This window comes from Brachypodium distachyon, chromosome 4 (assembly GCF_000005505.3).
Source record: "Brachypodium distachyon strain Bd21 chromosome 4, Brachypodium_distachyon_v3.0, whole genome shotgun sequence".
In the NCBI taxonomy this organism is placed as follows: domain Eukaryota; kingdom Viridiplantae; phylum Streptophyta; class Magnoliopsida; order Poales; family Poaceae; genus Brachypodium; species Brachypodium distachyon.
This window is the reverse complement of record NC_016134.3, coordinates 30117335-30256352: the sequence shown is the minus strand read 5'-3', so window position 1 is coordinate 30256352 and position 139018 is coordinate 30117335. Positions and strand designations below refer to the sequence as shown.

General features: G+C 46.4%; 14 protein-coding genes, 2 long non-coding RNA genes, 1 other non-coding gene and 2 pseudogenes across 33 annotated transcripts; 9 read left to right on the top strand and 10 right to left on the bottom strand.

Moving 5' to 3' along the window:
* Window positions 1–15849: 15849 nt before the first annotated feature.
* LOC100840467 (UDP-glucose 6-dehydrogenase 4) lies at window positions 15850–18891 on the bottom strand. The gene is made up of 2 exons (XM_003577751.4): window positions 18619–18891; window positions 15850–17668 (listed from the first exon to the last, which is right to left on the bottom strand). The coding sequence occupies exon 2, from the start codon at window positions 17664–17666 to the stop codon at window positions 16221–16223; it is 1446 nt and encodes a 481-aa protein (XP_003577799.1). The 5' UTR covers window positions 17667–17668; window positions 18619–18891; the 3' UTR covers window positions 15850–16220.
* Window positions 18892–21679: 2788 nt separating this feature from the next.
* On the bottom strand, window positions 21680–27083 carry LOC100837416 (annotated as a pseudogene).
* On the top strand, window positions 22010–27438 carry LOC112268738. 5 transcript variants are annotated; one of them, XR_002960137.1, is made up of 3 exons: window positions 22010–22146; window positions 22226–22817; window positions 26593–27438. It is a non-coding gene; the product is annotated as an uncharacterized LOC112268738 (long non-coding RNA). The 5 variants fall into 5 exon arrangements; XR_002960139.1 differs by lacking the exon at window positions 22010–22146 and adding an exon at window positions 26361–26445 and having other exon boundaries at window positions 22680–22817; window positions 26545–27417; XR_002960141.1 differs by lacking the exons at window positions 22010–22146; window positions 22226–22817 and adding exons at window positions 26088–26228; window positions 26361–26445 and having other exon boundaries at window positions 26593–27417.
* Window positions 27439–28131: 693 nt separating this feature from the next.
* LOC112268737 (5'-3' exoribonuclease 3-like) lies at window positions 28132–29946 on the bottom strand. 2 transcript variants are annotated; one of them, XM_024454786.1, is made up of 6 exons: window positions 29860–29946; window positions 29656–29751; window positions 29380–29581; window positions 28975–29049; window positions 28742–28872; window positions 28303–28639 (listed from the first exon to the last, which is right to left on the bottom strand). In XM_024454786.1, the coding sequence occupies exons 3-6, from the start codon at window positions 29470–29472 to the stop codon at window positions 28534–28536; spliced, it is 405 nt and encodes a 134-aa protein (XP_024310554.1). In that variant the 5' UTR covers window positions 29473–29581; window positions 29656–29751; window positions 29860–29946; the 3' UTR covers window positions 28303–28533. The 2 variants fall into 2 exon arrangements, 1 of the variants encoding a protein (XP_024310554.1); XR_002960136.1 differs by adding an exon at window positions 28132–28257 and having other exon boundaries at window positions 28361–28872; window positions 28975–29581.
* A 991-nt stretch (window positions 29947–30937) lies between these two features.
* Window positions 30938–32699, bottom strand: LOC104581326 (5'-3' exoribonuclease 3). The gene is made up of 7 exons (XM_024454614.1): window positions 32689–32699; window positions 32211–32503; window positions 31982–32058; window positions 31672–31878; window positions 31356–31475; window positions 31185–31247; window positions 30938–31018 (listed from the first exon to the last, which is right to left on the bottom strand). Exons 1-7 carry the CDS (start codon window positions 32697–32699, stop codon window positions 30938–30940), a joined length of 852 nt encoding a protein of 283 aa, XP_024310382.1.
* Window positions 32700–35100: 2401 nt separating this feature from the next.
* On the top strand, window positions 35101–39300 carry LOC100843204 (transcription factor Sox-1). Its single transcript, XM_003577760.4, has 2 exons — window positions 35101–36204; window positions 38840–39300. The coding sequence occupies exon 1, from the start codon at window positions 35318–35320 to the stop codon at window positions 36200–36202; it is 885 nt and encodes a 294-aa protein (XP_003577808.1). The 5' UTR covers window positions 35101–35317; the 3' UTR covers window positions 36203–36204; window positions 38840–39300.
* Window positions 39301–43072: 3772 nt separating this feature from the next.
* On the top strand, window positions 43073–44290 carry LOC100844317 (NDR1/HIN1-like protein 1). The gene has a single exon (XM_003577764.4). The coding sequence runs from the start codon at window positions 43248–43250 to the stop codon at window positions 43890–43892; it is 645 nt and encodes a 214-aa protein (XP_003577812.3). The 5' UTR covers window positions 43073–43247; the 3' UTR covers window positions 43893–44290.
* A 29799-nt stretch (window positions 44291–74089) lies between these two features.
* LOC100836488 lies at window positions 74090–83591 on the top strand. The gene is made up of 6 exons (XM_010239631.3): window positions 74090–74284; window positions 74546–74631; window positions 80082–82046; window positions 82124–82333; window positions 82417–82541; window positions 82860–83591. Exons 1-6 carry the CDS (start codon window positions 74282–74284, stop codon window positions 83096–83098), a joined length of 2628 nt encoding a protein of 875 aa, XP_010237933.1. The 5' UTR covers window positions 74090–74281; the 3' UTR covers window positions 83099–83591.
* A 237-nt stretch (window positions 83592–83828) lies between these two features.
* LOC100845540 lies at window positions 83829–90481 on the bottom strand. Of its 2 annotated transcripts, XM_024463366.1 has the most exons (3): window positions 90387–90411; window positions 88426–88524; window positions 83829–85970 (listed from the first exon to the last, which is right to left on the bottom strand). In XM_024463366.1, the coding sequence occupies exon 3, from the start codon at window positions 84923–84925 to the stop codon at window positions 84200–84202; it is 726 nt and encodes a 241-aa protein (XP_024319134.1). In that variant the 5' UTR covers window positions 84926–85970; window positions 88426–88524; window positions 90387–90411; the 3' UTR covers window positions 83829–84199. The 2 variants fall into 2 exon arrangements, with proteins under 2 accessions (XP_024319134.1, XP_024319135.1); XM_024463367.1 differs by lacking the exon at window positions 88426–88524 and having other exon boundaries at window positions 90387–90481.
* Window positions 86533–92105, bottom strand: LOC100822681. Of its 8 annotated transcripts, none has more exons than XM_010239627.3 (6): window positions 92067–92105; window positions 91784–91887; window positions 90812–91271; window positions 90613–90727; window positions 90387–90481; window positions 89086–90019 (listed from the first exon to the last, which is right to left on the bottom strand). In XM_010239627.3, exons 5-6 carry the CDS (start codon window positions 90472–90474, stop codon window positions 89295–89297), a joined length of 813 nt encoding a protein of 270 aa, XP_010237929.1. In that variant the 5' UTR covers window positions 90475–90481; window positions 90613–90727; window positions 90812–91271; window positions 91784–91887; window positions 92067–92105; the 3' UTR covers window positions 89086–89294. The 8 variants fall into 8 exon arrangements, with proteins under 8 accessions (XP_024319132.1, XP_010237929.1, XP_014757427.1 ...); XM_014901941.2 differs by having other exon boundaries at window positions 90387–90478; XM_024463363.1 differs by lacking the exon at window positions 90613–90727.
* Window positions 92106–92463: 358 nt separating this feature from the next.
* Window positions 92464–92535, top strand: TRNAP-AGG. Its single transcript has one exon. It is a non-coding gene; the product is annotated as a tRNA-Pro (tRNA).
* Window positions 92536–94105: 1570 nt separating this feature from the next.
* On the top strand, window positions 94106–101498 carry LOC100835885. 2 transcript variants are annotated; one of them, XM_003577736.4, is made up of 15 exons: window positions 94106–94402; window positions 95471–95873; window positions 95976–96153; window positions 96224–96363; window positions 96486–97332; window positions 98017–98117; window positions 98217–98361; window positions 98438–98506; window positions 98620–98665; window positions 98753–99189; window positions 99299–99378; window positions 99718–99853; window positions 100337–100529; window positions 100689–100771; window positions 100859–101498. In XM_003577736.4, the coding sequence occupies exons 1-15, from the start codon at window positions 94300–94302 to the stop codon at window positions 100997–100999; spliced, it is 3102 nt and encodes a 1033-aa protein (XP_003577784.1). In that variant the 5' UTR covers window positions 94106–94299; the 3' UTR covers window positions 101000–101498. The 2 variants fall into 2 exon arrangements, with proteins under 2 accessions (XP_003577784.1, XP_010237924.1); XM_010239622.3 differs by having other exon boundaries at window positions 98750–99189.
* Window positions 101499–103407: 1909 nt separating this feature from the next.
* On the top strand, window positions 103408–112226 carry LOC112272487. The gene is made up of 3 exons (XR_002966327.1): window positions 103408–103544; window positions 110670–110764; window positions 111235–112226. It is a non-coding gene; the product is annotated as an uncharacterized LOC112272487 (long non-coding RNA).
* Window positions 104157–110482, top strand: LOC100836184 (annotated as a pseudogene).
* On the bottom strand, window positions 111166–112390 carry LOC112272486. Its single transcript, XM_024463401.1, has 3 exons — window positions 111785–112390; window positions 111576–111702; window positions 111166–111422 (listed from the first exon to the last, which is right to left on the bottom strand). Exons 1-3 carry the CDS (start codon window positions 111857–111859, stop codon window positions 111256–111258), a joined length of 369 nt encoding a protein of 122 aa, XP_024319169.1. The 5' UTR covers window positions 111860–112390; the 3' UTR covers window positions 111166–111255.
* An 8120-nt stretch (window positions 112391–120510) lies between these two features.
* LOC100835876 (BEL1-like homeodomain protein 1) lies at window positions 120511–125800 on the top strand. 3 transcript variants are annotated; one of them, XM_010239621.3, is made up of 6 exons: window positions 120511–120634; window positions 120755–120860; window positions 121621–122517; window positions 123803–124200; window positions 124295–124355; window positions 124443–125800. In XM_010239621.3, exons 3-6 carry the CDS (start codon window positions 121753–121755, stop codon window positions 125232–125234), a joined length of 2016 nt encoding a protein of 671 aa, XP_010237923.1. In that variant the 5' UTR covers window positions 120511–120634; window positions 120755–120860; window positions 121621–121752; the 3' UTR covers window positions 125235–125800. The 3 variants fall into 3 exon arrangements, with proteins under 3 accessions (XP_010237923.1, XP_010237922.1, XP_003576293.1); XM_010239620.3 differs by having other exon boundaries at window positions 120755–121102; XM_003576245.4 differs by lacking the exon at window positions 120511–120634 and having other exon boundaries at window positions 120646–121102.
* A 1160-nt stretch (window positions 125801–126960) lies between these two features.
* Window positions 126961–131067, bottom strand: LOC100837116 (digalactosyldiacylglycerol synthase 1, chloroplastic). Its single transcript, XM_003577740.4, has 7 exons — window positions 130446–131067; window positions 129631–129663; window positions 129284–129371; window positions 128695–129176; window positions 128349–128615; window positions 127850–128199; window positions 126961–127759 (listed from the first exon to the last, which is right to left on the bottom strand). Exons 1-7 carry the CDS (start codon window positions 130917–130919, stop codon window positions 127234–127236), a joined length of 2220 nt encoding a protein of 739 aa, XP_003577788.1. The 5' UTR covers window positions 130920–131067; the 3' UTR covers window positions 126961–127233.
* Window positions 131068–131744: 677 nt separating this feature from the next.
* Window positions 131745–134721, bottom strand: LOC100845237 (pentatricopeptide repeat-containing protein At5g08510). Its single transcript, XM_024462746.1, has 2 exons — window positions 133026–134721; window positions 131745–132888 (listed from the first exon to the last, which is right to left on the bottom strand). Exon 1 carries the CDS (start codon window positions 134455–134457, stop codon window positions 133861–133863), a length of 597 nt encoding a protein of 198 aa, XP_024318514.1. The 5' UTR covers window positions 134458–134721; the 3' UTR covers window positions 131745–132888; window positions 133026–133860.
* On the bottom strand, window positions 134511–136183 carry LOC100835566 (apoptosis-inducing factor 2). Its single transcript, XM_003576244.4, has 2 exons — window positions 135813–136183; window positions 134511–135722 (listed from the first exon to the last, which is right to left on the bottom strand). The coding sequence occupies exons 1-2, from the start codon at window positions 135965–135967 to the stop codon at window positions 134738–134740; spliced, it is 1140 nt and encodes a 379-aa protein (XP_003576292.1). The 5' UTR covers window positions 135968–136183; the 3' UTR covers window positions 134511–134737.
* Between the last annotated feature and the right edge of the window lie 2835 nt (window positions 136184–139018).

Here is a 139018-nt window from a genome sequence, read left to right as displayed (position 1 = left end):
AGCTACTGTCTAAGTTATTCAAAACTTAAAATAAACAGTGCCAAAAGATTCTACACGTTGTGACGATTCCAGAAAGGTGCGGAACACAAATTTTGGACAAACGGTTTAAAAGATATAAAGGTTTGAAGTTGTAGGGTCTTTTCTGCAAAAGTGCATTATCTAATTCGGCCGAATATAAAATAAAATAGAAAACCTTGCCACGTGGCAGCGCGGGATTGGCCGGGCTTAGGGTTCCGGCCGGCGGACGAGCTCGCCGGCGGCGGCGCGGGCGGGCGGCGCGGGTGAGCAGCGGGGGCGGCGCGGCGCGGCAGGCGGCGGGACAGCTGGTCGCGCGCGGCGGGCCGGAGGCAGCGCGGGGCGGCGGCGCGGCGGCGGGCGGCGGCGCACGGGCGCGGGGCGGAGCGCGGGCGCGCGGGCACGGCCGGCGGCGCGGGGGCGGGCAGGCGGAAGGCGGAGCGGGGCAGCGCGGGCGGGTCGCGCGGGCAGGCGGCGCGGCAAGGGGGCGTGGGGAGCTCGGGCGGCTTGGGGCGCACAGGCGGCCGGAGGCGGGGAAGACGGGCGGCGAACGGCGGTGCGCGGACAGCGTCCAACCTCGAAACCGAGCGCGTCCCCGGATGTGCTAGGGAGAGGGGAGAACGGGAAGATGGCCGGGGATGGGAGAAGCTCACCGGAGCGGCGAGAAATCGCGATGTACGGAAGTGGCAGAGAGTAACTCCGGCGAGAAATTAATCTCAAATCGAAGCGAAATTGGGCGTGGGGTTTGGGGGAAGCTGAGGAGAAAAGCGAGGGCTTCGGGGTGACGCGCAAGGATTTCGGATTTGGTGGTTCGTGCGCAAAGAAATCGGAACGGATTCGTGGGCAGTTCGGGGGGCGTGGACTCCGGAGGAGACAGTTGGAGAAGATGACGTGCGGGGTCCACCGGTCAGTGAGGGTCGCCGGCCGGTTCGGGCTGGGCCGGTTCGGTTCGATCCGGTCCGGTCCGGTTTGACCGGTTCGGTCCGGTTTTTCCTTTTCTTTTATCTATTTTCTGTTTTTGAACCTCAAAATTGATTCGGAGCTCCAAATCACTCCAAATAAAATGCAACCAAATTTGTAAAATCATATTTTCATATGATCTAACTTTTGGAGCAAGAATTTTCTCAAAATAAAATATTTAAAAATACATTTGCCTATAAAATGGCTTTTAGGATCCTTAGGCTATCGAATCAAATTATTTTTTTCAAAAATACTTTCAAAAGCCAATTTATGGGATAGCTCTATATATATGCATTAAACCTTTTTTACCACAATACCCTCATGGGTTAAAAATGCAAATACTCAAGAGCAAGATCAAAGCCCAAAATCAAATAAAAGCATTTTTGCAAAAGGGTTTTCTGGGAAAACTTTATGGTTTTGAAAGTGATCAGATGCAAGGGTGACATGATGCTTATGATATGCAATGCATATGAAGAATTTTGAAAATTGGGATGTTACACGGGGACATCGGGCACCTCTCCCGGGACTGCCCGAACAACCCCCGCAGCGGAGCAGGCCAGGGCGCAGCCGGCGGCGACAAAGGAGAACCCGCGGGGGGTCGCAGTCAAGCCCGGGGACGCGACAAGCCTCGCGCCAAACAACGCGAGGATGACTGCAGCGATGATGCCGACGAGCCCGGCTTCCAGGAGTCTCGTGACGTTGTCTGCATCCACGGGGGAGCGTACACTCTCACGTCTCACGCTGCCGTGAAGCGGCTTAGGCGTGAGGTCTGCGCCCTCCTCCCCAGCGTGGAGGCACAGCAGCCGTTGAGGTGGTCGCATGTGCCGATCACCTTCAACTCGGACAATCACCCAATCCATCCCTTGGGGTCAGCGGTACTCTCTCTCGTGGTGTCGCCGATCATAAACAACGTGACGGTGACCAAGGTACTAGTGGACAGCGGGGCGAGCCTCAACCTCCTGTTCGCCAAGCTGGTGGAGAAGCTTCAGCTGCCCCTAGAGCAGATGAAGCCCACCGACCCGTTCCGGGGGATCAACCCAGGAGTGGTGCAGCCCATGGGGCGAATTATGCAACCGGTGACCTTCGGGTCCCGAGAAGCGTTCCGGACTGAGCACATCGTTTTTGATGTAGCTCACACCCCGTTGCCGTACAACGGGATCATCGGTCGGCCGGCGCTGATCAAGTTCATGGCGGCAACCCGTTGCGCCTATGGCGTGATGACGATGCCGTCAACATACGGCGTACTCTCCATCAAGTGCGACCTGAAGGATGCTGCTTGGTGCGTGGGCGAGGTCGTGAAGACCACCGCGGTGGCGGATCCCGACGACTATGACGTTGCCGGCAACGAGAATCCACTTGCGGGTGAACAACCCGCATAGAAGAAGGCACGAGCCGCTCCCGGACAGGACGCCGGGGGCAGCTCCAGCTCAGCCCGCGCGTTAGCAAGGGCACGAAGCTGAAGGAGGAGGGCACCAAAGTCAAGAAGGTGCCCCTGCATGCCGGCAAGGAGGCACGCACCGTCTCCATCGGTGCGAGCCTCGGCGACAAAAAGGAAAGCGCCCTCGTCGCCTTCCTCCGGGAGAACTCTGACGTGTTTGCTTGGGAGCTGTCAGATCTTCTTGGAGTCCCCAGGGAGGTGATCGAGCATCGGCTGGCGGTGCGGCCAGACGCGTGGCGCGTCAAGCAGAAGATTCACCAGTAAGCACAAGAACGCAAGGACTTCATCCAGCAGGAAGTGGAGAAGCTCAAGAACGTCGGGGCAATCAGGGAAGTGTTGTACACTACATGGTTAGCAAATCCTGTTGTAGTCCCTAAGGCTGGAAATAAATTGCGCATGTGTGTAGATTTCACTGATCTCAATCGTGCATGTCCTAAGGACCCCTTCCCTGTACCCCGAATCGATCATATAGTAGATTCTACAGCAGGTTGTGGGTCTTTGTGCTTTCTGGATGCCTTCTCCAGCTACCATCAGATTAAGATGGCAGTCGAAGATGAGGAGAAAACAGCGTTTATCACCCCGGTCGGCTGCTACTGTTATACGTGCATGCCTTTCGGACTGAAGAACACGGGCTCGACATTTCAACGCGCCTTGCGCAAGTATCTGGGACCCCAGCTAGGCCGGAATATCGAGGCCTACACGGACGATATCGTCGTCAAGTCACGGCGTAGGGACTCGCTCATCGGCGACCTGCAGAAGACGTTCAACAACTTCCGCGGGATCAAGCTCAAGCTTCACCCAGAGAAGTGCACGTTCGGTGTGGACTCAGGGCACTTGCTGGGCTTCCTGGTGTCTCACAGGGGAATCAAAGCCAACCCACAGAAGATCGAGGCGACCGAGAAGATGGAGGCACCCCGCAAGGTTAGAGACGTCCAGCGCCTCAACGGGTGCGTTGAGGCGCTTGGGCGTTTCATCTCAAGGCTGGGCGAGCGAGCCCTGCCTTTCTTCAAGGTGATGAAGAAAAAGGATCTGATCAATTGGACCCCCGAGGCGGAAGTGGCGTTCCAGGACTTGAAGCAGTACCTGAAATCGCCGCCGGTCCTTGTCGCCCCCAAGCCGGGCGAGCCGTTGCTGTTATACCTGGCAGCGACGGACCAGGTAGTGAGCTCCGTGCTCGTTGCCGAGAGTGAGGAGCAAGTCCCGGGGGCTAATACGGAAGGGCCGGGGGCTCCCGGCGAGCCGAAGGAACCCCCGGCTACCACCTCTGCCCCTGGACCCGAGGGACGGCCCATGCAGGCTGCCCCCCACAAGCGGCTAGTGCAACATCCCGTGTACTTCGTCAGCACGGTGCTGCGTGATGCCCGGGTACGGTACCCGCAGGTGTAGAAGCTTCTGCTTGGGATCCTGCTCGCTTCAAGGAAGCTGCGCCATTACTTTCAGGCGCACAGCATCATGATGGTGTCAGGGTTCTGCCTAGAGTGGGCCCTCGTCAACCGTGAAGCCACCGGGAGGGTGGACGAGTGGAGGATGGAGCTGGCGGAGTTCGGGCTGCGTTTCGCAAACACCAAGAGCATCAAGAGCGCCGCTCTCGCCGACTTCGTCACGGAGTGGACATCGACGGGCATAGAGGAAGAAGAGCCGGAAGCGAGCCTTCCCGACAGATTGGACGAAGGGTACTGGGTCATGTACTTCGACGACGCCTTCTGCTTGCACGGCACCGGTGCCGGAGTGGTGATCGAGTCGCCCACTGGAGATCAGCTCAAGTTTGTAATACAGCTCGACTTCGCCAACTCCACCAACAACACAGCAGAGTACAAGGGACTGTTGGCCGGGCTGCGTGCGGCGATCGCCCTCGACATCAAGCGCCTAGTTGTTCGCCGGGACTCCCAACTTGTGATCAACCAGGTAACACAAGGACTACGACTGCCCCCAAATGGCAGCGTACGAGGAGGAAGTGCGAAAACTGGAGTCCAGATTCAAGGGACTTCGGTTTGAGCATGTGAAGCGCAAGGACAACTTTGTTGCGGATGAACTGTCCAAATGCGCAGCGGAACGCAGCAAGGTGCCTGTAAGACCTCAGGACCGGAATTATGCAATTTAGCCCCAAATTTGCTAACATTTGCATAATTCAAGCCTCAGGTTCTTAACCTATGATAAACACTTCAATACATACATGCATTAATGTGCTCATCGCAGGGTTTTGCAACATGAATATCATTACCAAAACTCTACAGAAGAGAGTAATTACAAAGCTCATACAAGGAGCAGAATAATAATTATTACAAAGAGAGGACACATGTCCCAACATTACATCATTACATCAGCGGAAGTCGAATTATGCCCGAGTACGGACAAGAATACAGCATGGCCTGAAGAGGCTGGAAGCTGGAAGGAAACCCGCCACGAGTCTCGGAACCCTGATCTGGATCTCCTGGCTAAACTTCGAATCCAACGTCGTGCTCCACGAAGAAGCTAGCGGCTCACCTGCTCTGCTGGAACCTCTGAAGAAAACAACGTTATAAAGAAACTGAGAACAAAGTACTCGCAAGACTTACGGGGAGATCTATGCTAGTTTGCAACATGTCTCAAAGGAGGGATAATATGGTGGGGTTATGCAGCAGCAAATATCTGGAGAGACACTCTAATAACAACGTCTAATGAGAGGATGGGGAGCGTCTACTAAGTGAGGTGATCCTATTTACTAAACACCAAACAACATAATCATCATATCACCCCCTCAACACCCTGTGAGGAAGCAATCCAAATGAAACTCACACTTAAGCAGTTTTAAGCATATCCAGAAATAGTCCCTAATTACTAGTCAAGTGGTTAAGATTAAGTTGGTTAAATTCTCTATGATCAAGTAATGACCAACCAAGTCGTCCATGACCGTGGACACGGCTTTCCGAAAGATTTATCCCTGTAGGGTGTGCCAATTTACCCGTACACGTTCGTCCAACCCTTATTACCACTCGAGTAGGAACACACAAAGATGTGTGTCGGCAGGATTGGGCGCCACGACGTTTCCAAGCCTCACAACTAATCCAGAGGACCAACCCAACTGAGTCTAATCCGAAACGAGACCCCGGCCGAAGCGTCGTACGGACTCAAGAGTTGCGAGGACAGCTGGTAGTGGTTCAGTGTCCGCAGAATGACCACTCCAGACTAGTGCCGCAATCGTATATGAATGCAAAGTCACCAACAAGTCTCCACAAATCTCTGTGTGCATGCAATGCAAATGCCAAATGGAACGCTTGAACTATGTGGCCCCTGAAAAAGCTATGAAACGAGTACTAAGCCGAGGGGGAACCCATATATTCTCCCACGAGCGGTTAGCGCGAAGTTTCTTGGATAGGCAAAAACGAGATCTCAGTCCTTAAGTCGGCGCAAATGGAACAAATCACCAATGCGTTAGAGCACGGCCTCCCATCGTTGCCTTGTTACAATTTAATATCATATCACAAATACAGGCATCTCATACAATACACGCATTTCATATATTCGCCACCTACGGGTCTACGCCGAAGAACGGTGGCTTCACGGAACGGTTGCACGTTATACCTTGGACTCGTTGCAGCGTCGCGATGTAGACGAAGTAGAGGAAGTAGTCGCACACGTGGGCGAAGTAGTTGTACAGGTAGGCGACATAGTCGTTCATGGCTCCTCGTACGTAGTCGTGCTCAGCTACTCGTCCGGCTCCGGGTCTTCGGTCTCCTCAGCACATGGTAGCAGCAGCACCAACACACAACAGTTCCACCAACAAAGAGGGAGAGCAGTAGCAGCACGCAGGGAGGAGGAAAAGCAGCGGCAGCACAAAGAGGTGCAGAGAGCAGCGGCAGCAGCAACCAAGCGAGAGGGCAGAAGCAGCCAGAGAGAGAGGAGCAGCAGCTAGGCTAGTGGGCGGCTCTGGCTTGGGGCTTCGGACTTGACGGAGATGGCCAGAAGGGGGCTCGGCCTGGGCTTAGGGGCTGGAGGCAGAAGAAGAGGAGCGGCTCGGGCCTTCAGGCTGGCCGCGGGCGGAGCTTGGGAGGAGGTCGATGGCGCTCGGTGGAAGGGAGGCGGAGCAGGCCGGCGAGATGGAGGCGAGCGACGGGGAGAGGCGACGCAGGCCGGCGAGATGGAGACGCGCGGTGGAGGCGAGCTCGGCGACAGGGGGTTGCAGGGAGACAGCGCGGGAGAGAGGGAGGCACGCGAGGTGGTGTCGGGTGGCACGGGGAAGCGGAGCGGCGCTGCGAGGAAGCTCAGCGGCGTGGGGCGGAGGACGAGCGCCGGCTGGGAGCAAAGGAGCAGTAGACGCGGGCCGGCGCGCGTGGAGGGCGGAGCAGGGAGAGAGGGCGTGCGTGGGGGAGACGAGGAGGCACGGGCGACGGCATGGAGCGAGGGGAGGCGCACGTCGACGGGAAGACGCAGCGCCGGCCAGGGGCAGCAGGTGGTGCCGAGGCGGACGCGGGCGACGCACGCGTCGTGCGTGGTGGTGGGCGGAGCAGGGGAGGCAGCACGCGAGGCCAGGTAAGAGGGAGCCCGCGGGGAGAGGGAGGTAGGTGCGCCGGCCATGGGGGAAGCATGCGCGGCGCAGAGGTAGGGAAGTGCCTGGGTGAAGGAAGAAGAAGGGGAGAAGAAGGAGGCGGCGGCAGGAGGAAGAAGGGGAGAAAGAAAAAGAAAAAGAAAAAGAAAAGGGAGAGGGGATTAAATAGCTAGGTTAGGGTTAGGGTTTGGCTTAGATGGGCTGGTTTTGGGCCCAACAAACAATTGCACACAAATTAAATTAATTTGATGTTTAATTTGATTTTGAAATAAAATAGGAAAAGAGAGGGTGTAGGTTTAATTAGACCCGGAAATAATTTGTCAAACTCAAATAGGATTTGTACAAAATAATTTTAGGCTTTGAACACGCGAAAAGGCAAGCACATGACAACACAAAAGAAGTGACATTTCGTGCAAACGAATAATTATTTCATGCAACATGATGCTAATGACATGGCAAAATAATAATGATGACACGAGCATGATAACATGATGACAACAATTAAATTACAAAACAGTCCAAAAGGGCTTAAAAGGAAAAGAGTTGCTCTCGGGCTGTTACAGTGCCTCCTGGGGTGTTCGTACAGAGGCAGTCAAATCCCTCTGTCGATCCCAAGACGGTTGCCGGGGAAGCTCCTCCGGCAACTCAAGGAGACCCCGTAGCTGCGGGGGACCATGCCACCAAGCTTGTGGCATGCACGAGCCGGGAACCGCCGCCCTGGGAGACAGATATTATTCGTTACCTCAGGGACGAGACCCTCCCGGAGGAAGACGTTGCCGCGGAGCGAGTAGCCCGGCAAGCCAAAATGTATGCCTTGGTGGACGGGGAACTCTACCGGAGGCGTCCTAACGGAGTCATGCTCCTCTGCGTGCCCCAAGAAGAAGGACGCACGTTGCTGGAGGATATACATCGAGGCACATGCTCGCACCATGTGGCCTCCAGGGCGCTGGCTAGGAAAGCATTCCGACACGGCTTTTACTGGCCGACAGCATTAGCCGACGCTGAGCAATTAGTCAAGACCTGTGAAGCGTGTCAGTTTCACGCCAAGAAGAGCAAGCAACCAGCGCAAGCCTTGCAAGTCATCCCGTCCTCGTGGCCGTTCGCGGTCTGGGGACTGGACATTGTTGGCAAGTTGCCAAGAGCGGTTGGCGACTACGAGTATTTGCTCGTGGCCATCGACAAGTTCTCGAAGTGGATCGAGGTGGAGCCTGTCCGAGCCGTTACGGCGCAGGCGGCCATCAAGTTTTTCAAGAGCATTTTGTGACGGTTTGGTGTGCCTAACGGCATCATCACCGACAATGGCACGCAATTCACTAGTGCATGGGCACTAAGATTCACTTTGCCTCTGTTGCTCATCCGAGAAGCAATGGGCAAGTAGAGAGAGCCAACGCAAAGGTGCTGCGAGGGCTCAAGACGAGAACCTTTGACAAGCTCAAGGGCCACGGGAAACACTGGGTTGAAGAACTCCAGCCCGTGCTGTGGTCGCTGTGGACCACACCAAGTCGGGCGACGGGTCAAACTCCGTTTGCCCTTGTCCACGGGGCGGAAGCTATGCTGTCCCTCAAGCTCAAGTATGGGTCACCTCGGGTACGTGCGTACAGCGACAAGAGCCAACACACGCAGAGGATTGATGACCTTACCTTCATCGAGGAGATTCTATGCCGGGCTGACGTGCGAGTTGCAGGCTAACGGCAGGGACTCCGTCGTTATCACGACAGGAGAGTCCATCCCTGGGGACTCGAGGTTGGAGACCTCGTCCTGCGCCGGATACAAGGAACGAAAGCAGAAGAAGGCTTGCCGGTCCCCAATAGTTGGAACATTAAGCACCTGCGCAAGTTCTACCCGTGAAACGGTGGCGCCTTACCCACGGGTGACGCTGCGGCAATGTGCCTCTTTAAGCTAGTGTAGCCGGGCAAGTCCCGATTGTAATCCGCTAGCACAAAGTTGAATAAAGATAAGTGTTGCTTCAATGAATACTGTGCTTTGCTATTAATGAGTGCTTCTGTCTCCTGCTCTAGGTGCACAGAATTGTCTCCTCATCCTTGGCTGTGAGCAGGGAGCTGCCGGAACCCTGAAAACCAAGCTCGTTGCCGGGACATCCCGGAACGAGGCCTAGCAGTTGCCGGACCCGTCCGCGACGTGCTACGTGCCAGCAAGGCACAAGGAAAGAATGAAGATGCTCACACCCAAGTCTGAGGTCGACTCTTTTGTGCCCAGGGGATGGGAGGCAGGAGGTTCTCCGGTTTGTGCTGATTTTCGTGCATTCCGAATTTTTTTGCTATGCACCTTGGGCACTGCAAGAATCTGACATGCAGGGTAAAGATGGGGCAAAGGCACACTGTGATGCTCGTGGGGTGGTCACGGGTGTCGTTGTCTTGCGAGTAAGTTGTACATATATGGCAATTACTTCGAGACTTGATACAGGAAACTGAGACCGGGGCAAGTGCAGCACCAGCAACGAGCAAGGAAGCAAGAGATGTCGCAGAGAGGCGATGGTGGTGCATCCCTCTGCGCTTGTCGCTGAGGGTGTTCCCACCATCGCGGCCCTGCCACATCTCTTATGGAACAACACCAGAAATGGCGATGCAGCGGGTGAGGGGCGTCGCGAAGACGTTGTGGTGGTGCATGCCTCTGCGCGTGCCGCTGGAGGGTGCACTGCCATAGCGTCCTTGCCACAGCTCTCAACAAGGTGCTCCAAGAGCAAAGAGAACGGAAAGCTAAGTACTTTGTTTTGGTTCCTTGGCTTTTCCTTTAGTAACGGTGGTTTGCTAAGGTAAGCTCGGTCCCCGTGTTGCCGGAGCGTAGGAAGGACGCTTGCGGGGTGAGGACGCCCCCCACGTGTGGCTCGCGGGTCCGTCCCGGAGGCGTGCGTGCTAGGGTAGTTAACCCGCAAGCGAAGTGACTAGCCGCTGCTGTTTGGTCCTAGGTCGGCACCGCGGGTCCGTCCTGAGTCCCTAGTCTGGCCAAGCATGTAGTTGGTGAGTCTCCGGATACGCAAGGTTAAAACACGGAAGGACAGAGGGCCTCTCCCCGGCAAGCTAGTTTTAGACGAAGAAGCAAGTAAAAGTAGCATTGAATATGATAAAGCTTGAGCAAACGAGTTCACAAATAGGATTTGGGATGACAAAGAAAGGCTAACACAAAAAGTTCTAAGGTGCCTTGCGCCACTTGCAGGGAAATAAAAAAAAACACAGTCATGCAGGAGGCGCTCTCGGGGCGACTGTGTCGGCATCAGGTGCATCCTCGACGCCGGGGCTTCTCCGGCGACCTCCTCGTCAGCGGCTTCGGCTTCATCGACCTTGCCCTGCATTCATGCCACCACCTCGTCCACCACGCCCTGCACCACTTCCCGGTGAGTCTTGGCCTCTTCCTCATCCGACCAGGCGTCGAAGACCGACTCGAACGGGAAGTCGGGGTGGGCGGAGTGGACACGGGTAAGGATTTGCCCGGCGACCTGCTCTGCTGCAAGGCCGACCTGCCGGTTCCCGAAGGCCGTGACGCAGTTCTGCAGGCTGCTCAGCCGGCCGACGAAGTATGCGAAGAAGGAGGTGAAGCTGCCCATGTTCGCCCCGTCAAAGGAGGTCACCGGGATGTCGAACCCCTGCAGCGCCTCCACCGCCGAGTCCGCCATCTTCTTCAACCTGGCTACCTCCCCCGCCCTGCGGGCCCGCAGCTCGATGCACGCACCACGAGCCTCCTGGGCCTGGAGCTTGTGCTCGCAGCACTCGGACTACAGCCTACCGATCTCGGACGCCTTCTTGGTGTTGTCCTCGTCGACAAGCCGGATTCCTGCCGGGCCATGTCGAGCTCATCCCTTGAGCTCGCCCTGAAGGGACGAGCTGGCATCTTGGGCGACATTGAGCTGCCCCGCAAGCTCACACTCCTAGGAGCGAGCCTGGTCCTGCAGCTCCTTCTCCCGGTGCGCCGAGGCATCGGCAGCTATTGCAGCCACCGTCTCCAGCTCTCCAACCTCACGGCGGAGGCGCTGGATCTCCAGGGAGTAGTTGGATAGTAAATCTGTCTTCTCCCAGAGACGCCCCTGGAACGAGTCCAAAGCCGCCTGGTGCTCCTCCTCGCTCTTGGCGTGCGTGGCCTTCACCAGCTCGAGCTCCCGCTGGTGCTCTTGTTGGAGGTCCCACAGCTCTCGGAGGACTTCAGCCTCCGGCACCCCTTGCACGGCAGGCGTCGCCCTGGCTTGTTGCGCCTGCTGGAGCTCCCCCCGGAGCCGTTGCAGCTCGGTGCGCTGCTCCTCCGCCTCCCGTCGCGCTGCGCCCAGTTCTGCCACCACGCGGGCGTGGTGCTGCTGCGCGTCGTTGAAGAAATCGACGAACATCCGCTGCTGCTGCTGGATGTTGTCGATCACTTGGTGCCTTTGCTGGAACACGTTGGGGTCGAAAGTAATCCGACCCCATGACCGCCCGGCGAGCTCCCCTGCTCCGGGGCTGAAGGCGGCTCCGGTGGAGGAGGAGGACCCTGCCGCAACCGTCTGAGATCCCGAGGGCGCGTCAGGATTCGACGACGCGCCCCCGGCCTAGCCAAGCCCCACCGCTCCTTGCCCATCCAAAGGGGCGGGCTGGGGGCTCCGGGGCATCTCCAGAGCACCGCTGCCTGCTCCGGCTGGCGAAGGCTGCTCCGTGTCACTTGCCATAGTTGGCGCCGCCTGCGTGGCATCGCCTGCGGCAGCAGTCGCGGCCCCGGCGGGCGCCGGGGCAGATTGTTGAAGGGCTCCGACGGAGGCAACCTCCGCCGGAGCATCGTTATCGACCTCGCCAATGAGGTCGATTACCCGCACCTCGGTGGGCGCGGGCGCAGCCGGAGCATCCGCGGCAACTGCGCGAAGAGCACCTGCGTCAGTCCGGGAGATGGCGCAGATGAGTAAAAGAAATGTTGAAGCTTGCATGTACCTGCCATCCTGCCGGTGCCCTGCGAGCTCGAGTCGGGGACCCTTGAGTCCCCAGCAGCGGCCGCCGTCGCCGCAACAGCCGCATCAGCGGCATCTTTGTCATCGCCGCCCGATGCCGGGCGGGGCTGCCGGTGACTTACTGGTCTGCCCCCTCTTCCTCGAAGAACTGGAAATGTAAAAATAAGCTAAGCAGACATGAAAAATTCGCAAAATCTAAAGTGTTCAGAACAACATCGAACTCACCCTGCCGGTTTGAGCTTGAGCACCCTGTCCGCCAGGATGCTCCTCGCCGGGGGGCCGCTTCGCACGGGGGGAACAGGCGGAGCCGCCGGGGTAATCGGAGCGGCTGCTGCAGCCGCATCGCTGTCACCGGAGGCCCCAGCCCCCACGTCGGCGTGAGGCTCCTGAGGCTGCGGGCTGGCCTCCTGCATGCTCGCCCGCTCCGCCGCAAACCGCCTCACCATGGGGACGTCGTCTTCCTCGTCGTCCTCTTCCGGCGCGACCCCACTGGCTTCCAGGGGGGGCGACCCCGCTGACTGCCGGGGGAGCGTCGTCGACGTCGTCGTCGTCATTGGAGTCTCCTCCGACACCCAGCGAGGACTTGTCGGAGTCCGAGTCCTCTGGCCTGGCGGAGCCCTGGCCTTGGCCCCCCCTTCCCCGAATCGGCAACCGGCTCCTTGCCCTTGCGTGGCCTAGGCTGCGGGGGGGGAGGGCTGCGCCGAGGGGTCCTCCACGATCCCCCACTCATCATAGAGTGGGAGATCCCGGGCTCCCGGGTTCGAGGTCCCGGCGTGGAGCGGGTGCGCTCCGAGCGGCGGCAGCCGGTAGGCTTCGTCCTCGCCGGTGATGCCCTTCACCCAGAATTGCACCTCCTCCGGTAGGAGCTCTGTGCGCTGCAGCCGGGTTCGGTCGCCTGGCCCAGTGTACATCCACGCCGGATGTGAGCACCGCTGCAGGGGAGCCACGCGCCTCCCGATGAAGTGGCACGCCCCATCCGTGTCCGTGAGCCCAGCCTCATGGAGCGCCTATCTTGGCACGGATTGGGGCCAGCTCCTCGTCCTTCTGGTCGCGGAGCGTCCAGTCGTCAGAGCCCTTCGGGTGCCCGAGGGGCTCCTCATGGAACTCCTCGAGCTCGTCAGTGCGCACCCAGCACCAGTCACGGCGCCACTCGTGCTCGATCTTCTTCTTCCCCAGCCGGATGAACTCCAATTTGATCCTGTCGCAGAACCGGAACACCACTCCCGAGGACAGGGGAGCCTTCCCCTCCACCATTAGGTAGTAGTAGTGGCGAAACAGAGCCACCGATGGCATCACCTCCACGAACGCTTCACAGAGGTGTTGGAAGATAGCCAATGTGAAGAACGACGTGCGGTGAATTTGCGCCATGATGAGCCCGTAGGTCTCCATGATGGCGGAAAGAAAAAAAGAGTGCGGCAGCACGAACCCGGCTAGGATGAATCTCCCGAAGACCCGGAAGTACTGCTGGTCGCGCTCCGCGCCGACGGAGAGAATCCGCGTCGGCCCGTACTCGTTGTGCTTGGTGGCGAGAGCCAAGACCAACTTGTCCACCCCTTCGCTGTTGTACCCAGGGGGGAAGAAGGCAAACTTGGCCCGCATTTCCTCATCATTCCGAGCTCGGTCCGACAGCTCCTTCTTGCTAGCCTTCTCACACTTCTCCCCTTTGCTGGTGCTCCCCTTGGGTCGGTTCTGACCCTTGGAAGACATCGGCGGGAGTGGGGGAGTGATTTGGTTGGAGTTGGAGCGCGGAGTGCTTGGGGGGCAATGGCAGAAGCAAGAGGCAATGGGGGGTGCCCGCCGCCAGCCTCGGGTATTTATCGGGGCTGGCGGGCTGCAACAGACACCCACGATCGGCAATAAAGTGCTCTAAAAAATCGGGGATTAAAAAGTGGGTGCTCGGCATCCCCATCCCCAATACCGGAGACCCGTGCTCAATAATTGTTTAAACAACCCCACCTTGCATTAGAACCAATTTAGCATAGCTTGGGTCGGATGGTTAGTAAGGTGGTTATATTACCCCTAGCCCACCTGACATCAAACCTCTTGATGTTTTGTATATCTCGGCGAGGCAAATTATTCCTTGCCCATGATAGCCTCCTCGTTGGGCTGTTTATAGGCCCGCCCCTGGCTCGATCCTACAAAAGTTGCAACTATATATAACTGGGGCGAACCAGGTCACCATCTTTACTTCCATGCTAGGGAAAACCAGCTCTTATTTTTAACCTTATTTGAATTCTTGTTTTTAAACTTAATTACCATTTACCAGCCCTGCCCTTCTGTACGTATCCGGCCGTTTTATATACTTTGAAACATGCGAAATTTATAGGAAACAAACTCGACTCTCTCGCGCAAATGGTACCTTAAAATTACATCAATTGCTCATTTACGTTAAACAAGAAAAGGCCTTTTTACATTGACACTCAAGTCTCCTAATGATGCAGAACGAATCTCAGTTGCTTTTGCTACCTCAGAGGTAGCTAAACATGACATAGATTCGGAAAAAAAAATAAAACATGACATAGCTCTGAAAATCCCATGGTCCGTGAGCCTAATTATATGATGAAAATCGAGTGAGCAAGAACAGAAGAACCTTATCTGGCCCAGTACTAGCCCACGATAGTGGTACCTCTTCAAGTAGATGGCATCCTGGAAAATGGGCCAAGTCATCAAATGGAACGCTCTTTTTTTTTCAGAATATTGAAGATATGCAGGCGCCACATTAGAAGATTAGGCCTTCTTTTGTTTCCTACTGAACATCCAGACCTTTCATAATACGGTCCGTCCAGCACGACTTTTGGTTTTACGAAGCACGGCTTAGGAATTTTTCTGTATCCGTTCATAAAAGGATGTCCAAAACGTGTAAAGAAAAAAAAAGTTCCAAAATAAATACTTCTTCCGACGTCCACGTCACTAATACGGAGAGAGTACAACTTTGTCATGGACCATGAGAGGTCATTTGTCCTCCACATGGAAGTGTCGACCACTGGTCACTGGAGCCAATCTGATAGGTTTCCTATTTTGAGGACCAATGTTTGGAAATTACCGGCAGCAAAAAATACAGTACAAGTATGAAAATTTGAACTTTATATTAAATCCCCGATATTATTATGAATCAGAGGGAGTACATTCGAGGATGCTCACCCCAGGTACTGCTCTCTTGGGTGAGCACGTTTTGACGGAAAATTCAACAACGGGGCATTTCGAATAATCAAAGAGTCCATAACAATCCGAAATAAGCGTTGCATGTCAACATACCTCGTGCACACAAAACAACTGGACTTGGAAACTAGGAAGATATACCACTGGAATTGGAATCCCAGAAATTGCAACAAGAACTGTTGACCTGAACTTGCCACAAAAACTGCAAAAAAAAATGACCTGAATTTTCAGGGCTACACAGGTCCATTCCACAAGACACCAAACCATGAATATTCTGGACAGAGGGCCTGAAAGTGAAAGCGAGACCATCCATGGCGCCAAGCAAACATGTTCCTCGTTTTGGGATGGAACAACAAGCTAAGCTGATGATCACAGATCTGGGTATATATCAATCAGATCTGGGTATATAGTGGGTACCAATCTCCATGTTTGGCAACAATGGCAATCAATCAATTAAAACTTGCATTATCTAAAAAAATCCAGAACTTCATTGCCCTTTGGTATGATCTCAATGTACAGGTCTGAGAGCCGTCAATGTAATGAAGGCGCGCACACACACACACACCCATAAGGAGAAGCACCAAAACCTGACAAGTCAACAATGTGAGTGCTATCAGCTGTTGCTCCTGTAAAGGTCTGCTATATACTTACTAAATATATTCAACAATGACCTGAAGCCCAAAGCAACAAAGATCATGTACAAAACAAACAAAGCTGAGACATACATGGTTAAAAATGTGGCCACAAGTTTGTTCTTGGCGAAGAAATGGTAACAGCACACAATAGCCATGTCCCAGGGAATAGCAGGCATCTCAGAACCATATCTCATTCTAATTAAGCCAAGAAATGCTTAATTGGCTAATTCACAGACTTGAAAAACAATATCTCTGAGTAACTGAAGCCACATGTATAACCAACAGGATGGATATCAGTAACATGAAAGGAACGCAACAACAGACACTGCTACAAAGCTGTGACAACGGAGCAGAGGAATGAAGACACATCCCAGTGACCATGCCTGCCATTCTAAGACTGTAAACCCCAAAAAGAAAAAGAAAGAGAAGACTTTTAAAACAAGGAAGCAAAGAATGACATTCTGAATTTGCTGGCACATGATAAATAGCAACTATAACGAATAATAATAACAAGCTGGGCCCCTATCAATAGCTGCTGCTCATGGATTCCTTCTGATCAGAGTTCATTTAAGCGACAGCGGGCATGTCCTTGAGCCAAGCATCAAGTGGCTTGCCAATGGAGTAGACAATGAAGCCAATCTCCCTGAGCTTCTCAGAGTCGACAACGTTGCGGCCATCGAAAACGAAGGCGGGCTTCTGCATGCTCTCATAGATCCTTTGGTAGTCCAGTTTCTTGAATTCATCCCACTCAGTCAGGATGCAGATGCCATGGGCATCCTTGGCCGCCTCATATGGATCCCAGGTAACTGAAACTTGCTTGGTGGTTGTGGGGCTCATTGGCTGGAGATGAACAGGGTGGTCCCAATCAAATTTGTTCATTGCAAGGTCACGCTGGATTTGATCCTCAGTCACTTGAGGATCATAAATGCTGATCTTAGCCTTGTCACCCAGCAGACCCTTGCAGACATCGATAGCAGGAGTCTCCCTTGTGTCACCGGTGTCCTTCTTGAATGCAAAACCAAGCACAGCAATCTTTTTGTTCGCGACGGTGTTGAACATAGAGGAAACAACACGGTTCACGAACCGGCTCTTCTGGTAGTCATTGATCTTGATGACCTGCTTCCAGTAGTTGGCCACTTCTGGGAGGCCATTGCACTCGCAGATGTAAACCAGGTTGAGAATATCCTTCTGGAAGCAAGAGCCTCCAAATCCAACACTTGCATTCAGGAACTTTGGCCCAATCCTGGAGTCCTTGCCCACAGCATAAGAAACCTCAGAAACATTCGCACCAGTGGCCTCGCACAGGGCTGACATGGCATTCACTGAGGAGATCCTCTGGGCCAAGAATGCATTAGCTGCAAGCTTCGACAGCTCCGCAGACCACAAGTTGGTAGTCAGGATCTGATCCTCCGGAACCCAATGAGCATACACAGCTTTCAGTGTCTGAACAGCCTTTTGGCCTTCCGGAGTCTCCCGTCCTCCGATAAGAACACGGTCAGGGTTAAATAGGTCCTGGATGGCAGTACCCTCAGCAAGGAACTCTGGGTTGGAGAGGATCTGGAAGTTGATGCCATTGCTGTTGTGCGTCAAGATCTTCTCAATAGCCTCAGCAGTCTTGACTGGAACAGTGGACTTCTCGACCACAATCTTGTCAGATTTGGCCACATCAGCAATCATGCGAGCTGCACTTTCCCAGTAGGTAAGATCAGCGGCCTTGCCAGCTCCAAGGCCCCGGGTCTTGGTTGGGGTGTTTACTGACACAAAGATGATGTCAGCATCACAAACATGCTTCTCAATGTCATTGCTGAAGAAGAGGTTCCTCCCACGGCACTGCTTCACGACATCATCAAGACCAGGCTCGTAGATTGGGAGTGTGTCACTGTTCCAAGCGTCAATACGAGACTTGGTGATATCGACCACAACCACCTGAATGTCAGGGCACTTGAGGGCGATGACCGCCATTGTCGGGCCACCGACATAGCCAGCTCCAAGGCAGCAGATCTTCACCATCATGCCTGTTTGATGGAACAAAATTGTCATGATTACAACACGAGAACTCACGGTATATGCAGCAGTAAGAAATCTAAGAAACAGGCATTGTGTACTGCAGAGAAATTTTCAGAAAGCACATACAGCATGAAAGATAAAAGATTCAGAAGTGTATAAACAAAATTAGCATGACTACCTAGTGATCCCCAGTGGAAATAGAAGAAACATGTTTCTCCTACTTACTAACCATAAATTGAACAGTCCGTAATGAACGCAACCATTGATTTCAAAGCTGTAACAACAGAAAGGGCAGAACAGCCACGGGTAAATTGCCGACATTTTACAAGGCAATTTATTTAGTCTGCTCTTCCAGCTTAAACCACTGTAAGGTAGAGCAAATGCACATACATATGAACCTACTGCTCTACATGCCATAAAGCCACAGAATTTACACAACAGTGACCAAGTAATCTAGCGAACCTGCCTTCACTAACTTCTGCGAAAACTCAGATCATTCTGGGGGCTCAGCCCCCGACGAAGATCCCTGCTCAATTTTACCCTCCCAACGTGTTGCTCAAGCACTGATACGCCCAAAAAGAAAAAATTTATTACCACAAGCCACGTATAATGTACAGCACCAAGATCTACCAGCCCAACCGACGACTGAACCCCCAAAAAACTTCGTCCGCAAAACAAACCGCTGTTACTACCTAGTACTACCACCACACGAATCCGCGACGAACTAGCCGGATCTCCCCCTCCGAACCAACCCAGCAGCCGCGCCGGGCGCGAATTCCCCAGAGCCAGCGCGAGGCCGACCGGCCGTCCGATCGGCGGACAGCCCCAGATCTCAGCGCACAGCGCAGCGCAACCGGGCTACTCGTCGGATCAGGACCACGCAGCAGCCCAAGATCTCTGCCCCGCGGGATCGAGAACTACGGGAGGGAGGAAGTGGAGAGCGGTGTGGGGTCTGTACCTGTAGGCGGGCACCTCTGCCGCGGCGGCGGCGGCGGGAAGCAAGCAGGAGGCTGCTGCTCCTCCTGGGTCGTCGCGGGGGCAATGGGGGCCGGAGAGATCGCGGACGGGTGGCCGGCGGTGGTGGTGCTCGGAGTTGGGGAGGGAAGGTGGGGGGAGGATGGTATAAATAGGCGAGGAGAAGAGAAACCGGGGAAGACGAAGACGAGTCCTCTCTCTCTCAGATCTGCCGTTCCTCGCTGCTTCCCCTCTCTGTTTTTTTGTCCTTTTTTTATTCAGCAGGCTTTTAATTGATTTTTATTTAGTACAATAAATAATACGATTTTATTTTAGTATTTTATTATTTTCGGTGATTTTCAGTTTTTTACTCACGTGAGAGCAGAGAGGCAGGTTTTTAATGCCTGCCACAGAAAATTAGAAATTAAGTTTTTTTTTGTGTGTATAAATTGGCTTTTCGCCACGTTTCAAAGCCGGTGGGAGTGCATGTGTGTGTGAGAGAGATGAAAGGTTTGTCCGAGCGATGTTTTATTTTTAGGAAACAATAGATGTGTTGCTTATATGTTTTGCCGAGTTTATATACAGCTTTGTACTAAATTTTTGACACTTAATATGATTCGAAAAAGTATTTATTAATTTAATTAGCCGCTACTGCCGCACAATAAGTTGTGTATCTATGGGATTTTGCATGTATTGTCGCGCCGAAGATTCAGTAAACACATGTCCATGCTCATATTTCGGTTATCTTTTCGCAGTGTTCGCGTGGTGCAGAAAAAAAATTATTTCTGTCCGGAAAATAATTCAGTAAAAATAATAAAATCATAAACCTAAACTATACGGAATAATTCTTCACTGTAAAAGAAGAGAAAATCCAGGAAAGGACAGTCGGTGCTGCTGTGGCTACGCGTACGCTGTATTTCTGGGATGAGAACTGAGAGCTCGTCGGCGGCTTTTGCTGCCTAACCATTTTTCTTGGCTGGATCCTCCTTTCTTCGGTGCCCACCTAACATGATGGTCCTGCTGAAATAATTCAGAGTTTTTCAACGTTCCACATGTGCTCTGAGGCTCAAATTTTTTCTGGACTAACGGCAGGAACAAAAGATTGGTTTTCTTGGAACAGGAGGTCGGCAGTTTCAGGTCGTTAGACTTTATTTTGACGTTTGGTTTATAGTTTTTTTTAATTTGTAAGTTGTGTCAGATTTTTTTAAAGAGAAATGAAATGTCTTTTTTCTTTATGTAGCTCTGTCAATCACTTAAGGAGAAGAAAAGGAGTTGATAGAGCGGACTGGAAATTGATATAAGCGAGTTCAGCGCGTGTAGCTTAACTAGATCCGTAGCCAATGCGTGGAGACACGACACGACAATGCTTCCAGGGGCCGCCGCCTTGACCTTCAGACGCTCCATCGTGTACCACCGATATCGCCCTCTCCGGCACTACACTCCGGAGGCTTCCGTCCAAATATCCACCGCTCACACTCAAGCCGCAACATCTATCGAAGCTGCGATCTTTAGTTTTATGGGTAAAAAAAAGAGCCAAGATAACTTGCCTAACTTTTGCAAATCTTAGTCATCCAATCATCATTGCCTCGACTCCAATCCATTCCATATATAACTCACTGAAAAGCACACCTACATTTCGTTAAATTTACGCATTTTCAAGGACTAAAATTTAAATTTAGTAATGTGCAATTTGGTTGATTAAGATTTTTCAAAAGTGTAGGCATCTAGGAACTAGCAAATACATTAACCTGACAGTGCACATTAGTAAGCCCAAAATTTGCACTCTCTAACTTGTGTGAGTGCAACTAAGAAAGTTATCAACCTTTAGAATTTTCAAGGTATATGTATCTAGAGATACTTGGAAAGAAAATGTGACTGAGATATGCTAACAACGTCGAGTCAGCCTATATGATAACTCCCTTTATTTTGATTGCAGTGCACTCAATTCCAAAGGTTGTTCCCTAACTACTCGCACCAAATTCTTTAATTGCCTCAAAGAAAAATACTCACAGACCTAGTTCAACGAACAGCACCATGGAAATGATGGCGACGGGTAAAGAAAGAGAAATGTGAGAAAAATATCGCTCTAACGTATGGGTCCCACCCTTCATTAACCGTGACTCGCGGCATCTTAACCTGTATGAGTTTTTTTTTGGAAGAAGGAAATCTGTATGAGTAGATCCAGCTTGCGTGTTGTCAACATCTTCGTTAGAAAGAGACTGAGATGATTATTTCTAAAAAAATAATAATTAAAGAGGGATTCGATAAACATGTAAACCGTAAAGCTGCAAGAAGAGAGAATGCGAAATGTGGCCGTGCCTAATGGTCTGTAATTAGCGATAGCTAAGCATGCACGGCATGGTAATCATGCGGTGCAAGCCTTTAGATGTGAGTGCTGTGCAAGCCTTTGCAAGGACGGGAACGTGGAGGACACTTCGCCAGCCACCTTAATTAAATACTTTTAATTTTATGGTATGTACCAATCGTCCCAAAACGTGCCTGGAAAGCAAGAAAAACGAATTTCTGCCTTGTTTTAAGAACGCAGGAGAATCGATATTACAAACAAAACAAAGTTTGATTACAGTAGGAAAACTGGGAAAAGTTCGTAAGTTTATGTGCGTGAAAATGCAAAATCAACTGACAGCTAGATCCTTCTGGGGATGGATTTGATTGTATGTCCCGTTTCACGTTGCATTTTGATAATTTGCCTCGTCTCGCTGACTCGGAGTCAACACGTAAGTGATGTAGGATAGATGTGAAACAAATCATCAATGTGTCAGGTAAAAGCGTGGCATATGATCAAATCTATCGTAAATGGAATCAAGACAAATATCATACAAAACAAAAACACATCAATGCTAAAACCAAGAGTCCTGCGAAAATCTGCCACACCCGATCTTAGCCACCACCCACGGATGTACCATCCAAACTGCAAAAAGACTCTATTTCGCTAATAAATGTCCAATTATCACATTGTAACTTCACACAATACTATCAACGTAACCTAACTCTCTCCATTGCTACTGGTCAAAATCGAAATATGAGGACGTCCTATGATACGAAAATGAGATAATATGTGGTTGCAATTGAAATATGCCAATAATAATTTATCAAAAATACACTTGTAATCCAAACAATCGACACAAAAATATACTACTGGAACAAATATTGGTCAAATATTTGAAAACAAAATAGGCATTATACTTTGGAACAGTATGCGGGAAATTCTGACGCGCGGATGCTTCCGATGTTCATCGGTTCTCTTCTACCAGCCGCGGGGTCGGGGATTCCCTCTGCCGCCATGGCCGCGTCCTCTCGCCGGCCGCCACGCAGGCGCCGCGCTGCTCCTCCCGATCTGCCGCGTCTCGGTCGCAGCAGCGGCGGCGGCGGCGGAGGGCCCCGCGGCGCTTCCCCTGCCCCGCCCCAGCCACCCTGTTCCGGCGGGCTTGATTTCGTCCCTCGGCATCGCCGCCGAGCTCGCCTTCCACAGGGTCTCCGGCTTGCGCGCCACCGGCGGTGGCCTTGCGCCCGGGTACGTGTGCCACAGCCGCCTCTTCCGGATCTCAGATTCAGTTACAGTCTGCAGGGTGCATAAGTTGCAGAGATTGCAGATATTGCAGATGAGCAGATCCAAACTAATCAATTGGATATATGCACCGCATTGTTATCAATCTACCTTCTCGGGTACGACGACATTGTTGAGCAGCCTCGTGATCGGCTTCGCTACATCCGGGTTGGAGAACGCTGCTGATCTGACACAACACAACAAGAAATGAAAACCCACATGAGCTGCTGGCAGCTATCTGCAATGCATATGAACATGACAGGCTCTACAGGAAAACTTGCATCGTCTGATCACCAACGATGGGGCGCATATCGTTCACTGGAGAGCGAATGAAACTGTGGGTCGGAGCATCAAAATCTGGAGATAAACATCCTCCGATTTCACTACCACGGGCGAAACAAAAAATTCAGCCTCAGTTATGCACCTGAATAACATATGAACGGCTGGATGAATATAGATAAGGGTCAATTCAGAATTCAGACATCAAGTACCTAGTGGATATCCGGTGTTTTTCTTCTGGGCAGTCATACATTGCCACAAATGCTGCATCATTTGCCAGATTGTTTGAGTTCCTCAAGAAAATCCTCTCTTGCCGAATAGTATTCCGGCTCGTCTCTTGCACCTAGTGTGTAAATAAGGTAAACTACCCTTGCTTGTGACCTCTGATTTATGCAACAGTACTTCTTAAGTTGGTGTAATATTAGTATGGATGCCAAGCAATTGTTTTACCGTGAGATCTTTCTCACCCGTTTTGGTGGCTGACAGAAGCAGTTTCTCATCTATGAATGGCAACTTTTCAACACCCTGATACGATTTATTAGTTGAATTAGCACAAATTATTCACTAATATTAGCATCAGAGTCCTTTCATTCAATCTAGCACCTAAAAGGTGCAGCTTAGCCATACTAGTGCGATCAATTTAGGTTGGAATTACTAGTTGATTCAGTTCACCCTAGTACAACTAAAAGAATAGCTTACGTCTGACAAGAAGTGTTTCCTGTGTGCATCAATTTCCAGCTCTGTTGAAAAAAGAATTGTAAGTAGACAGATAATCTGACGATACAAGCTCCAGAATAATAAATATACTTGATGTTACTTATATACCTGTTGGATAGAATAATTGTATGGTAGACTGTTCAAAGCCTATTAATTTGCTGTAACATTTGGGAAAAGCACATGAAAAAAGATGCATTTGTGGTGGCAAAATTGCCATTAGCTGGTCAAAAGGTTTTAGTGCTTTGTCCATGGTGAAATATATGTTGAATTGAGACAGATGCTTGAGATCAGATGCGAAAGGAGCATAATGAAATGGGTAGTAGCTGCAAGAACACACAAATTTTACCACGAGACACAGAATAGAAACAATTGTCTTGGACGTATCTATTGGAGCTACCATTATCACTAGCATGGAGATATTGTGGAATCTAGTGGTCCTTCAGACAAATGTCATACTAACATTCAGAACCATGAAATAACAGCATGCAAGGAAATACGTAGGAAAAAACATGGAATTTATGTGTTTTGTTTGTACCAAGTCCATGAAGGTACGTCATCAAAATAGCATTGAAGCACCCAACACAATCCTTCCAAATACTTCTGAACCTAAATTCCGTAATAAAGGGTTGGCACACAAGCAGAAAATGAGTAGAAGGAAAAAATCAGTAAGAAAAAAAGGAGCAGATTATTTCAATCTAAAATGCCTCATGCCAAGCCTCATCAGACTTCATTTGCACGAAGAAGTGAGGAAAATCATAACCATTTCGGCCTGGAGCCTTACGACTTCATTGGAAGTTTCGGCACCAAACTTCTCTCTGTAGAACCTGGATTTCCATCCTGGCGATCCCAGTCTTATCTGCAGTAGATATGTGAGAAAATGCACGTAGAAGATATGTCTATCATATAGGCGGCACTAACCATGTCTCTATAGGCTCCATTTTGAAAAAGGTCATCCTTATTGTTGAGAATATCATTCACATTTCTCCAGAGCTCCCTGGTATTCTTTACGACCTATCATGATGATAGGCAAACCATCAGATTCCCAGATATCAAAATATATGTACAGAATCAATCGGGACATAGTTTCAAGCATTCTTTATGTGTGGCAGATATGAGAAAAAAGAAAAACTATACATCAGACTTATCAGAGCTGCAAGTAGAAATACTGCTTTGTGTCAAAACTGACTTCGACACTGGCTCTGGGCCACCGGGATTTTCTTCCTGAGTAGAAGAGCCAACAAGATTACCACATGGCACATGCACTACTCTGTTTTTGTGTAACTATAAGTAATCCTTACCACACTGGCAGAGTTTGTTTCGTGCCATTCGTTTTCAGAAGCTTGACGCTGTATCTTGCACAATAAATTCTGCAAGTATCCCAAGAAAAACATATGGAGAAGTACTAACTCGCACCAGTGCACACTACTGATAGCTCTGTTAGCATACCTGTCGCAGTTCATATCTTTTGAGGAATATTTTCTCTTCGCACAAGGACAGTGCATGTAAGAACTTCTCCAACCTTGATACTTCCAGATAGGCAGCGTGTTTATCTTTAATCTATTTTCAACAGCACAAAAGTACATGAAAGTACAACTTAAAGGATAATCATCTATGAAAATAAGAGGCTGAAATTCTTCAGGTACTTTGTCTGTGTTGAGAATATAGCCCCCCATTTCATTGAAAGTTGTTTTGTACATTTCAATGAGAAGATCAACCCCAAACTGTCACACAGAACGTAGATCAGAAAAACAATCACAGTGGCAATAAGTTAGGCACTATTAGGTCTGAAAACATATGCATACTTCATGTATCTCGAGCGAAGGAATCTGTGGAATGAAATCGTTTCCCATTAAGAAACAAATAGAGACGAAGTCGTCTATGAGCCTCTCAGTGTCATGTTTGTAACCCGGTGTCGTCATTTCAAGCTCCAAGTACTCTCAGAACCCATATGTTCAAAAACTGCAACAAGGTAAATGAGCTTATTTCAATAGTTTCAGTAAGAACCATCTGGTAACATTATCTCAGAGGAACAACCTGATGCTGTTTGTTAGGTAACTTGCCCTTAGGACTTGCTTCTGTTGAATTTGGTCTCTGCTGTACATGGTATCAGTGTTAATCATGTGATACATTTTGCTGAAACCTGAAGGGTTGAGGAGGGAATAACAGACCTTTCGCAAGATTGAAATATGGACTTCATGAGATGCCAAAGCGAGCATTATCAGATCCGCATCCTGTGGCAATTCTTCGGAGTTAACTCTATTATAACTAGACATGAGCAAAAATCTCAAGTATCTAGTCTAATTCCGAAGAAACTTCAAACACTGAGATGATAATCAAGTGCAAAGTTCAGTTAAGTTCATACGTGCCCATACAGACAATGGCTTGTGTTTGGATCATAGCTTTCCATGCTCCATTGCGCACGAATGAAAGACATGATCTTGTGCTCCCCTTCTCCCGGAACATTTGCATCAGACATTATTACCTTCAGAAATTCAAATATAGCGAACTCATCAAGCAATGACCAATCTCTAGACAATTTCAGCTACACCACAAACCAGAAAATATGATATTGTGATATCCCAAATCCCTCACAACTAGATAACTGAAAAGCTATTAGGACATCTGATGAAAGACACTAATTATTTCATGGTGGGAACATTGTGAGGCACTGAACTGGGAAACATTCAATGCAGCAAGTCACAACAGCAAAATCACCACCACATCATCTCAAAACTGGTTTTCACTAGGATCAGGGGTAAGCTAGACGGTACTTATAGTCAATGGTGTAAGCTTTCTTGTTTTATTGTTGAGGGATGAAATCTAGATTTTGGCGAGAGTTGAGTGGTGAACCTTGATGTCTTTCCACCTGGGGTCAGTATTCAACCGGGACCAGACGTAGACACGAAGTACTCAAGCGCTCCCAGTATCTTCTCCATGAATTCCGTGCCTGGCATGATGACAGTAGGCTCTGAAAACTTATATTTTTCTCGTGGTTGCACCTCCTTCCCTTGAGCTTTGAATATCTCCGTCAAGAGCTCTGCTTCAACCTCCTGGTAATTCAATCAAAGCATGTATGCGTGATGGATGGAATTCTTAGTTAGTTGCGATATTTGTCACGTTATAGATGCAAGAAAATGAAATGAAAATACACTTGTGGTTCACCGAATCTTTATCTTTCTTGGTAGTTTTGAAGTAGCCCTGTCGCAACTTGTTCATTTTGACGAGAGGGGCAACGCCATCTGGGGTTTGATTCAAACCAAATCATCAAAGGTGTTTGTCTATTGACAAGTTGCCTAGTATTCTTCTAAATCTCATCCATTCTCCAAAAGTTGTACACGTTGCTGAAATTGCACACTTTTCATACTGCAGTTTTAGGTGATTTGCACTTTTAAGTAGCAAGAATTTCGAAAATTTCAGGCAACCGAGAATCATCAAAATTGTTGAAGATGGGAAGAGGAAGCTGCTAAAAGGCCATGTATGTGCATACCTACTGCCAAGTAAAGGAGCCTCCTCGGTCTGACGATGTGGAACAAATGATCCATGTAATCAAACATGTACTGGAGAAACTGCACATATGCAAGTGAAATGCGAGGTGAAGAGTCAAGACTGGCCAGAACAACTAAGCAGACTGGACCTATCGATGCATCCTGCATGGAGATTGCCATGGATTGAGATGTGTATCAATTACCATTCTGTTCTTCGGGCTGAAGCAAGATCCATGGATGATGTCATTCATGTCAAGGTACAGGTTATCGAAGATGATGGTGCTCTCCTCGCTGCAGCCAATGGCCTGTGCTTCATCGCCATCAATTTCTTCTTCATCGATGTCTTCTTTGTCGTCGCCATCTTCTTCGTCCTCACCGTCAATCTTCTTGGTCATCTTCAGTGCCTTCTTCTTCTATGTTTTCTTTGCAATCGCCATCTTCGTCCTCACTGTCGTTATGTTCTTCTTGGCCATCGTCTTGTTCATCATCATCGTTGCAGGCGGGGACAAGGATGTTCTGGTACTTGCCCAGCAACCAGCTGAAGAAAGAAGGTATCCCCATGATAGATACTGAGAGAACTCAGAGAAGGGGTGAGGCTGGACAGGAGGAAGTTGTTTAATTTTCTTTGTCCCGGCAAGTGGCAACGGCTTTTCCTTTGCCGATTCACTTTTAATTTACTCAATGGTTGTTTCCTGTCTTTGTCTTTGTTTCAATTAATTAATTAAGTAAACCGCACTACAAGGTCCTTTTGGTTTAATTTCTTTTGTATATTGCAAAATTCTGTGTGTAGTGTGATCCAAAGTATTGGAAAGTAGTGTGATCCAAAACCATAGTCAAAAGTTTTTGCACCCATTCTTGGTGATAATAAACCAAAAATTTAGCTGCTGCCACAAGGAACCCCCAAGGAAAAAAAACCCAGTCTAGGAATATACTAATAATCCTTGGTGATAATAAACCAAAAATTTCCTACGACATAATGCCAATGTTATGCACCCATTCTAGTCCTTGGACACAAAATACACGGAACACAGTAGTTCCATCTTCCATTTTAGTCTGCGCAAAGGGAAAATTGGTCACGGCACCTTCATGTGCTCTCGTCTACCAAGCGCGGCGGGGCGGCTGCCCGCTCCCAGTCCCACCACGGCCGCCTCCTCTCGCCCACACCCCCACCGGCCGCCACGCCGTCTGCTGCTGCTGCTGCACCGCGCCTCCGCCGCCTCCCGGCCGGAAGCTGTAACCGGCACCGCCGTTGTCGCCGCCGCCGCCGATTAACCGGCTCTGCCCCGCGTCCACCCAGACTACCCAGTCGAGCCCTCTCCCGTGTCCGCTCCTCTGCTCAGCAGGGTCCCACCTCCCCCGCCCGAACCGCGGCGGCGGCGATAACCCCTCTGCCCCGGCCACTCCAGCCCGTCCCGGCGGGCTTGACCTCTTCCCTCGGGATCATCGCCGCCGGCGAGCTCGCCTTCCATATGGTCTCTGGCCTGGAGTCGACCATCGGCAGCGGCGGCCTTGGATTCCAGCAGCCCAGCGGCGGCCTCGGGCCAGCGTACGTGTGCCACAGCGGCCTCTTCGCAATTTCAGATTCGTCAGTCACACTCTGCAGCAGCACACGACACGCAAGTTACAAAAGATTGGACGAAGCTCCAAATGAATCAAACGGGATTCTACGCCACATTGTACTATCATCAGCATCAAATTACCTTCTTGGGAACTATGACGTTGTCGAGCAGCCTCGAGACCGGCTTCGCTGCGTCAGGGTTGAAGAACAATGCCGATCTGAAACATCACAAGAAAAAAAATGCAAACTTAATTTGGAAAGCTTGTCTAGCAACCCCCAATGCATGAGCATAGCATAATCAGGTAGGGAGGAAACTTACATTGTCTGATCAAATGTGATGTCCGGGAGATCTTTTATCGGCGAGTGGAAGAGGCCGCAGCTCGGAGCATCTTCATCGGGAGATAACCATCCTGTGATTTCACTATTATGGAGAAACAGTTGAAAACATCGGGATCAGTTCTGCATTTGCTCTGGAGGGAACATGAACTTCAGGATTTGATCGTAAGTTCAGACTTGCAAGTACCTGGTGGATATCAGAAGCTTCTTCTGTGTACAGTCAGACATTGACGTGAATGCAGCGTTATTTGACAGAGCGTTTGAGTTCCTCAGGAAGATCTTCTCTTGTCGGACTGCATTTCGGCTCATCTCATGCCGCTGATGCACAAATAACAAGGTAAAATAATATATGGCTGTGATTCATGATTTATGGAATACTTAGTGTAGCATTGGTATATATGGCAGTCAAAACTGTCTTACCGCGAGATCTTTCTCTACTGTTTTGGTGGCTGAAAGCAGCACCTTCACATCTATGAATGGCAACTTTGCAATACCCTGAAATAATTCATTCATTGATAATAACCATGAGATTCGTTTTATCTTATACTCCCTCCGTTCCTTAAAGAATGGCATATTAGCTTTCATTAAGACAAGCATTTGATCACAATTACTATATCAAGATGTGTTTTATAGGACATAAAATTATTATAGTTAGATTCGTTATCAAAAGTACTTCATGATACTTGTGGTTTCATGACATATGAACCACACTTTAATATAGTAATTTGTGATCAAAGCCTTGTCTTAATGAAAGCTAATATGCCATTCTTTAAGGAACGGAGGGAGTAGATCAGTTGATCTAGTGCATATGAACGGATAGCTTACTTGCCCCAAGAAACGCTTTCCATGTGTATCTATGTCAAGCTCTGATGACAATGAATCGCATGCTACATTAGTACACAAATGACCTGATGACATTAACTACAGGATAAAACATATAACTGATGGGTAGAACATTTGTATCGTGGACTCTTCACGGTCCATCAATTTGCTGTAGCATTCTGGAAGGGCAATTTGCTGTAGCATTCTGGAACAGAGGAATATGTCAAAAATTGCACATAGAAGAAATATTTATCGGTTATCATAATATGCAACACTAACCTTGTCGTGTCTAGAGGATCCAGTTTTGAAAAGGTCTTGTTTAGTACGAAGATTATCCTTTAAATTTCTCCTCAGTTCTAATGTGTTCTCCGTAACCTGAAAGATTGGTAAAGATCTGGTTCAGAGAAAATATACAAGCAAGAAAAAATTAAGGTGTTCAAACATTTCGTAGCGTGTAGCACAGATAAACAAAAGCACCCATACATCAGACTTGTCACCATTGCAAGTAGAGATACTGTCTTTTGGGGGAAACAATTTGGCCATCAAGTCAGAGCCATCTGAACTTTCATCCTGCATGGAAGAACTTGTGAGATCTCTGCACATATACATTTTCTTTCACCATAACAAATACTTGCCACAATGCCATAATTTTGTTTCTTCCATTCATCTTCTGCAGCTTGACGTTGTATCTTGCGAAGTAATTTCTGCAAGTAACCCAAGAACAGATACATGAACAAAGGATAGCTAGTTGGCACCACCGCATGCATACCCACGATAATTGTATACCAAAATACCTCTCTCAGTTCATATCTTTTCAGGAATATTTTCTCTTCGTGCAATGAGAGTTCATGGAAGAACTTTTCCAACCTTGAGACCTTCAGGTATGCAGCGTGCTTATCTTTGATCTGTTTTCAGCAGTAGCAAAAAAAACATTAAATTGTGACACAACGTATAATTGTCTATCAAAAGAAGAGGATGGGTTTATTCCAGTACTTTGTCGGTGTCGACAATGTAGCCCCCCATTTTGTTGAAGGTAGTCTTGTACACTTCAATGAGAAGATCAACTGCAGACTGTCAAATGGAACATCGATCAGAGCAACAATTATTTTACCACAACGTTGACCAGGATAGTTAGAATCTAAAATCACATGCGTACACATACTTCATGTATCTGTATCGAAGGAACATGTGGAATGAAATCATTTCCCATCAAGAAGCAAATAAAGATAAAGTCATCTATTAGCCTCTCGATGTCATGTTTGCAGCCTGGCATCGCCATTTCAAGCTCCAAGTACTTCCTCAGAACCCATATGTTCAAGAACTGCAGCAAGGTAAATCATGTTATTAACATAGTTACAACGAGAACTGTGGTAAAATTATCTCAGAGAGACAAACCTGATAGGGTTTCTTGGGTAACTTGCCCTTTGGTTTTGCCTCTGTTACCCTGGGGAACCAGCCTCTGCACTTGACTTTTTGTAACTCTTGGGCTGTGAAACTTTTTTCAGTCACAGAAACACAAATTTCCGGTTGATGAATTTCACGCAGCACATCCTGTTCAAGGTTAGCGAAAGAGGATTCTCAGCCCCGATGCAACAGCAAACAATGCTAGTTCATTTTGGCTGGCCATGCTTAGATGTACTGTCTTGCAGCAAGAAAAAAGCTACTGCATGACTAGTAATTAAGTTCCATGTTCTCAACTGCGGTTTGCATGAAGGCTGCGACAGTGTAAATAATCGTGCGGAACATTTTTCTGTTGCGGGATCCTGGAGTTGTTAGCATTGATTGGGGATCGGCATATACGTACTTACCTCTCGCAAAATCGAGAAATGGACTTCGTGAGACGCCAAAGCAAGCATGATCAGATCCGCATCCTGCAGGTAGATTCTTCACAGTCAACAGACAATTCATATAACTTCCTTGAAACATGGCGAAGAAAGGGAAAACAAGTTTCTTCTCCAGGTTAAAATTTTCATACATACCAGCCCATAGAGACAGTGGCGCGTGTTGGGATCGTAGCCTTGGGAGCTGCGCTGTGCGCGGATGAAGGACATGATCTTGTGCTCCCCTTCTCCAGGCACATTTGCATCAGATAGTATCACCTTCAGAGAAAAAAAGCCAATCATGTAAGTCACATTACTGTAATCTAGCTACCTCGTCAAGCAATGCCATCAATTAAATTTTTTATTTGTGAAAGACTAAAGAGAGAGAGAGAGAGAGAGCTCAGATGATCACATGAAACATGCATATACACTTGCTGCAACAAACTCATGGCCCGGATGATGAACAGGTTTATACCTTTAGGTGCTTCCAGCGGGGGTGGGCGTTGAGGCGTGCCCGGACGTAGTACTGGAGCGCGGCGGAGAGCTTCTCCATGAACTCCGTCCCCGGCGTGATCACGTTCGGGTCCAACAGCGCCTCGGCGTCGACCGGCACCGGCGGTGGTGGCAGCAGCTCCTTCCCCTCCGCCCTGAACCTCTCCCTCAGGAGCTTCTCCTCCACCTCCTGCATTGCAGATCGACAGAGAAAGAAGATGAATTAACTAGATTGCAAAATATTAATTGATCGAAGAAGAGGAAGAAGAAGAAGTTTGGTTGCTGCTACTGACGGCGTCCTTGGCGGCAATGGCGGACTTGAACCGCCTGGCCCGCTGCTGGTTCATCTTGGCGCGAGGTGCCACGCCGTCTGCACCCAATTTATAAACCGGACCAATAATCAAAGAAGAGTAATCAAGCTGCATCTGCATCTGCAAGCTAGCCGGTCGAGGAAGGAAGAAGAAGAAAGGCATGGCTGCTGGATCACAGGATTGATCATTCAGGAAACATTAATAAACGTACCAAGGGCGAGGTAGAGGAGTTTCCGGGGCCTGGCGATGCGGAGTAGGTGGTCGGTGTAGGCGAAGATGGCCCGGAAGACGTCGTCGAAGGTGGCCGGAGCCGGGGAAGATGATGACGGGTCCTCCGGGTGGAAGCAGGGGTGGATGATCCCGTTCATGTCCAGGTACAGGTTGTCGTGCCACACCCCGGCGGCGGCATCTTCGAGTTCTTGGTCGTCGTCAATGGCGGGGGGAGCGGGGGCGACGATGGCGGGGTACTTCTCCACCAGCCACCGGTAGAAGGACGGCACTCCCCTGGCCGCAGCAATGGAGATCGATCGAGTTGTAGCTGGCTGATCGATCTTGGCATGGAAGGAAGGAAGCGGATCGAGCGTTGGTGCCAGAGGAATGCTGCTTCATGTGCTTCTACTAGTAGTGTTAGTGGCTAGCGGGAGTGTGTGTGTGTGTGTGTACGTGGCGGCCGGAGAATACGGAGCGACGCCAATGCCATCGCGGGCGCCGAGACCGATGCGGCGGCGCGGGGAACGAGGGGGGTCGTTGCTGCTAGGCTGCTGCGGCCGGCAGGGAAGTGCATGTATATATGCATGGGGAAGCTAAGCTTGAGCAATGATGACGGCTCAACAATGAACTCAAAGATCTTCCGCGGATACGGAACAGGCGAACAGCGTACTAGCTACTGTGTCGATCCGTCGAAACATAAAAAACATTTTTACAGATCCAGATTAATTTCGTTATACCCATCGTCGATCATTATATATTTTTTCACGAGTAAAATGTGTGTCCTCGGTCATGCAATTACCGGAGGTGCGTCGAGTTGGTTCTGATTACACAAAATAGGCAAGTTGGAGAATGCCTGGCTCATGGAAGCTCTTCGATTGCGGCTGGGAAATTAAATACTAGGCAGAATGGGTGGCCATGCACCGAACCAAACCCCAACAACACTGCCTCTGTCCTTCAACGTCCGCTGAAGATCTGACACTAAAATTGCCGGCGGGGAACTTTGGGGACGGACCTTGAGATGAAAGACACGTGTAATTTTAGCCTATTTGGGCATTCGTACCACTAGTCGGTTAGCCAACGTCGCGGTTGAAGTGCTACCTGGCCGATCAACGGATCGTCAGGCACGTCTATAGCGATGTACAACTTTAACTGAACCATGACCCAAATTTGCAGTTTATAAGCTTAGGACCAACGTGCCGTGCCTCCAATACTTATTCACAATATTCATCTCCTCCCTCCGATCCATATTACTTTATCGAAATATTACATATATCTAAACGTTTTTTAAACATCGATACATCCATATTTGGACAAATTTGAGACAAGTAATATGAGTTTGAGGAAGTAGTTTTTTTTAACTACAATATTAATCGAGTTACTCATGAACAAGCCACAAATAGCTAGGAATTTGTACTCTGTACCCACGGCTAATCAAGTTATCAATAGCCAACACACCGAGCAAAAACAATATTGTAAACCTTTTAAAAAACTAAACGGGCAAGATAGGCCCACAAGGCTAACGCCGAGGTCTCGAGCTGGCACAGGCCGTGCCAAGCCCAACCTGAAAAGCCCGGCCCCGTGGCCAGGCAACGTGACACAGCAGCTTCTAGATTCACCGGAAATAATCCTGCGCAAAACCAAACGTGTACTCACAGATACCAAGTAGAGCAGCAGGCCTACGGTGTGGAGAAAGACGCTGAAACCAGCACACACCACTCCCTTTTGACGCGCAGGACACAGGCCAATGAATAGCAAGTGCAAGCGTCGGGTGTGGTGAGGTCGGGAAAAGCATTTTACTGTAGCCATTGTTTTGTACGATACTTTTGGGAGGGGTAGGGCAAGTTCTGTACCTCGGTATACATGGAATCTGAAGTTCAAATAAGACGCCTACTATTTATGGACGGAGTGAGTATGTATGTAGGCACACTATGTGATTTTAACGAAGCGGACACACGGTCACACGTGGAGTACTCCACACGCTGGAAAAAAGCCAGGAAAGAAAGAGAAAAAAGACAGACGACGGCGAGACAACGGCGTGCGTCGTGGAGAATCGAATTCGATCGCGATGATACTCCACCCAAAATCTTCTCACCCTCCCCACGAACGAACGAAAAAACGAAAATCACGACGCGTTTCTTCCTCCCGCCGACGGGCGCCCTCGCCGTCTCGCGGCCAAAGCCGGAGGCTCGAATGCCGATCGGATGGCGACCCCGAGGAGTTTCCAGGGCTGCTGGCAGCGGAGCGCGCCAGCCAGCGCGAGACCGAGGCCTGGAGTGCGCAAGGGAGGCGGCCGAGAAGACGGCGATGAAGGCGGCGGAAAGAAGCCGAAGACGGAGTTGAAGGTGGAGCCAATCGTCCTCGACTTCGACGAGGACGCCTTCCTCGACGAATTCAGCGACTAGTGCGGCCCTCCTTTTATTTTAGAATTATGTAATGAAAAGCTTTATGTTTAATTAAATTTCGTCGAATTTAGTTAAATTTTGTTTATTTTCAATGTTTTGGGAGTTGGTATTGGGGACGCGGCTGGGTCACGATGAAATCCTAAAAAAAATTCACCGACGCCTTCCAAACTGCCTTAAAAACGGTTGCACCAGACGTAGATGGAGGACGCAGATGGAGCGGAGCACGCGGCTGGAGATGCTCTAACTTCTAGTTTTGATTTAGAAAGGTAACAACCCGGAGCAAAACCAAAGGTGTGTGTATGTATGTATGCATGCATGCATTTATGTATGTGTGTGTACACGATGAATGATTTTCACAACCGGATGACACGGAGTACTCTGCACACGCAGGAAAAGGTAAGAAAGGAAGGAAAAAGAAGAAGAAAAAGACCTTACTTGCGTCGTGGAGAATCGAATTCGATGGCGATGATACCACGTTTGATACTCCACCCAAAATCTTCTTCTCACCCTCCGCACGAACCAAGCAGCAAAAGGAAGAAGAAAAACACGGCGCATTCCCCATCAAACGCGCAAACTAAAACCAGAACAGAACCCCACAACGCGCTAAGCAATCCCGTCCCGTTTCTCCTTTTAACGCCCACCGACTCTCTCTACTTCTTCCTCCCAGAACTCCGATCCGCTCCCAGATCCCAAATCGCCATCGCCGATGAACCCCTCCTCCTCCTCCTCCGCCTCGGCGGCGGACCACCCGCGTGACTCCAAGCCCGTGCCGCCACTGCCATCCCCGGCGATGGGCTACCCAGCCAACCACGACGCCAACAACACCACCCACGCCTACTACGCCGCCGCGCAGCCACCCAACGGCGGAGCAGCCGCGTTCGGCGTCGCGTACCCGTACCCAGCACCACCTCCCCACCACCACCCCCACCCCCCACCACCCCACCACCACCCTCCGCCGCCATACCACCACCCGCACCCCTACCACCGCCCGCCCCCGCCCCCAACCTGCCTCCGCCGCCTCCTCGCCCTCATCGTCGCCGCCTTCCTCCTCCTCGGCGCGGGCACCTTCATCGTCTGGCTGCTCCTCCGCCCGCGGGCCCCCGCCTTCTCCCTCTCAACCCTCACCCTCTCCCACATCACCTACTCCCGCCCCAACTCCTCCCTCTCCGCCTCCTTCGACGCATCCCTCCTCACCGCCAACCCCAACGCCAAGCTCTCCGTCACCTACTTCTCCCTCCTCGCCTCCGCATCCCTCGCCCCGTCCTCCCCCATCGCCGTCACCCCGCTCCCGCCCTTCGCGCAGGGGCCGGGTAACACCACCGCGCTCGCCTTCCGCCTCCAGGCTGACGGCGCGTACGTGGGGCCCGACGAGGCCGCGCCGTTCCTGGCCGGTGCCGGCGCCGCGGGGGGTGGCACCATGGAGGTCCAGCTCAGGCTCACGGGAGTGGCCGTGTTTGACCGGGGCGGGTGGCGCACACGCCGGAGGATCCTCAGGGTGCTCTGCGAAGGCGTGCCCGTCACGTTCCGCGGGAAGAACGCCACCGAGGCGAAATTCGATGGCCCCGCCCGCCGCTGTGAAGTCCTCTTGTGAAGGTGAGCTGCTTCCGTGCTGTAACCACCAGTTTGTTTGATGCTGCGCCTTGCATTTAGAGTTCCATGTGCATCCGGTGAAATCTCTATGTGGATGGTACGAATTGCTATGTATCGATTGTCGGGTAATACTGCTGCGTTTATTTTGATTTGGATTGGCTTGTACTATCAGCTTTTTGTTCGATGCCATTGTTCATGAGTTAGACAGTGTGTTTGCCTGATGAAGTGGAAGGGGGGCGGCCAGATGGGTCAATTTTAAGGAGAATCAGCTGTCACTCTGTTCGAGTCTTGCTCTAGTGTTAAAAGTCAAATGTCAACAGGTGTGGTGAGAATGACTATTTTAATCCAATGTCTAAAAATAGGTAAAGAGGTCAAACAGCAACAGATGTAGAGAGTTGGGAATAACCTTCAGTTTACTAATAATATCCAAAGTTGGGCAATAGAAAATCTGGCAGACATCAAATCTATAATTACGTTCTACGTTTCCTATTTTGCAAGTTTCTGTGAGTGCATATAGTCAAAGCGAAAGAGACAGCGTGTGCACTTGTAACAGGACTATCTGTCTTGTGATTTGTCTTAGTGTAGTATATTTCATAAATCATTCAGTTCCTAAGTCCCCTGTATCCTCCTTGATGTTTCGATCAAAGGAGATACTCTATGATTTCAGAGATGCAATACATCCCCTACCAGGTATGTTTGTGATATCAATCTACAACTCGGGATGCCTGACTTCATTATCATTTTGTTTGTGAACTGATTATTAACTCCCTTTGTTTTCTGTCTATATCTAGACGATTAGTGAGAAACTGGTAGACAGATGGATATAGACTTGACATAATTACAAAGTAAGGTCAGATTTCGCCGTGGCTATAGTCTGGTTTCAGAATTTTGGTCCCCACTAGAAGTTGTACATGAAGTCTGAATTTACTTGAGTGGATTCATTGTTGTTTGAGGCTAAGATCTTTACACGGTACTAGCTAAATGTCCGTGCTTTGCTACGAGATTAAGAATCTGTGGCTGTGGCTCATATTTTTTAAAATTTCTGATAAATAAAAATTATCAATATTGTTTTTGAAAAACAATTATCTTGAAAGTCATCAAAACCAATCAAGAATAGTCAAAAGATCATGATAGGTATGAATAAGTGGCAATTAGATAAGTCTGTAGCCCTTAAGGGGTAGTATTGTTGGAGTGAACTCGTGACCACCAACTCAGATCTTTGTAAGTGTAAAGAAAAGATCATGGCAGCACAACTGTACAAATTGAATTAATTATGGCAGCACAACTGTACAGAATTTGGCTACTGCAAATTAGAAATAGAAGGATGTTATATGATTATGGATTTTAAGTAAGCATAAATAATTCACTCTACATCTTGTGATGAAACCTAGTTACTTGATATTAACTTTATCTTTCATGTAAACCTGTCATGTTGGCATGTTGCTTCAGAGACTTGTTGTTTGGAGTAAAGACAAGCTTAACAGAAATGAATCAAATGATATATTTGAGGGACGCGTTTACGCAGTTCGACACCTCATCCAGAACCTGACAGACAATAATATGTGTAGGGCAATTTTGGATCTGGCATTTTTATTTCTCGAAACATCTCATGGGGTCGAATGTTAAGTTCTAGTGTACTGAAATACAAGTGTTTTTGTTGCTGCAATAATCGGGACTGAAGACGTATTTTACCTCATCCCATAGTTGCGTGACCTTGACTTGATGTTTGTAGTAGGAAGTCAATATTCGACTCAGTGTGCATTTTTACAGTCATGTTAGCACTAAATCCTTTCTATGAGAAGTGTAAGTTGAGTGTAGCCTGGCTATAAACCTACCTCTCGTACCATTATTGAGACCTGAAGAATGTATCAAGATTGTGCCTGTGTGGTTTATGCAAGATTCTTCTTTAAAAACATTTCCCCCACTAAGTTAACATAGCGCCATATCATTTATTGCCACACTATGATAGTATGATGACCTATTAGATCATGGTGGTTGTCCACACAGACGACTTGCATACTATAAAGTTCTAGCTGTGAGTTGATGTTAAAGTCTTGCAGATCTAGAAGAGGAATCCAAATGTTTTTATCTCTTCATCTTCCAACAAACTGGAACATTTGATTTGGCAGCTAAACTACATTCGTCAATAGATATGTTTACTGCTATCAAGTAGACTTATTATGAATCATAGCTCGGGTGTTATATTGTAACCTGAAGCACCTTTCCTTTGTTTCTGTTTTCTTAGTTCTTTGCTTCAAAAGAAATTATGTTCACACTGTTTGTTTCCTGCTTGTTGCCGTTAGCATCTTGTTATTGTACTGCAGGTGCCTATAGCGGCACATTGCTTCTCTTTTCTTGTCCATATGCTTGCATATGTTGGCGGTGCACTCTTTTATTTTCGACTGTGTTACAGATGTTGTTTAATGTCATCAGACTACAGAATCATGTGCGTGTGTAACAAAACAAGAACCTTATTTAATCTTGTCGTCTGTGTATTATAGTTGTAGACATGCAGACAAGTTCAGAACAAGATTGCTAATTTATGTATAATCTCTTCATCTAGCATTTATGATCAGTTGCACACCCTTAATTGTGTACTACTGAGAAACTATCATCATTAACTGTCTGCTGTTTTCAGGATCGCCAGTGGTTGTTGACTACTCCAGATGTTGATCCAAGGGAGGATCTTCGATGGGTACGAGAAGTTAACTGGCACTAAAGAAGCTGATCAAGCACTGATTCCTGGGTAATAGCCGAGTAACTTAAGTTTACCTGGTTGTCGATAGAATCCGTGACAAGGAAGAGTATGGAATGATTTATGCTTATCGTGTAGTATACAGCTTTCCTCTGTCTTGGCTTCAACATGAATGGATGTCGAATATAATGAGTGGATGCTGGAAATGCTTGGCAAGAATGATTATATCTGGTTGTTAGTTTGCCTGATGAGAGAATGCGATAGTGACAGAGCCTCAAGGGATTGCCATAGTCCATACTTAAACTTGAAAACAACCTCTAGTCACTTCTAGGCGTGTGCTTGGTTTCAATACTAGATTGTGCTCGAGTTATTCGTTCATTTATTCAGCTGCTCCGTATTTTTTATGTTTACGATCTTTGGTGTCATTTGTAGCACATAAGTAAAAATGTCATCAGGCTGTTACTCATTGCGGATCTAGGAGCTGCTGTTGGGTGAGATGGGCTGCTCATTCTTTAGCTCCTTAGTTGGGTGCAGATGTATGGCCCAAGGAAGCTTTTCCCTGTGTGGTCTGATAAGCCTCTCGTATATGGTGCTGAAGACTAGTAGTAGTGTAACCATTTCAGTCCATCTGGTCCAAAATGGCTTATCTAGCAGCCCCTGCAGATTTTCAAGGGTCGTACATGTGACCCCCAGCGTTTCCTGGTGGTTCCCCTGATAAAATTGGATGAATGCAAGAACATGTTGCTTGCTTGCACCAGACGCACCCAGAGAGCCAGGCCCTGTCAAACCCTGTCAACATCCCGTTCTAACTGAAAGTTGGTGGCAACCTTCCAAAAGGAGGAAATTAGTTTCCTTCTACGAGGCTACTTGCATTTCTTTACATGTTTGGTACCGCGTCCGAAAGAGGAATACACGAGTACTAGATAGTCCTTTTTTTGTCAGGCAGATCATTTCTTCTACATGTGCTGTTCATCTTATCATCATCTAGCTTTCCTCTGCAAAATATTGCTGTCTAATCGTTACTCTGTATTATCCGGTGCCAGAAATCATTTTACTGTACGCGTGAAATTGGAATTTGCTGGCATTGCTGAAAGGGAAAAAAAAAGCTCCAATAATCAGCAGGAGCCCAGTCATACGACGAGCTCCAAGTAGGGCTTGCCAGCAGTCAGCTGTCAGCAGCAGGCATGTTCAGCAGCCAGACAGTGTCCCCGATTTACGTAATTTCCATGTGAAAGATAGTGTGTCCCCGTTTTATGAGCAACCAGCAGGGCCACCACACGTTTCCCTTGTCCGAATTGCTTTGCACTCTCATGCCCTGGAAGCACGGATGGTCCTGGTTCCATTTACCCACGTACTACTAAACAGAACAACGTAGAACATGCTTTTAACTAATTAATTAACTTGGTGCTTGATTGGAGAGCAAAGTGGATGGAAATGGAACGGGTTCTAGTTTTCAACTTCCTCCGATTAACTTTGTACTAAATCCTCGACGTCTATTATGGATCGAAATAAGTATACTGTAAAAACAAAACATCTTGAATCACTGGTGACAGGATACATGGGTAGTGCGCGCAGCAGAGGTGAGCAAGCACAACCCATTAACACAACCCTCCATTGCTTTTGCTTCTTAATTAGTGGATTGATAGGTCGTTAGGTAGGGGGTCAAAGTGTGAAGTTGACTGAAGAAGATGTGTGCAGGAGGACTAGCCAAGAGGGGACCTGATGTAGCAGTAGCAGGGATGGAAAGGAAGGAGAGGTTCACCAGAATCTGGCTGCTGCCTACTCCCGGCCCCAGACGCACGCACAGTGGCTTCGTTTTGCCCTGTTCCGAGAGTGATTTGGACGTGTATATCGGGTTATATATGGCTTAGTGGGAGGAGAGGAGAGGACGAAAGATATATAGGATTGCTTGTATTGTTGGTTGTTGTTGGTTGGGTTGGGCAACAATGGCTTGGAGTTGTCCGATCTTTGGGGTAGGAAGGATGGTACTCTGATCTCATCTTATCTCCTCCTTGAACGGGGGCCATATGTACATTTTGGCCTAGCCTGTCCGTAGCACTGGTTCATCTGAGCTTAATTTTCCCTGAAAAATGAATAAGATGAGTCGTGTTGAGTTTGATTACAGTGCATAGATTTATAACAAGAGATATACGTACTTTTGGAGTGTTGTTTGAATGCCTGTGGGTTTTCATGGAACAGTAGGGAGATCTATGCACGTCGGTATATTTTTTCAGAGTCAAGTTGGTGATTTGAAGAAGCAAATTGTAGATGCTAGACATGAGAAAAAAAGGTGATTATATTCATGTGAATCTACAGTTTACAAGCAACAAAAGGCACATGAGATGGAATTCAGACGTGCCAGGTTTTCCTCTCGCGGTCGAGGCCACCCAGTGAAGGTGCAGGAAGCCAAATCATTGCCCCCTGACTCTCAGGCCAAAGGAAGCAAAGTAAGAACTAAGCATACGAAAGTCAGTTAAACTATACTCCTTTCGTTCGCAAATAAGTGTACATCTAGATTTGTTCTAACTCAGAGATATTAAGCTTTGATCAATTTTTTGTAAAACGTAACAATGTTTATAACATTAAATTATCATCATTAGATCCGTTTTGAAATGTAGTTTCATAATATATACCAATTTGATGTCATACATGTCGTTACTTTTTTTAATTTATTTTTTTGATTTAGGACAAACCAAGAAGTACACTAATTTGTGGAATTGTGAAAGGAGGGAATATGTAAACTGCGCAAATCGCCATCGTTTTTTTTTCCCGACGAATGCGACGCCCACAAAGAAGAGGAGGAAAAAGTGATGAGAAGGTATACGTCCTTCTCGCATTTCTCTCCACAGCGCAGCGCACGACTTGCATGCCAACAGAAAGGTCTCCCTCATCTGCCAATAAATAAAGAGTTTTAAAAAAGAGGGCACGAAAGAAATGTCTCAGAGATTACTGTAGCTTTTCTCTGTTGATGATCGAGCCGAGCCTCGTCCTCAGCGTGCCCAGGCAGACACACGTACAGTCCGGTGCACCTACCTAAACCTAATCAAACATTGGTCCTGAATCCTGATTACTAATCCAGTTACTTATATTATACACAGTTCCATCTAACTACGGAGTACGTACTAATCCAGTTATTATACCGTCAAATTGAGCACGTGTTCCATCGGTCTGCAGCAGCAGTAGCATATGTAATCTCCTGGAGCTTCTAATTGACCCCTTTTAAAATGATGCAAATAATAATAATAATCCCCAGGAAGGAATGATACGATACCCCAAAACATTCCTTCCTAGTATTAGTTAATTAGTAATCGAATCGAAGATCGGTTAAGAGATGCTTCTAGCCATCTGCTGACTAATCAATCAAGCAATCATCCACGGGTTTGATGATCCATCGGTGCCAGCTAAAAAATGCTTTAGCGTCGATCTCGACTCGATCGAGGACCGTCTGCCAAGTGGGCCAAGATGACACGACGCGCCGTCCTGCATGACGTCACCCCTCTTTCTCTATTCAAAATTATAATATGAGCCGGCCATTTTTGATAAGTATTTTTTTCTCAGCTCAGTATGATCGTGCGGAAATTGATTTTTCAGCTATGTAAGGTGAATGCCGAAATATCCGAATCGACAAACTTGGTTCGCCCGGTGTGTTGATTTAAGATAATTGTCCATTGTATTGTATATTTTCTATATACACTTTTGAATGTTTTGAATGAAGCGGATGTACTAGTCTCTTCATAAAAAATCGAAAACACTAATTTAGTTGGTTTTCGATACAAAGAACCGTAGCTTCAATAATTTCACCCGTGTCTTCTGAATCAAATGTAAGTACATGAACCACTAGTCTTCATATTATTCATAATTTAATTTAAACATTATCGTTATGTACAAAATTACAAGCCCACAACAAACACAACAATTGCACAAAAGAAAGCAACATTTATGATTGTGTACATCAATCATCGGTGTTTTTTCTACAAATATGTACATAATCCATCAATCCAGAGAGACCGAGATACTAATTTTGCATAAAAGAAAAGTACTGTATATAAAATACTCCGTACAAAAGAAACGACCCATCAAAATTCCATGACCCAATTTGATTTATTTTCTAGCCTCGAAAACAATAATGCACGACCCCAATTCAGAGTCTCCAATTTATTCACGCCACCCAAATAAATCCCAAAGCTCTGCAAAGCCACCTCACTCTTCTTCTAGTCTTTCTCACACGCACACAGCACAGCAGAAGCAGAGCACTCTCCCCATCCTTGCTGCTCTTCTTCCCACTCTGCTCCTCCCACACGCAAGAAAAAGCAGAGACCTTTACCCCTCCTCCTCCTCCGCCGCCGCCGCCATGGGAAAGGACTGCGGCAACCACGGCGAGGACGACCTGCGCCGCACGTGCCGTCGCCTGGCGGCCTTCATCCTCCTCCTAGCCCTGGTCGTCGCCATCATCGCGCTCATCGTCTACCTCGTGCTCCGCCCGACCCACCCGCGCTTCTTCCTCCAGGACGCCTCCCTCCGCCAGCTCGACCTCCCCCAAAACTCCTCCAACTCCGGCGCCGGCGGGGTGCTCTCCACGACGCTGCAGGTTACGATCGCGTCCCGGAACCCCAACGACCGGGTGGGCGTCTACTACGACCGCCTCGACGTCTACGCCTCCTACAAGTACCAGCAGATCACGCTCGCCGCCTCGCTGCCGCAGGTCTACCAGGGCCACGGCGACGTCGACGTCTGGTCCCCTGTCCTCTCCGGCCCCGGGATCCCCTTCGCGCCTTACCTGGCCACCTCGCTCGCCGGGGATGTGCAGGCCGGGTATTTGGTCTTGCAGGTCAAGATCGATGGCCGGGTCAGGTGGAAGGTCGGGAGCTGGATCTCGGGGCACTACCATATCTTCGTCACATGCCCGGCGTTCCTTGTGGGCGCTGGCGGTAATGGCGCGCCTGGAGCTTCTGGGTTGAGGTTCCAGACGGCTACCTACTGCCGCGTCGAGGTGTAGAGACGGCCGGGTCGGAATTTTGGGTTCCGCCGTGCTCTGTGCTCTGCTTCTTCGTCTTCTTCTTCCTCTGCTCCGGCGGGCGGCGAGGTGGGTCATGTCCCAATTCGTTCTCATGTGTGCACAGCCAAGAAGAACAAGACTCCAGAGGGTGGTAAAAATGGTAATAAGTGTTTTTTACAGGGGGGGTATATAGGTGTAAAGAGACAAGAGAGTTTTAGTGTGGGTTCAGTATAATGCTGGGGAGGGTTACAGGAGTCACCAAGTAATTATGTTTTGTCTGTGTTAATTGGAGACTTGTTTAACTGCCAATTATATACTACAATATATGTATAAACTTCTTGTGGTGAAATCAAGGTGAAATTGTTAATGGTGGAATCAAGGTGGAACTTCTGTTGGAATTTGCATTGGGAGCTTTTTGTTTGTCGAGGCTCAAGAACAACTTTTTGGGATTTTGTTGGGGGGCCTGGGCAAGCTAGCTACTGCCTAGGTTGGTGGCAACAACCAAATTTTGTTCTTGTTCTCGAGCTTTATGGTTAGGTTGCAAGTCCAATCCTTCTGAACTGAACTCATGCCTTGGGATCTGGTGAATGAGTACGTACAGATTGGACTTTAGGAGATCCAAAGATCATCTAATAAGTACGTGATACATTCTCTCTCTCTCTCTCTCTCTCTCTCTCTAAAATAGCATTATCTGCACATACATTAGGTAGGTAGGTGGTCTCTGTCTCTATACACAAAAACGCAAAAATAACAGTTCTCTCTATTCCCTCAAAAATAAAACAGTTCTCTCTACAAATAAAACCAGATATTTTGGTTAGGCAAGGAACTGAGTGCTGTGGAAGAAGTGTTTATCACGGCGAAATTGGTGACATTTTTTGCATGGTTGATTGGTTGCTGGCTGCAGCCTGTGGCCCATATTTCACCCGAAATGATAGGCATCCATCAGTTGCTTTTTGCTAAGCTTTTTTAAAGAAGAATTGCGAAAAGAAGACGAAATGTGTGCTTTGAGTCAGGCAGGCACCAAATGGATGTGAGAAAACACCAACACTAACACTATACATGTATATATGATGAACATGGTAACACGGGAACCCTATTACATAATGCATCTGCAGTCTAGTTTACTGTTCCTCATGGAGAAAATCAAGGTGACATGAGAAAAAAATGAAGATTAGCAGGATGCCACAAAACTCCTGAAAAGTGAGACTGGAGAACCAGTACATGTAAAAACTCCTGAAGAACTGGAGGTATAAGAAATCAGTTCATGGAATTTCTGTAAGAAACCCCCTCAGAAATTCTAAAGAAAAGAATGAAGAGGAAATTTCGTGCCAGCCGAAAATAGTCCATATGTACAGTGCATCTGAATTATGAGGGTCACAGAAACCGTGGCAAGTCTGCATCCTGGCTGTTGTGTTGCTGCTGCTACTTGGCTAGTAGTGGTGTTGCTTAAGAAGATGTCCAAGCTAGCTTCAAAAGGTGGCCGAAAGGATTATGAGGTAAGCAACCATTTGGTCAGTGGTCGCTTTCCCTTCTTTTACTCTTAGCTCCTAATATAAGTTTGTTGATTTTGAGTGGACGGCTTGTTCATCCATCCATCACCCATATGACTCCTTTCCATTCTGACTGCCCATCGCTTGGGGCAAAAAAAAAAAACAGTCCACCCGCCATCTAAAATGTTCCTGTTAATACCCATGGGTTGTTTCGGATAAAAATATACTCCTTCCGTTCATTAAATTAGAACGTATATGGTTCCTTTGACTGACTAAGAATTATTTCATCGACGTGTGATTTATGTGGTACAAATCATAACCATAAACAACTAATTTTAAATTCGAATTTAATGATATCAATGTTATTTTAAAAATATATATTAATAAACTAACTCTCGATAAAAAAACTTGGTCAAAGTAAACCACCTCTGAGATTTTTGTTCTAACTCCGACAAACGTCAACTCTTCCCACGAATGGGAAAAAAAATCGCGTGGGCGCCGGGCTCACCCCCGCGCGTGCTCCACGCCCCGATGGCCGCGACTTCAGATCGGACGGCGGCACGCGCGATGCGTCTCGCGGCTCGCCCAACGAGTCCCCCGCGTCGGCTCGCCCATGTTTGCTGCCCGCCCTGTCAACGGTCGAGCGGATCGATCGAGCATGCGCAGCGCAGCACAGACGTAGGGCACCCATGACGACGTCGATCGGCAACACCGGCCACGGCTTCGCCCCGGCGCCGCCACCAATTGCCGCCGCGTCCACGATCTCATCGTACTCCGTGCGCGCAAGTCTTTTAATGGGAGTTGATCAAGATGCTACAACGCAAACTGCTGTTAGGAAGTTACATTTTGATGGAGTGCATAATCATGAATCTATGTAACTTTACTTTGTATTCTATAGCTAACGTTATGCTTCAAGTTCTCATTTCAGTTTTCATTGTTCAGTTAACTTAAATCACAGATTAGGCCTGCTTATCTTTTGTAGAGTAAACAGGGTTAACCCAAGAGAAAGGGGACATATGAATGTGTGTTGCCATTGATTCGGTCCATTATCTTTGTTCAGGAAGTGGTGCTGCTGCTCATTAGCCCTGAACTATTGTCTCCTGCAGTTTGTGATCGTGCTAGAGACTACAAAGCGAATCAAGTGCTTTTCCCGTGAGCACAGAAGATACTATATCTGGAACCAAATACCAAACAGAAAACTCGAACAGTTGTCAGTTTGTACTGACCAATGGTTCAGTTGTTCTCAATAATCACAGTGTTCCAGAAAGTGACATCAGTCATGGAGATAATGATCTATTCATTGACTGGCCCAGCATCGATAATTTCGAGGATGCTGATACATTATTCAGGTATTTATGGGCCAGAGGCCGAAAATTTATTAGAGAGAAAAGAAGCAGAGTACAAGTTACAAAATACAAGAGGAAAGAGAGAGCCCATTACAGGCACAGCCCTGCAAATTTAACACCTGAGACTCACACCCTACAGCACATACTGAAACCTGAACATCTTACTGGCCAGAACTAAGGGCAGTTCCCAGCAACACAAACAACTGGAAAAATTCAGAATGCCACCACACATCCTGCAGCTTTCCACGATTGGAGTTCATCGATGATGAGCTCGACAACTCTGTCCACAGAGCATGATTCATGTTGGAAAATTCTAGCATTTCTCTCCTTCCAGATTCTCCAGTGGATTAGGATGGTAATTGTGTCGAAATCTCTCCGCAGCAGCTTGGGAGCAGATTTTCTTGCCGTAGTCCACCAATCCTCACGGGAATGGGGAAGTTGGCTCTTGACCAGGCTCGGAGGCGAAACCAAACTCGCCGGGAGAAGCTGCAATGCACAACCAATAGACCAAGCTTACAAGAATTGATAGAAGATACTGAAGCTGTAGTTTCTGAACTGAACCAGAAACAAGAAGCTCCAGCTACTTCCTTGCTGAATATGAACTGAAAATCGTCCGACATGATCTACGAAGCAGAATCATGCAACATAAATGAGAAAATATACTAAAGAGAATCATTAGACGGAGTTTGAGATTTAATTTACCAAGAAAACTTGTTGGGGACAAAGACCGAACACCTCGTGGGCGGTGGAGCTCGCACTGTGTAGAAGCCGATTAGCGTTGATAATGGCAGGCGAGGAGGGCCGACGACGAGGAGCTCGGCACTGTGTAGAGGTGGTGGAGTTCTAGGAGGCGCCAGGCGTCGAGGAGGGCCGGCGACGGCGAGGTCGGGGTCGGCGCGGTGGAGGAGCCTGTGAAGACGAGGTTGGGGTCGGGGTCGGCACGGTGGAGCCGGCCACAGTGACCGGCCACGGCGGGATGGCGATCACACGATTCTCCATCTTGCGCGCACGGAGCCTGATGAGATCGTGGACGCGGCGGCAATCGAGGGCGGCGCCGGGTCGAAGCTGTGGCCGGTGTTGGCGATCGACTTCGTCGTGGGTGCCCTGCATCTGTGCTGCGCTGCTCTGCGCTCGCTCGCTCGATCCGATCGACGGTTGACAGGGTAGGCGAGCCGACGCGGGTGAGCGGGCGATGGACGAGCCGATGTGGAGGACTCGTTGGGCGAGCCGTCGTCCGATCCGAAGTCGCGGCCATCGGGACGTGGAGCGCGCGCGGGTGAGCCCGGCGCCCACATAATTTTTTTCCAGCTACAATAGGCCCAGGCCAAACTTGATGTCAGGATTGTTCATGTCACATGCAATGGCCCATAGCGATCCATTGGTTATGCTCGAAATTAATGAGGAATAAAAGCCCAACAAACTGAAGCCTGATACAGCTACAATAGGCCCAGGCCAAACAAAACAGCCTCCTCCTCCGGCCCTTGTAAACACCCTGCCCAAGCAAGAAGCCTAACCAAATCCCACCTTCCTTGGGCCCACGCAAAGGAGTTGTCACCGATTTTCTTATTTAGAACCTGACAAGTGACAACGTAAGATTTGTTGTTAACAGATGGGTTCGCATAGCGCGCGACGGCTTGCTGGCAAGCTGGCCCGACGGCCTGCATGCACCGTAGTAGCACAGCCTGATGTATAATTATACGTCGGCTTTTGGTCCCGCGCGGTGATTGCTTCTTGAGTTTTAGCACGTCAAGTTGTTCCAAGTCAGCCCATGTTTTGGTTTGTTTTTCAGCAGAGAGATGCTATTTTTCGTCTCATTTCTAGCCGAACGTATAAGGACACGTCAGTGTATGGACCACGATATTTCACTCCACAGTAGGGAGAAAAAAACTTGAAAATCTTTAGAAATTAATTTACGAAATATATGTGCTTAATATCCTCAAAACAAATCACAAGCGAAACTAAGAGTTTCCAAACAAATCATGTCTCACCAAATGAACAGAAATTGCCACCTCTAATGAACACAAATTATTGTAAACTCACTAATGACTATAAATTGTCACCCTAATGAACACAAATAAACATGTTCATCGATTTCGGTCAAAATTTATCACCTACCACATGCGATAATACAAATTGCCATTCCTAATGAACAAAAATAGCCATGTGCAAATGAATATATTCCGATAAAAAACCTACATCACAAATTGCCACCCCTAATGAATACAAATTATCAACCCTAACGATCGAGCACAAATAACCATGTAAAAAAAAGTGGTCAAAATCTTTCATACACAAATTGCCATCCCTATAGAATACAAATTGTCACCCCTAACACTACTACAAAACGGTCTATATCTCACGGCCCATCAGTAACGGGTTGGGCGCGACCGTTAGTGATGAACAACATCATTGTCGGTCGCGGCCCCGACCGTCACTGAAAAACAGACAGGGGTCTGCCCATCCCCGCCCAGCCATACATCAGTGACGGTCGTGCGAGGCGACCGCCACTGATGACCCATCATTCCCCGCGAGAGTCATCAGTGACGGTCGCTATATGGCCGACCGTTAGTGATGAGTGGTACATCACTAACGGTCGCCAAAACGCGCCCGCCACTAATGCCCCAGAGACATCACTAACGGTCGCTTGTGGGTCGACCACCACTGATGTTTTGTACATCACTCGCGGTCGCCCAGATAGCGACCGTCACTGATGTAGATGCTATTACCAGCAACGGTCGCAGATGTTCTGATCGACACTGATAGCTGGCACATATAAAACGGTCGAACATAGCACGCAGCTGGTCGCGTTGCGCGTCTGCACACAGACCAGCTGCGGCGCCTTCTCCTCCGGCGACGGCGGAGCGCTGCCAAAATTTCCCATGGCGTCGGCCAGCAGGTACTCTCTCTTTCTCCCCCGACCGTCCTCCTCTAGCTCGATCCGCTTTTGTACCTAGATTTGGCCAGCCGGCCGGGCGGTCGCCGGCGCTCGCGGCTGCTCCGTCTCCCCGTGCGAGCTATCCCTCTCCCCCCGTGAGCTCTCTCTCTCCCTCTCTCTCCCTCTCTCTCTCTCCCATTGGCCATGAAGCTCCAATTTTGAGCTCCAGCCGCCGATGAAGCTCCGGCCGCCGGCCAAATTGCGCCCTCTCGCCCCGAGCTTCCCTCTCCCTTGCGAGCTCTCTCTCACTCCCGATCTTTCTCTCCGGCCTCCAATTTCTCTCCGAATGTCCCCAATTTCGAACTACCTAACTTCAAATTTCAAATTTTTAGTAAACCCCTTAATCCCCTTATTAATTATTAGGATAACTATTTTGCTTTGTATTTTTCTTGTGTATTGTGTTGTAGATCGAAGGACCGTTCTTGGATGTATGCCACGGAAAGAATCAATGCTCATTGGATAACCGAATGGACGGTCTTTTTCGAAGTCGCCAAAGGTGATACGGAAAGAAAAGGTCTTGTGATGATGTGTTGTCCATATCGCAAATGTGGAAACACATCCATGATGAAGCCTGAAAATGTTCAGATGCACGTGCTGGTGCATCGGGTTTTGTGGAAGCTATTCACGCTGGACTTGTCACAGGGAGGATGCGGTTGATGTCGGTAGCGGTAGCGAAGATGATCATGGCCTGCAGTATGATCTGGCGAATGATTCCGAGGATGAAATAAGGGTCGATGAGGAGGCTAATGTGGAAGGTGAAGAAGCTCCATGTGGCAGGATTGCCGAAATGCTAGATGACCCGTACCTACGGGACCAGCTGGAGGACCCCGAAGATGAGGCAGAGTGTGCTAAGTTCAAAAAATTGTTGGAGGACGCAAACACACCCTTGTATGATGGAGCTGGCGAAGAAAACAACGTGCTCGAAGTAACGCTCGAACTTCTGAGGCTGAACGCAGCGTCATGCTGGTCAGACAAGGGCTCCACGGACTTGTTGAGTTACCTTGCTTCGGTTTTTCCACAGCCAAAGAGGTTGCCCAAGAGCACATACGAGGCGAAGAAGATTACATGCCCGCTTGGATTAGATTGCGTGAAACATCATTCATGTCCAAACGACTGCATGGTATACATTGGAGAATACGAGAACCATGCGAGTTGTCACATATGCGGTGCATCGAGATACAAGAAGAAAAACGCCTGAGCTGGCGAAGACGATGGGGAAGAAGTGATTGAGGGTAGACCGGTAAAGACTGTCTGGTATCTTACGGCAGGTGGCCGATTTGAGCATTGGATGCAGAACAGTAAGGACGCGAGGTATGTCGTCCATCAGGATCCAGCACAGGCAGCATTTGCTCCTGACGGGCACTACCGTGTGGAGGAACCTGGAGTCCTAAGACACCCTGCCGATGGGACTCAGTGGAGGAACTTCGACACGGCATTTCCAGATTTCGGCGAGGAGCCAAGAAACCTAAGGCTCGGTCTTAGCACTGACGGGATAAATCCTTTCGGAAACATGAACAACAAGCACAACACATGGCCACTGATCTTATTTGTGTACAACCTTCCTCCATGGTTAATCATGAAGAGAAAGTACATCCATCTGTGCATGCTCACACAGGGTCCAAAGTAGCTGGGAACTGACCTAAATGTGTATCTGCAGCTAGTGAAGGATGAGCTGAAGCAGCTTTGGAACCCTGGCAGACTGGTTTGGACGCAAACAGGAGAGAGTACTTCACGATGAGAACAGCGCTTCTGACCTGCGTGCATGACTACCCCGCGAATGGAAATACTTCATGCCAGGTGACACATGGCTACAAGGCCCGTACAAAGTGCGGGGAAAACACGACATCAGAGAAGTTGCCAGCTTCATCCAAAATTGTTTACATGAGCCACCGAAAGTGGTTAGTTGCTAAAGACCCTTGAAGGGATGAGAAGGAAAGGTTCAATGGGAAGACGAAGCACGGGACAACGCCGAAGTAGAAGTCTGGTCTGCAAATCTTCGAAATTGTGCACGATTTTGAAGTTGTCCCCGGAAAGATTGCTGCGAAGAAATATAAGTAACCGGAAGGTGTCGTGTGGAAAAGAAGGTCTGTATTCTGGGACCTGGAGTACTGGGCACATTTAGAATGCCGCGACAGCATACACTACTACAGAAAGGCTTATCAGTAATGTTCGAAAAACAACATCAGTAACGGTCAGGGTTGCCATTACTAACTTCCTGCCAGTAATGGTGGGTATCATCAGTAACGGTCGCTCCGACCGTTACAGATGTACCATCATTAGTAATGGTGTCTGCAACAGTTACTGATGTACCAATAATCAGTGGTGGGTGGCCCGACCGTTATTGATGATACCCATCATCAGTGACGATCACGTTTCCGCGCCCGCCACTGATGATAGGTACATCAGTAACGGTCGCTTTGTCCCATCAGTGTCGGGCGAGCGGCCGACACTGATACATTTTCAGTAATTAAGAAAAAATTAAAACCACAGAAAATACACAACATTTATACACAGAAAATACACAGTACATATATTTTTGGAAAATACAGAAAATACACAGCACAACACATATATTTTGAATTAAATCCACAGCCACATCATTTAAAGCATACAAATGTATATAAATCCGCATCATTTAAAGTACACAAATATATCTCACTTCACGACATTGATTACAAAGTGTCAAAATTTCATAGCAAAATCAAGTTTGAAGCTATTGTTGTGGGTGAACCCTACTAACCACTTGTTCCACGCGTTCGTAGAAGTCCCCACTAGGCTTGATGACCTCATTGTTGATGAGATGGCCGAACTCCCTTTGAATGTTATACACGATCCATTTAGGTCGGTGTGCCATTGTCATTCGGGTCTGCCAGTACTCTTCCACAGCCGCGATTGACCCCTTCCACTCAGGCTTGAACATGCTGGCATTCTCCATAAGGATGTGACAACAGTAGTAGCCACAGTCACTGCTAGCCGGCTGTTGCTAGCAAGGGAACCTGTGGTTGTGGTGAGGCTCGTCTTTATAGCCTTTACCAGCTAGTTTTCCCTTGCTCGCAACTTTCCAGGTAGTGGTAATGAGTGATTTGATGGGTTTCCAGTAGCGACCTCGAACACCCTTCTTCGGAAGTAGTGAATCGAAATAATACACCGCGGACCAAGGCAAACAAATGAGTAGTGTCACCCAATGGTCTCTGTTTTCAAAAGAAACCAACTTTAGTAACTAAGGGTGTATAAAAAAGACTGAATTAGAAAAAACAAACGGTTTCATATATAAAATTCAACTTACTCCAAATTAAGGAAGAAGAGGATAAAGTCGTGGTCCGCGTATTTCTCCAGACATGCCACCAAGTATTAGACGCCAGGGTTCTTGAGTGATCCTTTTCTGGCTCAAGACCGATGTCACCGTAGTTGAACACCGCAGGGTCTAGAATGGCTACTTTTTTTACCTCCATTCGCCGCATTTCCCTTATTTGGTAGGCAGACCACAGCCTTAAGAGGTTGATATCAAACTTTTGACGGTTGAAGAGGTGGAATAGTTCGTTGAACTCCACACCAAAGGTTATAGGACGTTCCTGAATGCCCCCAGTTTCTTGGTCAAAGAAGCCATAGTCTCGTGGGATTCGAACATTGATTTGTTGGGCATGCTGTTGAGAACCAGCTGATGCTTGCATGTAGAATTGATGAAGCTCTTGCATCTCTCTGGACACGGCACGCAGGGAAGCTTCGGTGAGCATCGGTCTTCCAGGATAGTAAATAAGCACCCGGTCAAACTCCCTAGCCACGAAATATGATCCGTCTTCGAATCTCTGGCCTTGATGGGGTTTCTTCATGAGAATGTCAGGCCTATTGTCTTCCCACACTCCAGTTATGTCAGGCACATAGTGTATCTCATCTTGCTTGATTCGAGGAGTCCTTGCTGGTCTTGCCGCCGCGCCCCCCTCTTTTTATGCCTCCTCTTATTGTCCCAATCCTTTTGCTCCTCTGCCTTGTACTTGTCATCGATCTTGCGACCACCCATGGACTCAGCGGTACCCAAGAGAGAAGAAGGTAGGAGGGACGCTTTCAGCCTCTGCCGACCCTGTGGTCTTGCTATCCTTAAGCTGTGTAGGCATCGATTGGCCGCTCTTCATCTCCGCCGGCATCGACAGGAGGCAGTATCCTAGGGAAAAGGCCGAGTGGCAATTGAGAAGTACCTTTGTGGGCGGAGGGAGATGGAGTCAAAGAGGGCCGGCGCTGGTTGTAGAGAGATACCAAGCTCCTAGGCCACATTATGCGATAGTTTGGACAACCGTCTAGGATATCCACGCCTTCCTCAGGAGGTAGCGGGATAGCATAATCACGATGCTCCTCGACGACGGAGTCCACCATCACACTCACTTGTGTGTCGTTCATAAGAATGCCGTGCACCAGTGGTGGTGATTGTTTGGACATCAGGCGGCCAATGGCGTCTACAGGCTTTCCAGGCTTGTCTACGTGAATACGACACTTCACCGGTGCCTGCGCGTAACAAAAAGAAGGCATATGTGTGTAAGATCTTTATTCATGAAGGTAAGGAGTGAAAAGAGTTTGAAAAGTATGCTTACAAGGATGTTGGCGCTCGGACCCGGATCGTTATCCCAGATGCCCTTGCTTGGGTCCGGTGGCTAGCGGGGGGTTGTCCATGCTAGGAGCCGGGCTGTAACCTGGGGTGTAGGTGTCATCTTCGTCCATACGTGTGTCTGAGGAGGCGCTGCTCTTCAGCGGGGTGCTCTTTCGCGGGGGAAGAGGAGGAAGAGGAGGAAGGAGGTTCCTCAAACCGTCCACTCCTCCCCCGAGTATGGCGTCAAGGGAGGGGTGCTCTTTGGCCAATGCCGACACCAAATGATGGACGGCTTGCACTGCATATTCTCTTGACACCTCTTAACACAGCATAGATGCCTGCTCTCGCGCCTCCGCCTTAGCTTGTTCTATTATTTCAGCACTAGCAGGGATCTTTTTCTGGATCCTGCTTCGCTTCGGAGCAGGCGGGAAATAATCATCCCAGCACGCCCCTTCGTCTTCCCCGAGTACACGGCCCGTGTGCTCAGCATTTTGCAAGCCGGCGGTCACAGCCGACTCCCAACCTGTGACTTTGGTGTCGGCATTCAAAAATGTCCTATAACCTTTGGTGTGGAGTTCAACGAACTGTTCCACCTCTTCAACCGCCAAAAGTTTGATGTCAACCTGTTAAGGCTGTGGTCTGCCTACCAAATAAGGGAAATGCGGCGAATGGAGATTAAAAATGTAGCCATACATCGGTCTAGAGCCAGATAAGGAGCACTCAAGAACTCTGGCGACCAAATACTTGCTGGAATGTCTGGATAAATACGTTGACCAGGACTTTATCCTCTTCTTCCTTAATTTGGAGTAAGTTGAATTTTATATATGGAACCGTTTGTTTTTTCTAATTCAGTTTTTCTTATACACCCTTAGTTACTAAAGTTTGTTTCTTTTGAAAACAGAGACCATTGGGTGACATTACTCATTTGTTTGCCTTGGTAAGCGGTATCCTATTTCGATTCACTACTTCGTCCGAAGGGTGCTTGTAATGACCCGAAAATTAATAAAAGATATTTTAAGACTAAGCATGCATCATGTCATCATCTCATGTATTAATAACTATTGCATTGATTTAAAACTTCCACGGTCACCGTAAACTCTTTTAAAACCTTGTGAAACAATCCTTACTTTATACTTATCCGTTTGACTTGAAACTTTTTGTATAAGCTCACATATATGTAAGATGAGCACATGCAAAATTTCCCGTCAATCGGAATTAGTTTGCTAGCCCTTTTAAATTAAACCATATGTAAATCCGAGAGTTTCAAACTTCCTCCAAAATATTTGAAACTTTTACTGGAGGTGGATTTTGATATCTTAAGACTAACCTCAATTTTTTTTATCAAATTCCGAGTTTGTTTGAACCTTCAAATAAATTTTACAAATATCCAAATGTGTTAGTATAAGAAAGAAAACGGAGGATTGTTAGAGCATCTCCAAAAGCATACCCATATTTTCCTAGAATACCCACAAACTGTCAATATGGATATTTTGCCCCAAAAAATGTCTCCGGCAGCATACCCATAAATTTCAGATACCCAAATTTTTTTGGGTAGCTACCCATACCCCCAGTACCCAAACCCAAAACACCTAACCAGTGGCGGGAATGCCAACTGCCTCATTCCGGCCATTTCCGAGCTGACACCGACCGGCGTCGGCTCCGATTCTGGCGGCCGGACCGCGCCGCCGCCGACCACCGTTGTCCTCCCACCACAGCCGACTCGTCCGCCACCTCCCTCGGTGCCCCCGCCGGTGTTCCCCTGCGCTCGTTCGGCTCAGCCTCGGCCGCATCGGGTGCCGCCGCTGGCGACCGCCGCCGCCCCCACCTGCTACCTCGCGCCGCTCGACCCCACTCTGCTGTGACCTCCGCCACGGTCCCGCACCGCCGCGGTTGCGCCCTGTCCCTACCGCCGCGGCCCGGCCCCCCTCCTGCCCGCGCCCTCCATTACCACTGCCCGAGTCCCCGTCCATCATTGTTGCTGTGCCCGAGCTCGACCATGCCGCTCGCGTTCCCGTCAACCTACACCACCATATACATTGCCGTTGCTACCGTTCTGCTCCCCATGGCCGCGCACACCTGAAGGACACCACCGTTTGCTGCTTCAACAACTACAACAACTACAACGACGACATCTTCTTCATCTTCCTCGTCCACGTCGAGCACGCCGCTCGCGTTCCCGGCGACTCCGTCGACCACGGACGTCGCAGTCTTCTTCCACGACTTCTTATTCGTGCCGCGCCGCTGCTGCACATCGTGGGACAGTGAACCGGCCACCTAGTGCTAGTCGACTACATCTTCTTCCCGTACGTCAACGGTGACACTGACGTCGTTGTTGTACGACTCCAACCCGGTGCACTTCTACTTCGACTACTTCCTATTTGACTACTTCCGGTTTGACTCCTTTTGAACCCAACGTGAGCACCGTCTTTTCTATCCTCTGCACTGCTCGCTGCTGCGATAACTGTTTCGGATTGCCGGCGAGTATGTTGCCTCCCCATTCTTTTCCTTCATGCACTGTTATCAATGGTGGGCTTTGCCATCTGGCCCACCTCTAGTTATTTCCTTTCCGCACTTTTAGTGGTGGACTGCGCCTTCTGGTCCATCTCTGTGTATTTCTTGTTTGTGTTATCCATGGTGGGCTTTGCCATCTGGCCCACCTCTCGTTATTTCCTTTCCCACTTTCCATGGTGGACTGCGCCTTCTGGTCCATCTCTGTGTATTTCTTATATGTATTGCCAATGGTGGGCTTTGCCATCCGGCCCACCTCTGTGTGAGTGTGTGTGTTTACTTCCTGTACCTCTCCGGCCTAAGTGTTGTTGATTATTTATATTTACGTAGAGTGCGTGTGTGTGTTTACAATACTACAGAGTGGTGTGTGTTTACTTTTCCGTACCTATTCGGCGACCTTAATGGAGCTGTGATTATTTTATATTTTTTGTGTTACATTATGCACCTAATATTCGTATTATCTTGTTGTGTGATTTTAAAATATAAAAAAAAGACCTACCTGATCTTTCAAAGGGAAATTACCACCTAAGCTTGGACGTTATTTCATTTGAGTTTCCTTTCAAAAATATTACATTGCATATCATCATCATGTCATATTGTGTGTTGTATTCTTATTAGTGTTCCTCGTATTTTCTGTATATCGGGTAAACGTACGTAGCTGAGGAACAACAGGAGCCCGAGCAGTACGAGGAGTACAACACCGAAGACAGCGTCGAGTACGCTGAGCCAATCCCAGGCAAGCAGCCAGCCCTAAATGAGGAATCACCTTATTTATTGTGTGAATATGCCATGGTGAATGATTCCGTTATTGCCGACGATGCAACTCCGGCTTAACATGATCATTTCACGTACTGCTTTGATATGAAATACTTATGACGTTATTATTATTGTTATCCATGTTCACAATAGTACAATCATCTGTATGCAACAAGGTTGGATTGACGATCTCACTTCAGTCTAGGTGATCCTTAGTAGTGGGCATTGAGTTTCACCATGCAGGTGGAATCTGCAATTGGCTGCTAGTGTGATCTGACGTGTAGTTGAATAAATAAAGTTGCAACTAAAATACATGGACTTGAGCGGGTACCGTTATTTTGGTTTTTCATACCGTTTAAGTCAGTTAAGGACCGACATGTGAGTAACGTTGATCCAAGCCACTGAGCGTACTACCTCACCCTATTGTTTGGGCGGTAGCCTGGCCTAGTAACTTGACTTGCTTTAACATGGGAGCCACTGTTTTTAGTTGAAGTGTTACATTGGATTTTGGATCTTGAAAACTGATTTGGCATGCAGCCCTGATTTGATTGGAACTTGCCGACCTGGCTTGCAGTTTGGACTGCCGTTCGGTTAAGGTAACCTAGGGTACGGATGCTGCCTAATGACCTAGGGGGCAGTAATCCGGTTAGTGCTCGGAGGGGTGGCTACCCGTGTTAAGGTAGGGATCAGGCGAAGCGTCTTGTCATAGTTCCCTAGTAAACACTTTGTAGTGCGGCGAATCTCTGCAGAGATGGCGCCCTGGGAAACTACGTCGTGAGGGTAAAGTTGTACACCCCTGCAGGATTAAATCTATTCGAATAGCCGTGACCACGGTTATGGTCAAGCTTGGTAAAATGACCCATCATAGGTACTAATGGAATGTGCATGAGTCTAGAGTGTACCATCTTGTCAACAGGGGTTGCAAGAGTGGCATGTCAGTTAGGAAACTGAGTTGTGGAACTATTGAGTCGATGTCCTGTTGAGGACTTGCTAGGATGACATGCAGTCAGTCCTTGTACTTGATACTTGACACTTGATACCTGAGCCGATACAGTGATGATTACGATGATTATTTTATTGCACTTGATATAATTGTTTAGTAATCTCCTGAATAGATATATCTGTCTAGAAATACTTGTCTAGGTATATCTGTTTAGCATTAATTGCATGTGTAGAATATTGTTTATCTTGTGTTACCATGAATATTGTAGATCGCCTGGGAAATGACCATTGTAATGTTATAGGTTTACAATAGATGTACCTCTCAAATGAGAGTACACCTATTTACTGTTGCGATTCACCTTTCACCTTGGTCATAAATCCCTTGTATTAACTAGTGATGTTAACTAACTACTTTAACATTAAAATTGGGAGAGTAAGAGTAAGTCTTGCTGAGTACTTTTGTACTCATCCTTGTTTATTTTTGGTTCTGTTGCTTCTGATTCTATTCCCGAAGTTGAGTACTACGAAGACGACGTTCAGTAGATGTTTTACCCACGTCGGCTATAAGCCCTGTGGAGTGAGACTGGTGTTCACTTTAGCCATCTTATGGCAAGTTGTATCTTCCCTATTTCCGCTGCACTTTATTATGTAAACCTTGGTACTGTAATAACTACAGTGATGCTACCTTGAAACTGGTATTGTATGTTTTGTGGTTTGTGAAATGATTGCCTTGCTGGATATGTATGCATACTTGCTTATCCTGGGAAAGTATGTTGAGCATATCCCGGTCCAGGAATACTTATTCTATATTATTTTGAGATTGATTGTGCTATTGCCCTTAAGTGGACAATTGTACAATTAAGCTTAGCATAATCTAGCATACAGTAATCCCGTTCCATTACAATGCTCGAGCTCGCTACTGGAAACCAATCAAAACACTTATTAACACTGCCTAGAAAGTTGCGAGCAAGCAAAAACTAGCTGGCAAAGGCTATCGCAACGAGCCTCACCACAACCACAGGTTCCCTTGCAATCAACAGCCGCCCGGCAGTGTGTACTGTGGATACTACTGCTGTCACATCCTTATGGAGAATGCCATCCTCTTCAAACCTGAGTGGAAGGGGTCAATCGTGGCTGTGGAAGAGTACTGGCGGCCCCGAATGACAATGGCACACAGACCTAATTGGATCGTGTATAACATTCAAAGGGAGTTCGGCCATCTCATCAACAATGAGGTCATCAAGCCGAGTGGGTACTTCTTCGAACGCGTGGAACAAGTGGTTACTAGGGTTCACCCACAATAATTGCTTCAAACTTGACTTTGCTATGACATTTTTAAACTTTGTAATCAATGTCGTGAAGTGAACGTTGCATGAGATACATTTGTATGTTTTAAATGATGTGGCTGTGGTTTTAATTCGAAATATATGTGCTGTGTATTTTCTGTATACATGCTGTGTATTTTCTGTATAAATGTTGTGTCTTTTCTGTGGTTTTAATTATTTTTTTAATTACTGAAAACGTATCAGTGCCGGTCGTTTGATCGACACTGATGGAACACACCGACTGTTAGTGATGATTCCAATCATCAATGACGGGCGCGTGAACGTGACCGTCATTGATGATGGGAATCATCACTAACGGTTGGGCCGCCAGCCACCGATGACCATCATTACTGGCAGGAAGTTAGTAACGGTCGCCCCGTCCGTTAGTGATGCGGTTTTTCGACCGTTACTGATAAGCTTTGCTGTAGTAGTGTAACGAGTAAAAATAACCATGTCAAGAAAAAATATTTTGCTATAAATCTAGCGTCTACAAATTACCACCCTAATGAATACAAATTGTTACCACCCTAATGAATACAAATTGTCACTCTGAACAAGCATAAATAACCATGTCAAAAAAATGTTTTGATCAAAATCAAACGTACGCAAATTGCCACCCTAATGAATAAAAACCGTCACTCTCCTAATGAATACAAATAACCATGTAAAAAAATACAAATATTTTCGGTCAAATCTATCACCTGCAAATTGCCCCCCAATGAACACAAATAGCCATGTTGAAAGGAATATATTTCAGCAAAAAATCTACCACCGCAAAATTGACATCACTAGTGAATACAAAATTGCCACCAAACAAAAATACCCCCCCGACCCCCGCGCTGAATACAACTTGCGACCCGTAATGAACAGAAATAGCCATCCGTACTGACTAAAACTTGCACCCGCAATGAACGGAAATAACCACCCCTACCGAATACAAACTGCCTCCCGACGTGAACAAAAATAAACGTGCCATCCATTTCAGTAAAAATATACCGCCCCCTACCGCATCCCACATCTCCTCCACTCTGAATTGAATTACCACCTTCATTCAAAATGATCCCACAAAACAACCCTAACCGAACAGAAAATTGTCACCCCCTTATTGATCACAATTTTCCAGCCCTAAGATTACAAATTGTCACCCATAGTGAACACAAATTACCATGTACATCCACCTCGGTGAAAATCTACCATCGACTACTGTATCCCTCATCTTCTCCACTCCAATCGAGATACTATCACAATTCAAAACAACCCCACATGAATTATATTTCCATGTCGCCTTAACAAATACGAATTGCCAACTCAGATGAACACAAATTTCCACCCGTAATGATAAAAAATAATCATGTCCGTCCATTTACATTAAATTGCCCTCGTAGTGAACAGAAATCGCCATCCTTGATGCACATAAATTTCCAACATCCCGCTTCAGTCTGGACGCACCCATGGGAAGGCCCGCTACCCCATGCGCTATCTCAGCCACCTCCTCCGCGGACGGCACCACCAAACTCAGCGTATGACCAAACTCCAGGCCGTCTTCCCATGAGAACACCACGAGCCAGTGCACCAAGTGGCAGTAGATCGAGAAAACCACGACGACTGCATCGACAGAGGGGCCCGTGTGTGGTAGAGGTGACAAAGGACCGCGACCGGGCCGGGGCGCGGCGAGGGGACCGCGGGCGGGGACGGCGGCGAGGACCACGAACGGCGCGGACGGCGGGGGAGGCGCGCGGCCGCGTGGCAGGGGCCGTGACAGGCGGCGGCGCGAGGCGGTGGGGCCGGCACAGGGGACTGTGGGTGGCGGGGCGGCGCACGGCAGAGGCGGGCTCGGCGCACGGGGGCTGCGCGCGGCAGAAGCGGGGGCGGCGCGGGGGCAACGCGCGGTAGCGGAGGAGGCGTTGCACGAGCAGACCATCGAGCGAGGAGCGTCGCGCGAGGAGACGGCCGCGCGGACGTTTGCCCGTTATAATTCCCGCTGTAGTATAAGTATGCTTTTCGTACGGATAAACCTGTGGGACAATATAGACAACGGTCACAAGTTAGCAAAAAAAGTATCATAGTATTTAAAGTTCCTAAAAATTACATTTTATGTTCCATAAATTCACGGACCCAATTGTTGCCACGTTTGCTCCCGGCCACTTGTGGCTACTCATGTTCTTTTTTCGATAATATTTTTAGCTTTTTTTATCTAGATATTTAGAAGACTTCTCTGCTGCTACGTTAACAATGTCTTTTTCTTCTCCAATGTGGTTCGAAGCATAAGAGATGTCGTCTTTGGCTTATGACACGCCACCGGCGCATGCAAGAGGAAGCATCACTTTCCCCAAGGACTTATGTGTATTTTATTTTATGGCTGTGAGCACCAATTGATGCAGAAGCCGGAGCTTTCTCTCCTTTAAAAAAGATGCTCCTAGTATGGCCGATTTAAATATGGCCCTGGCCTAAGTAAAGATGAAACACATTAATTAACTAATAATATATGTTTGTCCAAAGTGAACACCTGATTCTATTAGCACAGAGAAACAAAGTGAAAAGGGGGACACATCCTCTTGGATGACACTGCCCGTAAGGCGTTCAAGCCCAGCTCAGAGACGCTCCTCTTTGCCCGAGGCCCGGCAAGCCCAGTTCAAGACATGGAGCGGCAAGGAAGAAGACAAGGTGATTCCTAACTACTCCTTCCGATCCTAAATTCTTGTCGTTGTTTGTAGATCTATTATCTTACATGTTCTTGTTTCTAGATCGCGATAGTAAGCACATGCCTAAACCGGTTTAATGGGCTGGTGCTAAAAACTATTCATGTGACGTCAATTTTTGTATCTCCTATAGATCTAAAAAAAGTTCGCCGTGCTAATAATTTACTGCGACAATTTTCTTTTTCATATGGTACAAAGCATACCATTTTTCTATGGTCCGCGCACGTCGACATCTAGTATGAGAGGGATTTGTGATTTGGAGCTTCGAAATGCCGAGATCGGAAGAATTTTGTTTTTCTTATTTTTTTTATGTGCTAAATGTGAATACTTTGGCACTACGGCCAATCCAAATCATCATAGAACAATCAACGGGCTGGAAGGTCATATGCTGCCGGTAGAGCATGCGGGACGGGATGGAAACCATCGGGCGCCATAGGAGGTGAAAGGACGACGAAAGGGCGCCATATTGAGCATCGCCTTTCCGCGGTTTATCTACTGCCCCGTATCCGTATACACATGACATATCAACTACAACATGGAGTATAGTACCATAGCAGATCAATGGAACTTAAAAATACAACTAAAATAGCCTTCATAGTGTAATTGCATGGGAGATGGGACGACAATGTATATATACGCACCTTGATGACGTTGTCGCCGACCTCTAGCATGTGCAGCGCGGGCTCCAAAAAACCAAGTATGCTTAGTGCGGGGGCACAGCCAATCTTGACCTTCCTCGGCGATCCATCCCGCACCGATGTAGACCAAATGATGAGCCTCTCAAGCTGCTTGGCATCTTCCACGACCACATCCAGATTGGTGGCTTCGATGATCTGCGCGCACCGGAGGCTGCCGCTGACGATGCTAAGGCACGGCAGAAGGATGTTGTCCTGGACGCACAACGTCTCCAGCACGGGGCTCCTGGCAAGGACGAAGTCCATGTCCTTGTTCTCCATGTAGACGCAGCAGAGGCCCAGCTCCCGGAGGTTTGGGAACTGGATCCCCCGCATGAGCGCCGCCGTGTCGGGGAACCGGAAGACGCCGAGGTAGAGCCGGGTGAGCGTCGCCATGGCGAAGAAGCCCGGCGGGAGCTCCACGTCGACCGGCCATGGCCGGTTGACGAGGAAGAGCTCCCTGACCCCCTTAATGGCCAGGAGATGGATCCACCGCGCGAGAAGGCCGGGGGGGAATTTGGCCATGTAGCAGGACACGAGGTGCGCGCTGCGGATGGGCCCCTGGTGGGCTTCGACGATGCCGGTCACGGCGCAGGCCACGGCCTGGGACTCGGCCGGCGTGACCTCGAGCCTCTTGCGTAGCATGGCGGGGAGAAGGGCGGCGTCGGTGAGGAATAGCGGCGCGGAGATGTCGGCGCCGGGGCTGGAGGAAAAGGAGGGCGGCTTGGGGATGACGAAGTGGAGGCGGCAGAGCGTGGAGGTGACGGTCATCTCCAGGCCCCGTGGGTCCACGCCGCGCTCCCGGCAGTAGGCCTCCGTCTCGGCGTCCATGGGGAAGAGCCTCCAGGCTTCGGTGTTGTCCATGGTGGCCATGGGGATGTGCAGCCGCCGGAAATGAGACGAGGGCCGGAGGAGAAGACGACCAGGGTTTTGGGATTTCGAAATTGGGAAGGGCGCTGGCGGAGGAGCCGGTTCCTTGTCTTATATACGTTGAGGCGAATAATCGATTCCTTTGGGTTTTGGGATTTGGGCCCATAGTTTACGGTGGGTTGCTCGAAGGCCCATTCGATCAGACAATATTTTTGGGTGCCTTGCTCTCTGTTTGGGGCTGATGACGTACGGGTTTAGTTTGATTGCCGGCAACTTTTGGGGAAACCAATGTTGTGGATCTGTTGTTCCATGGCTTCTTCTTTTTTTCTTTTCCCCGCGGGAAGAGCAAGGCCGTATATTAATCAACCAATCGTTACAAGAACCATCTTTAGAGTAAAAAATAAAATAAAATTACACGCTAGCACTTGTGGGTGTAAACATCGCCGTCTTCTTTCTGCACTCACCGATGGTGCGCTGACTGTGTACCCCTATATGAACCACTTCAGAACCAGAAAAACGTTGTTGGCATAGCAGCTGAGAAGTCACAGGTCAAAGTGACAAGACACGGCGCGCGACAGTGATCTGAGATAGCCTCACTAACTCTGTGACGAAGTCGGAACTGTCCGAGCCACGCCGATCGGAAAAGGAACTAACAAACCGAAATCCGTGGACTGCCTGCAAAACATGGAAGACAAAATTAGAACCACTCCTCCAAAAGAGCAGTGACCAAACACCTCACACTACTCAACTCCACCTGCGAAGTCGCTGCCGACGAGGTGGAAGCGGAGTTGAGGAAACATTGTTCTTGATCCGCATAACCGTCATCGTCACCATAGCGCCGCTACCGGTTGACCAAATCCTAATTTTAGAGAGCAACTGTAGCGCCAAGCGCAGGCTCCCACCCCCTCCTACCACTGGAGCGGCAAACGGACTGGAACTCAGGAGGTACTTAATTACTTGGAAGCAATCTGATTTTCCTATAAGGCCCGACCAATTTGGATTTCGTAGTACGATATAGGTTAATGTCTGTTATGTACCTGCAATGCACTGTACGTCTTGGAGCACTGGCTCGCGCTTTTTTCTAACAAGACTTATTGGCATGGCCACTCTAAAAAAAAAACTTTCAAATGTTGATCTTGAACTTGGTCATGTTAAATGTGTGCTGCGATATATATATTTCATGCTTTGCTTGCTATCTTGCAAATTTCCTTCAGCATATCACTATTCACTAGAGCTCTCTTGTGTGGTCTTTAATGTGTTTATTGTACACTGTTTTTTGTGCACTGCAAATCCTTTGCATCCTATGCAAAAGATCAGTAGGAGAAGAATTCTAGACTGCAGATTTTACAGAACACGTGCTCGTTGCTTGTATGAACCAATCAAACGGCTGCCAAACTCCCAAACGCCAGAGCTGGGTCTAAGTGCAAAAGGGCCAAAACTTTCCTTTTTTTTGAGTGATTGGGCGAGCTGTTAGTTTCTAGGGTGTTTAGAACCCGACAGATGGACCCACCTGTCGGTGAGAGGGGAACAAAGGCACGGAGGTGGTTCTCACCGGCACCGAACGGTGGGCCGGCTGCGGCCGGTCAGCACGGGATTAGGGACTTGTGGAGTTTCACAAAGGGTTCAGGGTGGCTCTGGAAGTGGATTTTGTAGTCCAGCGACGGCGCATCGATGGTGTACGGCAGGGTCGATGACGCGAGCTCGAGCTCGCTGGGGTGCTTGAGAGGAGCACAAGAAGGGCGGAGGATGTTCTATATATGGGGCAGTTGATGCCATAGGAGGAAGGAATTGAGGAAAGGGAACCGAGTAGGTCACCGTGGAAGAGGCCGTCACTGGAGACGGAGACGGAGAGCATTTGGACTCGAATCGGTGGCACAGTGAGGGATATTGGTGAGATGGAGAAGGAGAGAAAATTATATTTGAGTAAATAAAGACTACTCTTACTGCCATACGTAACATAATTCATGAATTGCAATGTGTCACATCCATAAAGGAAAATGTCTGTTTCATGGTTTTTTTCAGAAATAATAATATTATTAAATTATGAGTAGAAAATTCTAAACTTTCGCATGGTTCTTATTGTGTCATAAGTGCTTGGCATAATTTTTTTTTAGAAGTATATGATTTGTTCTTATTATACTTTGTCTTGAAAGTGGCACATCTCTATAACATGTCTTAGAAACACTCACTTAGATGTTTAGAGATTTGATCTCTTTTTTAAATTCCATCATGAAACTTTGCCGGAATTATGTCAAATTTTTACCAGTTGCTCCTTTAGGCTTGTAATACACGAATGTAAAACTATTTATTGAAAAATATGAATTTTCAACATATTTTAAACACAGTCAAACCAAGTCTAAACCTGGTCAAACAATTCAATACGAGTCAATCCTATTCAAAGGTATTTGAATTTTGTTGAGTAGTGGACCTAACTTTGATTGTAGAATCCTTCTATGCAATAAAAATGGATAACTTATGTGGAATCATGTCGGTTCAAAAACAGAGTTAAACCAAATCAAACCCCCAGTCAAACAAAGTCAAATCATTCAAAAAAATTGAATTTTGGTGAGGAGACCTAACCTTGATTGTAGAAACCATCTATGCAATAAAAATGGATAACTTATGTGGAATCATGTCGGTTTATAACAAAGTCAAACCAAATCAAAACCCTGGTCAAACAAAGTTAAACCATTCAAACAGATAGTTGCAGACTCTAGTGATAATTTGACTTTGTAGACATTCAAGATCATATTTCATGAAATATGCTGAACATAATTTGCAAGATAGCAAGCAAAGCATGAAATATCTCAAGTATCTCCGTTCTGTTTCCTACCAGCATCAGAACACACACTTAACATGATTTAAGTGAGGATTAACGACCCATAGTTGTCATGCTAAAACAACCAAACTCTGTCCAAAATAACGCGAGCCAGCGATCCCAAGAGAGTTCATTTGAGGTGCACAATACAAAAGAGTACAACGGTTTCCATAGAAATTAAGCTTACTCAATGAAATTAAGCTGCCCCGATGAAATCGAAAGCTCTAGGGAGCCTCCTAAGAAAATCAGATTCCTTCCAAGTTAAGTAACCTCCTGTTTTCCAATCCAAGAGCAGGATGCCTCACAAAAGATCCTTTGTAGAAGAATCAAACGCACTTTCGATGTTAGCAAAAACCTGTCGTCTTTAACTTCACTCTCGACGGGCACCAGTGAACAGTCTTTATTGGCCCATTTTCCAGCAAACAGAGGTTTCAGCTTCTTGTTCCCCTTGGTCTTTGAAGTGAAACTTCCCTTGCTAAATACAATAACCAGCTTCATCAACATCCTCTCCAGGATGTACTGGAGGAAGGAAAGCTCATTGGGCGCCCCTCGGAAGCCACAGAAGATCATCACCTCCATGTGTGACTACACACATTCGATGGCACCACCTTCTTGCCAGAACTTGACGCAGAGCTTGCAAGTCGGCCCAACGGTTTCATGATCTGACTGTAAAGCGGATAAATCAGTTGAAACTTCAGTTCTAGATGGTTGCATCAGACAAATATATAGATAATGTATATGCAAGAACGCAAAGCTTGAACTTTATGTTAACTTAAAGTGAGGGGGTTGTCACCTCCAGATGCAGCCTCTTGACATTTGGAAAGCATCTGCGGAAACTTGACATCATCTTAGCATTGCTGTGGACTCCAAAGCACACACTTAAAGCGAGGATCTTGACACTTGGTACCATGGTGCTCCAACTCACCCTTGTCCCATTCTGCAGTGGCACCCAATGAGACAATCACATGCACTGATGTATCATATTGCTGAATCTATTATATACTAAAAGTATATGGCGTGGTTAACTAGAAAAATTGTGACAAAGTATGTACTTAGTACTGTATATAACAAAAGTAATAAGCATATCCATGTTATTTGTATCTATAAATACAACCAAGATCATGGCATTGGAATAGTACTAAAGTTCTACTAAAGCATTCATGGTAGCAAAAGCATTGCAATTTTATAGACCTACACTATGTAATTTATGCAATGAATATACAAACACCAAAGGATGGCATATGAACAGCATGGAAAGCATCAAAAGAAACTAACTATACCACCAGAGTGGTACAATATGATGAAATATCATTATCTATATTTAGCAAATATTTCTAGCTAGATCTCCAAACAGGCCGTACGTTTCTATGGAAATAAAATACTACAACAAACTAGCAGTCCATCAGAGTCCAAAGAATTGCCAACGGTTCCTATGAGCAAACAAAATCTATAGAGAATCTACAACAACCAAAGAAAGTATAATGGCTATGAATAAACAATTAAAGCAATATATGCTTTTAAAGATCTAATACATAGTTATAGGCACATTTGAGAAAATTCTACAAAATTTCAGAAACATTTATGTAGCAATACAATTCATCGTGTACAGGCTAGAAATATTCCAGCAACCCACAACATAAATGTTACTTGCAGAAATAAGATATACCAAACATATGCAAGAATGGTCATTTTATTGTACTCTGCACAAAATAAATACATTTGGCAACAATTTAAATAAGGCTGAATTAAGTAATATGTTCAGAATACTCCTAAAAGTATCTAAGATGTCATGTGATGCATATGAATTTCTGAACCTAATGATGGACTAGAATGCAGACATTGCCTTTAAAAAAAATAAGTTGCCCACAGAATGGAGATTCAGAAGTGAATGTCTAACTGACATGAGTGCAAGCAAAAATTAACTACTAACATGATCTTACAAACATTTATGAGAATGTTACAGAGCAAGAATAAGTATAATCAAAGTGACTATTGCACATCAAATAAATGACTTTGCAATCTCAATTCTTCAAGTCTACAAATCAAGAAAATGTGATTAATTGTTTGTATGCAAACTACATGAATGCTAGAACATGATAGACACTGTTGATGCAGAGAGTGTGACTGATAGAATTCATCGATCAATTATGACCATACCTATCATGGATGTATATCTGCTATATGGAGAGACACGATTTGTAATTTATGACACTTTCTACATAAACAACACCCAGCAAATTTGCCAGACCTTCAATGTTAATAAAGGCACAACCGGTTGTTTTTCACAGGTGTACATGTACATTAGCAAAGGAACCAATTTGGTGGACTCATAGTGACCGACAATTGACAAGCATATATCTTTGTGAAACAATCATCTACTGGATTGATTGTGATAATAGATTGAATTCACATCCCAATTTGATTTAGCTACTACTAACAGTCAGCTCGTATAGTATTTTCACTAACTTTATTAATTTTTCCAATGATATTAGGTGATATGAAATATCTATGTGAAATATTTCAATATAGCTTCAACAAATTAAAACCATTGCAATTGATAGGTGATCTAAACCTTAATTCCACGTGCTGATCCAATATAATATTACTGATCCAACAGTAACATAAAAATGGTTTTAATTTCAAAGATAAAAGGTAGAAGAAACTACAATATTCAAAAGCAGTGAAACAACTGGAAAATCAAGAGTATTGAATTTAATCCTGTGATCAACACATAGTGAAAAACATGGTGAAAACCAATGGAAAACATGGACACCAATGAAAAAACAGGGAGGAAGGGAAAATGGTGAATAGTAATAATGACATTCTTTTCTAAATGTGTAGAGCGGTACTATAATATTTTTCCTTTCTATTCCGATCTAAACACACCAAAAGTATGCTGTGCGCTGGCCACTCCCCATAAGACCAATTGAGTCTGTTAAAAGCTTAGGTTGGACCGTGTCTCAAAAATGAATGTATGGTCGTTGTCATATGGACAGCGATGCACGCGCATGGAAAAACTGGTCTCCAAAATGACGCGCAAAACTTATTTACAAACTATTGTCCAACAGCCCCTCTGCCTTTATCTACTGCCACATATATACACGTGACATGTTAACTGAAAACATGGTGTTAATTAGCATATATTATATACATATTTAGATCAGTAAATAAATATTGTAAAACTCCCTTTGCGGGGCACAGGACTTTGCGCAAGACAAAACATGCTAGTCGAATAAATGAAAACTTGGGAGTAGTGTATGTATGCACTTTGATGACGGTGTTGCCGATCTCCAACGTGTGCAGTGCCGGCTCCAGATAACCAAGTACAGTTAGCGCGGGGGCAAAACCAATCTTTACCTTCCTCGGCAAGCCATTACAGACACAAGATGACCACATGATGAGCCTCTCTAGTTGAGGGGCATCTTCCAAGACCACATCTAGATCGGTTCCTCCGATGATATGCACGCACCGAAGGCTGCTACTGATGATGTGGAGGCACATCAGCATAATGTTAATCTGGATGCAAAGGGTCTTCAGCACAGGGGTCCTGGCTAGGATGAAGTCCATGTCCCGGTTCTCCATGGTCATGCAGAAGAGGCCTAGCTCGCATAGATGTGGAACTGTATCGCAGGTGGGAGAGCCGCCGTGTTAGGGAAGGTGAAGATGCCGAGGTACAACCTTGTCAGTGTCGCGATGCCGAAGAAGCCCACAGGGAGTTGCATGTTGAGTGGCAATGGGCGGTTGAAAAGGAAAAGCTCCCGAACATCGTTGATGGCATGGAGATGGAGCCAGCGCACGAGCAGGCCAGGGATTTCCTTCATGTAGCAGGAGACGAGAGGCGGGCGCAACGTATGGGGCCCTGATGCTCGGCTAGGATGCAGCTGACGGCGGAGGCGACGGCCTGAGACTCGGCGGGCGTGACCTCCAGCATGCCGCGAGGCCCGGTGGGGAGGAGATCAACATCGGCAAGGACGAGCGATGTGACGCGCCAGACCCCGCGCCAGCGACGAGACAGCAAGGCGGTGCAGGCGCCTTCCTTGACGGGGAGACGAGAGACGATGCGTTCGAGTAGCACGTCCGGTAGGCGGGAGATGCGGTCGACATTGGGTTGGGGAGTGTAGTGTAGGCAGGTGAGCGCGGTGATGAGGTTGAGCTCGAGGATCCACGGGTCCACACGGCGGTCCCGGTAGTATGCCTCCGTCTCGGCATCCATGGGGAAGGGCCGCGTGCGGGATTGGGAGTGGGAAGATGCGTTGTTGTACATGGCCATGGGAACGGGCAGGGGCAGCCACCAGAATGAGAGGAGGAATGGAGGAGAGGACTAGGGTTTTGGGATTTGGAAGTGCTGAGGGTGGTTGTTTATACACTCCGAAGGCAAATCATTGCTTTGGGTTTTTGGCCATCTTTTCGAGTGGTTTGCCGGAAGGCCCATCTGTGAGCAAATGATTGCTTTGGGTTTTTGGCCCATCTTATCAGGTGGTTAGCTGGAAGACCCATCTGCGAGACAACCTTTTTATTCTTTTAGCTTTCATCTCCTTTGGCGTGCCCTGTGCTAGCGTCCTTCTCTCTCCTGTCCCACTTTGTTGGTAGAACAATCTCCAAGATCATTGAAGCCAAAAAAATTCTTACGATCTTTTGATCGGGTTCCACTATCAGTAAACATAACAGAGCAAAACAACAGTTCACACCACACACATAGTTCATTACACATTTGTCACTCACAGCGATATCAAGAACACACCTAGAACCTACCACTAGAAGTTTGCAACAACACATCCAGTCTTTAGTGAATTCCATATTTTACCCCATTTAACACAAATTACCCCATTCAACATAATTTCTCTTCTGTTACCCCATTTAGTGAGATTTGTGCGAGTTCTTACCCGATCTAAGGTTTTTTTTCCCATTCTGACAAGTGGGACCCAGATTTCACAACAATGTGGCACATGTGCTGCAGCACAGACAAACATGGACCTCCTGCTGTCGTCCGAATGCCAGATGTGCTAGTCTTGTTGTGCAATTTCAAAATAGCCTTACAGATAGTAGCTAAACTACAAATTTGCATATTTATGGAAATCTGGTACGCTCGAGCCTAACAGATTCATGTTCGATAGGGAAAAAAATACTATGTGGTACTTCAACTTTTCCTTCCAAATTCTAATTATCGCTAGCCATTGAAACCCGAAGTACCAAAACATACGATAAGTTTCCATTGAAGCTATCGGCTAACAAAAGAAAATACTCCCTCCGTCCGAAAATAAGTGAGGTAGATTTGTATAAGAATCTACACAAATCCGCGTCACTTATTTTGGGACGGAGGGAGTAAACTGTAAGTCGCTGGTCTTAATGTTAACTATATAATCCGTACATGTCAAGTTTCATAGTTCCATGCTACCACGCCCAAAATGGCACACGATTTTGTACAAATGTCACCGTGTGCAATTAACTGAACTTTGAAGCAACTAATTAATGAAACTGGTGGCCAGCGCAAAAATGCCTAATATGGGATTCTTCTTGGCGTCATCTCTCTCTCTCTCTCGCCTATGATGCAAACGATGATCAAAGCAAAGCTAATAATATGCTTGAAGGAAATTTGCAAGATAGCAAGTAAAGCATGAAAGAGCTCAAGTATCTCTGTTTTCTAGCAGCATCAGAGCACACATTTAACATGACCAAATTAAGTCAGGCCAAAGCTACATAAATAGACCATACGAAAACCGCATCTGAGCAGCGCTTTTCTTTTGCATCAACCGCTGAAAGTCTTCATGCTAATGAAACCAACAAGTTTGCCCAAAAAACAAAAGCCAACGATCCAAGACAGTGCTTTGAAAGATAGATAAGGCAACAGAGCATTAACAATTTCCAGAGAAATTAAGCTCGCACACCCAACCTGACATGCGCTCCGTATGCTATTTGATCTAAAAGTTTATTTTGATAGAAAGAAAATGTAAGGGAAATCCCTACATCATAGTGGTGAACATCACGATTTGAACATGAATGATTAAAGTCATGACCCACAACTCCACAACCACATGCATATCATAGTTGTCTAGCCAAATCACAGATTCTTTTTCAGGAGCAGTCGCTTAGATAAGACTGTCTTCTCTCATGGGTTACACATTATTTAGAGGAGACAACAAAAACATGCCGTACACTACATTTTCTCTCAATGTCATATATTGCAATTAAATCTCAGATAAATAAAATTAATTACATAAATGTGAAGAAAAAGTAAAATCTAGTAAAACGGGAAAAATTGTCTTATCATTATTGTTAAAGAATCGTCTATTAGTTAAGTTCGTATTCGTTTTCATTTATCTCTTTTGCATATCAACAGTTATCTTATCTAACACTATTAAAAGAAGACCGACATCATCCCTTACATACTTTTCCACCGTTGAAAGAGGTGGAAAAGAAGACCGACGTCATCCCTTACGTATTTTTGAACCGCTGAAAGGGACATTAAAGACGAAGAGTGACATTATCCTTTACGTCATTTCCCACCACCACGCATGGACGGAGCCAAGCCGTTCCAGAGCCTGCGCAAAACATACGGGGATTATTATTTGGCTTATGAAAAACTACCAATTAGCCTTTAGAGAATCATAGTAATTAGTATAACAAAATTCGTTGAGCCCGGGCAACTGCCTGAGGTCACTGGGCGGTGGCTCCCCCACCACCACCACGGAAATAGGTGTAAAAGAGGACTGACATCATCCCTTGCGTCGTTTTCCACCACTCAAAGATACATAAAAGAAGACTTACATCATCCCTTACATCATTTTCCAAAAAAATTGACGCAAAAGAAGATTGCCATCATCCACGCATCACGTCCGTGTCATCGGGCGTGTCGTGCATGCGGAGCCTATAGCTGGCCATCGAGACGGCCCGGCCCAGCCCCAAAATGTCGCCTTGAGGCCAGGTGCGGCAGCACATTGGTTGAATTGGAGAGAAAAAAGGAAAAAACTATTTGGGCTCGGTCAAAAGGAGAAGAGACGATGAGCCGAAAGAGAAAGAGTTGGGCCAAATTTACAGAGATGAGGGACCAAATGTGCTAAACCAAAAAATAAACGGGAAGGACCGGCCCGGCTTGTGGGCTCAGACTATATGCTCCGGCGCGACACAGGCCAGGATACGGGCCGGACAGGCCCAATTTGTTTCTGTGCCGGGCCCAGCCTACCTCGGGACACGTTGGCCCAGCCCTCTGGCCAGCTATAGAGGTGTCACGTAAACCCTGGCCCCGAGACACGTTGCAAAGCCCTCTCCCTCCCCACGTTAACTCAAAAAAAAAAAAACTTCCCTTGCCCTTCCCTCAGCCTCCGCAGCAGCGCCGCCGCCTTCTTCTTCTCCTCTTCCCCCTAGCCGCGCCCCGGCCTCTCGCTGCTTCCGCCGGAATGCTTCGTCTTGCTTGCTGATACGTACCCCTCGAGATCGCGACGGCCGCGAAATGGTATGCCTCCGCCCTCTCTGTCTCTCCTGTTGGGTTTCTCGAGGGTTTAATCCCCCCTCCCGGCTGGCGGCGGCGTGGATCCGCCCTGAACAGCCTACTGGCGGCGGCGCGGCGCTGCGTGCGTGGGGATCTGCAGTTCTAGAGCGATTCGGTGTTGCGGATGGGATTCTTACTTGATTAACTGCCATGTTTCCGTGGCCTGTATGTAATGCTAACCCGAGACTGCCTCTTTTCGGGGGGTGATTTTTTTTCTCACGGCAGGATTTGGTGTGCGAGGAGTGCGGGGACTCCGGCATCAGGGACGCTCTGCTGCCCTGCGTGGGCTGCAAGGAGACCGCCAGGCACCGGTACGCCCTCTCAGCCGCGCTAGTAAATCATTGCTGCTACTAATCTCTCTGCATTGCTGCGTGGTCATCTCACAAACGCTACATTTGCAATGATTTTAGTTTTTACCAAATGTGTGCATGCATGGATGTTTATTCATGCAACTTTTGCCTCAATTTTTGCACTTGGAGTTAGAAAAGAAGGGGTTAGTTTGATACTTTCATGTGGTCCAAAGACTATAGAACGTGTGATTGAGATCTAATAACCATACCCGGCTACCACTGATCAAGAGATCATTTCGATTCAGGGAAACGGTCCAGGGGAGAAATTTCCAAACTATTGTCCACAGAGATATGAGTTCCCATGCATAACCATAACCATGTTTCCTGAACTCCCGGTCAAAATAAATAGTTTTAATATAGGAACAAGGCTTTCTAAAAATTAGGATGTGAAAAGATTTTAACAAAATTAGCTACTCCCTCCGACCCATATGACTTGTCACGGATTTAGTACAAAGTCGTACTAAGTTAGTGCCAAGTAATTCCGGCCGGAGGGAGTAGAATCTTTGTTTTGTAGACTTGCGAAAGCTAGTTCGATAGATTTCTAAAACAACTAAAACAAAGGCAAACAAGCAGGGGCCTTCAAAAAAAAAAAGTCCAGACCTCGTTCTAGTAGACAACTGATGGTTCAAGCTCATAAGAGAATTTCCGAGTTAGTAAGACAAAGAGGGGCAGGCAGGTCCCCAGTTATACAAGTGCCGATGGAAACTTCTTTGTACTCCTAAAAAATTGGCATCTCTGCTTTACTTGAATTCGAAGCACAATTCTCTTGCGTAAGAATCCAAATAGCCCAGCCAAACCTCAGTCAATCCAATTCAAACATAGCTTACACTAATCCTAATTTCATCTCTCCCTTATATGATTCGAAGTTCGGAGTTGTGAAAAGAGGATCTGGAAGATGTTAGTGAAGCATGATTTATTTATATCATGAGCTATGGAAAGGTGTATACACAAAACCTAAAACATAACGCGCATGCGTACAAGTGTCTGTCTCCACGCACGAACGCTCTTGCATGCATTGCATCAGTGAATTTTTGTGTTGTCATGCATGTATTGGTTTGTATTGCCGCAACGAATGTAGTACGGAGTTATTTTTGTAGTGGTTAAGTGTTTGGGGGTATTTGTACATATGCTAGTTCATTTTCAGAGATTTAAGTGTTTTCTAGCACAAATATTTGTCTGATTCACAATCTGTTTTCACCCTTGTTTTCGTATCGATGAGTGCTTCAAATCTAGATCCCATTTTGGTATGTTCTGATGAAAAAAAATCGGCTCTTTAGTTACCAGGTGGCAATGCACAAATTACCATCCTACTTTGGAAAAGTTGCCATGTTGTAAGAAGTGGTAACTTGTAAGTAACAGAGTGATAACTTCATATATTATTGAGTGGTAACTTTCATTCATGAGTTACCACCCCTATTTTGTATGAAATTACCATGTGGTAACTTGTTATTAACAGTGGGATTCTCATATATTATTGGGTATCTATCTATACCAATATATTAAATTGGAGTTGGTGGTGATGGTCCGGACGTCACGGTATGTCACTTCACCGAAATTACGAATCTGCCACCGTTGTCCCCACGCGCGTTTTAATGCCGACTCCCGCAGTCCTCAAGCGCAGAAAAAACACGTACTGCCCAAAAAAGAAAAAGCAACAACAGAGCCCTCCGAGCTCCTCCTCTCCTATGAGTCTCACCCCCACCCGATCCGGATCTTGCCCCCGCCCTTCGGATCTCGCTAGCGCTCACCGCCGCTCTTGGTCGCCTCCACCAGCTCGTGTGCGTCGGCGGCATCCATGTGCGGAAGGCGGTTGCGGACCCACGGCTCCGTCGCGCGCCTCGACCGCCGCCTCCACCGGCTCGTGTGCGCCGGTGGCTCCCCGCGGTACTTGGATGGCGATGGGATGAGCGTGAGGTCGGGATGGCGGTGGCCTCGCGCAAAGCAGCAGGGACCGCGTCGGCGCGAGCCATCGGTGGCCCTCCCGACGGGCAGTGGCGCGCGGCGACCTGTGGCCTGACGCGATGTGTGGGCGACGCGCGGGTGCGGCGAACGGGTAGACAAGGCAGTAAAAGGGTGCACAGGCGTACCTGGCAGCAAGTGGGAGCAGGCGGCGCGCGGGAGCGGACGGGCAGCGGGAATCTATGGGCGGAGGCGGTGCGCACAAGCGAGCAGCCGCGCAATGTTCGGTGGCGGGATGAATCGGGACGGGGAGAGGAGGAGTTTGCACTCAGGGTGGATGGAGAGGATAGTCAGAGGGAGAGCGAGAGAAATTGGGAGAAGTGATTTGAGAAATAGGGAGTAGGAGTAATAGGAGAGCAGGAAGGCTGCTTTATATTGCCGCTTGCTTTATATGATGGCTGCTGCTGCTTGCTGTCTTGATTGATATACCGATGCTTGCTGTTTAAATCATCACCACACGGGAGGTTGAGTGGCTTGGACGGATGGAATTGATAAACGTTATTCATGATTATATTGAGAATCACTTCATGAATTCAGCAAAAAAGTTAAAAAACGCTCACACATGATTTTTCAAGTGTGGTGTATGTGAGAACAGTGATAACTTGGAGGTAGAGAACAAAAGAGTTGAGCATGTGTCACTTTCTCTTTACACGAGATATAGAAATAAGACGTGCAAAAGAGAAAGAGACCAGAGTATAGCCTAGAAAATAAACATATCATAATCATGCCCATGAAACACATCAACATTTGATTTGACGTTTTGATACAATTTTCCATTGTTCCATAGCAATGCATGGGTCTTTTGCTAGTTAACTTCTATTCATGAGTTACCACTCCTATTTTGTATGAAGTTACCACGTGATGACTTGTTATTAACAGAGTGCTGGTTTCATATATTATTAGATGGTAACATTTGGGGTGGTTTTGTTTTTGTTGAAACTTACCAATATGAGATCTAGTTTAGTAGATCTTCTAGAGACAAAGCTAACTGTGAAGACAAGTCTTAAATCGAGTACACAGTTTGAAAGTTTCAAATTTTCAAAGTTTGGAAATTTACAAGTATCAACTTCGGGACGCCTGGCTTGGAAATTTACAAGTATCTTGAATCGGGTCACGCACCACCGTGGGACGGAGGCCTAATCTCCAGGGTAACACACCGCTGCTGGAGGTTGCGCTGCCCGGTGTGGCCTGCAGCAGCGGTAGGCGAGCATGAGGAAGAATGGAGGCAGAGGAGGGACGCTTGTGTGGAGACGATGCACAAAGCAGTGCAGATAGACTGGGCGGCGGCTGTGACGGTCCAAATGGGTAGTATGGACTAGACCCTTGAACTTGGTGGTCCAAAGGTTTGGGTCAAATGGTACCAAAATGAGGGGCGGGTTAGCGGGCCAGTTGGCCGACCCGGTCCTTGCAGGCCTAGTACCTGTTTAATGTGGTAGACACACGTACCACGGTCTTCTACTTTTGATTGGATGATTGGATTGGTGTTATTTTGTTAACCAATTTATGCAAAATATTTTTTTAATAAATGTATAAACACGCATATTTTAACCTACTATTTTGTGGAAGGTTCTAAGGTTCAAATCCTCTACCTGGTTAGGGAGTCATAAGACCTCCATCCAACAATAACTTCGTTTGTGTGTAATAGTAGGTTTATGTTTGTGTTTGGTGTTGAGGTGGACTGATTGTCTACCTTCAGCTGAATTTTTTTCCATTTTATTATTGGGGTGACAAACCTCTTTTCCTCCTTTTGTTGATATATAATTTTTATGTAGTATATTATAAAATAAGTTGGTCACAATACAACAACCCTCCATTCATTGATGATCTTTTTGCGTAATATAGGAGGTTTAGGCTGCATTTGTGGTGTTGAGGTACACCATGGCAATCTAGCTTTTTGGTCAAATTTTGTCTATTTTACTGTTGGGCCACCCAAAATTTTCATGTGCCATTTTTCTTGGCAATAGATTATCCGATAGGGAATGTGTTACCCTACAATTAATTCTGGCGTTCCCACAGCCAAGGGCGAATCTAGAAAAAAGTTAGCGTTGGGTTAACCTATAGAAAACTTGTTTGATTCAGACAAAATATAAATATTAGAGGGTTTCCCTGCAATTAATCCCTCCCCCCCCCCCCCCCCCATTTCCCTGAAGCAACATCTTTTAGCCCAAAAATATTCTAGAGAACTTACGAACTTGTAGACTTTCAACTTCCAAAATTTCTAGAGAATCATCAAAACTTGAGATCTTAATTATTTCAGAGAACTTTTAAAATTCGTAGAGAAGTTTACAAATTCGTGCTTTTAGTCATTTCAGAGAAACTTTTGAATTTAAAATTTCTATAGAATTTGAGCTCAGTTTTCTCAAAGAAATATATGAATTGAACTTCTGAAATTCCTAGAGAACATTAGGAATTTTAGCTATCAATTTTTCATAGAACCTTTTGAATTTAAAACATTTAAAATTTGAGCTTTCAAAAATTTCGTAGGACATACGAAATTTGAGATGATTTTCATATAAGATTGGAAATCAACTTTGAAAAGATTTCACTAAACTAAGCTTTCAACAAAAATCAAAGAAAAAATGGAATTAGTGATGAGCTAGGCTGCCAGAAGAGAAAAAGGACCGTTGAAGCGGCGCATTGCTAGTGTGGTTGGAAGCTTCCAACGGCAGAGCGGCCTCATGCTAGTTCCCGCACTGGAGGGGAGGGCAAAGCAAGGGTTGCGTCCACGAGTCGGCGCAAGTTGGGTAATGGTGAACATGAAACTCTCTTTCCTTCAATCGACTCTTTCTACCAGCATTCTTGACAGATAGGGGAACGGGGGGAGGGCACAAGAGAGGGAGGAGATAAGGCTTTGGGCGTCAAAAGGATGGTGATCTACATAAAGAGAGAGGTGTTAGCTTGTGGCGTATTGTTCGGTCGGATTCAACCATGCCAGAATTCTCTGGCCTAAGTCTACCCATAATTTTTTGTATGACTTTAGGTTTTGGGGTCCTCTTTGATTTGTAGATTCTAAATATGTAGGAATAGATTATGTATATATGAATGTACGTGCAAAACAAAGGATTGGAAAATAATGCCAGTTGTTCGTTCTCATCATCATACTTGTCTCACACCGGATCTGGGAGCCTCAGCTTATTGGTGAATCCTTGTGTCTTTTGGCTACTAGTTGTGTGCAAGTATGGCAAGTTGGGCGGGCCTGGATTGTTGATTCATCTCTTTCGTGTGGGTGAGATGGACATCCTTATCAACACAATGTTTCACACGAGGTGCATCCAACATTATGGTCTAAATATGTTCATATAAAAGTATTTTCTAAACATATCTTCGCAAAGGTATTTCCATTATATAGCATGGATAATGATGTCCGGTAAAGTGTTATCCTCGACTAACAATTATATTGTTAAGATAAGAAAAGATTTATCTTTTACTTAACATGGTTTGTGGTTTTGTAGATATTGCTTGGATAAGGTAGTTTTGGATCCATCGGTAGTAGAGTGGTGGTGTAATGACTGCCTGCCAAAACAAAACGAAGCAACACTGGAAGACGTGGCTAATCAAAGGCAACTAAGGAACACCCATTTGGGGCCTCCTATGATTAGTGAATCAAATATGAAGAAAAAGAAGGTAACCAAGGCAAGGGGACCTCGTAGAACTATAACTGTTGGAAGAAGAAAAGATCACATTGATGCAAGGACTAAACATATCTTGAGTGGAGACATATCCAAGTGGGGACATAGTACAAATAAGTTGCTTGAGAAAAGAAGTGATAGTAGTGATGCAAGGAGTGAACATGCATTAAATTCTTGTGAAATGTCTATCGGGGAAATGTCAAACGGCAATGATAGTGAGGAGACTTCGGAAGTTAAAAATGGACACTTAGTTTGTGCAGCGGAAAGAATTGATGGTTCAAGTCATTTGGCTTTGGAGCATGCTTCAAAAATTGAAGAAGCTAACAATTTGCAAAAGCCAATGGGTGATCTTGAACTTAAGCGGCCGGATCTCTCGAATTTTATGGATGGTTGCTTTTCTTCGTCGAAGTATGTTGAGGATTCCGTTCCCGGAGGAGGAAATGGTGATTCATTTTCTCGAACTAATGATGTCCAACAATCATGTCCAGTGATTGCGGCTAAGTCTCATCCTACATCGGCAAACATGGAGCAAGCGGATGGTATGGTAGTAAGCGTGGAGAAACTTCAACCTTTCAAGGCAGTTAAAGGATCTAACAAGACTGTTCTACCATCAGATTCACCAAATCATTCAAAGTTGATGCAAGGATCAAATTGGAAGACAAGGAATGTGGATGCCTTGAATCCTTTCAGAGGGTGTTTATACTCATGGTCAAAGGTTGCGAAACGATCACGTCGCTATGAACTAGGTAATCCGGCTGTTGAGGAAGACAATGCTGAAACAACAAAGTGCTCGGCAGACGAGGTAACCGCCGGTCCTAGAATGGAGAAGCACGGGGGATCAAACTCCTCAATGGCAAAAGGCAACTCAGATGAAGGAAATAGGAGATCAGATGGGCTTTTATTGAGCACAAAAGACAAGATGCAAGTGCAATTGAGTGGTGAAGCTCATTCTATTTGCGATGAACATAGTGATAGAGTTAACTCTCCCAATGTAATAAGTGAAATCTCAGATCCTACATCTGCACATGGTGACCAAGTTGCAAGGAACCTAGAAAGTAATGCAGGAAAGACTTCGTCTCCTGCTGGCAGAAAGGCGATTTGTAAGCAGGTATTGGAAGAGGAAGCAGTTAACAGTGATCCATTGTCTTCCAAATATCTTAGTCCATGTGAGTCAACAAAAGTTAACCCTAGAAAGCGTAAACAATTAAAAAGTTACACTCCAGAGGAAACTGAGAATCAGAAATCCAGAGATGTAAAGCACAAAAATGTTGGTGCTGCTGGGTCAAAAAGTGGTAAGCTAGCAGGATTACGGACAGATAGTCAGAGCTTGCCCAGGAAAGACAGTGGTAGTCATGATAAGGTCGCTGAGCACTCGGAGATGGGAAAAGATAAGAAAAAGGACAGGTCATTGCTGAAGGAAAATGGTTTGAAGAACCAAGGAATATACATAGAGAAAAACAGAGAAGCTTTGTTATTGCGAAATTTGGATCATCAATCTTCAAAGAATCATGAGCAGGTGAAGAAGCAGAGAAGCAAAGGGGGAAACACAGTTGAAACTTCAGCTGCAAGTCGATCCTCAAAGAATCATAAGCAAGGGAAGCAGAGAAGCAAAGGGGAAAATGGAGATGGCAATTCAGCTGTAAGAAACATCGATGCTGGATGTGCTGAGAATAATGCTTCACAGTTACCATTGCAAACTGCAATCACAGAGGATCGATGTGGCCTATCCAGGACGCCACTCGTTTCAGAATATATCTGTGCACACCCCGTTGATAAACCTAATTGGAGGTATGTTACATGCCTTTGTTCTCACTTCAATATTTTTCTCTGTGTGGTGCTAATGTATTCTCATTTTGTGATGATAGTGGAATTATGAAGATTGAAGGGGACTATATTCCATTGGCTGCACACCTGTCAACCAAAGCAGGCATGAAGGTGCAGGAACAGTCAAGATCATTGCCACCAATTTTGAAAGTGACAAAGCTTTCTACGTCAAGATCCTGTCCAAATCCCTGGGAGGGCTCGACACCTACCGCTGACAGTATTGACTTCTATTTCTTTTCGGGTGATATAAGGTGTGTTAACCTTATGCATATTTCCTCTTTTATTTCTTCTGCACCATAGGTATTAGGTTGTAATGTTCTTGTTGTTTCTCCAGACCAAATAAAGAGCTGGATCAACTAGTGAAGCATGTCGCTGATAGTGGTTGTGTTCTAGAAGCTGTTGTTGGTTTGGCTAAGTTGTTCCTCTTCCCTTCTGTTGTACTACCAGGGGAATACCAGAGTAAGTCACATTACTGAATTCATTATTCTAATTTATGATTATCATGGAAAAGATATGACACTACATCCAATCTTCCTGTCAGCATGTGCAACTACTAACATAGTATACTGCACCGGTTGAACATTAGTATTTACTCCCTCCGATCCTAAATTGTTGTCGAAATATTACATGTATCTGGACGCTTTTTAAGAATAGATACATCCATATTTGGGCAAATTTGAGTCAAGAATTTAGGATCAGAGGGAGTAGTTTGCTGTGGTCAGGTGTGGATTTAGCTAATAATTTGTGTGCCGCGTATTATTTTCTGTTATGCTGCAGTGTTTGAAGAGAAATACTATCTCTGGGGAGTGTTCCAGTCCAAAAAAGAGAAGAGAAAAAGATTAGCTCCAGCAGAACAAGGTTGTACTGCGCATGCTGTGGAGAAAAAACATGTCCAGAAACAGCATCTCTCGTACCAGGCACACAAGGTGCCGTGCCGCGACACCATGGACCAAGAAATGCCTCTTGTGAATGGAGTCATGCATTCCAAGAATCAACCCTTGCTAGTGGAGACATAGGAAAAGAGTCCAGTGTCTGGTCTACCCTCTGTTGACATGAAAGATCTAGTTTCTGCAAATATCTGTTCAGTTGATCATAGACAATCGCCCTCTTCAAATTCAAAAGGTTACCGCAACTCATCCAGGAGACACAGATGGAAGGTGCACTGCTGTTCGCTCGCAGCAGGTGTTGACAGAATCCGGGTGGCTGGTGTAGGATCAGCGGGTTTCTGATGAGCATAGCTGGAACTGTTTCTGCTTACACAGCGGTGCACTGGTCTCTCTTAGGGTAGAAGAAACGAGCCAGGTAGTAGATCTGAGCCCTTAGATTTGGTGTGGGTCCACTGTGCTCTGACTTCTTTGTCTATTTCTGTACCTGTTAAGCAAGTTAATCTGTTCAGGATCGAACTGTGACGGTCCTCAACTTGGTAGGATGTGTTGAACTGAAACAGAAATTATGTTTAGTTATGGTACTTTCCAGAGGTTACTTCAGTGTTGCGCAGTTCAGATGAAAGATTCTGTTGTATAAGTATCTTTGTGGTTCTTGCCAGGCTGAACAGCTGGCAGTATACCGTTTTTCTTGCTAGATTTAGTTTGCTGTTCTACTGCGGTTTCTGTGTTTGTTGAAAAAGATATCACATCTTCCATTTTAACCATTGCAAATTTGCAATAACAGTTGCAGCTCCATTTCTTTAGTTGTAGTAGATGGTTCAAGGTGAAATTATCAGTTTGTTATGGTCCAATTATTGGCAGCAAGAAGTTCTGTTCATGTGCTTTTAAGTCAAGCTAGTTGTTGGGACTGACATGTTCGTGCATCTACCAGCAAATAAGAATCTACACCAACTTGGAAACTTGAAATCAGCATCTGAACCTGAAAAAAAGTGACTCTTCACTGAGACTCTACATACCTTTGTACTCTTTTGTTCTCGCTGTATATGTCACATGATACAAAAAGAAAGACCATGACCATGACTGCCGGGAACGTGACGTGCTATAAACAGCATCGAAATTTAAGAAGCATCAATAGAAATGGTCAAGAACAACATGGACATGATCAAAAGTGTGTCTAATAAATCAACTTCATATATATTTTGGTTCCATGTACAAAAGCTTGAGATGCATCTATGAGCTAAGAATGTTCAGTAGTGAAACCCTGCTCTGGATCAACCTCCTGAACAGGGACTCAATGCCGCTCTCAATATCTGCCACGCTGCGCTCCAGCGTTTGCAACCGCGCCTCCTCGCAGACAACCCTTCTTTTCTGTAACCTCTGGGAGACAAGGAACCATCCGCTTCTGTTGGTGACCTCAATTTGCTTCAGTAAGAGGCGCGATGCGGATTCGAGCAGAGAGACGGCCATCTCTCTTGCTTCTGCCAGTAGCCTGACCATCCTGCAACCTTCAGCGGTAGTTTTTCTGGCAGTGATCTTTTTGAAAGGCTTTTGCGCCTTCTTTGCGAGGCGAACAAAAGACTCGATCTTGAACTGAACAGCCGCTTCTTGTCCTCTCTTGAGGGCAAGCTGCAGTTCCTGGAGGCTCATCTTCAGCTCTGCTAAGTAGTCTTGCATGGCATTGCAGAGATCAACGAGCACAAGTGACCTGTCAAGCTCTTCCTCGACCATTTTCCTTTGCCACGGCAAGGAGAGGCCAACTTGGTTGCTGGGCAAGCTCATGACCTCCTCTATGCAGCCGTAGATGTCTCCGAGCCTCCTTAGACCATCGCGCATCGTGTCGATGGTCACCAAAGGCGAGGAGATGCATCCTTTCAGGGCCTGCATCTCCACCTCCACTTTGGATTCAGTGGAGTCAGGACTCGAAGGCAGACTGGCGGACCTTTGATGGCAAGACATGCTTCCAAATGGATGGTGTGATGGTGTATATCTGTCTGAAATGTTGACGGAAAGTGAAGAATGGTTGAACTTGTTTGGTGCTTAACCCTTTGTATTGCACTCTATTTATAGTCAAGAACCAGAAGCAACAGCAGAGCACAGCTTCCGCTGCGGCATAATCATCTTTGGTTGGCAGAACAGACATTCAATAAGTGGGATCATGAGGATGTGATGTCTCATCTCTAGATGGCAAGTATCCGCACGACTGAATCATCTCGTAATCATAATCATAATCATAATCCAGATTGGCAAACTGCAAGAGACTGAGGATTTTGCTGAAAGAACCAGCTGACTTCCTTCACCTTGTAACGATCTGGCAATCTTGGTTCTCAACTGCTGATAGCTGCACCTGCAGCTCAACCCTCGTGCAGCAGCGTTGTTTCCTTATTGGCATGCTCCTACCTACAGCATGATCCACCACACATGTGCTAGAATTCCTAACTAATGCTACAGATTTTTAACGCCAAAGTTCAGTGTAAATTCGGGTGACTGGAAACAGCTATGAAAAATTCAGATACTGAACCCTTTTTCTCGATAATCCGAGAGAGATATCTGTTTTGTTTTGCAAAAGCTAAGTCTGGTTTCTCGAGTAAAGAAACAATATGTTTATTAACTGTACAAAGATTTCCCATACAGATGGCATGCATCTTCTTCAGTGATCCACTTTGTCAGATAAGAAAAATCAACATTGTCATGAAGCTTGAAACATCACAAAATGTGAGTTCTGTAGCTAATTAATTAGCATTTCCTATCTGTCATGTCCCAGTTTCCGTTAGCGAAAAAGAAATGGAGTGCACGGGCACTCGTATTCGTTTCGGCTATTGCACGAGGGCGCAAAGATTCCAACAGAAGCATATTACACAGCATCTACAAGTTGTTAGTGAGAGGAGGAAGAGTTTGACTTAACCTTCAGAGACCCGGTCAGTACTGATAATATGTCCAGGCAGCATGCAGATAAGCATGAACTCAAACACCTCATGGAGCATTGCTGGAGTGTTCCATCAACCTGTGACAAGATCCACCATAATAGGATCAACAGCATTCTTGACCAGCAGACAAACCAAAAAGTAGTTAAGAAGAGTGTGTTAAGATAACTTCACGTACGTGCAATCGAATATGAGCTGAACTAAGGGTGGTTAGTGCCTCCGTTTAGAGGGTCTAAATTATTGGTGACATGTGCTTAAGTCTGGTACGTTTGCTGACATGATAGTGCGTGCTTCTGTGTTATACTAATCAGGCTAATTAATTATGAGCCACGTGGCCTAGAGATGGCATGTTCATGATTGTTAGTTTACTGCCAGTAGAAGATGATGCGCCGATCTCAAATTTCAGTTGGTGTAATGTAAAAGCATGGCCGTTTCGATGATCAAACCAAATGAAAATTGTGCAGGTACAACTTATAGTTGGAAATGGTTATACATGAACCTCCTATCCCTTAACAGAATGTCAGTTTTCTTACAACGAGTTTCCTTTTCGGCTCTTTTAACATTCATCATATCCTTGGAAATAAAACATATTAACATGACATTCGGCTATAAAAACAACCAAAAATCGTCGCACAGTAAATATCAGTGAAATCAGAAGTCATGGTATGAACATAGTCAAAATTGTTTCCATCGAGTGATCATTTGTATGTACATCTGGGTGCTGTCTGTAAGCTACAAAGGTTCTATATGATCGGTGAATCCTTTAAAAGGCGGATGCCAATTGCAAGGTGCTAGAGCAACAAGGCTTGAGACATCTCTATGAGCTAAGAATGTTCAGGAGTGAAACCCTGCTCTGGATCAACCTCCTGAACAGGGACTCAATGCCGTTCTCAAGATCTGCCATGCTGCGCTCCAGCACTTGCAACCGCGCCTCCTCGCAGACAACCCTTCTTTTATGGAACCTCTTGGAGACAAGTGACCATCTGCTTCCGTTGGTGACCTCAATTTGCTTCGGTAAGACGCGCGACGCGGACTCGAGCAGAAAGATGGCCATCTCTCTTGCTTCTGCCAGTAGCCTGACCATCCTACAGTCTTCGCCTGTAGCTTTACTGGCTGTGATCTTCTTGAAAGGCTTTTGCACCTTCTTTGTAAGGCGAACAAAAGACTCGATCTTGAGCTGAATGGACGCATCGTCTCCTCTCTTGAGGGCAAGCTGCAGTTCCTGCATGCTCATCTTCAGCTCTGCTAAGTTCTCTTGCATGGCATTGCAGAGGTCAACGAGTACAAGTGACCTGTCAAGCTCTTCCTCGACCATTTTCCTTTGGAGGGGCAAGGAGAGGCCAACTTGGTTGCTGGGCAAGCTCATGACCTCCTCTATGCAGACGTAGATGTCCCTGAGCCTCCTCAGACCATCGTGCATCGTGTCTACGGTCACCGAAGGCGAAGAGATGCATCCTTTCAGGCCCTGTAGCTCCACGTCCACTTTGGATTCAGTGGAGTGAGGAATCGAAGGCAAACTTGCGGACCTTTGATGGCAAGACATGCCTACAGATGGATGGTGTGATGGTGTATATCTGTCTGAAATGTTGACAAAAAGTGAAGAACAGATGCACTTTGTTTGGTGCTTAACCCTCTGTATTGCACTCTATTTATAGTCAAGAACCAGAAGCAACAACAGAGCACAGCTTCCGCTGCGGCATAATCATCTTTCAACTCCAAGGCAAAACTGATGCTCTTTTTTTATTTGGTTGGCACAACAGACATTCAATAAGTGGGATCATGAGGATGTGATGTCTCATCTCTAGATGGCAAGTATCCGCACGAGTGATCATCTCATAATCATAATCATAATCATAATCCAGATTGGCAAACTGCAAGAAACTGAGGATTTGCTGAAAGAACCAGCTGACTTCACCTTGTAATGATCTGGCAATTTGGTTCTCAACTGCTGATTGTTCCACCTGCACCTCTAATCCTCGTGCAGCAGTGTTGTTGCCTTATTGGCATGTCTCTGCTACCTACAGCATGACCCACCACACATGTGCTAGAATTCATTACTAATGCTAAAGATTTTTAACGGCAAAGATCATTGTAAATTCGGGTGACCGGAAACAGCTATGAAAAAATCAGACACTGAACCGAATTTTGATTTATTTTCTCGACAATCCGAGAGAAAATCCGTTTCTTCTGCAAAAGCTAAATGTGCTTCCTCGAGTAAAGAAACAATACTCTTATGAACTGTACAAAGATTTCCCATACAGATGGCATGTATCTTCTTCAGTGAACCACTATGTCAGATAAGAAAAATCGACATTGTCATGAAGCTCGAAACATCACAAAATGTTAGTTTTGTAGCTAATTAATTAGCATTGCCTATCTGTCATGTCCCAGTTTCCTTTAGGGAAAAAGAAATGGAGTGAGTGCACGGGCACTCGTATTCGTTTCGGCTATTGCAGAGTGCGCAAAGATTCCAACAGAAGCATATTACACAGCATCTACAGGTTGTTAGTGAGAGGAGGAAGAGTTTGACTTAACCTTCAGAAACCGGGTCAGTCCGGATAATATGTCCAGGCAGCATGCAGATAAGCATGAACTCAAACACCTCATGGAGCATTGCTGGAGTGTTCCATCAATCTGCAACAACCAACAAGATCCACCACAAAAGGATCAGCGGCATTCTTGACCAGCCAGCATCCAAATTGAAAACTCGTTAAGAATAGCGTTAAGATAACCTCACGTACGTGCAATCGAATATGAGCTGAACTAATGGTGGTTATTGCCTCTGTTCAGAGGATTTAAATTATTGGTGACATGTGCTTAAGTCTGTTACATCTGTTAACATGATAGTGCTTCTGTGTTATGCTAATCAGGCTAATTAATTATGAGAGGCTACCACATGGCCTAGAGCTGGCATGTTCATGATTGCTAGTTTATTGCAAGTAGAAGATGATGCACCGATCGCAAATTTCAGTTGGTGCGGTGTAAACATGGCCGTTTCAATGATCAAAGTATCAAACCAAATAAAAATTGTACAGGTACAACTTATAGTTGGAAATAATTACACATCAACCTCCTATGTCTTGCCAAAATTCTGAATAACTCAACCTTTATACATGTCATTTTCTTACGAGGGATTTCCTTTTCGGCTCTTTAACATTCATCATATCCTTGAAAATAAAACATGACATTCGGCTATAAAAACAATCAAAATCATCGTGCAGTAAATATCAGTGAAATCAGAAGTCATGGTATGAACAAAGTCAAAATTGTTTTGATCGACTGATCATTTGAATGTACATCTGGTCTTGTCTGTAATCTATAAATGTTCTTTATGATCGGTGAATCCTTTAAAAGGCGGATGCCAATCGCAAGGTGCTAGAGCAACAAGGCTTGAGAGGTAATATCTACGAGCTAAGAATGTTCAGGAGCGAAACCCTGCTTTGGATCAATCTCCTGAACAGCAACTCGGCACTGTTCTCAAGACCTCCCATGCTTTGCTCTAGTGCTTGCAACTGTTCCTCCTTGCAGACAACCTTTGTTTTCTGGATCCTCTTGGAGACAAGTGACCATTTGCTTCCTTTGCTGCTGGCAAACTGCTTCGGCAACATTTGCGACGTGGACTCAAGCAGACAGATAGCTACCTCTCTGGCTTCTGTCAGCAGCAAGACCAGCCTGCATCCTTCAGAAGTTGTTCTGCTGATGGTCTTCTTGAACGGCTTTTGCGCCTGCTTCGCGAGACGAATGAAGGACTCGATCTTGAGCTGGACAACAGCTGCATCTCCTCTCTTGAGGACAAGTTGTAGCTCCTGGGTACTCATCTTCAGCCCTGCTAGACTCTCTTGCATGGAGTTGCAGAGATCAATGAGCACGAGGGACCGCCCCAATTCTTCTTCCACCATTTTCTTGTTTTGGGGCAGGGAGAGGCCAACTTGGCTGCTGGGTAAGCTCATGATCTCCCCTATGCAGTTGTAGATGTCTCCGAGCCTCGCCAAACCATCACGCATCGTGCCGATGGTCGCGGAAGGTGAAGAGATGGACACACGTAGGCCCTGTAGCTCTTCTTCCACTTTAGCCTCAGTGGAGTGGGGCTTAGAGGGCAAACTTGCAGTTCTCTGATGGCAAGCCATTTCTGTAATGGAGGGATTGAAGATATAATTCTGTGTGAAATGGAAGATTAGACAAGAAGCACAATACTGTGTTGGTGCTCATCCATTGTGGTGCACTCTATTTATAGTCAAGAACTAAAAGCAGTACATGTCATTGCCAGCCTAATGTTGGAGCAATCTGTGCTGCAGCATAACTATCTGTATGATATCCATTACAGGCTGGTATGTTGTTAGGGAAACAAGGATCAATAAGTGCATGCGATGTCTCAATAGTTGGCAGCAAAGCATCTGCACGAGTGCTTAGCTTGGAATACAGATCAACAGATAAAAAAAACAATGAAATGCAAGTTATGCAACTGAAGTGTATGTTGAACGGACAGATGGCTTCACCTTCCAACAGCATGTTAATGTGGTTTTCAACTTCTGACAGTTGCACCTTCACCTCTATAGTCGCGCGGCACTGTTGCTTTGCTGGCATGTCTCTGCTGCAGCATGAGCCACAACACATTCATTAGAAATATTAATAGAAGCTGCACTTCTTATAATGCCACATTTAATCATTTAGAACATAAGAAACATGTGGGAACTAATTCATAAATGCCACTGGAAGGTATGCCTGCTTTGTGAAGGAAATCTGTGGTAACATCCTTCAGCGGCAGAAGTAGAGGTTCCCCTCTCTTCTCTCTCTCCTTTGTCCGCCCCCCCCCCCCCCCCCTTACCCTGCTTGTAACCTGTGTTTATATATATTTATATATATACTGTCAGAGCCTCTCCTACAGTTTTCGGTAAAAAAAAAGTAGAGGTTCCCCACTTACATGAGAAACATGGAGATAATGGCACAACAGGGTGGTAAGTAGACAGGAAGTATCTATATCTCTGCACTCCCAGCTACTCACATGGCCACCACAGAGGCACACAAGCTGATGCCCTTGTTTATCTTAGTTTCAAACAGCACACATGTGCGAAATGCAACTTTGTCATATTCCACGCGTAGGCAAACTGTGGTCCACACGACTGCTTGACAGAATAGGAAGACAATTTGCTGTTTGGCATTGCCAATCTGTCATGTTTCAATTATGTCAGGCATAATGGCCTGCACGGGTGCTTCGAGTTGGTTTCTGCTCTAAGGTGAGCAAGCAAGATTCGCAGTTCATGAAAGGAACAGTTGACTTTGTTGAACCTCTAGAAACGTGTTCAATGCTAATATGGCCAAGCAGCTTCAAGATAGGCATGAACTCAACACCTCATGGAGAAGTGCTGGCATGTTTCATCCACCTGCAACAAGATCCACCATGAAAGGACCGGTATCTTTGATCGTCTTAAAATATCATTGCTAAGAGGTAAGACTATAAATTTTCAAAGAAATGCGAGTTGACATCATCTATGGATATTAAATTCCAAGGATCAGTGTCACAACAGACATCAATAAGTGAGCTTACGAGCAGGTGATGTCTCAACTATTGGCAGCAAACCATAAGCACGAATGCCTAACATTACTCACACTCAATCTAGATTGTTTGCCCGAGGCACCATATCAAAGAAAGGAGCTGGAAGCTAGCTACTACTACTAACAGCTGTTTGTTGAAGAACCATCTAGGCATCATCACTACCTGCAGCACTTCCATCCACAACCAATGCATCTGAATTTCTTTAAAACCTACTGATGCGATGTATCGATGGTTTCAGGCAGAGCAAGCCGCACGGGTGTCCCGTCTGCCGTTTCGGACAGAATACAAGGGAGCAGGGTCCCCAGGAATGACATGATTAAATAGAGAGAATGTGCTCACCTAGTTCAGGTATTTTTTGGGGGTGTGAACTGTCCACCTCCTGGATTATCGCTGGCGTGCCGCGTCCATTCTGCGGCGAGATCCACGTCCACCACAACAATGACCTGCAGTTATCCCATATGAAATGGAATCAATCAGTGAGAAGTGAGCCAGGCTGAAGGGAAGACAGGGCATCATCAGGGTGAATGCCTAAATTAACTGCAGCTATTCCTTATGAAACGGAATCAATCAGTGAGAAGTAATTATGTTTGATGGTGATGGTGAAGATCGTGAGTATACATACAACATCTGAATGAAGCTCTTCATAGATCCCATATTGCTGAAAGCATAACATGAACTCATCCTTTGGATCTAACACGCTTGAGGTAGGGTACAAGAAGACAGGGAGGGCATCATCGAGTCCTCGATCCTCCGATTGCCGCGGCCGGCAGGTGCTGCTGAGCCCAGGAACGCATTTGGCGGAGCTGGATGCGGATGCGGTGGTCGGGTTTGCCTGGGAAAGGAAAGCGCGCCGCGGCGGCTGTCGACGGCCGCCGCCGCTCCCCGCGTGGCGCAGCACGGATCCAGCGAATCGAGGGCCCCTAGCTTGCCGAGATTGGGGACACGGGGGCGGGCCGGCGGCAGACTTGTCTTATGGTGATAAATAGTGTAAAAGTTTCTGGAGAACGAGAATCAAAAAAGGGCATTTGGTCTAGTGGTATGATTCTCGCTTAGGGTGCGAGAGGTCCCGAGTTCAATTCTCGGAATGCCCCTGCCTTGTACTTTTTACTTTATTTTCTTGACTCATGGGTTACTTTCTCTTCTTTTTATTGCTTTTCCCACGTGTAAAATGAATGTATTGTTCCCTCCGCTCTCAAGTTTGTCAACATTTAGATATATTTAGACATAACTTAGTGTATATATATGCATTTAAATTTAAGTTAAAGTCGAGACATCATTTGTTAGTCAGAGCGCAATTCTACTTCTCTTCCTTATTGTTATGTACTATCTGAGATCAAATCATCGAATTTAACTTCTATTGTCTTTGATGTGAAAATTAGAAAAAAATATCTTTGTCAGGTAAGACAAAAAGGTGCACTTATTTATTACAACTACGGAAGTGCTCGAACACAAGTTGTTTAACTACTTGCACAAAAAACCACATTAACTAATCAAAATAACATGATACATATGTCTGTCCGTCGATACATAGTAGAAGTTCTATGTGCAAGCTCGTATTCTCGCAAAAAAAAGGTGCAAGCTCGTAGGTTTTGTAAGTACTTCTTTAGTTATTTATCCAAAAAAGCATACGAGGAAGACTTTGGAAGGACTGACATCACAAAGTCGTCCATTTGACACCGTCATTTGTCTATACATAGATTGGATGCTGCAATTTCCTGAATGGTTGAGATGCAGACTCCACAGATTTGACCATACGGCCGACAACTTCAAACTTTATAAAAGAAACACAATTATTTGTTAGCTCAATGAATTGGACCATGTTTTTCCATATTTCCCATGCATAGCACTAAACTTGGTTTTAGCAAGGTGTCTTCATGTACATACATTTTGCAAACAAAACATGCGTCTAGCATGGTTGATAAAAACTTGTGTTGTCCATTTATAGCAAAATGTGTTGACGAGACATGGCTAGCGGTGTGTTAATACGTGGATAATAGGACATATTTTCGTCCATAACATCATTATGTACTCATGTTACTCAGCATGAGGATGCGATCGACATAAGTTAGCGAGAATCCTATCATTTACCTCATCTTATGTCAGTCGTTGAATTGTGTTAAGGAGACACATTCGTGTGTAAATAAGCGTATGTATTGATATCCATGGCTTATTTTTGCAATACTAAAAGCATAAATGAGAATCCTAAGCTCCAGCAAAATACGCAACTGGACATGCCCCTTTCTCTTCTTCCTTTTTTTTTCTTTAGATGACATGCCTCTTTCTCTAAGTTCTCTAACAATGCATTATTATTGCTTCTCATAAAAAATATGAAAAAGAAACCAAAGAGCATGACTTCATGATTTGGATCCACGTCGAATCTCATCTAAAAAAACAAAGTGTGGATCCACACATCGCAAGTTTATCCTAGCTCTGCGTTCTTTTGTTTTGCGGGGGCGGACCCCACGTGTCAGTGAGACTAACCTCCATGCTTATCGTTATATTGGCCGTTAAACCACCCTGTCCCCGCGCCAAACTGTATGACAGGCGGGTCGCACGCCGAAACCGTCAAGCCCTTTGGACCCACTGACAACCCGGGGCCGCACGCCAGCCACATGCGCGCCGCCCAATCTCTCTCCTACCTGGGTCCAACTCGGGCACGCCTCCGGAAAAGAGGAAAAACAAAAACAAAAAATAAAACGCCGCCGAGCTCTTCTCCGGCGACGGCAGCGGCAAGCGGCGGCGAAACCCTAGAGGCGGGCTATCCGTCGATCCCCACCGGTGTGCGGACGCGGGAGCCTACGCCGCTTTCTCCGGCCGCGCGTCCCACCCACCGCGGGGCGCGGTGGGGCGCAGAGATGCGGAGGGCGATGAGGAGCGTGGACGATCTGATCGAGGAGGCCAAGGTGCGCACCGTGTGGTGGGCGCTCTGCGTCTTCGCCATCTCCTACTTCATCACCCGTAAGCACGACACGAACCCCTCCTCCCTCCCTCCTTCCCCCAATCCGCGACCCCTGATTGTGGCAAGTGTTGTATGTTATGTAAACTACGCGGCGATTGAGCGGACGCCCGCCTCGGCGCGGGATTTAGGGTTGCTCCCGGTTGCAATTCGAATGTCGGATCACCCATTCCGGCCCGTCGGTTCCACGGTTTTTACCTGAGCTGAGCTACGCGCTTGAGATTGTAGGTCGCGTTCGTGAGAGATTTTGGGCGGCTGGTGCTGTTGGATGAGCGCGGGTGCTAGGAACCATGAGGCGAATCGGTGCTCGATGCGGTCCGCTGTTAGGACAATTTTGCTAGCCGGATAATTAGAGCTTGTAGTTTCCTGTGTAGTAGCTCCGGAATGCGTCCGGCAGCCAGTAGTTTTGGAGTTTTCACGGCTGTTACATGGAGATTTTCCAGCTGTTAGTTTCTGCCTGCATGTGGTTTGGTTACTGCTTTTGGTGGGAGAGAATTAATGTCGTTAGCGACAAAAAAGTGCACTGAAACTAGAATGGAAGTAGCGATCAGGCCCGTGTAAATAACATTTTTGTTCTGTTCTGTTTCATCATGCAAGAAATGATGCTTTCTTTGTTGGTTGCCGGACTAAATTCATATTGGAGTACAATGTTTGTTGGGCTTACACGGTATCTGTAAATGAGGACAAGGAAACCTGCCTACACAAAATATGTTCATGAAACAAGATAGGCTCTTTGTATTTTCTACAAACACATTGCTTCTGAATTATCTGTAACATATTTCGCCAATCTAGTTGCCAGTGGCAAAGTTGCTCCAAATAAATGAGCAGATCTTAGCTTCGGAGGTGCAAAGAAAAATGAGACTTGTTCTTCTCAAAATAACTTCCTGTATTTCCTCCCTTTTCTTTTGGTTCATTGTGTGCTTCATCAATAGTTATTTATGATTTTCCCTCAAACGGTTATTGATGATGTGTTCCCATATGGTCATGCAGCTGTCGATTTCTACTCCTCTCTATCGTTTGTCTTGAATACACACGCTTGCTAACATTCATGTCATCTTTCTTTGAAATAGATACAAGTAAATCAATGTGGACAAATGTTCCCATGTCCATTCTTATACTTGCATTTCTCCGTTACCTCTCCTTCAAAGTGGAGTTTCGCTGGAGAAGTCAGCCTGTACCTAAGCAGACATATTTGTCTCAAGCATCAAAACGGCAGTTGTCTGCTAATGATCACCGGCTCTCAACTGTGCCACCAGTTTCGAGATGGAGAAGGAAAGTCGGTTCACCTTCTGTTGAGGCTGCTTTTGAAAGTTTCATTGATAATATTTTGCGGGACTTCGTTATGGATTTGTTTTATTCTGATATTACTCCTGATAGAGAGGCCCCTGAACTGATACGTGGCTTAATACTCCATGCTCTTGGTGAAGTATCAGGAAGGGTGAAGGAGATGAATCTAGTTGACTTTCTAACAAGGTGACTGAAGGATTGATCTAACATCTGGGATCTTCGCTGTTTAGTACTTGTAATGATCTCTGCTTAAAGTTGAAGTGTTTCCCTTTTTATTTTCTACTGCAGCGACATGGCTGATTTAATAGGAAAGCATGTTGATATATTCCGAAAAAATCAGTTGCAAATTGGTGTTGATGTCATGGGAACATTGTCTTCTGAGGAAAGAGATGAGAGATTGAAGCAGCACCTAATAGTTTCACAGGAACTTCATCCTGCACTGTTATCTTCAGAGCATGAATACAAGGTAAGGGCTAACATTCTTAGCTTTGTTATAATCCATTTATCCAACAGTTAATCATTAAGACGGATTGTAGGTTCTTAAAGAACTAGTTGGAGGCGTTATGGCCCTAGTGTTGAGACCACAAGATGCACAGAGTCCATTAGTTCGTTGCTTCTCCAGGGAACTCGTGACGTGCCTAGTCTTGCAGCCAGTGATGAACTTTGCAAGTCCTATGTAAGCTCTTAGTTCTTCATTTTTATTTTCTTTTGAGCTCTAATTCATGCCTCAAGTAATGTAAAACTTTTTTTTCTTCTGCCTGTACTAAACCCATCCCTATTTTTTCTTTCTTTTCCTAGTTATGTGAACGAGTTAATTATCTACTTTCTAAACAACAAAGACACAGACGTTGGAGGCAGCGTAAGCAAGGCGAATGCTGTAGTGTCTGTAGCAAACGATCATCCGTCTTGTAAAGGAGGTTCACAGGGTCGTCAAGTAGAACCAATAAAGTTGTCTACAGAATCAAGTGGCTTAGTACCAGCAAGTACTTCGGGGATGACGTCACTTGAGGGCGACAAGTCGAAAGTGTCAGTGGATGACCATGGGAAGGTTGTACAGCCTCGTCAGGCAGACTGGGCACTGGTATTGGATGCAGCTACTGAACGACGATCTCAGGTTCTTGCTCCAGAGAATCTTGAGAATATGTGGGCGATTGGGAGAAATTACCACAAGAAAATGGTGAAAGTGGAACATCCGTCAAAGGGAAAAGGTGCAGGAAGTGTAGATAACATTCGAAATGCAGGAGCAGCGGGGAAAGAGTTATCACCTAACTTCAATGAAAGAATTACTTCTGTTGATGACAAATACATGGTCAATTTGATGCAAGGTTCAAATAGGAATGCACAATCTACTTTTGTCACAGGCAGTCACCCACTTGTGCAAAATACAGATGAAGTGAAATCAAAAGAGCAGAGCCAAGTTAATGACAACAGCAAGGTAAAACACAGTGAAGCCATCAAGAACACAAAAGCTCAGCTAAAGCGGTCTAATAGTAGTCCTGATATGGAGAAAAGACATTTGTCCAAAAGTAACCAAACCGCGATTTCCAGTGAAAGCTTAAGTGCAAGGAAAAATCATGATGACAAAGGTTCTGGGCCTTCCTCACATGGTGAGGCACTAATTTATGCCCCAAAGATAAGATGTCGAGTAAGTTTTTGCTGTCCCTGTAACTTGCACTCTTTTCAATATCCCTTTTCTTCAGAATTGATAATTAAATGATTGGCTGGTTAATATTGTGTAGTTAGTACTCACCAATGAACAAACTATTTCTGCACGAAAAGCTTCTTTATATAATAGTACAGAGCAGTGACAATTTGTTCAGAGATAGCTTAAGACACTGAGAACAAATTAACAATCACATGCTAGTGACTTATTTTGCGTTTTGCAACTCGTTGGTAATTTGTTCTGGATATTAATTATTAGAATTGTTGTGGATCCCAGTTTGGTATTTGACTTGTCGTGCAATTACATTCCATGTGTTCTTGTTCTCTCTTTCCATATAGGTTGGTGTCTCCATTCTTTCGTAAGTAACCATCATTATGCGAGTTGATTTCCATTTTTAGCATTTAATAATGGATAGCATGTGGGTTTCTTTGTTTCTATTACTTTAAGTATTTGGTATGGAACGAGCATACATTTTATGGTGAGTTGAAAATACGTTACATGCTACCTCAAATAGTATGTTCTGATCTTTACATGATTACGCCATGCCTATTTATTGTATCCTACTTTCCTGTTATTGTTGATGCAATACATAGCTAATTATGTGAAGTTATATCTTTTAATTTTTTTTATGTTATTCAAGTTGTGGTTGTGCAATATTTTTTGCAGGTTGTGGGTGCATATTTCGAGAAACTTGGTTCAAAATCTTTTGCAGTGTATTCTATTGCTGTGACTGATGCAGATACCAAGACGTGGTTTGTGAAAAGAAGGCATGTTTTTACTGGCATATCGTAGTCTTTTAACAGCTCTGAAATAGCACGGTGCATTAATTGTATTATATGGTGCTGACTTTCTTTTTTTGCTTGTAGATACCGAAATTTTGAACGACTTCACAGGCAACTGAAGGAGATACCTAATTACTCATTGCATTTGCCTCCAAAGAGTTTTCTTTCATCTAGTATTGATGATTACCTTGTGCACCAACGATGCATTCTACTGGACAAATATCTTCAAGTATGCTTTTACCTCTAGCATTTATGCCAGCCTTTTATTGCGAATTTGTTGACATTATTCATTTCTGTTCAAATAGGATCTGTTGTCTATAGCTAATATTGCAGAGCAGCATGAAGTTTGGGATTTTCTGAGTGCGTCATCAAAGGTTTGTAATTTAAGCCAACCAAAACCTTATGAGCCTTCTGCTTAGCAAGAAAAAGAATGAACACATATTTTTAGTTACTTTCTTGTATTTCATTTCCTTTTCCATTTTTGCAGAATTATTCAGCCGGAAAGTCCACCTCTGTTATGAAAACCTTGGCTGGTATGAATCTCTATTTTTTTCACAAGTATGAACTTGTGTGTTGAGTATTTGCTCACTCAATATATTTATTTATTTTTGCATCAGCAGTTAATGTTGATGATGCCATGGATGACATTGTTCGACATGTTAAAGGAGTTTCAGATGGTCTCAAACGAGCGGTCAGCACATCATCCCCGAATGCACCGTATTCACAGTTCGCAGACAATAGGATGTCTCTATCTTGGAACCAAGAAGAGATGAACAACCAGAATCAGCACAATAGAAGCATGGGAAGTGCTCATAGTCTTTCTGATGGTGATAGTAACTGTGAAGATCGTCCCTCTTCTGTGAATAGTGCATGCCACTCAGACAATGAGTTCAACAATGGAGGTTATGCTTCAAGTGATAATAAGCCCAACGAAGCATGCTCTGGTTCTGATACACAAGTAAACCAACAAATAGAAAAACCTGCAAGGGCAAATTCTGATTCTACGAATATGGCATCTATAAAATCACTTGAGGATCCAACGGGAATTCCTCCTGAGGTATACCTTTATAATATCTATTATCTAGGTCTCTTTGATGCAAAATGCACGGAACTTCTGTTGTAAAGGCTTTTCCAGTAGGTCCTAAAACTTTCTTTTTATTTGCCAGTGGATGCCAACAAATGTTAGCGTGCCTATATTGAATTTGGTCGAGAAGGTGTTCCAACTAAAGCGACGTGGTTGGATAAGGTTCGCTATTCCTTTTTTCATAAACTTTCTCTAAGGCTTCCGTAGTATTTTCCTACTTGTTTTGTATTGTTTACATAACGACCGAAGTAAATGGCACATTGTATGGTAGACTCCCTGAGATATCATTGATAGTTCTCTGTACTTGACATTCTGATTGTGAAGTTCATGAGGATAATTGGCATGGCATTATTTATTCATGGATTGTCCATATATCATCAGATATGTAGGGCACAATTTCTTTCTCAGTTTATTTTGGCCTTTCTTGTTTTCTCCCTATACAATCGTTTCCATCTTTCGATTGCAGAATCTGATGTTTGACTTGATCTTTGTTATCTGCAGAAGACAAGTTCTCTGGATATCAAAACAAATCTTGCAATTAGTTATGGAAGATGCGATTGATGATTGGATTTTAAGACAGATCAATTGGCTACGAAAAGATGATGTCATTATACAAGGAATCCGTTGGATTCAAGATGTAAGGCAACACTGTAACCTTTTTTTTTCATGACTGAACTGTTCTAAATTTCCTTTTAGTTAGTAAATTAAATTTGCTATAGTGTCTGCAAGAAACCATGTAAAAAGTTGTTCCAACTAAACAAGTTCTACATGGATCAATGATGCAACTTCTGCAGTATATTTTTCTCTTCTTCTTAACCTCACAAGTTTTATGATAGCAAAACCAGTTCTTTTGTTGCCTAATCACTTTTTGCTAAACAATAGCGTGAGAGGAGTATCATAGCGATTACAAATTATTCTTACATGCTAGGGTCCAATACAAAATGTAGCCACTATCTTATGAACAATAATTTGCGTCCCTAATATAGCTGATTCAGTTCTATTCAGCACCAAGAGAACTAAGAGCAAGGTCTAGATAGTTGTACCTAATGGATAGCAGCTCTGTTCCTCCATTTTCCTTTTCTTTTTTCTTTTTGCAATTAACAGATTTACCGTTCTACAGACTCTCTGGCCTAATGGTATATTCTTCACCAAGTTGGAAGCATTGCATGGAAATGCAGGTGCGAGTCAATTTGACAAGCACCCATCGGGGAGTGTAGATGAGGCTACTGGCAATAGAAAGGGCAGTACAGGCTCTTTTGAGCTTCAGCTGGAGGCATCTAGAAATGCCAGTGAAGTTAAGAAACTTCTTTTAGGTGAGTGTTGACATATTTTGTCTCATTGATTTTGTTGTTTTTCTATTGATGTTTCAACGTAGCGATTGCTGCTTTGGGTATGTCATAGGAACAACAAATTTGCAAAATTCTGGTCAGTACATGTAGTCCAACTAAGTTTATTCTCGATGTCCTTTCCAGGGGGTACTCCGTCTACGTTAGTCAGTATAATTGGGTACAAGCAGTACCAACGCAGTGCAAGGGACATCTACTACTTCCTCCAAGTGAGTAAAGATCCAAAACCTAGCATCCAAATAGCTCCATGATGTGACATCATCCTGATTTCCATGATTCCTCATGCTGTGCTGCAGTCCAACGTGTGCGTGAAGCAGCTCACTTATGCAGCGGTAGAACAGGTGCTTGTGACACTCTTCCCGGAGCTTCAACAGCTCATAGAAGACATCCATGAGAAGGGTCGCAAGGAGCAAGCCTCGTTCACTTACCAACTTTGACTGTTGGAGATCCTGAAATACCATGAAGGGCTTTACATCCAAGGCCTGCAACCATTTTCTTCCGCGGAGCACCATCAAGCATGCTGCGCCGCAATTTTTGCCCGAACGGATTTCGACAGTGTGAAGTTGGATCCAGGGGACGAATGTTGCTTTCCCCCCACTATAATATGTACAGCTGTATATCAAATTAGTCCCCCCTTGATGCAATCTAGGCCATCAAGTTTGATGTGAGCTCTCGTAGGGAGTTGGTTGTAACGTCTCATTCTTTAATTCTTTTTCCCCCCAAAAATTAAGTTAATATCTTTAGACCCGGGCTTAAAGGGCAAAGATGTTCAAGTGTATAGCTGTACCATTTTCGTTTTGCCTCTGCCTGTTGTTCTGTTGAGGAGATCAAAATCGTACTCTAGGAGATGAGCAATTGAGCATCCCCAGCTCCAATGGATTCCATCTTGAAATCTCTTGAATATATCCTTAGATGAAAATGTATTTCCAAGAAATTCATGTGAAGAGTAGTAGCCTGAGGTGATTGACAAAGCACAACTGTTGTGTCCCAGAATACCAATCGTCGTTGATAGCTGAATCCTTGCCCTGGCCCCTGGCAGCTGAACCTGGACAGAAGCTTGGGAGACATGGACATGTACATTTTTTTTCCGTCATTTTTTGAGTTCCTTAATCCTGCCATCCTTAGTTAAATAACTCTTGACGTTTGTGTCCACCCTAACGCATGTAAAGTTCCAAAGGAAAAAAGGAAAAGAAAAAATTGAATCGATGTGGAGTTGGCGACACTTGTGAGTTGTGACTGCATTTGGATTCCATGTGCTTTTGCAGAAGTAGGAATTGTAACGCGAGCAGTACGAACGGCGCGACCGATTCTGGAACGGTGAAAACGGGATGCATGCACAGCAATTAATGACTTGCGACCTCGCGAACACATGCGGAGTATGCACAGTGCACTTGATTAGTGCATTCGACTATTTTATACTAGTTGGTTTTGAAACTTTAAAATGTTTTAGATCTCAAATTGTGTCTTCGATTCACAATCCGTTTTCAGCGTTACCTTCGTATCGACGAGTGCTTCAAAACTAGATCTCACTCAAATATGTTTCGCAAAAAATAATTAGGCCCCTTTTGTTACCCACTGGTAATGCACAAGCAACCATGCTGATTTGAAGGAAGTAACCATGGCAAATTGTTATTAAAACTGTGGCAACTTCATATATTATAAGATGGCAACTTTAATAAACAAGTGACCATCATATTTCGGATAAAGTTTCCACGTGGGTATATTAGTTGCCATCCTACTCTGAAAGAAATTGACATGGCAACTCTATAACTAATAGGGTGGCAACTTCATACGTTAATGCTTGGCAATCTTAACGCACAAATTATCATCTTATATTTTTATGAAGTTACGACGTGGTAACTTATTACCACAAGGGTGGCAACTTGATATATTAGTGGGTGGTTACTTTTAAGACGGATTATCTTGTGGTAATTTTAAAAGAAAAAAAAGTCGACGAAACATACTCCTAGGAATCTAGTATCGAAGCTCTCGTCCAGACAAATCTAACCGTGAAGACTGACCATTAATTCCGTGCCCCGTTTTAGAGATAAAATATTTTAGATTCCAATTTTCCTGAAATATTGAAGCACATACAGGACATCGATCTGCTGATGCATGCATACGAGGCATCTTTTGCTGACTCATATGCAGTGAGGCACGCATGCTTGCTAGCCAGCCGGGCGGCCGTACGCGCGCAAATGCTACCGCTCAACCGTCGCGCGTTAGTCCAATCCTGGTAGGTGATTCTTGAGAGGGAACGATTGTTGGCATGTTGCTCTGGTCTAATTTCGCCAGGAGATTAATTTCGATCTTAAGAGCATCATCGAACATCACGATACATGTTTTTTTTTTACAGCACACGATATAGCATCATTAGAAATTACTCACTCCGTTCCATAATTTTTGTCTCAAATTTATCAAAAATGGATGTATCTATTCTCAAAAAGTGTCTGTATACAAAAATTATGGAACGGAGGATATAAGCTCCAAATGGGTTTTATGTGGGACCCACTATCGATTAAAGAAATAAGCATAGAAAATTAGCTTCCACCTGTCTCCCTGGATGCTTCTCGCGCGAATTCGTTTCGTCGCTGAAATATCCTCTCTCTTTTTCTACGAATACTTCCGTGCTCTAGATCCCGCAGATTCTTTCCACAGATTTTCGTTCTGGTGATGGGGTCTCGATCGGCGGCTCTGGAGCGACGAGGATCTCCGGCGGCGGCTCCCCACCAGCGAGCCGCTCCGGCTGCGGATCCACGGCGAAGAGGATCGGATCTCGAGCGGCATTTCCTCTGTGGTGTGCGGCTTCCGATCCACAGCGACGAGCGACTCCGGCGGCGGTGACGAGCGAATACAGCCGGTCCGCGATGGCTCGTGAATACATCAGCAGCATGCGGCGGTGGCAGTGCGGCTTCAACGGCGGCCAGATTTATTTCGACTGATCCACTCGAGCGGTGGCTAGCAGCAGCAGCAGCAGGTATGGTGAGTGATTGTTTCCTCTTAGCATTTGTACGCATGAATTTTGTGAGCGCTGAGCGGGGTATGAATGCTTCAAATTGTTTGTTGAATTCATTTTGCATTTGCCGAAGTGTATCCAAGGAGATGCTGATGGCAATTGAAATCCAGAAGAGCAGTTGGGAAAGATGATTATTTTATTGGTCGCCAGAATATAGCACAGGAGCAAGTTCGCTGCTCCGGTTCCCACATCCCTCAATTTCGCATCGTCTCTACAGTGGACGGACGCGGTGCCAAATGCCAAATTTGCAAGTTGGCACTTCTTTTTGGCATACATTGTGGAGGCCTTAGTTGGAATGATTAATTAGTGCTCAAACGATGCTCCCTTCAATCCATATTAGTTAGTCGCTGATTTAGTACGGAGAAAGTGCTACGGAGTATACTATTCAATTGTGGCTAGCCCTTGTACTGTAGTGATTTAGTATTACTTGTTGGGTTAGTTGGGTCGAATAATTAGTTGGTAGCAGGGCATGTAGTTTATCTGTAATCGTGTCTACTTTATCTACCGCACGCGCGTATAATGTGTTGACTGTCGGTCCACTGCAAGAAATCGCTGCACACATTAATACGGACTCTCAGAACTCAGCAGGTTGTACGTTGGAGGATCTAGGGTCATGGAGGCAACGGTGGTGAGCGTGGGCAAGGCCGTGCTGGACGGAGCCCTCGGGTACGCCAGGTCCAAGGCCGCGGATGAGCTGGCGCTGCAGCTAGGCATGGAGAGCGACGTGGCCTTCATAGCTGACGAGCTCCAGATGATGCAGTCCTTCCTGGCGACAGCCGACGAGGAGGACCAGCCGCCGCAGCAGCAGAGGGTGGTCGCCACGTGGGTGACTCAGGTCCGTGACCTGGCATACGACGTGGAGGACAGCCTCATGGATTGCGCCCTCCATTCGGAGAAGACGAAGAGGAACCCGGCGCCCTGCAGCCCTTGGTGCTGGGGACAGGGGGATCGACGGCACCACATCTCCCAGGAGGTCAAGACGCTGAGGGCCAAGGTGGAGGACGTCAGCAACAGAAACCTACGGTACCAGCTTGTCAAGCCGCAGCTGCAGCTGCCGCCTGCAGCTGCAGCCGATCAGCAGCTGCCGAGTGCCATGTTTGGCATCAACGAAGCAAACCTCGCCACCGGCGCCGAATTGGAGCTGGGGGGGGAGCTAGCCGAAGACGGTGACCGGCTCCGCCGGCTGCTGAGCAGTGACGAGGCAGAGCTCCGGGTGGTTGCCATGTGGGGCACCGCGGGGGATCCCGGCAAGGCGTCCGCCATCAAGGAGGCCTATGATTCCTCCATGGCCGCGGCCAAGTTCAGGCTCCGTGCCTGGGTCGGCCTCGCGCGGCCTTTTGATCCAACAGAGTTCCTCCGCGGTTTAGTGAGGCAGTTCTTTTTCTCTCACGACAATCATGAGTCGTCGTCTCCCGGAAGTACTACTGCCGGCTGGGCTGATGCTCTGATGAAGATGGACATGCTGGATGGAGGTGCTTTGGCTCGCATGTTCGACACCCAGGTTCAAATTCTGTTAATACTGAATTTAGAAATTTGCTTTACGGGATAAACGGAATATATAGCTTGTATTTCTATATGCCTGCTACCTAGGTGGGTGGCAATAGCTACCTGGTGGTGATTGATGGGCTGTCCACGATGGTGGAGTGGCAGTGCATCAAGATGTACTTCCCGGACAAGAAGAACGGAAGCAGGATCGTGGTGTCCACACAGCACGTCGAGATCGCGAGCTTGTGCACGGAGAAACCGTATCAGGTGTCAAAGCTCAAGCGGTTGTCATATCATCAAACTCTCTACCTCTTCCACAGCAAGGCACGTATACACTTCCCAATCACTCCTTATGTCGTACTACTGTGTATGTGTCTACACTATCTAAGCAGAAACCACGAATATATTATTCAGGGCTCCTTTGATTCAAAAGAAATTTATAGGATTTTTGGAGGTTAATTTTTTGGGCTGCCCAATTTTGTGCTCTATGGTCTGTAATTTATAGCTTGTTTCTTCTCCTAATTAATAGAAATTAGCAGTGCTTCTGTTTTTTCGTCGATAAAGAAAACATTGATCTCATGTCTAGAGTATGCAAGAAAAGAAGAGCAAAAATAAGTTTTCCCTAATCTAGAGCTACGGGATTCCACTTTGTTTGCCCAAGGTGTGGAGGTCGCAATATCATTCTTCGATCTTTCCATCGACACAGAATATCTTCCTCTTGCACTAATGCGAGCAAGTTAGACTGATGCCTCATGAATCTGGGGTTCCTGATCTTGCTAGATGACATGCTCTTGGAGTTTTCTTCTTCAATTTTCTTCAACCTAAGCTTTCTTCTCCGATCAGCCAGATTGACGGCTTCGACGTGCTGACTTTAGGGTACGCCCTGGCTGATATGCTACCATCAACCTTATTTTGTCGTCTCCCGCAGCACTATTCCTATTGTGTTAGTCAACGGACCTTCGTTTGTATGTCAGCTTGTGCATGGTTTCTCTAGTGCAGATGTGCACCGGTGGGCTCGCCGACGAAGAGCTCTCTTAGAGCAGTGTGTATTTGTGTCCCTTTCATATCTGAGCTACGCTTCTGATTTGAAGGTTTGGTTTTGTAAAAGTCTTTGTGTTTGACATGGAGACAATCATTCTTCCAAGCTGGTCTTGTTCCAGGCTAAGGTTCACTTTGGAACTGCTAAACTGTGTTGTGCTGAATTTATTTTATAATTTATCTGAAAAATAAACATAAAAACATGAAAAGAAAAATCAGAAGGCTGCTGGGAGCCTGGGACTGGATCACTGGAGCCTGTGTGCTCCATGGTGAGTGGTGACCAACAATTTCCGCCCCTTCTTCTTGTTTCCTTCCTGCATCCGCCGCCTCCTCTGTGCCCTAGCGCCGTCCCGCCTGTGTTTCTCCGCCTCACGCTCACGGCTCGGTTCTGTCTGCCTGGAGCACAGCATGTGCATGCTGAGGACGATTCCTGGCCGCCTGGTCGCTCCGCTTTCCTTGAAGGAATCTGCACCATCTTCTTCAACTCTGGCCGACGACCACCGTTCCTAGAAATCCGCCGTCGGTGAGCCTTCGTACACTTACTCTAGCCTGCTTGATTATCCCTGACCTCCTCCCTACTTCTCCTTTTCCAAGTACACGATTCCACGGCCGTGGTCACCAATCTCAAGGTCGATTTGATGATATCTCCCAGTTTGTGCTAAATGTGCAATTGTGTTGGGGGACCACAAGTACATAGATTGCTCAAAGGTCTGTTTTTTTTGTATGTTCAGATTATACCAGGATCAGGCGCTGCTGCTGCTGAGCCTATCGTTGACTCGACCAGAGTTACTATTGCCGGGAATGACCCAGCAATGCCTGCTGGTGAAATACAGGAGGAAGACCAACAGTCCAAGGATGCAGAAGGGGACAAAGTTTCTAACTCCAGCGCTGTAAGCAAGGTCGATCGCAGCAGGACAATGGCGCAAGTTGAAGACATGCTCACTGGGCGAGAAATGGAGAAATCTAAAGTAATTCAACTAATTGGTCAACCAAAGGAAAGCCACAGCTGCAAAGTGATCTCAGTGTGGGGAATGGGAGGTCTAGGGAAAACCACTCTTGTCAGGAGTGTATACCGAAGCCAGCAACTTGGTGGCTGGAAGCGTGCGTGGGCCACTGCCTTGCGCCCTTTCAACCTTGAAGCCCTTCTTAGAAACTTAGCTATGCAACTTCAGAAAGGTTTTCATGAAGACCCTACGGGAGCATCAGCAACTAGAACACACAAGACAAACATAGCAAGCATGAAACTTCATGAGTTGGAAGGCGAGTTAATTCGTCTTCTAAATACACAGAAGTGCCTCATTGTTCTTGACGATATATCATCTGCTGTTGAATAGGAGCTGGTAAAAAAATGCCTGGAAAGTGCAACAAGGGTTATAGTCACCACCAGGGAAAAAATTGTGGCTCAACAATGTTCTACGGAATACAGCAACATATACAGCCTTCAAGGCCTGAAAGATGATGCTGCACTTGACCTCTTCAAAAGGAAGGTACTAGCTTCTTAAACTTTTATTCTGCGTTCACTTTCAGAACTTCGGTTGTGTTTTTCTTCCCGTAATGTTCTTTTTAGCAATCTTGACGTTTTCCTTAATTTGAACTAAAGAGCCAACATGTCCTTAAAAATTTATATGCACACACTCTGGCATATACTGCTATACTAGTAATATAGGATAAACGAAAATGTATGTTTGTGTTACGTCTGAAAAATAGCTGGCACAGTTCGATCGCTACCCCATATATTTAAAAGTAGTAACCCCTGAACATCAATTTAGAACCAAATTTCTGAAAAATTGCAAATATATAAATCCAGAAACTATACCTATATTTTGTATCCAAATGTAATATTTGAAATCCAGATTATATAAACTTTCAGGTTAAAAATGTTTAGAGCAACGGATTTGGTGAATATCAATTTGAAAATTTGAAACGTCGTCATAATACTATGTCATATTTTCATCCTGACAATGGTCAATTTTCAATCTCAGTACCTAACACTAGTGTTAAATTCTATCCATTGTAGGTACTTAAAAATAACACTGGAAACAATTCTTTAGTCGTTGATATGATGGAGCAAGCAAGACTTATCCTCAAGAAGTGTGATGGACTTCCCCTAGCAATATCAGCTATAGCTGGTTACTTAGCCACAAAGCCTAAAACTGCTATTGAATGGGCAAAGATGAATGGTCGCATCAGTGCTGAATTGGAAATCAGTCCAGAACTTAGGATAATAAAGACAGTTCTTATGAGGAGCTATGATGGTTTACCCTACCATCTCAAGTCTTGTTTCTTATACATGTCCCTATTTCCAGAAGACCACATAATTAAGCAGAACCGCTTGGTGAGGCGGTGGATCGCAGAGGGTTACTTGAGGGACATGCGTGGCATGACTGCAGAGGAACTTGGTGACAAGTATTTGGATGAGCTTTTTAGCAGAAGTATGATCCTGCGAGTGGAATGGGTAAACAACTACAGCGCAAAACTTGATGCATGTCGACTTCATGATATGATCCGTGAAATATGCATCTTAAAGGCTAGGGAGGAAAACCTTGTCTTTACACTTGAAGAAGGATGTTGTTTGAGCGGTATACAAGGTGCACTACGTCATCTTGTCATAAGTAGCAACTGGAAACGAGATAAAGATGTGTTAGAGAGCATGTTGGACCTGTCTCACGTGCGGTCAATGAAAGTGTTTGGAGAATGGAGATCATTTTTTATTTCTAGTAAGATGAGGTTCCTCCGAGTACTCGATTTGGAAGGCACATTAGGTCTACAAGATCATCATCTTGATCAAATTGGACAGCTGCTTCACCTCAAGTTTTTTTCTCTGCGAGGATGCCGGAGTATCTTCTTCCTGCCTAATTCTATTGGGAATCTGAGGCACCTTGAAACACTGGATATCAGAGGCACATGTATATCCCAATTGCCAGCAACAGTTACAAAGCTTCAGAAGCTACAATACCTTCGTGCTCATTTGGGGCTAAACGAAAATGACAGACTTAAGGCCATATATGGGAAGCGCTCTTTTTCACCACGATGTTGTGCTCTTTCTTTCATGTGTGCGGAACGCTTGTTTCCACGCAGAAACAGAGAAGCCTATGAGGATCATGAGTCCACGAGCACTGCGACCAGAAAGATTTGTTGCTGTTCTTCTCTTCTGTTCCACAGTCGCATGCGCCTTTCGATGGCCTGCTATTTGCTGTCGATGGGACATCTTTTCTGGAGACCACAACTTCTCGAGGATGGTTTGAACAGGCGTGATGTACTCAACCAGTATCGTTTCATTGTCTCTGCGGCGGACAATGATGGGTTGTATGGTGTTCAAGTCCCAAGAGGGATTGGGAAACTCAAGGCCCTGCACACATTGGGTGTTGTCAGCATTGTACGGGGAAAGGGAGAGGCTACCCTGAAAGACCTCCAAGAGCTTACTCAGCTGCGGAAGCTAGGAGTGGCTGGTATCAACAATGAAAACATCAACAGATTTTGGTCAGCCATTGCTGGTCATAGTCAACTCCAATCTTTGTCGTTGCATGCGTGCACTGAGCGAGATGACTTGGATGGTTGTTTGGGTGGGGAATTATTGCCACCAAAATGCCTTGAGAGTCTCAAGATGTATGGCAAGCTAGTCAGAGTACCCCGGTGGATCCATCAGCTTCCGAATCTTTCCAGGTTGGAGTTAGGTCACACCCACCTCCATGAAGAAGACATACAAGCCCTTGGGATGCTACCGAATCTTGTGGCTCTCAGTCTGCGGCGGGAGTCTATCCAGGGTGATCAGCTCCATTTCCTAGGTTCATCTTTCCCGAGACTCGTGGTGCTGGAGCTTTCTGTGTTAACTAACGTCGTGTCGGTGAGGTTTGGAGAAGGCGCAATGCCCAAGCTCGAGCTGGCACGAGCAGCATGGTGCAAATGGATAGAGGAAATCTCTGGGCTGACGTTTCTCTCTAGCCTCAGGGAAATTAATCTTCGTGATGTTTACAGTAGCACAGTCACGGAAGAGGTGCAGCGCCAACTGATGGAACATGCAAACCATGTCAGTTTGAAGCTCATGTAACCGGCACTCGTATTGAACAAAATTATTTCCTTCCATGAGAAGGGTCACAAGGAAAAAGGCCTCGGCCACTTACCAGCCTTGACAGTACTAGAGCCATTTCCTCTGTGGTGGAGCATCTTTCGGTTAGCTTTGGTAGGAACCATATGTGCAGTGTCGTTCTTTAATTCCTTTTCCCCTAAAATTTAAGTTAATCTCTTTAGACTGCGACTTTTAAGCTAATGAAGATATGGCTGTAACCTTTAGCCCAGTGTGTCGCTTCTGTTGAGGATATCAAATCATTCTCTGTTGATGAGCATCCAACTCCATTGGAAAGAGCAGTGCAAGCTCTTTTGATTTTGAGCTTCAGCTGAAGTCATCTAGAAAGTCCATTGCTTTCATTGTTTTGCTATTTATGAATCTACGCAGCAAATGTTGGGTGGTGTATTGGTGCAAACTTAGATATGTCATAGGAGTAAAGAATATGTGAAATTCTGGTCAGTACATGTAGTCCAACTAACTTGATTCTTGATGCCATTTCCAGATGGTACTCCGTCTATTAGTCAGCATAATTGGGTAAAGCAGTACCGACGCAGTGCAAGGGACATCTACTACTTTGTCCAAGTGGGTAAAGACCAAGTGAGTAAAGATCTCCTCACTCGGTCCACAAATAAGTTTATTTCTAATTCATGTTCTGAGTCAAATATTTTAAAGTTTGACCAACTTTGTGGGAAAAGGCAACAACATTTACGGCACCAATTTAGTATCACTAGATCCGTCTTGAAATATAGTTTCATATTATACTGATTTGATGTTATACACTCCCTCCGTTCCATAATATAAGGCACGCACGCATTTCAAAATTTTGGTTTGACCACCAATTAGACCAACAAAATATGAATTATGTATTATAAAAATTATACCATCCGAAACTTCTTTTAATATGAATCTACTGGTATAATTTGTATACCACATAATTCACATTTTTTTAGTCTAATTGGTGGTCAAAGTTGGATCTCGAAATGCGTGGACACCTTATATCATGGAACGGAGGGAGTATATTGCTATTCTTTTCAATATAATTAGTCAAAGTTCAAATCTTTTGACAGGGACAAGAGTTAGAAGTACACTTATTTGAGGACGGATTGAGTAGCATCCAAATAGCACAACGATGCTACATCATCCTGATTTCCATGATTCCTCATGCTGTGCTGCAGTCCAACGTGTGCGTGAAGCAGCTCACTTATGCAGCGGTAGAACAGGTGCTTGTGACCCTCTTCCGTCGCAGAATGTACAGCTGTATATCAGAAGGTATGTAAATTAGTCGCCCCATGATGCAATCTAGATCAAGTGTTTTTCTTTGACAGGTATCTAGAGTTCTAGACCATCAAGTTAATATCTCTAGTCCCAGGCTTGTAAAGTACAAAGAGATTCAAGTGTATAGCTGTACCATTTTCTTTCGTTTTGCCTCTGCCTGTCGTTCTGCTGAGGAGATCAAAATCATTCTCTAGGAGATGAGCAATTGAGCATCCCCAGCTCCCATGCATGGATTCCATCTTGAAATCTCTTGAATATATCTGTAGATGATTCCAAGAAATTCATGTCAAGAGTAGTAGCCTGAGGTGATTGACAAAGCACAAGTGTTGTGTCCCAAAATACCAGTCGTTGACAGCTGAATCTTTGCCCTGGCTGCTGCCTGCTGACCTTGGACAGAAGCTTGGGAGACATGGACATGTACCCTTCTTTTCAAGTCCTTTTGTTTTAGTTCCTTGATCCTCCCATCCGTAGCTAAATAACTTTGACGCTTGACTCCATGCATGTAAAGTTCCAAAGAAAAAAACTTGAGTCGATGTGGACTTGGTGACCGACACTCGTGAGTTGTGACTGCATTTGGATTCCATGTGCAGGAACAGGTTAGGTGATTCTTGAGAGGGAAGGCTTGAACAGACTGAACATGCTGCAAACAAAGCTATCCATCCTAGGATTCTTGATGGCTCTGATCATAGGCCATATCTAGCTCTCTTTTTTATTTTCTGTTATGGAACAAGACCATCAAAAAACAGATTATGGAACTATACACTCTACTATTCCTTTTTCTGCATTGTATGCATCTTCCAACCTTTTTCAAATTCTAGCGCAATTCATGTCGAAAATCGTCCAAAGAGCTGCAAATTCTCCTGTCTTGATAGTTTTAATCTACGGGGTTTGTCCCCTTCTTTTTCTGTGTTTTGGTCTTTTCATTGGCTTGGAGGAGACCTTGCAATGAATATGGAGCAGTGAATCGACAAGAATGGTTCTTCCAAATTCTTTTTTCAAGAATGGTGCATTGCATCGAGCTAAAAAAAAAGGGTGATTCGACCCGTGCCGGTGCTCGGCGTCGGTGGGGCCAAGTCGCACTGTTCCAAATCTCAAAGCACAATCGATCGACTGAGCGGGTGGTGGTTGCCATGTCGCTCTCGTCTAATCTCGTGGGGCTACTAATTTGATAATGAGAATAGTAATCATAAATGAATTGAATATTCGTTCCTGATAATTATCAGTTGTTTGAAATTTAGAAGAACCTCGTGCACATAAAAGTATTCACAGTTTAAGGCTAAAATTCATTATTCGAAGGTTTACTACCTATTTTAAAGGAATGTTTAATGTAACCAACCTTAGTAATTATTCCTTCCGTTCAGAAATAAGTGTCCGGACTCGCATGTATCTGTATACTAAAACTGTCTAGATTCATATGAATATAGACAAATCTGAGTCACTTATTTTAGGATGGAAAAAATATTTGTTTCGCATTTTTTGCAGCTAGAGATGCATGAATATATGGACGGATCAAGAACTGGTGGGGTCACTTAATTTGATCCATCCATCATTCATTCATTCCATGGCTACAGTTCCCACCTCAAATTTAACGGTGCTCTGTGGGCCCAGAAACACTAATCCTATCCTAGCTAGTACTTAGATCACGATATATATACTCCAATAAAACCAAATAGAAATCTTTCGCAAAAAGAAGAGAAGAAAAAAAGAACACTGTAAAGAGAGAAGGGAAGAGAGATAGAGACACGGCACGAGGCTGCACACGTCCCTGTCCAAGTCTTTTCGGCCACACGACAACACTTGACTTCTAGCTACCTAGCTTAGCTAACTCTAGTAGCTCAGCAGCAACTTAATTGCCACGAAAAGAAAAGAGAAAATATCTCAGATAGATAGATGGATGACGCACCACATGGCGTCATATATAAACTGTCAACAGTCAGTCACCGTGCATGACATTATTTTTAGTTGCTATAGCTAGTTCCATTATTTCCGTTAATGTTTGACGAGTTGATCTGCGTAGCGTTCCATCGGAGTAATTAATGATGTTTTTTTCGTTTAGTTAATTAATCTGACAATAATTATTGTTCTTCCCTTTGAGGCAATAATTCAGTTTCTTCTGCAATTAACTGGCTATTACCTCTGTTCCTAAATACTTGTGTATGGAGAAGAAGATCGCTGAAGTAAGAGATTGGCCAAATATGACGCTGATTAATCAATTAGTTATGCATGGCAAAATAAACGCTGAAATTAGTCAAGGACTGGTCATTAATTGCATGGTGCATGCATATGCAGGACGTTAAGTTAATCAGCAAGTATGTGCTCTTTATTATTTATACCGAGGCCAGCAATGTCACAGTGTGTGATAGAACCTACACAACATAATTACCTTTTTTGGTTTTTGCGGGACAAATTAGTTACTCCCTCTCCGATCCAAAATAATTAAGTGCCGCTGATTTAGTATAATTTTAGCTTTTTGCGGGGGACAAATCAAATCAACGACACTTATTATGAATCGGAAGGAGTAGCTTTTTTTTTATCCCATGCACGAAAAGGTTTGTTGTTAATCCTCTTCTAGAAAAAACAAGAAAAATTGTTAATTATTACTAGTACAATGCGTTAATTCTTCTTCTTAAAATCCTTTTTACTACACCGTCCAGGATGAATTGATCGATCATCATGTGCCATTAATTAATTATCTCCAGTTTTTGCAAATTAAGGTCCACACTACTCTCGATTGCGAGTTGTGCATTGTTGTGTCCGTAGGGCCCTTAATACGTACGTAGAGTACACCACAGAAAGCAACTATATAAAAGATATATATATCCAGTCCCTATTTGCCTTGGGAGGACTGATCTGACACACGGCCCTCTTGGTACGTACGTACGTCTTGGTGCTTTCAGTCAGATGCATGGATGAACCTTAATAACCTGAGATCGGATGTCAGATCACTGTCCTATTTGGACAAGGACGTACGTACACGTGTCATTAATTAATTAATTAACACATCGTCATGTCTTTGCATATGCATCTCGCTCACTCGATCTGACGGGCCCATTCATTCGTACGTACGTCCAGGGCAAAAATGATCAGGTTCTCTAACTAATTAACTCTATATGTGGTGTCATCGATCAATTTTAATTAACTCTCTCCGTCTCATATTAAACGACTCAAGCTTGCCTAAACATGAATGTATTTATACACAAAAAGTGTCTATGTACATGTAATATTTCGTCATTTAATATGGGATGAAGGATGTACATGTTTTGAATAAATTGAATGAATCTAGAATTTTAAATCGATTAACTCCGCTACATATGCAATGACGAAGCTTGTGTTGGCCGATGTTTTTGATCGAGAGCTTTTGGGGTGAACGGCCGTGATCGGCGGATCAAAATTGATCAAACCCCTCAAGTATAGACTAGCTAGCGGAGCCCACCGCGCCAATGCAGTGATAATAAAATTATGTATCCATAATGTCCAGATGACAGACATGAGTGTGACGCACCGTGTTATATAGTTGTTGCACATGTTTATCTAACACATTGAGCTTTTGGTAATTAAACTGGATGCATGGTGCATGAAAAATCAACTTTGACGATGTAGGATTCATCGATTCGCTAGGGTTTCTCCCTAAGCCAGCTATAGATAATGGGTAGAGGGCTGAAACGATGGGTCAAAGATGGGAGGTCGATGAGTAATGAGAAAGGATTCAATCGGGAAGGCAGAGGTGAAGATGGCATGATGGTTGTCGACGGAGAAGAGTGGAACAACAATGGAATCAAGCAAAATTTTGGTTAGGTGGAGTGAGATTTATGTGAAAGATGTGATGTCCGGGTTGCCGAACGAAGGGAAAGGCGGATAGTGTAGCAATAGACGCAAGCTATAGCCGAAGAAGGAACACCTAGCTTGACGACGGATATGAAGGCGAAGACGAAGACGAAGAGATAGCCATTAAATCAGAACACGTACATCAGTGTAAAAAAGTTGAGTGCAAATTCCAGAAAAGTTAGCTGATTAATTACTCACACTCCCTAATCATTGTCACATCATGCTAATTAAGCTCCTACGTACATTACTATACTGCCGCATGAGCTAGACCGATCGATCCAGGATCGACAGCGAAAAGTATGATTAGTGAGTTTGGAGACATGAAAAGACCGGCATAAGCTTATCTTGTCACGCCTACCTAGCTAGCTCGATTTGACACGATCGAGTAGAAGACATCTCTTCTCACATCTAAGATTTTTTTTCCATTGATTTCTCTCCTGCCAACTATATAAAACAACAGTGAGATCTATAGATGAGCAGCTAATTAGCAGTGGAGTATTAATTATTATTGCTATAGCACTACTGCACTACACGGCTAAGTTAGCTAGCTAGCATTCGTGTGCATGCATGAGACACTAGTTAATGCCTTGCATGCACTTTTAACTACAAAGCTTGTCAAGTCAATGGATCCACAGTTGTAGTGGAAAGAGAAAGAGAGATCATGTCATGACCAATAGCCACACCAACTGTGCATGCATGTTTTTTTTGTGTGTCCAACTAACATTTTCAATAATTATTTATGGACTTGCTAAAAGTTAGTTTCTTCTTTTCCACTTTGTAAACCCTACTCGATCAAAAACAAAAAATCACCAATAGTGCTTCTTCCTCTCCTTTGTCCTACCATATTCTTTGTTACGCTGGGAATTTGGATGCAGCTCTAGTGACCAAAAAAATCTGATTGTTTGTCACGAATTGCAACGAAGTTGTCCCCTTTTGTGGTATTCTTTTCTTCCGTTGGTGGTAATTAAGAACTAAAGCAGACTAATCGAAAAGATATGGAGCATGACATGCAAGGAAAGAGATTGCTTGGAGCTAGTGAAAAAGTTCATTAAATTTTAAATGACCCGTCAGGACCATCGTCATGCACTTTGTTCTCCTGTTTCTGTTATCTAACTACGTTCCATCGCGGACCTATCGATCTTTCGGTGATTTTTTTAAAATAATACAAGCACGTCCCATGTGACAAATCATGAAGCTGCGTAACACTCGACTCTTCGGAAACGACGAACCTATACACAGAGACCCTCTCCCAACGCGCCTTCCACGGATGAAACTATTCCCTCCTTGTCAACCGACGACACCGTTGCACTGTGAAGAGCGGAGATACACTTAAGAGAAGAGGGAGCCTTGGCCCGAGATGCGAGGATTTTTTTTCCTTCGTAAATCTAAGCGATTTCAAGATTGGTCCGAGGTATTTTATACCTAGCTTCTTTCACTTGGGGGACGGAGCCAACGCCACCCCGAGCAATTGCCCTGGCTCCACTAGCTAAACTGTTTTAATCAAAATAAGCAAGATGATTAATTTAGCAAATTTTCATGGGCAAACTTCAATTTAAAAGGGATGACATATATTTTGCTCTGGCATGGCTGCCACCGCGCCACACCTCCGGTGCTCCTGCTCCCGCCTTCTCTCCCATCTCGACGACTAAAAATCCACACAAACAAACAAAAAAGAAAACAAATCAAAGAAGCCAAGAGAAGGAAGGAAAAAATCTCAGTATTACTACTAGAAGGCAGCTCGATCGTCTCTTCGTCGTCGTGGATCCGTCCCGTCGGCAGGTGGTCCCACCGCATATTATCCGCCCCTGGTGGGCCAGCCCGCGGAAAAACAGCAGCCAATAGGAAACCACCACCCACCGGGGCCCACCTGCGACAGCGACCCCGGCCCGCCGCGTAGCTGCCGAGCTCCCATTGGCCAAGGCCCACCACCATGGGCCCCCACCAGACAGCGACGTCTCGTAAAGAGGCCCACCCCCACCGAATCCCACGCCATCCTGCGGATCCGCTGCGCCCGGGGCAGAACAGCGCGCACGGGGAGGTGACGAGCGATAAATCGACACGTGTACCGCCGAACCGCGAGTGTGAACGGCGTGAATGTGTGTGGGCCTGGATTCCGCCCGCGCGGTAGTTGGCACGTGGGGAAGCCACGACCAAAAGCGTTTTCCTGGGTCACTATGACGCCTGGGCCCGGAGTAATCTGTGGGCTCAGCCGTCGGTGAGAGGGGCAGGTGGGTGGGTTAGCGGGTGACGTGGCGGCCTCAGGACCCCGTCTCCACCCGTGCGCGACATCTTCTGTTCCGGCCCCCCTCTTTGATTGATTGGTACAGCCAACAACACTATGCTACCTATACATTCTTTGTCCTAACAATTTTTCTTTTTTGAAATACAATGCACGTATTTGTTTTTGGAAGAGACATATATTGTGCGTGTAGTATTATCATCTGCGCGATAATAATGTGTACGCAAGGTCCGAGAGAATTAGGTGGCCAGCCAATTCCGTACCCCCTCCGATCCATATTAGCTCATTAATTCCAGTGAGATGCCAATTACTGTATGTCTCATGTCTACGCGGGCGATGGCCAGCGCTGGGCGAGGGCGTGTCGAGGCTGGCATGCGATGCTGCCAGCTTGCAATACAAGGATAAACTTCATATATAATGTGTCAGTAGTTTCAACAAGTGTGTGTATGGTACGTTTTAGCATTTGCGGCTTTAGTTGTGACACCAATGAGATTGATAGAGACGACACCTACGGGTCAATAGAGAATGGATAGGCGATAAAAGAGGAAGTGATCGACGGATAATGCCGCATTGTGCATGAGATTAAAAGGTGCCAAGAAAAGGATGATAGTGTGTGTGGGAGGGTTTCACTATGTTGGGACCAAAAAAGGGACGGAACGGGGTGAGGGTTTATGTGGTTGGAAAACACGAGACCAAATAAATATTGACCGAGATGTGTGAATTGCTTGTATGATAGGTTTTTACGACAACAACAAAAAAGGAACAGGCACGCATGCAGCACAGAAAAGAGGTAATGCCGCACCCATTTTTCACATGGTATTGCGCGTATACTGGTCCACATTTTGATTCTTCCTAGCTCACTTCATTCTTGACCCTGTTGTTGCCTTCGATGTATAGCATCTAATGATGTAGAATCTGCCTACAAACTAAAGCAATAAAGTGTGAGGTTTAGTCTTGCGGATGATCAACAAGAGCATTAACTTCTTTATAACGTATCAAAAAAAAAATATAGCTAGCGATGATGATATATATACTACGGGACATGATAAATAGAGAGAATATGTTCTGTATTGTATGGCACATTGTACTTAAAAAGGAATAAGAATGGTGGCACACGAATATCAAATGGTTATATGCGCTCTATAATAGATTTATTTCGAAGATATTCACAGTTGTCTACAATCTGCATAAAATAGTTCAAGTTAATTATATAAGAAGACACATAATAAATCTATTGGTTGACCCATTTTGATATGGCCTTACATCGTTTTCATCGTGGGTGCGTGGAGCATATACCCCTTTCCACTTTCATTGCTTTTGCACTTTTTTCTTCTCCCTTTCAAGGAAATCTTAACACCTAGATGCTAAAATAAGTTCGTGATGAAATTGAAGAATATGTTACAAGAATGTTCTTGCACATCTGTATGGATGTGTGGTGCATGCCGATGGACATGTTGTGCCATCATTTTCTTTAACGGACAAAGTGAAATCGAAGTTTAGTCATATACGTTACCAAGATAACCGCCAAATATTAATGGCCCAATAATATCCTTCTCAGCATCTTTTCCATGGAAATGACAAGTCTTTTCAATATACAGTGCCATCAATCTGAGTTAGTCATAGGTATATGCAATTAAAATGAGCCAGGTTCAATCTTGAATTGTTTGTAAAAAGTGTCATTTTGCATCCTCAGTAATACAAAAACAAATAGAAAAGAGAACCACGCGACTGAAAAATAATGGTAACTGTTCAACCTAAATGACCTTCAAAGTTCTTTGATGTATTGACAATGATTATATGCTATTCAATGGAATAACAATCTACTCCTTGCAGCCAGTTTGGTTTGGATTCCTGAGCTTTCAATCGCTTTTTGTCCAAAAGCCGGCAGAGCATCATCATCTGACTAACAAAAAAATACATGGGGAAAAAATGGAATCACTAAACTAGCTTATGCATCAGGAAGATTAAGATGTGGAGTAGACCATTGTAGACATAAACAAATGTGTCCTGATCATTAGCAAACAGGAATGACACATCATACATGCATACATATGCCCAACAAGAGTGAAAAGGAAAAGGGCAACAATGCTAGCTAGGGAAAGGAACAGAAGCAAAGGTCACACACACATGCATGGGGATGCTATATTAACTAATCAAAATTCTGACCATGACACAGCTTCCAAAAGGCCAAGAAAAAAAATGAGGAGAGAAGGGGAGAAACAAAATCTGACCTAGACATGCATGGACGTGGACATTTCCTAGTTCTTCTGACACATGCAGGTTTGTGTCAGAGTGTGCAGTCTGCCTGCATCTATCTATCCACCTGAGCATGCACCAATTGCTATCCATAATTCCCAAATACCTCTCACCGTATCTATCTCAATTCTTGTGCCCCAGATGTGTGTGTGCCCTACACCTTTCTTTGCTAATAATAATACACCACATATATATCCCTATCCATCTGTCGATCCGTTCCGTTTGGACGGTCCCGTACACTCCTCGTCCGCGAATACTTGTCACTTCACGCTTCCTCTTCACTCATGGATAATTCAATCCACAGGTTTGGTGACAATAAATAAGATTTAGATAGCATTAGATCGGTAGATGATAAGAACAAGATCCCCACAATTGAGGAACTAAAACTTGCTTTAGTTGTACCATATCTTAAGTTTTTTAGTTGGGCTAATTAATTGAGTAAGTGATTTGACGATGAGACTCGGTTAGTATGAACATATATAGGAGGATTCTCCGGTTTTTCGGCCTGGTTTTCCTAACGTATAATGGTACCGTTTTTCTTCTAACAGAATTAGATTGCTCCTGAAGTTTCTACAGGTTTCTCAAAAACAAAAGTAAAATTAAGGCAAGAGGTTACAACTCAATAACTCCCACTTGTACAACACACAATGAGACTAGTCCTTTCTGATGCCCATGTTTGCTGAAACTGGTCACCCAAGGCCCGCATAGTACAGGTGAGTTTCCACACCTAAATTGCATGCTAGCCCTTGATGAGAGAAAAATCAATTAAGAGAGAGGGAAAAAAATCTTGTAGGTAGCTAGAGAGAGAAAATAAAAGAGGGGAGTGGGGGAAAAGCTGCTTGTGTGGGCTTTGAGGATAATGGAAGTGGGAGGTGGGTATCCCTCCTCCACTTCATCACCCCTTTTCATTTCCCTGCTCTCTTTCTCTCTCTTAAAGACTCAAACAATTGGTCTTTCTCTTTCTCTCTCTATCTCTTCTTTTGCCCTTTCAGCTGGAGGAGATCTTGAGAGGAAAAAAGATATATAGTACTCCAGTGCATCATGTCTTCTCTGTAGAGAGCAAAAGGAAAGAAAGGAACTTGCAGCAGCAGCCAGCAGGTACTTCAACACTGACATGAGTGATCTCATCCTCCTGATACCTCCTATATACTTCTTCTTCTCCTCCTCCTTGTTCCTCTTTCCTCTCTCTCTAGGATCTTCATCACCTCTCATGCTCTTTTAGAGAGAGGGGGGGAGGAGAGAGAGTGAGATTTCTTATTCTTAGCTAGCACGTGTGCGTGTTGCACCTGCAGCAAGCAGCTCATGCATGATCGAGCTGAGCTGCATCATGGATTCTTGAGGTAATAAGCTCAGCTCACCTAAGCTCATGATGTGTGCGGCTGTGGGTGTGTTGACCTCTGTTTCATCATTGGTTTTCTTTGTTAAATCACTTTGATGAAGATGGGTACCTGATCAATTCCCCACTTTTCCTCATTTTTTATATTTTTTTGTGTGTGATACTGATGCCTATTCCACATCTCTCTCTTCGCCTCTCTCTCTCCCTAGCTATCTCTCTCATCTCCTCTCTTCTTCTTCTTGAGCTTATTATAGTTGGAGAGAATACTAGCTAGCTAGAGTTCTTCCATGCCATGCATGCATATATCTTCCTTCTCGATCTCTCTATCTCTTTCCTTCATATCTCTATCTCTCTCTAGCTGATCATGGAGTCATGGGTGATGCATGGGTCCAATTTAATTTACCTCACAAATCATGCATCCTCAAATAATCTTTGTGTCAATTCATTTCTCATGTTGTTATGTACATATTTATGTGCATATATAGTCTTAATTACTTATTTCTTGGCACTTCTTTTTGACAGGTAAAAGGCACACCAGGAGAAGATAATTGAAGAGTGAACCAGAAAGAGTGGGATAATTTTTTAAGGAGAATTTTTAGTTAATACATCGATTGCACACATATACCAAGATTTTGCCATAGGTGCCGGCGAAAGATGGCGGCGTACTACCACGGCGGTGGCACGGACATCCAGGCCCCTGGCGGCGGCAGCGACGGAGGTGGCGGCCTGCAGACGCTCTACCTCATGAACCCAAGCTACGGCGGCGGCGCCAGTGCCGGCTACAGCGACGCCGGCGCCGGTGCCAGCATGATGCTGCTCAACTCGGCGGCCGCCATGACTCCGGCATCATCCTTTGGCCACCACCAGGCCTCGCAGCAGCAACACTTCGTCGGCATCCCTCTCCAGCAGCCGCCGCCGGCAGGCTCCTCCTACCACAGCCTCTGGACGACCCCAGCCGACATGTCTTCTTCCTCGCCGCCGCTGACGACAACGGCGGCGCAGGGACAGGGGATGCAGCAGCAGCAGCAGCACGTGAGCGCAGTGCTCAGCCTGTCGTCGTCCCGCGCTCGCGAGGCGCCGGTGACAGTGGCCGCTGTGGCCGGAGACGAAGACGACGGGAGGTACAGCCATCTAGTTGCTCCTGGGGTGATGGCGCCATCGTCACAGGGGCAGGTGGTGATGAGCTCCAAGTACCTCAGGGCGGCGCAGGAGCTGCTGGACGAGGTGGTGAGCGTCAGCAAGCAGGGCGGCATCGATGACGTCGACGGGAAGCAGGAGGCGGCGGCGAAGAGCGTGAAGAAGAAGGAAGAGGAGGAAGGCGGCGAGGACGCTGCCGGCAAGAGCGCGCCCGAGATGTCGACGGCGGAGCGGCAGGAGCTGCAGATGAAGAAGGGGAAGCTGGTTAACATGCTCGATGAGGTCAGTAATTAGTTAATTCGTTTAGAGTAACTAATTAGCCTAGCTGCAGTTTTTTTTACCTAAATCTTAGAAGTAACCAGGCTTGCTTTGCAGAGGATTACTTTACTAAATTACCTTAATTTCTACCTTGCTTTTCTGTGTGTTTCTCTTCAGATAACATTCCACATTTAATTGTCTTTCTTTAGGATTCTTGATCTCTCCGCTTCTGCATACGAAATGATTCTTTTTTTTCTAACCATTTTGTATGGATTTGGTAGTGTTAGATTGATGATGTCTACGAAATTTGATTGCCTCTATAATTTTGGAAAGGTGTAATTATTGAAAGGATGTGAGTCATTTGCTTTCCAGCTATCTTTGTTTTGTTGCTTCTCTTTCTGAAAGATGAGAGACACACAGTTGTTGGGGGTAGCCAAGTAGACCTTTAATTTGCTGGATATTCCAACCTTTTTTTTTCTTCCTACCCTTTGCTTTTCCTAATTAAACTTGTCTTGTCATCTAGCAGTGCTACCAACTATTGCATGACCCTCCATTTAATTCATTGATTTCTTAGTATATTTCAAATTTAATCCAATTTTTTTTTGTCTTAAAGAAGAAGACCACTTGTAGTAGTAAAACTGAAAAGTAGTATGTGGGATTAACAAAATTAAGTGGCAAATGATTAAAAGTAAAACCGAAAAGTTCCTGCCCTGATCTTCTGTTAATGTAGCGTACCTTATTGTGATATATATTCCCTCCGTCCCATATTAAATGACTTTCTATTACATGTATCTAGACGCATTTTAGTCATAGGTACATCCATATTTGGACAAATTTGAGTCAGTTAATATGAGACGGAGGGAGTATTTTACCAACTAATCAATTAAATCTTTGGGGTAGTCCTATAGGAAGACACACATTTATTTAAATGACTAGAAATTCTTTGGCTGTTGTTTATTGATGATGGATGATACAATTCGATGCCAGTACAAGCATCCTTTAATTCGCTGTCTGATCAGATGTGTGCATCCTTTTGTATACATTATGCAAAGCCAGTCCAAAAGGTAGCTTAATTAGCTCGTTAGGCTCTGTCTGGCCTTGGCTGGTGGTGGCTGCATTCATCAGAAGCCACACAAAGGCGTGATCGAAATCTCTGAAAATTCCCCAAAGTAATTCCAGTTTGCCATTGACATCCATAAGAAACCCCTCGAAAACCAAATCCATGCAAATTCCAGCATGCTTGATCTTTGATTTTATAGCTTAATGAACCCCAAATTAACGGTGGCCAACAATGGCGGATTGGATGCAGGTGGAGCAGAGGTACCGGCAGTACCACGGGCAGATGCGGTCGGTGTCGTCCTCCTTCGAGTCCCTGGCGGGCGCCGGCGCCGCCCGCACCTACACGTCCCTGGCGCTGCGCACCATCTCCCGCCAGTTCCGCTGCCTCCGCGACGCCATCGCCGGCCAGATCCGCGCCGCCAGCCGCGCCCTCGGCGAGGACCTCGGAGACCTCTCCGGCGGCGGCGGCGGCAGGGGATCAGGGGTCGGGTCCCGGCTGCGGTACATCGACCACCAGCTCCGGCAGCAGCGGGCGCTGCAGCAGCTCGGCATGATGCAAGGCAGCAGCGCCTGGCGGCCCCAGCGGGGGCTCCCCGAGCGCTCCGTCTCCGTCCTCCGCGCATGGCTCTTCGAACACTTCCTCCACCCGTAAATTCCCCAAAAATCCCCAAATTCCCCTATATCTATATATGCACACGTGTCGTTTTGCTATTGGGCCGGTGACGAACTGATGACGTTGCAGGTACCCCAAGGACTCTGACAAGATCATGCTCGCCAAGCAGACCGGGCTCACCCGGAGCCAGGTGAGTGAAATTCAAAAAATTAATTTTCATTTTTTAATTTGAATTGTGTTTTAGAAATTAATTTCTACGTTTTTTTTTTGGTTTTAGGTGTCGAATTGGTTTATTAACGCGAGGGTGCGGCTGTGGAAGCCGATGGTGGAGGAGATGTACCTGGAGGAGACCAAGGAGCAGCAGAAGCAGCAGGGCGGTGTTAACGGCGACGAGGCGGCGGCGGCGGCGGGCGGGATCAGGTCCGGTGGTGCGGCGGGGAAGGGCGGCGGCGGCGAGAGTACTGCTACTCCGAGGCCGATGGGCGGCGGCGGCGGGTTCTACGATGAGGTCGGAGATGAGGAAGACGAAGACGGGGGGGTGGGGGAGGAAGAGGAAGAAGACGGGTTCCGGCAGGGGATGTTCAAGAAGGCTAGAGCGGCGGCCGGCGACGAGCCGCCGGCGGTTCAGACGTTCGACGTGGCGGCTCTGCACCACGCGCAGGCGGCGGCGGCCGCGGCGGCGAGACAGCACGAGGAGCAGGTGAGCCACCGGGAGCTGCTGATGAAGTTCATGGAGAGCGGCGGCGGCAATGGCGCCGCCGCGAGGGACCACCAGGACGGCGGGGCAGGGTACTCGCTGTTCGCGCCGGGCCCTTACGTCGGCCAGTTCGCCGGCTCTGACAACCCCTTCGCGTTCTCCGGCGGCGGTGCTCATGCCGGCGGCGGCGGCGGGGTCTCGCTCACGCTCGGCCTCCCCCACGGCGCCGGCGAGCAGGCGCCGGCGCCGTTCCTCATGGGAGGCGGCGGCAATGGCGCCACGGACAGCGGCGGCGGCGGCGCAGGGTACGAGATGGAGATGCAGAGCACCAAGTCGTTCGCGGCTCAGCTCATGAGAGACTTCGTGGCCTAGCTACCATGAATTCACCCATGAACCAATACACCAATGCATATATAAGCACATAGCGGAATTAAGTAAGCAATCAAGTCCCAAAAAAAATCGGTTAATTAGTTAATAATCTATCTAGACCTTGTATAAAAATAAAAATGGGTAAGTAAGGAGGGCCAGGTCATGCTTAGGCCGCCATGCATTAAGGTTTAAAAACCTCTATATGGGTTTTGGGAGTATGTATAGATGGGACGACAGTGTATAAACTAGTATAGTATAGATATAGGCTAGTTAAGGTAAGCTAGTTCCTTGAAGAGATGTCGTACTTAAAACCCATACATTTTACATGATTTGATAGGGCATAGACGCATAGTGATCATTGGGGGGTATACAATATTGTAAAGGGGTTTATATATGTACATGGAAGAGCTATTGGAATTGGGGGTTCTTGGAAGTGTATGTGGTAGTTGGTTAGTTAATTGGCGATTTGAGTATTGTTCTTTCTTTTTTGTATATTGTAGTGTATACAATATGTAGCTGCAGTGCTGGGGAAAAGAAGAGATGCATCGTGAGATATTGCAAATTATACATATCTAGTGTCCTTTAGCAGCTCATGTCTGGATTCGTGACCTTACAGAGCAATTGTTAGACGACCGGATTTCCGCACATTTAGTTAGTTCTGTATATGCATTTTAACTCAGCCGCTCTAATTCCAAATACTGAAAAATATGAAAGCCTGCGGCTCCAACCGAACCACCGGTCGATCGAAGATCCAACCGTTCTAAATCTAACCCCGCTAGAACTTGCTTGAAATAATACTGACAGTTCTAAAAATTGGTCATTTCGGTATGGGCCAAAACATTTTTGTGTTCATGAATATATTGACGCAATCGTGTTGCAATTTTGTGATTTTAAAATGTTGTTCTTGTGTTTGTCATACACGACCATTAGATCGTGGGAGCGGCATGACACTTTTGTCCCCGACGAGCGAAATCCGCCGCCACATGTAACAATGGAGGAAACAATCGTCTCTCGAGTAGCGACAATTAAGCTGGAACGGAGGCGTCTTCCGTTAGAGACAAGGGAGAATCAGTTGCAGGACAACAGATGGACCTGCAAAATAAAATTGTCTAGCAGGGAAACAACAGGAGTGTCACACACAAATTAATCTGACGGTGGCTATAATTGGCAGAGAGGATCTGTTTCTCACCTCAGTTAGTGTCCCATTGCTGTTAGAAATTCCGAAAAAAAGAAAGGGTGATACGAAGAGCGCGAGACGAAGGAGACAGTATCAACGTCCCCATCAAATTTGGATCCGATACCCCGTTTGGCGAATCCCAGTGGAGCTACTCATTGGCACTGGTAGTATTATTTGCCACTACGAACGCTACACAACCGCCCTGTATTCAAGAGCTAGAAGATCATGCATTTGTGCTGCCGTCATCCCCACAAACTCTAACGAGCAGGAGAAAAATGGAGGCAGATGCGGTCATCTCTCAGCTACAGCTACAGCTACTGCTGCTGATCAGCTCAACTCTAACAAGACGTTTTAAGTAGATTTCGTTTGCCAAAACGTCTTATAAGAGAACCCAGAGCAGAGGAGAAGAAACAATGGAGAGGTAGATGGGCGTGCGACGGTGAGTACCAACCAGTGGGGTACACCGCGTGCAAAGGAGCTGAGCAAACGCACTCAAGTAAGACTGACGACTACCAGATTTGGTGCAAGCACGGAGACATGGGCCACATGGGATTCTATTCCACCTCACGGGTGTTGCACTACCAGACAGAGAGGAACAGGGGCTCATCAAGAATCTACGGACAACACACTCAAAGCTTTTATCTAGATGCTACTACAAGCGATATGTATTTTATGATGATGGACAGAGGCTTTGCCTAAGCTTTGGCATCAAGGAGAGGGAAGGGAAGGGAAAGAAGAAAAGAATTAGTGTTACAAATTACAGAGCTATCTATGTACTACTAGTACTACTACTAAGAGCAGCAGTGATGGTTATGTGTTTCTTGATTACCAGCCGTATATGGGGTTCTGTACCTGAGGGGGCAGCAGGTGGAGGTCCAAGCTGTGCTGCTTGTTGTAGTTGAGTGTCCCCGGTATCGCCCCGGTCGACAGCCTGAGGAGCTCGTTGCCCGTGAAACAGTAGTGGGCGAACGCGAGGCCACCGTCGATGACGTCCGACATGTTTGGCAGCGACGCCGACTTCTTCATCTTCCTGGTAGCGTGCTCGGAGGTGCTGCTGCTGCTGCTCAGGACCTTGTCCAGCTCGGAGTGCTCCATGAACCTCTGGGTCGCGGCCTCCCACGACAGGTTGTATCGTTGCTCGGGCGTGAGGGGCTGGGGATCGCGGGTCATCGCTTCCTTCACTTTGGCGACGAAGTCCTCCGATGTCGTGTATGTCAGGCAGTTTGGGAACGACCTGAAGAAATCGTTGGATGGGTGGTCTGCGCACACCACAAACTTGCCCATGGCTAGCGCCTCAGCAGTCGCGGTGCAGAGGACATCGCTTATGCTTGGGTTTATGAACACCTTGTACCTGCAAAACAGAGCCGGAGAAGCATTCAGAATAATGACATCAGATGTGAAGAAGGCATATGCTTTCCGAGGTGGGTGATTCTTGTCTTACCCATGAAGAGAATCATCCGCATGATCCCGGCCTTTATGGAAGTTGAGGTTCAGATCCAACTTCTTGGCAGCAGATTGTACTTCAAGTGAATCCTCACCGTTTCCATAGATGTCCAGTTTGAAGCCTTCTAAAGCACTCTTGTGCTTCGCAAACAAATCTATCAGTTCCCTGTAACCTTTGGCCCAGACCATCTTCCCCAGAAAATAAGCTCCTTTGGACATGGACTGTTGGCCAGACCCCCTCTCTGCTGCTATTCTCTCCCCAACCTCGAGAAACTTGGGATTAACACCATGTACATTGCAGACAATGGACCTGGCTAAATCTTGAGTAGCTCCTGATAGTCGCAAAACCTAAATAGTGTCATTACCATCAGCTCAGAAAGGAAAAAAACAACCAATCACCACAGTTATTGAATATATATGCATATCAAAAAGACTTTGCACTGTGCGCACTCAAACATCTCAATCAATGCAGTAGGTCATAACTGAATCAAGATTACCTTGTGGCAATAAGCTCTGGCAACCAGGTTGTTGATGTGCTTGACAAAAAAAGCTTGAATAGCACCATTCTTTTCTCTCTTGATATACTCCAAATAGTTGGTATGTACAACACCAACAACATGATTAAATTTATCAGTCCAACGTTTTCCATGATGATACCAGTTCAGGTGCTCAGGCTCTTCCAGAATTGCAATGTCGGCTTCCTTTGATGGTATGAATTGTGAAGTGTCACCAGCAGGAATTATACTTCTCCTTTCTTTCTGAAACTATAATTGGGGAAGAAATAAAGATTAAACAAGGACTCCATATAGTGTTTGCCATATTGGGCAGAAAAAGTAACCCTACCTTTCCAGGGTAGAATGATATTTTGAAGTCCGTTTTAAAACCAACTCTTTCCTCCAGCCACTCCCTTATATAAGTTTCTTGATCTTGCGGAGAACTAAAAGTCATGCTATTGGGATAGACGAGCTCTTGATCTGACTTGCAAAGCCAGGGCACCATCAAGGTTACATATTGCTTGGAAGATTTGGCCAAGTATGCAGCTCGAAACAATGGATTTACAGCCGTGCCTGTCATCCAGGGGAGACTGGCAGTAGTGACTATCGCAACATGTCTCTTGTCAGCTACATCATACTTTGGTCTGTCGTCCCAAAATCCACCTTCATAACGGTGTCCCGTACTTTGTAGGACGCTAGCTATCCTTAGGTCAAGTTCATCAGAAACATTGTCATTTCTGAACAAAGATGGTTCACTAGACGACAGAAGATCATACGCAAAGGAGTCCTTGCGCTTGCTACATAGAGACTCCACCAACTTGTCACACACATCTATAACCATACGAGAAGAACAAATCAATACAGCACAAGCACACATGCATCTATCCAAATATTCTTTGAGACCTGAGATCTTCTAACTAAAAATCCATGCCCCATACCTCTTTTTATACCAAGTTGGTCAAACAACGGTCCAGATTGCTTTAGAAAATACGCAAAGAGTTCGTTTAAATCCAGTGGTGGAACGTCCTGCATTTAATCAATATTGATTAAGAAATGTATACAACAAATAAGATTAGCTGATAACTAGATCACCAAATTGGACTTTTATTCTCAAAAGACAAGTCCTGTCATTTCAAACATTTAGGAGTATTACACAAGTAGATAGATGAGAAATGAACTGAGGGAAAAACTAGTCATAATTAATTTTGCTCATTGCAATTGTTCAGTATTGAAAGGCGTTCATGCAGTTCCTTGAAAGTGCAACAGAGCATGAAGCCAGACTAACCTCAGATGCTTCAGGTGCAAAGCTCATCGATTTCTGCAATAAGAATTGCAATGGGACATCATTTTAGCGCAGTCATATACTCACATGTATGTAATGTACCGATTGATAATCAGTAAGAAATTTGCTAGAGCACGCTCCAACAAGTAAATCCCAAAACAAGCTTAATTAAGATCCATGGAGAGCAAGCAAACACGATTTTTAATTTTGCATATAATAAACTTACTGTATAACTGCAAGTCAATTTTCAACTACAGATTTTTATAGGTAAAAATTTAATGCATAACATTCACAGTTTTCATACCACAGTTAACAAGTGAGTTTATTATACGGCGACGAATATAGAACATCAATACAGAACTCATCATGCGGCTTTATTGCTAGTAGACCCAGACATCTTGTGAATTTTTACACCCTATAGTTATCAGACCTACAAGCATGACCATAACAGCTAATTCTGGATAAGCTACTCCAGAGGGCATAACATGTTGTGAATAACTCAGCTCAAACTTGTTGGATCACAGAGCCGAGCTTTCCCCTAGAAATGACAAATTTTGCTCCCCATTTCCTCAAAATGTAGGTATAACATCTCAGAATTGGATTTCCTCCAAAAAGGAAAAAATATATATTTAGAATTGACTACATCCAAAGTACAGGGGGAACAGCATAATGAATAACTATATGTCCACCATTAGCCCCCATCAACTAAATTTGAGTCTGTGTTGTGAATTCAGCAAAGGCGCACGCACTCCTTGTAACCTGACGGCGGCAGCATTCGAGGTATGGTTAAAATGGGATGGAAGCGGTTGCTCACTCACCAGGCTGAGCTTGACCTTGTGGAGCACGTGGGAGGCCTGGTGGTGTCCCCTGCGGTCGAGGTCCCGGAGCCGCGCCTTGACGGCACGTATGGGCTCCCACTCTCCCTCCGCGTCGGCTACCTCCCACCCCCACCCGGCCGCCTTGCCCTTGTTGTTCGCCTTGGCGGTGGCGCCCCAGCCCGTACTCCCGGCCTCCGCCTCGAACGCCCTCCCGATGGCCGACAGGTCCAGCCGCGTCCTCCCGGAGGAGGACGGCGACGTGGTGGTGGTGTAGGCCTTGCGGAGGCGCGCGAAGAGCTCGGGCTCCGGGACGGGCGCGCTGAGCAGCGTCTCCAGCTCCCCCGCCCGCGCCCGGATCAGCCGCAGGTCCTCCCGCAGGCTCCGCGACAGGAACGATAAAGCCCCCTCCCCCGCCCCCGACGCCGACGCCGACGCCGCCGGCGCCGGCCGCGTGTCCACGCCGAAGCTCACCATGGGGCGCGCGTGTGTGTGGGTAGGCAGAGGCAGCCTAGGGTTTTGTGTGCCTTGTGGAAGCGGAGGCGGTGGCAATGGTGGTGTGAGGTGCGGAAGGATTGGGCGGAGAAGGAAGGAAGGGAGGAAGAAGGAGATGAGTTCCGCGGGGCCCAGCTGCAGTGGTGGGTCCGGCCGGGTCTAGTGGGGGAAGAAGTGATGAGAGCCGTTTGTGGGGCGCGAAACGGACGGCTGAGGATCGACGGCGCTGGATGGCTCCCGAGACCGTGAAAGAGAGAGCTCTACGACAAATAAGAGCACCTGGGTCAAACTTCAAAGTGGAACGAGATTTCCAAGGAGTAAAAACGAAGAGGAGAAAACATAGTTAGAACTTGCTCCAGAATACAAGTACTTCTTCCAATCCGTATTAATAGCATCTTCACTTGTTCCTCCATACGTCGTCCGGCGCATGGTCATACGGGAGGCGTCGACGCATGCAGTTGGTTTCGGAACCGGCACCCAGCCGCACCTCCAAATGTCAGCCCCCAATTCTAAAATAAAAAATGTCAGCCCCCAAATCGAGGTTAGCCTCGCCAACTAGGGTGACCTGCCCTGCTTTTCAACTTCATTCGGCGTCCCCGCTAGCCCCCTATGAGTAGGGTGCGGTTTGGGACGCCGGATGAATTGAGAGGCCACGCCGGCTACATTTTGGTTTTAGGGGGGCGGGCTGGGTCAGTTTTTTAACGCCGACGCCTCCATAACCCGTTTAGCCTTTAGGGGAGCCGAGTGGAGATGCTCAAATTGTCGCTGATTTAGAACAAAGTAGCGACAACTAATATGAACCACAAAAGCAGTAGGAGTAATAGACTAATTGTTGGGAAAAAAAACAGTCAAAGGAAGACATTTACAACGGAGGATGTACTGTGTGAAGGTAATTCTAATTGAAGTTCAGTAGTTAGGAAAAACTAGAAGATACAGCAACTAACAATGACCAGCAAAAGAAGGGCACGAAGGCACGCGAGCAATGGATTTCTGGATGGAATGTATGCGGTATCTCAACTCACACAATGAGATAAGCATGGAAACAAAGGATGAAAGCAACGCAAACTCGAGCCGCACGGCAGCCCGGTTTGGTGGTTGGAGCTTTGCTTTGCACTCTCCAGCTGCTGCTTGTGCTTGCTCCACTCAAAAGAACCGAAAGCAACGGCCAGTGCTAGCCGTCCAGCGAACGGCACCTTTGGTCTGAATTCAGTACCGTCTGCGAAAACGGAACGCTTGTAAACCTACGCAGAATCATGTCGCGACGACGACAACAACAACGATGGAACGCTTCGTCGAAGAGGAATTCGCCGTCAGTGTTTCCTCCCGGTGCCAGTTTGGTAGAGGAGCTTGCTTGAGCTCCAGCTGCTGCCTGCTGCTCCACTCAAAGGAAAAGGAACTGAAAGCAACGGCCAGTGAGTGCTCTGTCGTCCAGCGAACGGCGCCTTTGGTCTGAATCCGGCGCCACCGAGCGCTTGTAACCTGCGCACAATCGTGTCGTGACGACGATGACGACGACAAACAATAAACGAGGAACACTTCGTCAGAGAATTGCATTGTTAGCAGAATTCGCCGTCAGTGTTGTTTCCTGTCAGTGCCAGGAGGGATGTATATGCAGCTGGGTTTGGATTTGGGAGCTCCTTTCTTCCATCATTCTCCAACCTTTTCAGCCACCGGTTGTTTGTTTGTCTGTTCCTCACAGGGTTTTTTTCGAAAAGGAGGGAATACCCCCGCCTCTGCATCAATGGATGCACGCAGCCAAATGATGCTGATGAGAACCATAGAGGAGAACCGCAGAATATTCATATTCCTTGTTCCATGGGTTCACCAACTCTCGAGAACAGACTGAATGAGATGCTGATGCTTCTGTATTTACACGCCCCCTTTCTTGGTTGTTCCATCAGGCTGAAATCGTTACATTCCCTCTAGGATCCCAAGAGCTCCAATCACACACCTGCAGACCGATCTTCGCGTCATCGACTCAAGGGTTACATCACGAGAGATGACCGATTTAATCGGGCATCAGGAGGAATATAGATCGAGAATAAGATGTTGTGTGATCATGACACATGGAGTGTCAAGATAACTAACCATTTCCAGCATCTGATTATACTTGGTACGCTGAACCATATCAGTTTCCCACCATGAGAGAATGCCACAACTCTTTAAGTATCTTGAGCTGAATCCCATCATCCCAGTAGACCTCTCACCACAAGATCTCAGGAAATAGCAGCTCCATTTCTCAGATTTACCCATATGAAAAAAACAGCATGCCGAGTTCATCCATAGCTTATCAGGATTCGTGACTTTGCGCTGCAATAGGTAAAACTCAACAAGCAGACTTCACTTTGTTACTGCAACAACACTATTACTTTGGTATTTGATGGAGAACATTTGACTGATAATATGTTCTTCCATAATTTACTCAAGCTTCACGGGTCAGTCTGTTAACTCAGCAACTTACTTCTCTTTGTGCTGCATTGCTAGCTCAATTACGTCAATCTGATGGTCTTACTGAGTCTGAAGATAACCCCCATGCCCCATCTGGTTAATCTGAGAGTACACACTCAGGAAACGAGAAAACTGACCACAGCTCTACATGCATTACTTGTGTTCCCAGAAACACTCGTTTCACTATGATCAGGTTGATCCCGTCTTCAAAGTATGCGTCCATAACAGAGGCAAGCAACAAATTACGCCGACACTCGTGTGGTTGATCCTCGCATGTAGTTCTTGAGACCCACTGACAATCACCAGCACAGGCTTCAGCAAATTTCAGATTCCAACGGCCGTGGCTAGCGTTGTCCTGCATATTACTGAATGAACTTCAAGAACCACCATTACCACCTACTCATTAATTTCTCATCAGCTTCGTTTATTTTTCCTTCTGAGACTTTACCAGCTTCATTATCACACAGCAAAGAGCTCACGCAATGCCATACTTGCGCATCAACCTATCCACTCTCTCGGCAACATCGACACGTCCATGGACGCGGCACGCGGCGAGCAGCACCCCACAAATGACCCTGTCGGGGCGTGCCTCGACGCGCGCCAGCAGGCCCTCTGCCTCGTCGACAAGCCCGGCCCGTCCCAGCATCTCCACCATGCACGTGTAGTGCTGCAGCGCGGGCCTCGGCACCCTGGCGAACAGCGCCCTCCCCTCGACCACCAGCCCGGCCCTGGCGCACGCGGCGAGCGCCACCGTCACCGCCCGGTCGTCCATCTCCCCCTCCACCCCGCGGAACAGGGCGAGCGCCTCCGAGCACCGGCCGTGCGCGGACATGGCGCTGGCGAGCGCGGTGCGCGCGGAGAGCGTCTGGTCCTGCGCGGGCAATCCGTCGAACAGGCTGCGCGCGGCGGCCGGGTCGCCGCAGGCGGAGTATGCGTGGATGAGCGCGGCCGCCGGGACCGCGGCGCGACGGAGGGAAGCGGCGTGGAGGGACGCCACGAGTGGGAGCGACGGCTGCGCGGCGGCCCCGCGGAGGAGCTCGGCGTACTGCCGGCGCATGGCTGGCTGCGGCATATGGAGACAGAGAGAAGATGACCCGTGGACGAATCAAGAGGGAAAGAGAAGCATTTCACAAGTTATGCTTGTCCCAGTGCTTTCATTTCTCGAAAATCACAAGGGAGCCCATCAATGTATTTTGCTTCACCTGGTCCTGGTTACAATGTTTACATATGCATCACTTTGATGCGATGAAAAGTTTCTAGATGCAGCAAAGATATCATATACCCAACGACAATCTAGAACTATCAGCTCATCGATTAACCGGGACCGTCGGATCAGATTGATCGACCGTCTGTTAGTTCCACCTGAGGCCCATCATCCTGCGCGTCCGCGAGATGAAGAGGTCCCTGGGCTTGATGGCGCCGGGTATGTGTCCGATGAGCGTCATGAAGGGCAGCTCCGAAACCGCGTCCCGGCGGCCCAGCGTGACGTGGATGGCCGCCTTGGACGGCTTATACCGGTGTAGCCTCTTGTGCTCCCCCTCGCCGCCCTTGAGCAGCAACCTCAGGTTCCGCGCCACCACCATGGCGTGTCTTTGTGCCAGGTACCCCTGCTTCGCCTCAGGCACATCAGTGATGTCGCCAATGGCGAACACGTTCCTCGTCCTCCCCACCCTCAAGTGCTCGTCCACCGCTAGCCTCCCATCGGCGTCCACGTGCTCGCCCAAGAACGTGTCACGTAGCCACCCGGACGCCACGGGCCGGCCCGTGCACACAAAGTGGCAATCCGCGACAATTGTCTCTCCGCCGGACGTCGTGAATTCACGGCGGTCCGCGTCAACAACGCCACCGATATCGACAGTCTGGTCGAGCAACACCGTGACGTTCTTGGACCGAAGCCACTCGAGCGCCTTGGCAGAGGCCCGCGAGCCCATGACCTTGAGCAAGCGGTCGCCGCCATGGACGAGGGTGATGCGCTTGGACTCGGCGCCATACTCCATGACGATCTCGGCAGCGAGCTCTACGCCGATGGGCCCGCCACCGACGATGAGCACGGACTGTGCCGCCGCGATCCGTTCCTTGTCCTGCTGGAACATCTCAAGTCGGTCGGCCCGCCTTTGGGGCCGGGTGCAAGTCCGGCCCGTGGCGATGACGAGGAAGTCGTAGGCGACAGCCCGGCCCACGGAGGTCAGCACGACGGAGTCATCGACGCCGGTCGCCGCCGCCGTGACCACCTTGGCGTGGGTCAGGTAGTCCGCGTGCGGGATCACCGTCCGCTCCACCGCTGCCGGGTCCACCTTGGCCCGCAAGTTAGCCCATGGGATCTCAAAGTACTCCTTCCTTCATCCATCCATGCATCCATGGCGTCCAAAATCCAAATAAAGAACAAGTGATAGAAGATCAAATGAATTAGAACAGTAAATTGCATACGGGTCAATGAGGACGACATCGGCGTGGTTTTGGAGGGTCTTGGCGAGGAGGGCGCCGGCTATGCCGCCGCCAACGATGACGACGCGGTCGCCGGCGGCACGTGCGGCGGCGCCAGCGGAGTCCTCGTTTGAGCACCAGGAGAGGTGCCTGATCATGTGAGAATCACAAACGAGCTAGCCAAGGGCGGTGGGACCGGACGCCGAGACGTTACACGTACCGCCGGCGGCGAGAATCAGCCAGCGTCGCGATCGAGACCCGTCGGTCAGGAGAGGAGCCCCACCTGTCGATGAGCTATGGAGGGGAGCTATTATTGTTTGCTAAAAGGGGATTAGTTTCCAAAAATAGGACTGCTAATTTTGGTCGCCACGCATGTATAAAAAAACGGCGCGCTCAGGGAAGTACTGGATAATTCAACAGACCCAATGGTTTAGACTCAGTTTGGCATTACTAAATTGTGCTGCGCTGAACTTATTTTTTAATCTGCTGTTGAAAAATACGCACGAAAGTAGGAAAAGTTGGTTAGCTAAACAAGAAAATAGTGAAAAGCGAGTGAAAAAAAGGATCATGATAATCCACTGCAATGCCAAACGAAACCTTAGAATGACGCATGTATATTATCTGCCTCATGTTTGTAGTTTCTTACGGTAAAGTTAAAAGACGTTTTTCCGTGATGAGGCGGACGGGGACGAAATTGCTCTAGGTCTCACCAATGATGTCCGTGAGCATCGACATCTTGTTTGGCGCTGCGCCGACTGCTGTTTTAGATGGTATTATCGATGCTTGTAATGTTATTGATGTTGGTGATTAATATATGGTGGGCATGTTTTGTTTCAAAAAGAATAGTTAAAAGACGCTTTTTTGCAATAAAAAAAACATCACTCTAAAAAACTCATTTGCAAGCCACCTCTATGAAAATATGCACCCACACAAACAAGGACTCAAACAATTACATATGCATTTTTGTGAAAAAATTTGGCTATCAAGAGTGACATTAATTTGTAATTTCACCATTAACTGTGGGGAGGATACATTCCTCTTTGAGAGCGTTGAATCTAGCCGCAGCGAGTTTTCCGCCGTCCGTTGTAGCGTGGACATTCCCACCCCCATGTTATCCGCCGTCCGTTGCGTGTGCGCGATTCCCAGCGAGGAGGGTGCGCAAATCCCGACAAGAAATGTGCGGCCTCGTGGTCACCAGTATATACCGGCCTCGGTTGAAAAGTGTTTCGCATTCCTCTTTCTCTTTGGCGGCAAACCTCTATTCCAAGTTTATGTGACCCCGGCATTATCAAGCTGTCTTTTTGTAGCGGAACCCTCAAATTTTTTTCGAAACAGGGAGAAAGCGCCGGCCTCTGCATCAGCAGAGCCCTCCGTCTAAGATCGATGATAAGGAATGGTTGAAGTGGACGCAGTCACATAAGCCATGGGCTCTAATTGACAAGCGTTGAGCTCGTCGATCGGATCATGACCTATTCTTGGCTCTAACATCCGTCACGGTTGGCGACGGTCGATCTGCTTCTTTCTGGATATGGATGCTGACTTCTTGGTCGACGTCCAGTGGAAGTGGTCCCCGCCATGTTATCAATTTCCATGAGGAAGATCTATATAATACTCGTAACCCTCTCCGTCCCATATTAATTAAATGACTTTCTATTACATATATCTAGACGCTTTTTAGGTATAGATACATTCATATTTGGGCAAATTTGAATTACTTAATATGGGACGGAGGGAGTAGATGTGTTCGTGATGCCTTTAGAGTTCTAATTAGATCATCGTGGCTTTGATAGATCATCGTGGCTTTGATCCCCATGTTAATTTGGCCTCGGGTTCACCTTTTTGCACCTCTAGGCGGTACTGGTATTTTCCTAACATCCACCGTCACGCAATGAGGTTTCACATGTGCAAGTAGTAAATTGCACGTATAGTCTTTGTGCAATTATTTTGAATCAGTTTCCAACTACCAATGTTTTTTTTTGTTACTAGCTGAAATGACGTGCATAGCAACGAAACAACAAAATAAAATGATACATTCAAAAACATGCATCAAAACCTCTCTTTGCTCTTCTTTAACGATCACCAAGTATCCATTTAAAAAAGTTTTCTTTCGAAGATTGTGTCTATACTCTCAAAATAGAATAATACACTTTCTTCTGAAAATTATATAACATCACCCGGTCAAAGAAGTTTTGAGACGGAATCACTTAAATTTTTTAGTTCTCCCCACTATCTCACTTCACCCGTTAAAACAAATAGTTAGAAGGGACAACAAATTTATGTTTTGGCAGCTGGATGTTCTCTCTACTATGCCCTAAGTGCTGCCACCATTGTCTCTCGCAGTCTCTCTCATTAGTTTCTTCTAACAATTCGCCATCTTCTCGTGTAATTTAGCCCTAAGAGAAGACGGCCGTGGCTGGAAAACGAAAGAGGGAACCAGCCGTGGCTGCGCCTGGGAGACAGAGGGGACGGCCGTGGCTTCGGTTCCTTGCCCGATGGGTGACGGATCGGGTCTCATCTTCCGACTCCCGTAGTGTTTCGGCGGAGCGATCTTTTTCCCGTCAGATTCGGAGTTGTTGCCCGACTCTTGTAATGATCCCGTTGGCGATGAATTCCCTCGCGGAGTTCTAGTCCAATTCGGTGCAGGTAACGGGCCAGCCAGCTTAGTAGTTCCAATCCAATTTGGTGTAGGTAACGGGGCAGCCGGCTTAGTAGGTCGAATATACGTGCAATCTTGGGGGCCCACAAATTTGTTGAAAGTTTGACAGACGATGATGAATGGAACAGTCCGTATATTTTAGATAGGTATAGAATATGGATTGTGTACCGGTAAGGAAGTGAATTCATGTATATTGCAAATTGTGGTATAGAACCATGCACTTGTATTTTTCCTTTGTAGCCTACTTACAAATGAAAGTACGTGTGTATTTCAGATCTTGTCGACACTTCTAATATGGTTTGTGAATTTTTTCATTTTTTTTCTTCCGGCTCCCGTAGAATCTAAGCCCAGAGCTTTCCAAACAGCGCACCTAGACACACAAAGAAAAGCCCATAGCCAGATCGGCCCAACTGCTAGCCACAGTAGCAAAAGCCCACAAATATACACAAAATACACTCACTGCCTTGTGTCTTGGAACTAAGCGCGCGTTGACCTGGTGGGAGCGCCGTGCCAGGTTTTTTCATGCGATTGCAGCTCTTGCTATGAATTATTT

Coding starts and splice junctions, on each gene's coding strand:
- LOC100822681 (XM_014901940.2), bottom strand. CDS start 90,504: ATGTGTTGTGGCTCATGCTGCAGCAGAGACATGCCAGCAAAGCAACAG. Junction 90,020..90,386: donor CATTAACATGCTGTTGGAAG/GTGAAGCCATCT, acceptor CCTCCATTACAG/AAATGGCTTGCCATCAGAGA.
- LOC100843204 (XM_003577760.4), top strand. CDS start 35,318: ATGAACCCCTCCTCCTCCTCCTCCGCCTCGGCGGCGGACCACCCGCGT.
- LOC100840467 (XM_003577751.4), bottom strand. CDS start 17,666: ATGATGGTGAAGATCTGCTGCCTTGGAGCTGGCTATGTCGGTGGCCCG.
- LOC100835876 (XM_010239621.3), top strand. CDS start 121,753: ATGGCGGCGTACTACCACGGCGGTGGCACGGACATCCAGGCCCCTGGC. Junction 124,201..124,294: donor TTCGAACACTTCCTCCACCC/GTAAATTCCCCA, acceptor ATGACGTTGCAG/GTACCCCAAGGACTCTGACA. Junction 124,356..124,442: donor CCGGGCTCACCCGGAGCCAG/GTGAGTGAAATT, acceptor TTTTGGTTTTAG/GTGTCGAATTGGTTTATTAA.
- LOC112268737 (XM_024454786.1), bottom strand. CDS start 29,472: ATGTCATCAGGTCATTTGTGTACTAATGTAGCATGCGATTCATTGTCA. Junction 28,873..28,974: donor CAGTAGAGAAAGATCTCGCG/GTAAGACAGTTT, acceptor TTTGTGCATCAG/CGGCATGAGATGAGCCGAAA. Junction 28,640..28,741: donor AAGCTTCTGATATCCACCAG/GTACTTGCAAGT, acceptor TCTCCATAATAG/TGAAATCACAGGATGGTTAT.
- LOC100836488 (XM_010239631.3), top strand. Junction 82,334..82,416: donor TTCTTTTCGGGTGATATAAG/GTGTGTTAACCT, acceptor TTGTTTCTCCAG/ACCAAATAAAGAGCTGGATC. Junction 82,542..82,859: donor ACTACCAGGGGAATACCAGA/GTAAGTCACATT, acceptor GTTATGCTGCAG/TGTTTGAAGAGAAATACTAT.
- LOC112272486 (XM_024463401.1), bottom strand. CDS start 111,859: ATGTCCATGTCTCCCAAGCTTCTGTCCAAGGTCAGCAGGCAGCAGCCA. Junction 111,703..111,784: donor GATTCAGCTGTCAACGACTG/GTATTTTGGGAC, acceptor AATCATCTACAG/ATATATTCAAGAGATTTCAA. Junction 111,423..111,575: donor AGGCAAAACGAAAGAAAATG/GTACAGCTATAC, acceptor TCTGATATACAG/CTGTACATTCTGCGACGGAA.
- LOC100837116 (XM_003577740.4), bottom strand. CDS start 130,919: ATGGTGAGCTTCGGCGTGGACACGCGGCCGGCGCCGGCGGCGTCGGCG. Junction 128,200..128,348: donor CCAGAGCTTATTGCCACAAG/GTAATCTTGATT, acceptor GACACTATTTAG/GTTTTGCGACTATCAGGAGC. Junction 127,760..127,849: donor GCGGATGATTCTCTTCATGG/GTAAGACAAGAA, acceptor TCTGTTTTGCAG/GTACAAGGTGTTCATAAACC.
- LOC100845237 (XM_024462746.1), bottom strand. CDS start 134,457: ATGCCGCAGCCAGCCATGCGCCGGCAGTACGCCGAGCTCCTCCGCGGG.
- LOC100845540 (XM_024463367.1), bottom strand. CDS start 84,925: ATGTCTTGCCATCAAAGGTCCGCCAGTCTGCCTTCGAGTCCTGACTCC.
- LOC100844317 (XM_003577764.4), top strand. CDS start 43,248: ATGGGAAAGGACTGCGGCAACCACGGCGAGGACGACCTGCGCCGCACG.
- LOC100835885 (XM_010239622.3), top strand. CDS start 94,300: ATGCGGAGGGCGATGAGGAGCGTGGACGATCTGATCGAGGAGGCCAAG. Junction 98,507..98,619: donor TTCTGAGTGCGTCATCAAAG/GTTTGTAATTTA, acceptor CCATTTTTGCAG/AATTATTCAGCCGGAAAGTC. Junction 100,772..100,858: donor ACATCTACTACTTCCTCCAA/GTGAGTAAAGAT, acceptor GCTGTGCTGCAG/TCCAACGTGTGCGTGAAGCA.
- LOC100835566 (XM_003576244.4), bottom strand. CDS start 135,967: ATGATCAGGCACCTCTCCTGGTGCTCAAACGAGGACTCCGCTGGCGCC. Junction 135,723..135,812: donor GATGTCGTCCTCATTGACCC/GTATGCAATTTA, acceptor GGATGGATGAAG/GAAGGAGTACTTTGAGATCC.
- LOC104581326 (XM_024454614.1), bottom strand. Junction 31,879..31,981: donor CCATTGCCGCCAAGGACGCC/GTCAGTAGCAGC, acceptor TCTGCAATGCAG/GAGGTGGAGGAGAAGCTCCT. Junction 31,019..31,184: donor ATTTCTCGATTTTGCGAGAG/GTAAGTACGTAT, acceptor TCTTGCTGCAAG/ACAGTACATCTAAGCATGGC.